This window comes from Camellia sinensis, chromosome 1, assembly GCF_055761805.1.
Source record: "Camellia sinensis isolate YWXY chromosome 1, ASM5576180v1, whole genome shotgun sequence".
Classification (NCBI taxonomy): domain Eukaryota; kingdom Viridiplantae; phylum Streptophyta; class Magnoliopsida; order Ericales; family Theaceae; genus Camellia; species Camellia sinensis.
This window is the reverse complement of record NC_138961.1, coordinates 201,522,828-201,651,788: the sequence shown is the minus strand read 5'-3', so window position 1 is coordinate 201,651,788 and position 128,961 is coordinate 201,522,828. Positions and strand designations below refer to the sequence as shown.

Sequence of the window (128,961 nt, the reverse complement as noted above, 5' to 3'; positions counted from 1 at the left end):
TCTTGATGGAGCTTTGGGTTCACCATCTTGTACAGAGTTGGCCTAAACCATACGACAAGTGGTCAGACTGTTGTATCCTGGAAAGGACAAGTCATAGTTTAGTGACTGCTGCATCGATATTTGAATTCTTCCTACCGTAGTGAGCTTGATCTCCGTAAAGAAAACGAGATATCCGTGTCTCAGCCTGATCTATTTGTATCTTATTTTCTTGCTTATTTATCAATAAAATATAATTCTTCTGATATTTTCACCAACAATTTTAAGGAGATCTACAATAGAATAAGTACTAGAAAAAATCAATGACGAAATTGAAGATCTCAACAAGCCTTTTAAATTCAAGGGAGTTTATTTTAAGAAGTGGAAAGGAAATTTTTTTTTTACCTTTAAAATTTGCTTATGTTCTTACCGAGAAAAACCCAAACAAAATCCTAGCCTTTAATGAATGACAAATTGCTTATTCTCATTTACTAGGACAAAAAGATATTTCTATGACCAAATCTTTGGTTCATTTTACTATCCGTTTCGGTATTCCATGGATATGGAAATGGGATTTCCAGTGTGACTATCAAAATAAGATTCCACGTCTCAAAAGAGTTTTCTTTGTGAGATGGTGGGACAAGGGTATGAATCCTACTTTACCAGAAACTGTCTAGAAAATTAAGGCCCATGCTCAAGCCTGCTGGGATGCTATTCCAAAAACAATTCGCAGTCAACCAGTCATTTAAAATCATTTTTTACAAATTCAAACAGAATTACGTCAAAAATACCCGGATTTGTCTGAAACCGAATTAATCATCAAAAGCATGGATTTCATGAAAGAATAATTTCTCCAGACTATTTCTAGTGATGACACTTCCATGAAATTCGTTACTAACAGTCAAGACCAGGAAGATCCATACCAGGATGAAAATGAATTTGCTGTTCTAGCCAGCGAATCACAAGATCCAGCAGAAGATGAACCCAACTTTGGTGATTTTTTGGATTCACTCACCAGTATGATTGCCGAAGAGATTGACAAGGAAAAAGATTAAAAAAAAAAAAAGAAAAGGAAAAGACAAAGCATGAGTCCTTGTCCCTCAACAGCACCATTCATTTGGAGCGTCGGCACAAAACGACAACCAACAGTACATCCACTTTCTGTAAAAGTAGATTCTTTATCTGCCATCCAACACATAAACTAACAATTGTCTCACTCCAGTCCAAAGAAGATAGGGATGCTGAGTCAAAAGAAGATTTTCATTCAGCTTTGAGGATATGGATGATTAATTCCAACTACCAAGGACACACTACATGTCCTCACCTTATCATATCTTTTCTTTTTCTTTTTTTGTCTATAAAAGAGATATCCTCACCCTTGTTGAGGTATAGTTTTTTACAAGAATTTGTTCTCTTTTCAAGTGTCATAGCTAAATGTGCTTTGATACCAAATAAGGTGCTTGACACAGGGTTATAGCTAAGCACGTCTGTCAACACTTTATAAGGAAAGATACCTATATGCAATCACTGCCCCTATGGTCTTCTAAACTATACGCGACTTGGGTGACGTCCCACTTAACTTCACTTTAGTCTACCCTTATTAAGCATAAACCCAAGAATATTATAATTTATATTATTATTATATTATATTTAAATTCCTACATATATGGTCTCATGATTTTATTATTGAGGTGGAGGCCGGACGGCGGCCGCCCACAAGCAGATCTGCTCCTGGACTTGCTGTTGGATCCTAGTTATTTGTTGATTACAAAATTCTAATTGGTTAGAGAGATACGGTTGTAAATACGGGTCGTTTACTTGAAGCTATTGTAAATATATATTTCTGCTATCAAGATAAAATTCTAAAATATTAATCAAATCAACAAGTAAATTTGAAGGCATACATAGTAAAGAAAAGAAATACTTACAACCAGAATCTTCAAAACAGCATAATTCTTCAAAACTTAATTTATATATCATAAACTGGAAAATCTTACAAAGGAGAGAGAGAGAGAAAGCACACTTAGATATGACACTTGAAAAGAGAACAAATTCCTATAAAAAAGCTCTACCTCAACAAGGGTGAGGATATCCCTTTTATAGACAAAAAAAAGAAAAAAGAAAAAGATAAGATAAGATAAGGTGAGGACAGGTAGTGTGTCCTTGGTGGTTGGAATCGATCGTCCATATCCTCAAAGCTAAATGGAAATCTTCTTTTGACTCAGCATCCCTATCTTCTTTGGACTAGAGTGAGACAACTGTTGGTCTCTATGCTGGATGGCAGACAAGGAATTTGTTTTTGCAGAAAATGGATGTACTGTTGGTTGTCGTTTTCTGCCGACGCTCAAGATGAATGATGTTGTTGGGGGACAAGGACTCATGCTTTGCCTTTTCCTTTTTTATCTTTTTCCTTATCAATCTTTTCGACAATCATACTGATGAGTGAATCCCAAAAATCACCAAAGTTGGGTTCATCTTCTGCTGGATCTTGCGATTCGCCGGCTAGAACAACAAATTCATTTCCTTCCTAGTCTTGACTGCTAGTAATGGATTTCATGGAAGTGTCATCATTAGAAATAGTCTAGAGAAATTATTCTTTCATGAAATCCATGCTTTTGGTGACTAATTCGGTTTCAGACAAATCTGGGTATTTTTGACGTAATTCTGTTTGAATTTGTAAAAAAGGATTTTGGATGACTAGTTGACTGGGAGTTGTTTTGGGAATAGTATTCCAGCAGGCTTGAGCATGGATCTTAATTTTCTGGACAGTTTCTGGTAAGGCAGGATTCATATCCTTATCCCACCATCTCCCAAAGAAAACTCTTTTGAGACGTAGAATCTTATTCTGATAATCACACTGGAAATCTTATTTCCATATCCATGGAATACTGAAACAGATAGTAAAATGAACCAAAGATTTGGTCATAGAAATATCCTTTTGTTTTGGTAAATGAGAATAAGCAATTTGCATGTGATAACCCAACCTGTACTATGCTTAATTATGTATGTGATTATATGTTTGACATGAATTTGCAAGTTTAAGTATGAGAAATATGTGAATTTGGAAAAAAGATTTGTTGAAAGTAGGAATATCTATTGCAATTGGAACTTTGAACTGAAACTGAGAGCTGTAGAGGCGCTGCAGACGTCCCCGAACGCCCCGGGAGGATAAGTCCCGTTCTGTTCGTTTTGGGCTCACTACAGTTCGGACTCTCAAATTGTCACGGTTCTAAATCTGAACCAAAGAGTCCAAATCTGGCAAGTCGTTTTGAGAAAACAGATTTTTAGAAAGAAGTGTCAAACATGGACTGCTTTGCCAGATACAGAGTCGCCACCTAAATATTTTTTATAGGGGAATTTAGGAAACCTAACTCGTTTGCCTAAGACCACGTATCCGTCATCACCAAAGTTGCCTCAGCTCAGGAACTTGGGTACGATTGGGGAAGGTCAGCTATGAGTACCCCCGCTCGCCCGATCAGAAGATCGGCCTCTACTAACCATGATATCTAGTTTTGAAAATATTATGCGTTCTTATTCCGGTTATTAGCTTAGATTTACTACGTGATGCGCACATCAAATAAGTATAGACTAAGTCGCCTAAATTTGAACGAAACATGTCATGTTTGTTTATTTGAAAATGGTTTGATGGTGCTACTCGCAAGTAGGCTAAGACATGAATTTTGCCACCCTCCAGTGGGCTTAGAAAATATAATTTTGCCACTCTCAAGTGGGCTTAAAACTCATATTCAATGCGTTGTTCCAATTTAAGTAACTCAACCTTCACCCACAGGCATTCAGGCAGTTATATCACATAAGCACATAGCCACATGGCAAGCATGTTGTCATGTTAATATTCACATACATGCAAGATGCTAAAGCATAAACATTCACAGTGTACTCCGAGCCAAAACAAGAAACTAGTTAGTAATCATGCATGATCCTAGTTCATGTTAAAATAGCTAATGCATCACATACAGAATGTCACTAGAATAGGTTCGGCTAATCTATGGATGGCATGTGAAATGCACAGATAACATGTATTCAAGTTAGATTTGAGATACTATGCAATTAGTATGATGCGCCGAGCCCGGTGCATGCAATACAAGTGAATGGATGCACGCATGTATAGCATAAAGATGCTAATTGAAATATGTCTTAATACTAACCATCAAAAGCAGGTAAGTAAAAGGGAGAAAGAAGTGGGGGTTGGAAGACATGCACACACGCACCCACACTTATTACAAATTCGCCCTCGCTCGGAGGGACCAAAAGAATAATACAAACCGAATAAGTAATTAACTACTCTAGCTAATTAAATATTACAAACCCTTAATTAATTAAATAAATTAACTAAGCTACTAAAGCAGTAAAACAGCCTCGGGAAGAGGGATGAATGCATGCTCGGATTGGCTTCGCTCGGAAATCCATTGCCATGACACATGTTGCCTCTGTTTTCACTGTTTGGCACTTCTGAAGACTACACAAGTCCCAATGTATGCTCTCTGCACACTGTGGAGTGCCACCGGCCAAGGTAAATGATCACCGGCTAAGGGGATGTGGTCATCGGCCACTGGTTGATCTCTCGGCCATCCATATTTGGTCGGTCGGCACTAAGGATGGTCGGCCGGCCAAAGCTTCCTGCAAAAACCTGTTTTGACAGCAGCAGAGGACAAACAAGGCATGGCAATGCATTTTCAAAGTAATGTTTGCACCACCACATCCCTTATCATATTTGTGACTCAAAGGGGTATGGTGCTCGATTCTCGGACCACCAATCGCGCATTTCAATGCGTGATGGCCCAAAAGCCAAGTGTGCAACTTCAATATCAAATGAAATGCACACACAAAACACATCAAAGGCCCCAACCTCTATCATGCTTAATCAAGAGGCAAGGGACACATGCACAATGCAATGCAACCTAAGCATGCAAGCAAGGCTAATGCAACATGATTATGCAATGCATTTAATATGCAATAGGCACACAACCTAAACATGTAAACAAATATGGCATGCAACAACATGCGATGATGGACTTAAACTAACATGGATAGCTCGCAAGCATGCCAAAATCAGTGGCCATAATGATGCAAGTGAGGCAACAAAATATATGGAATGCATGCACAATGCATTAACCAGGCTTAAGGTACAAAAATGCAACTCTACCAAAGCATGGCAAGGAGGGAACATGGCATACAATGGTGCATGTTCCAGATCTGAAATGGCATGCCAAATGACTCCAAAATGACTCAAAAGCATGCAAACACTCATGTAATGCATTGTTAAGGACTCAAGCACTAAAGCTAGTGAAATGCAATACACTATAAACATGCAAAGCGATGCTCGAATGATGAAACCAGCCCCAAACAGTCTCTATGCAGCCCAAAATAATGGTAAAATATGTATGAAATGTAGCCAAAATAAGCTAGCATGCTTGGCCAAAACAACATGCAACATAGGCTAGTAAGCATGGTTTACACTACACCTATATGAAGCATGTGAGAGCTCATCAAACCAGCTAAAAACAGTAACATGGTATGTCAAATAAGCCCCAAAAACCCATGGAAACAAGGTCCATGCATGCAAGAAAGATGTGTTCCTTTAAAAGGCCAATAAGAGGCATACTCTACACATGCAACAAGGACACTTAACATGGCAAAACCAGATCTAGAAATGATTTATGGGGGTCCTAAAACCCACTGAAAAATGCTGGAAATAAAGCTTGGAAGCTTGCAAATAGGAGCTCCTTTGTAAGGCCAAAAGTGCAAGTAATCAAGACAATAAGGAGAGGGGATGGCCCTCTCCTTCTTAGGACCTCAAACCACCATCCTCACCACTAAAATCCCTCAAGATTTCAGTGGTGAGGAGGCCCAAACAAGGTGGTCCCGAAGCTCACCAAAAACACACAAAAATGAGGCCAAACAAGGCCTAAGAGGGGGTAAACGACCCCAAACACAAAAGTGACCTTAATGAAGTATCTTAAACACAAAAAAACAGAACTTTTTTATGTTATACACAAAGCTCAAAACAGCAAGTAAGATAGGCTAAAAGTGTGTACAAAAACGGAGAATAAAGAGGGAAAAGGAGTTACCTTTGTAGCCAAAAGGGGACAGCAGCCTCTTAGTCCAAAAAACAGTCCCTTAGCCTCTGAAAATGGCCTCCAAGCTCCTTAGGTTGATGATGAAGGTGTTAGGCCAAGAGTTGTAGTGTAAATGTGCAAGAACTAGACCCTTTTGAACTCTCTAACCCACACAAATATAGAGAGAGAGGGCGATATAGAGAGGGAGTGATATATATATCCTATATATCAGATTTTTCTAACCCTTTAAAGGGGAGGAGAGGCCCTCTTTTTATAGAGAAACCAAGGGGGCAAAGCTTCTCTTAGAAGCTTTGAGCAAAGAGGCCAAGCTTCTTTTAGAAGCTTGGAGCAAAAGGGCCAAGTTTTTTGGAGAAGCTAGGCAAAAAGGTCAAGAAGTTCAAGCTTCTTCAAGAAGCTAAAAAAGGATCAAGCTTCTTGGAGAAGCTAAAAAGGGTCAAAAGGTTCAAGATTCTTGGAGAAGCTAAAAAAAGGGGTCAAGCTTCTTGGAGAAGCTAAAAAGGGTCAAAAGGTCAAGCTTCCTCAAGAAGCTAAAACCAAGAGTTCAAAAGGTTCAAGCTTCCTCAAGAAGCTAAAACAGGGGGTTCAAAAGGTTCAAATCCCTCTCAAGAAAAGGTCTTGGCCAGAAAAAGTAGCTAATCGGCCAACAAAGTTGGCCGACCGACCACAAAATGTGCCGACCGACCACTCAACAGTGTCGATCGGCCAAATATTTGGCCGATGGCAACAAAACAAAGCCGGTGGCCTCAAGGCATGGCCGGTGATGTGTGGGGATGGCCATCAAGTCACTCCCTGCCCCTCAAAGGCAAAACACAAGTGTTTGGTGGAAAACCAAACACAAAACAGTCGAGTCGAGAGATCCTGAGGCAAGACGCGTAGCCGAGACCTCCGGGAACTCAAGACGAACACAAACAAGGATGATCACCGAGTGTTCAAACGGTGACGCCCAAGTCTTGAGGACGGTCAAAAATGGGGTGTCTACAGGCGCGATAAACAAAAATCGACTTCGTATCTATGATTAACATGATTTTTAGAGCCTTTAGTGAGATTTTTAAAAACTACGATTTGTAATGAAGCATTAATTTGTTTGATCATTATTTGGTAGGTTGATTTGGTTTGTTATTTTGGATCTTCTTCAACTCTGATTTCGAAGATTTTAGTTCATCTATTTGGTGAGGTCTTTCCTCTTTGTTTATTTGTGATTATTTGGAATTCACCTAAGGGTGGTTTGTGAGACCATTCGTGTCTCGTTTGTAATCATTTGAAAACTTTTTGGTTGATAATGGAATCGGATTTCGATCCCATGGACGTACCTCACATTGAGGGAACCACGTAAAATTCTTGTGTAGCTTTTGATTTAATTTTTCCGCATTAGTTTTTATTCCCATTGATTGATTTACTTGTGGGAAATCATATAGTTTCCCTAACACCTCAAGTAGATCACTTCGCTCACTCTTCTCAAACTAAAGGTTCGCTCACTCTTCTCAAACTAAAGGTAAAGGTTCACTCACTTTTCTACTATTTTCTGTCATGTGTTGTTTCAAATGTGGTGAATTCACTCCAATGTTTCGCTGAATGTTTATAAAAATTTTCTGAATTTTCTAGAAATTGGTGTATTCACTCCTTACTCTTTCAAAAGAAAAAAAAAAAAAATCTACGACCACCCACATTTTCTCAAACGTGTAGAGACCCACAAACCACATTCACCAAACTCTGTTGCCTATGAAGATGGGTAAAGGGAAATGGGATATTAGTTATGCTTCTCAGGAGTTTTAGGAGCTAACCAGACTTATGTGATGTACTATGGTTTTTCTCTTTTTGGTTTTTCTTTTTAAAAATCTATTGTGGCTTTATGGGTATAGCTCCTTTTGGGGGCATATGAATCAAAGTTACTACAATTTTGATGGATGAAGTTTGATGTCAATTGTGATTTTTTTTTTTTTCCTTTCTGGGGAATTTTGTGGTTGATGGTTTATGTCAATTGATTAATTTATCCAATATGTACCAAATCTATAGATCAACAATGCTTGGAAATCAAGTTTGTTTAGATACTATAAACAAACATGCAAGTTGGTTATAGATCCTCAAGTTCAAATGTGAAATTTGGATCACTAGCCCAGTTAACCTCTACATGGAAAATGTGTAAGACCAAAATATAAGAGTGCCCAAGTTTCTGGACGACAAGACAAGTTGAAAAAATATATATATTTTTTAAATGAAATATTTAAAAATAGTTAACGTTTTTATTAGAGGAAAAAAATAATGAACGTTTTAAAGTTTATTTTAACTTTTTAAATTTTGGAATTAAAAAAAAAAATTATCTTTTAAGAGGGACCGATAAAGTAAAACAATATGATGTTTGTTAATCATCTTAATCGCACTTTAGCATCAAAACGACTTGAGAGGAGTCTACAACTATAGATGAATATAAACAATGGTGTTATTAAGATACCAACAATATCTTAAATTTAAATTAGATTTGAGCTCCATCTGTATCTGAAAAACTCACCAAGAAATGGGTGAGTAAGCATTTTCGACAATACTAGCCCCAACATTCTAAACAATACCAAAGAGAGTAAACACATAAATGAATGTATGTAATTAATTTGAAGTCTTAAAACAGGTTTGAAGGAAATTGAATTGCATTAGTAATCTTTTAGGTTTCTTGACTTCTCATAAAATTTGCACAATATGGAGCAAGTTTTCAACTGTGACTAGAAGGCTTTGAAAGATTTTTCTTTGATCTATCTAACTAACACATAGTTTTGGCAGAAACAACAGGTAATAATATATTTATAATTCTTTGTCAATTAATGTGTTCTTTATTATATCAATGCAAGAGCCAACAGACTTTCCCAAAGCCATGGCTTCTGCTACTCTAGATCGAGCTTTCTGATGACGAACTAATATTAAGAGAGTATTTACAGCAGCCTATTTTACTTGACAATCAGCTTCATTCTCTATGAAGCCCGACCATTTAAGTACTCTGTTCAACTGTTTCATAATTGATAAACTTCCAATTAGTAATCCTATTCAATACAGGGATAGTGAATATTTTATAGAAAACACGTGCTTACCTTTTCCACATTAGAATGAAGTCCTTCAGAGTATCCAAATACCAGTTGCTCTGCTGTTAAGCCTCCTAATATTACGCATAAAAACTTATTCAAAGTCTGGAATAAAAAACAATATAAACAAACCCATATCAACATATAGTGAAAATGAAATAGAGAAACCATTTTCTAATAAACAACAATATTAGGATTCTTATGGTAAAATCCTGCAAGCACTGAGATGATAATTGATTCTCAGTTTAATTAGAGTCCTACAAAACATGTCTCACTTGACAATACCTCAAACTTTGAACTGCGTACGCAAATGAAGAATTGTCAAATCAATTGATATGTTGATGCTTCTTACAGTCAAGAACATAAATTTTATGAACATAGCAGAAGTATGATGCTGATGCTGATGCTGATGCTTCTTACTGTCAAGAACATAAATTTTATGAACACAGCAGAAATATATTAACATGAAAGTGAGAACTCAAACCTTAGTATTGCTTAATGAAGTATCCTATTGCTTAAGAATTGTCACATCTAATTTCTGCCTCACTAGATTCATTAGCCTAGACAAAACCAAAAATTGTAAATCATTCCTCCATCCAAGACCAATGCTGGAATCTTACTCCCAGAGAAGACCTCCAAGGTGATATTCATTCATTGCCCAACAATTACCCTCATTCTCTTGCCAATTTTAGATTTTGATCATATTTTTTCTTTGAAATTATTGTTTTTCGTTTCTGTATATTGTTTAAATCTGTACAATTTCATGCTTATTTGATGAAAAGACCTATTATCTAGATCTGGGTTTGAGTTAATTGAATTTTTTTGACTTGAAGTTAGGTTTTTATTGTGATAATTGTTCTTCTCATTCTTGGCTTTCTCTAATATCATGTTGTTAGTTGTTAGCCCAAAAACTACTGTTTGGTTGCTGGGAAAGCAAAGAAAAATGAAAGAAAACAAAATTTGAGTATCATGCTTTTTGTTCTTTATGCCAGTAAAACTACTAGAAGTAATAAAATTAGACAACCTACAAGACACCTGAATTTCCGTGGTTCAGCGTTGAGAGAAATGTTTAGTTTTATGGTCTTATGGATGAATCAACTGTACGCATTCAAAATGATTTCTCAGGATTTATGTTATTCACAGATGATTGATATTGTTCTAGGAAAACATTTTTTACACATACATCTTTGCAATCTGTGTGCTGAGTCTTAAGAAGCTCATGGGTACTCGGTAGGTCTTATTTTAAATTTTTTTAATATGAATTCTCTCTCTCTTACATATAGTAATTTTGGGGAGTAAAATTGATTATACAAATAAGAAAATTGGCTAAATCTTTAGTCCTCCTCTCTCTATTTGATTTTTATTTTTTAATGAGCTGTTGTTCATAGAAAATTGGCTAAACCATTAAAGGTATCTTACTTCTTTAATATGTTGCTTGGCTTCCATTGGGATTAAATTTTTCAATTTACTTTTAGTGTACGATTTTTTATTTTTATTTTTAAATTTAATATTATCATTTGTAAATGTTCTGCAATAATAGATTAATTTGCAAGAATAGATAGATATTTATTAGATAAAATATAATTTATCTAGTTTAATGTAATTTATCATCTAGATTAAAATGTAATTTTTCAATTTAATCTTAACATTATGTTTCTTAAATGGATTTAATTTATTAAAAGGTTTTGGATTTGAATTAATACTCAATGGGTTATATTTTTTAAATGGGTTTTAATTTGTTTACATTTTCTGAGCAGTATTTAGTTTTTCTATGTTGTGTGCTTTGGTATAATATCACATAACACTTTATTAGTTGATTAGGAAGCATCATAATCTGAATTTTAATATGCTATATCACAATAAATTAACTGAGGTTTCGAAAAACAATAAGGCAGCCTTATTTTCAAGATCTGAAGGAATTTATTTGGGTTCATGAATATTATATAGATATGGTTTGCGTAAACTCCTCATTATGGTCTTGCTTTGTAAGTTATTCATGTATAGGCATGGTTTGGCCGATGGTTGTTCATTATATATATAGGTATGCTTTGTCTATTACATTTTTTTGCTTCTTTTCTTTTTTTTTTCATTACAAATTGTCTCATTTATCTATAACATATATCAAGTTTTCCGGTATTTTCATATAGTCACTTATTAATGCTTCATAATTAATTATTGAAATGATTAACAGTTTCAATTGTATTTTTAATTGAATTATAAGATAGGTGATAAATTTATTTTATTCCCTTCCTGCAATTAAAAACAGTAGGTATGGTTTAACTAATGTGTTTTTTTAGTTTTTTTCCAGTACGTACAGTTTGTTCCATTGTTTGTTTGTTCGATTGTATTCTTTTCATTTTTTATTATGAATTTGGGGTTGTTTGTCCCATTTTTATTGGGAATGTTCCATTGTATTTTTCAATGTGTTGGGTTAGTTTTACTTGATAGTTAGTATAAATTGTTGATTAAACATTTTTTTGGGAGGGGGGGGTGGCATACATTTATATTTGGACTTTCTAAATGATAATGATAAATTTAATTTCAACACTATAAAATTGAAGTCAGTTGGAGAAGAGAAGAGTTCAAATTTGGACAATTGTTGTGTTTCCATTTTAATACTCTTCATGTTGCTAGGGCTGATTTTAATTTTATCATTTTAATGTGATTGTTAAAATACATCATTGAACATCCATAATTATATAACCAAACATTTTCAAGTTCAAATACAATAGTTATGGACAATATCACTACTTTCGGTCAAGCAAGTTTTTTTTTTTTTTCCTCCATATAAATATAAGTACCTCTCTTATAATGTAAGGCTTATTTATTTATTTATTTTAAACTTATCATATCTAATTTTCTTCTAATAAATGCTTTTTTCCTCATACTTTATAGGTGGATGAAGACTTACAATGAACAGTAATATCAAGAAAGAAATGATTTTTTTTTTCTTATTTATGTGTACAAAGTTTTATTTATCACTCTAAATTTTTTGTATATATAGATTCAATTTCTTCAAGAAAGAAATGTAAATGTTGTTGTTCACGATGAGCGTGACCTTAATACTATTCGCATTCGTGAGGTAAGCTTACAAGTAACTTATATTCGCATGCATTTTCTTATCATTTTAAAAATATATTTATAAATATATTCTACATATTTTTTATGGGCAAAGGCAAAGGAAAAACACAAAGCAATATCAAAGGAGACAGAAAAGGCTATCCCTTCTGGCAAAGGAAAGGAACATGCAAATCCCATGGTATGGTTTCTCAACATTTTTAAAAAGTTTGTTTTTCGAATATTTATTAAATTTTTGTTTTTAAATAGATTTTTGTATGAATTGCATAGTGTCATATATTTCTTTTTATGTATATTTTTATGAGTTATTGTTTTTTAAATATTTATTCAACTGTTTTGACTGATTGTGAAATATTTTTCGAAACCATGTTAAAGTAAGCATTTGTACAACATGTTAATGAATTTGTCTGAACATTAATTAAAACACAGGTTGTATAGCGATCCCGATATTCCCTGTTGTTATTGAACTGTAATCCGGACTTGGTTCCGTAGATTTGTTGTTGTTGTCTCATTCTCTTTTCTGTCCCTTACTCTTTTTCTTAGAGTTTTGGGCTGTGTTGGACTTGTTGGGTTATGTTGGTTGTGTTTTAAAACCTAGAATCTTTGCCCAGTTTTTGACCTCTCCACTCGAGCGGGGGTTTCGGCGCTCGAGCGGGAAAATCATCTTCCCAGTATTTCCTCTGTAGTGTTGGACGCTCGAGCATGAGGTTTGACGCTCGAGCGGGAGTTTGTGTGAGACGCTCGAGCGGGGAGTTGGACGCTCGAGCAGGGGCCTGTTCTGCAAAACTTCTGGATGGTTGTATCCGCCGCTCGAGCGGGGTTTTTAGCGCTCGAGCGGGAGTCTGTGAGTGAGGCTCGAGCGGGGATTTCCACGCTCGAGCGGGGCGACCTGTATAACACACCGAGATTCAGCTTTTTAACTCACTTTTTGATTTCCTTTCTCTCTCTTACTTTTTCGAAAAAGCCATTGGAGAGCACCTCACTCTGAAACCTAACTTTTCTCTTAGGATTGATCTAGCTATAGTGTTTTCCTCACCTTGGGCCTTTGCAAGAAATGTGTTGGTCGTCGAGGGCATCGTTGTGATCCAAGAAATTTGGGATTTGGAGCACTTTGATTTCGGGTCATCTTCTCCATTTGAGTTCTCCATTTGAGGTAGGGATTCTCCTTGTTCTTTTTCAATTCTTCGTCTATAGATAGACATGTGGTAGTTTTGTATTGCATGAAAACCATACCTATGTTGGGTTTGTTTGAAAATCATGAGGGAACCTAGAGTTGGTTGATTAAAAATGGATTTATTGTCTTTGGGTGTTCATTGGACTATTTGTGGCGTGAAATAGCATGTTGTTGTTGAAATATAGAAAAGCCCTAATTTATATGTGTCATGATGAATTAAAAGAGGGAGAAAAACCCTAACTTAATGATTATGATTTAATTTGCATAATTAGTTTGGAAGGTTATGGAAGGAATGGAATTGATTTTGGAAAAATGAGAAAAGTGTTTTTGGAATAAGTGGTGGGACTTATTGATTTGGAAAATTATGAAAGTTGATTTTGAAAGTGAAGAATGAAACTTTAACTCTATGTGAGTCATAGAAAACAAATGTGGGAATTGGATTGTTGTATCATGCGTGCCGAGTGTACACATTTGGGGGAATAAATTGTAACTACCATGCTTGGGTTGTTGTTGGGTTTGTGATTCATGATATTTGAGTCTGTTAATAGATGTACTATATATTTGCATCTAGAGGTTTTGTCCTTGGTCATTGGTGGAGGATGACATGGTTGTGTCGAATTGTCGTGTATGCATTATACCATTGTTAATGGAACATCGCATGTGATGAATTATTGAGATACATTATATATGTATGCTTGCTTGGGAAGAGGTAGTTATGTGTTCATATACTTTAACACATTGTTTGTATCTGGATGGTTTATGTATATGTGTTATACATGTTAGTTGTGCCTTGTTACATTTGGTTGGTTGGTGTTATACCCTGCGCTAATAATCAAAGGTACCGTTACCTTCCAGCTAGCGCCTGGAGAACTGTCTGCGCTAATAATCGAAGGTACCATACCCCTCCAGCTAGCGCCTGGTAAACTGGCTTGTTGTTGTAAAAGGTGTATTGTTGGCTTACTACGCACATAGCTAGTAGAGCGAAGTTGGTTGTAGTTGTTTCGTTGTAACTGAAAATATCATGGATTTTAATTGGTTACAGTTCGGAGGACCGAGTTACTCCATTGGTTGATTGTATACGTGTTGGTGGGTTGTAAATTTATATTTTTACAAAGATATGCATGTATAGTTATGATAGTAATGGAAACGAACCAAAAGGTCTTTTGTCTTTTGGAAAGTGTGGAGGAGAACGTATGTTTTAAAGATAAATATGTTTGAAAAGGTACATTTGAGTATGTATAGGAAATGGAAGAGAGTATCGGGCTTAGTGTGATTACTTCCTAAGTATTTGTTAATGTTATGACAGATTGGGAACGGGGGTTAATGAAAGGAAAAAGGAAAGACAAACCACTTGTAGCGTTGAATGAAACGGTTGTTTTCGAGAAAAGTTCATACATATATATTTTGTATAAACTGTCACATTACTATTCTAGTATGAGAATAAGTGTTCATGATCATAGCTATCTGTAAGTTGTTATTGTTGAGGATCATGTTGAGACCCCTACTGGACTATATGTTCATCCCACGTTGTTGAATCTTTTTCAGGTATTAAGCAGGTTGAGCTGCAAGATTGGGATCTACTTGTTTACTGGCCATGGGGCCTCAGTTATGTTGGCGGAATGCCATTGTTGTAAAAGGGTTACACCCTTCTTCTTGTACCTTAAGTGATGTAAGCCCAAAGGCAATTTATTAAGTATGTTCATGTAATATTTACTTTGCATAGAATGAGAGTATCGTTAATCACTTCTACGGATTGGATATATGAGTTTATTTCCGCATGTTATCCTTGTAATTAAACCAAGCTAATGAATTTGGTAATGACTTCGAGTAATAAAAAGTGGGGCGTGACATGTTGCATTTACAACATATCATAATAAACATATAAAAGAAGAAAATAAAAAATGAAATGAAGTTTTTAATTATAGAATATATATATATATATATATATATATATATATTTTAATTTTTATTTTACTTATCTATATAATAAGGAAAGAAGAAAAAGACAACAATCAATTTTAATATAACGAAAAGAACAAGAAGAAGGAAGACGGAAGCATAAAGTAGAAAACATTACACGCAAATATTCACATTGTACGTACCCAATGATCTAATATTTATCTTTTCAACGTAGGACAAAAAAGATGAGTGTAATTAGCAACAGGAGTGTGGTCTCTAAAAAAAATAATAAAGCTACGCAGAATTATAAGATATGTATGGGAGATTGGTTAATTTAGTTATTTTAATTTTTGGTTAGTTTAGTAGGTTAAAATAATTATATTTAGCAAGATTGTTGATTTTTTTTTTATTATAATTGATTTTTGTAGCAGTGAAATTATTGTCATTTTGAATTGATTTTTTTATAAAGGATGTGATACCAATATTAATAATTTATGGTAATTGATTTTTGTAGAATATGTGTACCAATATTATTTACACCGTGCTATACACTAGACGGGTAGTATCTTCTTGGCTCAAAATGCATAATGAGTTTGCAGCTTTGTGTGCTTAATGTGTTTTTAATTTTTTTTTCCCTCCATTTTTAAATTTTATCAATACACGCATTAGTTCTTATGTGACTAACAACTCAACCAAGCGAAGAAGAAAAGTTGGTTAAACTTTTGAGATTAAATACATGATAAAATGGAAGTGAGAGAGGAGATAATCTTCATATTTTATGTACCTAATTATATAATATTCTCATTTTAGGCACACAATGATAATGTGTTATCAAAAGCTGCATTGGCTCAATGTGCATGACGAGAACGTGAAAAAAAATCAAAACTCATGTTCTGCATACCAATTAGGACAACGCTTGCGACGAAAACGAGAAAGATCAAATGAATGTATTAACCCAAGACAACCTTCTGTAACACCCAATTGGTAAACAACTCTATTTAAATCTTGAAATATATACTCTTACTATTACCACTTTATTATACAGATTTTAATTTATTCACAATCCATTTCTGTAGGCATGCTCCTACAACCCTATCTAGAAATGTTGGTGTGGTCATCCGTGGTAAGCACAACCTTAATGTTATTCGTGTTCATGTGGTAAGTACAAAATCAAGTCAAACATTGTATGTATTTTATTTATATAAGATTTTTTAAAATCTTTTGAATATTTTATTTATATTTGTATATTTTATTTATATTTGTTAAGCAAAAGAAAAAGGAAAGTCAATCCAATGTCTAAGGGAAAAGAAAAGATGGCTCCTTCTGACAAGAGAATGACAAATGCATGTCAAGTGGTATATATTCCTTTTAAAAAATATGGAGCAAAACTATGTGAATTTGTTACTTTATGTTGTTTTTGTAGAGTGATTGTAATATATTTTCCTATAAATTGCTATTATTTATATGTGTGTTTCAAATTTATTTATTTTTATTTGGCATAGATACATGTGCATTTATAATATACCATATGAAAAGAATAGAAAAAAAGAAACGAAGGAATAAAGACAAACTATCTAATGAAAGAATAAATTAAATAAGATAGATTTTTATTTCTTCTTTATTTTTTTTAATAAAAAACAAAATGCATAAAGAAAAAAATAAATATAGATAACACTATTAAAGGTACAAAACAAAATTAAGAGAAACAAAATAAACAAGAAGATATTTCATGTTAAGTACAAAATATTCACATATTTTGCACCAACGACAAAATATTTTCATTTTAGGCACAAAATGATAATGTAATATCAAAAGCTGCATTGGTTCAACGCGCACGACGAGAGCATGAAAAAAATAAAAAGTCATACTTTCAATGCTTGCAACGAGAACAAGAGGGATTAGAAGAACGTATTCAACCAACACAACCTTCTTTAGCACCAATTCATCGCAATCGCGCTTGCCTGGAATGGGAAATAATAACTGAAGATTCTTATTTGGCACAAAAACGAACAATGGTTGCCCATCATTATACATGTTCGTTTTCTATGCCAAGCACATCTTTACCTCCACAAAGGAATCGGTAAACTACTATGTCTAATCTTGAAATACATACTCTTACCATTTTGTTTTATAGAATTTTATTTATACACAAATATTCGTAGGTCTACTCCTACAAATCAATTTCTTCAAGAAGATCTATGCGTTGATGATGAATTATAAAATATGCCTATGAGTACATCAATTGACGCCTGAGCACACAACGATTCTTGCAGCCATTATCTTGGCAAGATGGACATATTATGTCCTCATTGTTCAGCCTTACATTGGATGAATGAAAAATTAACCAAATCATCTATAAAGCGTATCTTATTCGGAACTTGCTGTTTGGAAGGGAAGATTAGGCTACCTTTACTTATTACACCCCCTCCATCACTTCAAGCATTGTATGATGGGAATAATGATCAATCAAAATCCTTTCGAAGTTATACTCGATTGTATAATGCAGCCAATGTTTTTACGAGTCTTAGTGCTACATTAAATCCTAGAGTACTCAGTGGAAGGGGTCCTACATCATTCACAATTCATGGGGAATTACGACATTAAACAGGATCACTACAACCACAACCAGGGCAGAATGCGAGTTATGCTCAACTGTATATCCATGACCCTGATTCAGCGTTAGAAATTCGTAATCGTGGAAATCCTAACTTGAGAAGGGATGTGCTCAAAACTATTCAAGATAGTTTATTGCAAGTCAATGCATTTGTAGCTACATTTCGCCAGGCTCATGCCATTTTACATCAATTAGACGTGGTAGGACACAATCTACCTACTCATCTTCATTACAATTCAACAACTGATCGACGTCTGTATAACTTACCAACTGTAGATGAGATTGCGATTGTAATACCAGGTGATGGAACAGAGGTAAGTGGAATAAGAGATATTATCTTACATTTCCAAGGAAATAATGAGTTAATGCAAATTAATGAATGTCAGCCAGCATACTTGCCATTACATTATGTTCTATTATTTCCGTATGGTGAGCTTGGATGGGAACCTGAGTTGAAATTGTGGAACGTTCAATATGATCGACCTTCAACTGATCGACTTACTCAAATGAATTTTTATAGGTATCGTTTGTTTGAATGACCCACAGAGTATTCAACTATTTTAAGAGGTGGGAAACTATTTCAAGAGTTTTTGGTAGATGCTTGGGCCACAACTGAGCAAAATCGATTGACATACTACAAGCTTAATCAAGGGAAACTTCGGGTTGAGCTTTACCAAGAGTTGTCAGATATTAATCCAGATTATGTGCAACCTGGTCAAATTGGTCAAAGGTTTGTTTTGCTATCTTCATTTACTGGTAGTCCTAGACATATGTTTGAAATATTTCAAGATTCAATGGCTATCACGCGATACAACCAACACCCAGATATTTTTCTTACCATGACTGCAAATCCTAATTGGCCAACAGTTGTACGATTGGCACTTCATTTACTTGGAATACATCGCGTTGTTTTTAACCCAGAAGAATCATTAGAAACGATTCAATCTAGAGTTGGTCAACAAATGTCAACTCTTACTGGTTTCTTTGCATATTGTGCTGCCAGTGAAGATGAATGTCCATTCACTTATCAAGAATTTCCACAGCATTTTGTTTGGCTCAAGTCGAAAAAAAGATAGAAATCAAGAGAAAGGGGATATGCAATTGGTAGAATTTACTTTGCTAGCCCTAATTGTGGTGAAAGATTTTATCTACGTTTGTTACTAACTATTGTCAAAGGACCAAAGTCGTTTCGATCTTTACGCACGGTCGATAATGTTGTGCATGATACATTTAAATTAGCATGTGTTGCAAGGGGGCTTTTAGAAGATGATGAAGAATGGATACAATGCTTGAAAGAGGCCACAGTTATGAAAACTGGATACCAATTGAGGAGATTGTTTAGTATTATTCTCACCCAGTGCTCTTCACTAAATCCATGTGCATTATGGAATCAATTCTCAATGCATATATGTGATGATCTTGCACATAAGATTCGTACATTGCTTGCCATTTCTAATCCAACTGAGGCTCAAATTAAAGATTATGGTCTCCATCTTTTGAATCAAATGCTTCATGAATCAGGCAAATATTTAATTGACTTCCCACCCATGCCACAACCTACTGCAAATTAGAGTGCAGTAGTTGGCAATCGATTGATATTCGAACATCAACAACTGCAGAATGAGGCACAACAGGAAGATCCATAAATTACTATTGATTGTCTCAACAATGGACAGCGGAATGCTTATAACACAATCACTTCTTCAATTTTTCAAAATAAAGGAACTGTTTTCTTTCTTAATGGGGGTGCTGGAACAGGGAAAACATTTATGTACAATACGATTGCATTAAAATGCCGCAGCCTTGGGCATATCATTGTTACTGTGGCTTCATCTAGAATTACATCATTGTTATTGATAAGAGGTCGCACTGCACATTCAACATTTTCCATTCCATTAGATGTCTTGGAAAATTCACTTTGTGGGTTTACCAAACAATCATTACAAGCTGAGTTGTTTAAAGAAACAATACTCATAATTTGGGATAAAGTTCCTATACAACATAGACATTGTGTTGAGGCGGTTGATCGTACATTGAGGGATATTCCTGATAGTGAAAAGTCATTTGGGGGTATTACTATTGTTCTTGGTGGAGACTTTAGACAAATCTTACCAGTTATACCCAAAGGAGTTCGTGAGCAAATTGTGAATGCATCATTAAGACACTCTGTTATATGGAAGCATATACATATCTTAACTTTGGATTTGAATATGTGCTTGAATCATGGAGACCATGAAAATGCTATTTTTGCAAATTTCTTGATGGAGGTAACACTACTTTAACCTTTTTCTTTATTATATAGATTATTTTAAATTAATAAATTGTGTTTACACTCATATATATATATATATATTTTATTGATTTCACTTTTTTTAGATTGGGACTAACCCTCAAGAAATTATCAACCTTCCATCAACAATATACAAATACTAAGATTTGAATGAATTACTCTCTACAGTTTACCCACAGTTGAATATGAAAGAGACGTCGACTCCAACATTTTTAACTGAACGCACCATTCTATCTGCGCGTAACGATGATGTTAGTGACATTAATGCTACTGCATTGAATATCTTTCCAAGGAGATTATATACTTATTTTGCAGCTGATAAAATGTCTGAAGATAATGAAATTGATCATACTATTACAAATAAATATCCTAATGAATATTTAAATTCATTGGATCCTCCTGGGCTACCAACTTTTAAGTTGGAGTTAAAAGTGGGTTGTCCTATAATATTGTTAAGAAATAATGCACCAAAAGGTGGACTATGTAATGGTACAAGATTGATGGTTACTAGGTGTGACACTCGCATAATTGAAGCTCAAATCTTAACTGGAGAAAAGTTTGGCAATTTCGCATTCATACCAAGGATATCTTTGACACCATATTTTTCAGAAATGTCTTTCTAAATGACAAGACGTCAATTTTCAGTCCGATTAGCATATGCCTTGACCATTAACAAATCTCAAGGACAATCTATGAAATTTGTTGGGGTTGATTTGAGCATACCAGTGTCTAGCCATGGTCAATTATAACTACATAATAAAAATAAATATTATATTGTCATACACCAAAAGAGTGGGTTAAAACTTTATTAAAAAAAGTAGGTTAAAGCTTTTCAGAATATGTATGCTTTACAGAAGATGTGTCAATAACATGTCTTCAAACATGTGTTCGCCCAAACTTCCTCCTCATTAGTTTCGAAAAAGTCTCTGTACCAACTTGCATGTATTCCCAATGAGAAACATACACAACAATCTGGTAATTTGTGGAAACAAAAAAAAATATATATATAGATTGGTATATTTGTTGGAAATAATAATAATATACATATCAAAATACTTTGAGATTGAAATTACCTTATTACATTCCCATCAAAGCAAGCTAGTTGTATTTCTCCTTTTAAGCTCCATAAATTTTTCGATCCAATCCTAAAAAAATCCATATTTCTAATTATTATTAAATTGAAATTTTATAAAAAAAAAAAGAAAGAAGATATATAATCAATAGAAATAAATCTACATGGTTACCTTTTGATAAAACGTGATTTAATGAACATGGAACACTACAACAACACTTTAGGATAAACAATATTTGTAGTAGAATCCAAACTATCTTTAGGGAGGAGAATACTTATACGATCAAAGGATGTACAGCTGGACAATTTGATTGGCAGCAGTAGCACTAACTGTTGTGCATTTTAATTTTAATTTCTTTTAAATTGCAGAGCACTGGCTGGTGTGCATTATTTGATATTCAATTTTTTTTTTTTATATTTGATTTGTTTGGAATTGTAGAGTACAGTCTGTTAAATATATGTTTATACTTGCATTTTAATCTTAATATTATTTACACAGTGCCTTTAGACACAGATATACACTAATATATATATATATATATATATATGGGAGAGGAATCATCGACAGATCCCACTCACTTAAGAAACACACATTATTTTAATATTTTTTTAAATTGCTATATGTGTCATAGTCCTTTCATATTAGTAGAATATATTTTTACATCAAAAATAATAAAGTAGTGTGTTTGATATTTCTAACAAAATAATAATACTTTCTCAACGTGTCGCTTCTTAATCCTACCATATTGTTAACAAAAATAATAAAAGATGGATGATTTTCATGAAAAAATGCCATTATATTGTGGTGGTTAAATTTATATTAAGCAAACACATTATTTTAATAGAAGGGTTTTTTTTTTTTTAAGGTCCCTCGTATTAAGATTTTATAGCATAAAAGATATCTAATATTTTCATAATGTCTAAAGTCCCTCAAGTTGATCTAGAGAAAATTGGTCCAGAGAAAATTAGTCCAGAGAAAATTTACGTCACAGAGAAAATTGGTCCAGAATTTCTCTAGACTTTCCAGAGAAATTTTGAAAATTTCTCCAGACAACGTAGCAACCCTTTCTTCAAGCAACCTTTGCTCTTGCTGGAAATCCAGAGAAAGTTGGAAAATAAGAGGTTGCACTCGTTAGGTGAAGAGACGGTGGAGGAGTGGTTGATGGAGGACAGAAAGTGCATACAACATCGAGCTGATTACCAAAAAAAAAAAAAAAAAGTAATAACATCAGTGGGATTTGCAGACTAAGAAGCACAACCAATGAAGGAATGAAATTAAACATACACACATGGGTACAGGTATATGTGAGTGCGAAATCTATGAAAATATACATAATATATATAAACAATTCCCATGTTTATAATAGTTCTTCTATGAGTTTGTGATAGATTTTCTTTAAACTTAATGCTATGAATTTCTCTGGGTTCAACCCTGGTTCAGAATTTCTCTAGATAGAAATTTTTTCTAGAGAAAATGAATGAAGAATTTCTCTGGATCACTTTAAGCCAGAGAAATTCTCTCAAAATCAATGAAATTCCTAAAGAAACATTTCTAGAGAAATTCTCTTTAACCCAGAGAAAATTCTGTTCAAATAAAAAAAAATTCAGTCCAAATCAAAGAATTTCTCTGGACCAACCTAGAGAAAATTTAGTTCAAATCAGAATTGATGAGGAACATAAAGTGTTTTCCGTTGATTTTGATCTATTTGAGCAAAAAGTTACTTATAGTTGGTTGATGTTTGAGTTTGAAGGAATACTATGTAGACACGTGCTTGCAGTATTCAAAGCCACAAACATCTTTATGCTTCCACCACACTATATGATGACTCGATGGACAAGAAATGCCAATGATGAGGCAATGTTAGATGTAACACCCTCTGTTGAGATGCACAGAAATGCTCAAAGAGGCAAGAATTCACAATATAATGTTTTATATCAGGAAGCGATTAATTGTGTGGAGGCAGGGATGGCGTACTGAGAGAGGAAGCTATTGAGCTTCTCATTACCTCCAGACTCCATTTTCTTGAGCTGGATCTCGGACCACAAATCCATGGTGACCGATCGGACGAAGCTGATGTGAACTCCGAGACCGCGGTGCTTCCCCGGGCACTCCAAGCACATGAACACGCCGTACGACACCGACGCCCATTGAGGATTCTTCTGAGCGCAGTCGACGCAGATCTTGTTCCCTGATTGCGCTTGTAGGTCTCGGAGGCGTCTCGATGCCGCCATTTTCCGATTCCGATCAGATCGTAGATAATTAAGAACTCTCTTCAATTGAATCTACAGAAACTGAAATCAAACGTTGAAATTGATGTGTGCATAGATAAAGATTTGAGGTGATCATATCATATTTGGATCTGTTCTAGAAGAGAGAGAGAATGAGAAAGAGAGATTACATCTAATGGTGGAAGTGAAAAGCTTAGAAATGTGTTCATGTGTGTAGAAGGAGAAAGCGAGAGATTGGAATTTCTCTGGATATATGGGTGTAGGATTAAGGGACCTTAGACATCACAAAATAATATTGTGGATCTCTTCTATCACCAAAAGTGGAAGAGGGACCTTAGACTAATTTTTCCCTAATAGAATAGTTTTGGGAGAATTACACAACAGAGGTATTAGATTTGGAAGAATTACATAATAAAGGTATTATTTTTTCAATTGGTGTGCGTTTCTTTAGTTCTTTCATATTGTTAATAGAATAGTTTTGGGAGAATTACGCAATAGAGGTTTTAGATTTTTCTTTTTAAATAATAAATATTTTTACTAATATATAATAATTTTTTAAATTCCCCCTAAATGATAATTTCTCCAATAGTTTTTAGCAACAAAAATAATAAAATACTGTGTTTGATATTGTTAACAAAAATAATAATAGAAGGATGATTCTTATGAAAAAATACAATCATATAGTCTGTTGGTTAAATTTGTGTAAGAAATTCTGAATAATGTTTGACGTAGACATGAAAAGTGAAACCTATTACATTAATTAATACATTGATGATATATCAAATATTATCTATATTTTATTTTGTTCTTATGATTTTGTGAAAATAAGTAAAGGATTAAAGAAAAATATAATATTTTAATGTACAATTAAAGAATACTATAAGGTTCTGTTTGAATTTTGGAGAATTCTATTATATACACCTCTATACTATATGCACCTTTAGTCACGTTATTTTCTTTTTTAATTATGATAACTTTTTTCCTTTAATTATATATTATTTTGAGATATTTGGTTATGACTTCTGTGTTTGGTTATAACTCAAAAAATATGAAATTATGTCATTGTCTTGTGTAATTATAAAGTGCATGCAACGCACACCCTTTGAAGAGTATGCACTATAGCCTTTCCGTTAAACTTTATAAAATTTCAAGGAAGTCGACTAAATATATTGAGAAGGGATGACCTTTATTTCGGTCCAAGATCAAAATTAGAGGGTATTATTTGGATTTGTGAGGTTAATCACAAATCTCGTTTTGATTAGTCGGATTATTCATCTTGTAAGGTTGTTAATGTACATCACTTATACAAAAAATTAGATTAATTTCATAATTATAACTTGTTTTGTTTGTCACATCTAGACTATTTAATTTTTTTAATGATAAACACAATAAATTAAACATTTACAATTATTGGTTTGACATAATTTTTTGTGTGGATATTATATATGAATGTCATTATAAAATGAACAATTCAAATTATTGAAACAAGACTTATAGTAGACTCACAGACTCGAAAGATAAATTGTTTATATCAAAGAGAAATTCTAATATATACCCCTTTAAAAAGGGTGATTACATGCACCTCCAGTTGTGTAATTTTTTACAATTTAAAATTATGTTAGTTTTTTTTTTTTTATAGTTATAAGGTGCATAAAACTATGCGCCATAATATTTTTCTATATCAAAATGATGAGATTTAGTAAGAAATAAAAAATAATTTTTATAAAAAAATATGATAGGTAAATTATCTTTCTAAATACAAAGTTAATAAAATAAAACATGTGTATATATAGTTATGTTTTTATTATTCATTTTAATGAGAAATTATATTTTGCTCTTAGAAAACAAGATAGTGAGCAATAAATATACTTATTTTGCTTTCCTTTTTTATACAGCCATCCAAACAGAACTTTAGTTAAAAATATAAGCCTTTTTGGCAGAGAGATTAAAAGTATTTTTTAAAATTTTTGATTTTTTTTAGATCATATCACATCTTTAATTTTGTATACGTTCTTTAAAAAAAAATTAAAAGGTCAACTTTTAATCTAAATTTTTTGTGAAAATAATATCCAGCGAATGAAATTATTTAAAAAAAAAATTTAATTCCATGAGTATTGAGAAAATAATTACAAAAAGAAATTAATTTTTTTTTTAAATATTAATAATTATAATTATATATATTTTTATTTATAAAGATGTAATAATTTTAATAAAATTTTCCCTATTTTTTCCGTTGCTGTCCTCGCCGACTTCAGAAACGCAACCAGCACAACTCTTTCTCTATGCTGCAATTGACAGGAAGGGGTTTTAGTTAACAAACACCATCGTAATTCATTTTACCTCCGTATCAAAGCTCTTTAAAACCCTAGCCCTTCGGTTATCTATAATCTTTCTTTTTCTTGTTTCTTTTTTATACCAAATTTTGGTGTCAATCATCAATCGATGTTACCGAAACAAGAAAAAGTACCGATCAATGTCGTCGACATTGACAGTAGCGACGATGATGAAAACGGCTTCGAAGCTGTAGCAAGGTATGGAAACACTTCATCAAAAGTTCCCTCTTTGCAAACTAACCCAAAAGTTCAACAGAACACTCTAACAAACCCTCCATCGTCGGGATCGGGGTATCAGTCACTCGAGTCTCGAAGTTTCTGGAAAGCAGGGAACTATAACATTGGCCCCACAAAATGGGCTCCTACTCAAGGTTTTATCTCTTTTCATCATTCAATTTCACTGCTTTTGTATATATTTGTGTATTATTTATGTTGGTGAAGCTGTTTTTGCAAATTTTTTAGGTCAATTGGAACATGCCCGTGTTCATCCCAAGTTTCTGCATTCCAATGCAACTTCTCACAAATGGGCATTTGGAGGTACTAATATGTTTTCTGAATTTAATTTGGGAAAAATGCAATTCGGTTTATGTTTATTTAAAAAAAAAAAAAAATTCAGTGGTAAGCCTTGCCAACTTTAATAATTAAAGTTATAAACTTTAACATAAATTTGTAAATATTTTTTGAAAACACAGCTGACTTGCAATTTTCCCATTTATTTTCAATTGACTACTATTGTGGAAACAAGAAGAAGAAAAAGAAAACCCGAGAATGATTGATAAATGAAGCCAATATTATGAAACCAACGTGTACATCCGTTTGTACATATACCATTTTTTGAATTTTTATTTATTTATTTTTGGTGGGTATTGTTTGAGATATGCTTGATATGTTACTTTGTTGCAGCAATTGCTGAGCTATTGGATAATGCTGTTGATGAGGTAATCATCGATGTGTTTTACCATAGTAATTATTTGAAGTTGTATTATGTGGGTGATGTAGATCATTTTTTCATTCAAATTATTTCATGGATTTCTGCATTGTGATACAGGATGTCAGATGTGAATGGAAAACTTTTAATAGCCTTCTTAGAATACTGATTGCGTAGATTATTGATTGGTTTGAGTTACTAATGGAGTTGTCCATTACTCATGGTGCCCTGGTTCATGCAGGACTTGTGAGAAGATGCAATTTGAAATAAGTATACCTTGGATTTGCTTACCTATTTCTAGGACATTAGTTGAATTTTGTTGAATAGAACTGGTAGGATTCTATAATCCAAACATTGATGTCATTTGTGTTGCTTAGAAGTTGGGAGGTGTGGACCTCTGTGGTTGATTGGCAGCTAACTGAAATATAAAATCTGGAAGGTATCTTTGTTGTAATGAGCTTCACACTTGCTTCCTTCAGCACAGCCAAAAAGATAAATTGAGTGAGGAAATGCTTGTACAGCCAAAAAGTTAAATTGAGTGAAGAAATGCTTGCAGTGGTTGTTGAGTTGAAATATTCTCTTGATCTGAAGCAAGCATTCAAGAGAAAGCTTTAACAGGGTCTTGGTATTGTACAAATCTTTTGTATGACTCATTGTATCATTTGATTAGAGAGATTTTGTAGACTATTGTAATTTAAGAAGCACAGACACTTCTAAGGAAGTATTGTGTCCATGTCGAACACGGCTTGACACATGTTGGATATGCATCCAAATGTGTCATAATATTTTTTAAAAATATTTTAAGAGCTGAACATGCTTCGAACACTTGGGGGACACATGCTTATTGTTTAGGCACATGAGATGGAGTCAAGAGCATGTATTGTGAAGAGCAGAGGAGGAAAAAAGATTTCTAAATTTTACTAAGGGGTTATTTGGGGTGTCCTAAATAAGTGCATTTTTTTTTCTTTTTTGACTAAAAAGTTGAGGAAAAAAATATAGATGTTTAGATTAACTTTTTGACTTTTTATGAAAAAAATGTGTATTAAAAAATTATATAAATAAGTGTATAGGGGAATAAAGTAATAGTGTAGGCTGTACGGTTGGAAGCAGCGCTGCAGAGGGTGTGTAGGAGATTGATTCTCTACTTTTCAGGCATAAATTGGTCGGTTCTGTTCGGCCCATGGGGGGCCACCACAGGTCCCCTTTTTCTGATCAGAACCATTCAATGTGTAGAACTCATCAAGTACTATATGCTTGTAAAAAATCACGTTGATTGGATATCGATAGCTATCTGATCGTGTTAGTTTTTTTTGTTAACCGTTAACTATAACACCATCAATTTTTATACAAAACTGATTTGATCATATATTTAGCGATATCCAATAGACGTGATTTTTTATAGGCATATACTACTAGACAAGTTTTACATATTGAACGGTTCAGATTACCAAAACGGGACCCATGGTGGGCCCCCACGGGCCCAGCTCTACCATCCAATTTAATGAATCTTTTACTCCCTTTTTTTTTCCCCCCCAGTCACTGACGGGCCCATCACGTCATACCTTGTTAATTGTATTTTTTTTTATTTGTATTATTATGTGGATATTATTTTTTTAATATTTTTTTTTAGTGAATAGTGTTAACTTTTTGACTTTTTGAGTAACTTTTTGACTTTTTGGCTTTTATAGGCCTCGTTTGGCAAGAGGCTATTTTAGCCAATTAGCCAAAAAGTTACTAAATTAGTCAAAAAGCCAACAACTCATACCAAAAAGTCAAAGATTCTCTTTTCTCTCTACTTTTTGCACATCTTTTCGTAATTAGCCAAAAAGTCATCCCAAACATACAAGTTTTTTTTACCTACCTTTTTAGCCAAATAGCCAAAAAGTTACTAAATTAGCCTGTTCCCAAACGAGGCCATAGTGTATGCCAAACCAATCCTAAATAAAGTTTCCTAAACTTATTAAAACAATTATTTCAAATAAGTATAATACATAAAACTCATAACCAAACAGTCTGGGTACCTAGACATCATTCAAATTTAAAATAACAGAATTACCCTTTATATACAAAATTACCAAAATACCCTTGGTAGGTAATTGATGATTTGATTTTTCTACCACAAGGGAGTTAGAGTGATATGGTTTAGTGTTTACATGGGCTCTTCTAAATCTGTAAAGTACTTGTATATTTTGAATATTGGTTCACTAAATTCTTATGGAAGTGTTGTCTTGTTTCCAAGGAATGGCCTCATCAAGACATGTATTTGTGCATGAGGTGGGTTGAAGGGATGGGTAATTTGATTTTTCTATGCAGCTTAGTTGTGTCATGTCTTGCTTTGGGTTGTTGATTGTTATGATGTTTGGCTTTAATAACGGATTTCTACATGGATTGAAAAACAGACTTAGGTGGGATGGTTTCTAATAATTGCACAATATAGCATTGGACCATTTTGAAGTTACTAGTGGACACATCACTAAGAATGTAATCTTTGTCAAGGATATAAGTCAGAGAATGCGCTTTTGCATGTTTTTAATGTCCATCTCATCTTATACTTTTTGGTTATATAACTATCAAAATAAAAAGGTTAAATTACTTCATGAATGCTTCTCATTGCTTTTCTTTACCCGCCTTTGCTATGTCTACAATGGTCTAATGTTTCAAGTAATTGATTTCAAGCAAAGTCTTTCACATCAATGAAAAAAGGAGAAGCACAAATGTTCTTGACAGTATACTAGAATAATTCATCTGCTGGAACGTAACTTAGGCGCTAACCCTATTTTTGTATATATGCACATGATTGCATCTGCTTGTGTTACCAGATTTGCAATGGTGCAACTTTTGTGAAGGTTGATAGAATTTATAATGTGAAGGATAACTCTCCTGCTTTACTTTTCCTAGGTATGGTTTCACATGTTATAATTTTTACTATTGGAACAATGGCATGTGGTTTGTAGCATGAGTTTCTATGAGAATTTGCAAATTATCAACTCACAGCCTTTTTATGCAGATGATGGGGGTGGAATGGATCCTGAATGCATTCGGAAATGCATGAGTTTGGGTTACTCCTCAAAGAAGGGAAACACAACAATCGGACAATGTAACTATTATGAAGTTTACATTATCATTCATTACTTCTTGTCATTGATTATATTTTAGAAATTTGTGTGAGAATGGTTGATATGACTTGCTAGGTCCACAAATGAGCATAACTAGCACTTAATTTTACCATAATATGGGGAGAGCCAATTTTTTGACACTTGGTTGTCTATGAGCAAGCACGAAGAGGAATTCATCATATTGAATTGTATTTAGATGCTTTTGATTGATTATTAGGGTTTTGGCAATTTGCGTTCTTTCGAGTTGTGTAACCTGTGATGTGTCTTGGATGATTTGGTTGGGAGAAACGGAATAATTTTTTAGGAAAAGTTTGAAGAATTAGTAGAATTATGGGATAAAATTTGTTATTTGTCTTGTTTTTGAGCTTTAGTGACATCTCCTTTTAAGAGGATTTTTTTTTTTTTTAATTTTATTATCAGAGATTGGAGAGTTGTGTGTGATTTGTAATCTTGATTTTCTCTTTACTCTTTTTCTTTCTCGTTGGACTTCTTGTCCCCCATTGTACTCTCTCTCTCTCTCTCTCTCTCTTTGAGGTGGCTATGCGGGAGAATTTCGTTTTTACCGTTTCTATATCTATACCCATTACAGTACCATAAAAGTTTAATTTGTTGACATGTATCAGGCAGCCTGCTTTAGCACATTATTTATGTATACAGCATTTGGCGTATACATCTAAGTAATGATGGTTGAACTCTGATAGATTAATAAAGTTAAATATGCTGTGACTAAACATTTCTTAAATTTTCACTTTGGTCTTATTTAGTTAATTGCATGCAACTCTTATATCTTCATATTGTGTTTCTCAATATCAAACGGGCATTCTCTTTCCAGATGGTAATGGATTCAAGACAAGTACCATGCGACTAGGTGCTGACGTAATCGTTTTCAGTCGTGCATCTAAGAGAGGGTATTTTTTCTTTTCTTTTCTTTTCTTTTCTTTTCTTTTATTTTATTTTATTTTTGTTCTGCTGTATTTGTTCATGCAGTAAGTTGCCTTGTCCTTGAGGTCTGGTTCAAATTATTTTTATGGATTTTTCTTCAATTCCTGTTCATGCTCAGTCTTTAGTTTCCATAATTGAGTGGACATTTCGTGCTGAATAAAGTGGAAGTTCAGTCAAAGGAAATGTTCCTTTGACACCCCTTGCCTTATTTTTAATTTTGTAGATGTGTAGGTTTCCATGTTTACACATGTATACATACGTGCATGGCCAGCTCTGATTATCATTACAGCCACATAAGGGGGTGTTTGGGAAGTTGGGTTGGTGGCTTGTTTGGCTAAAGTAGCCAATAAAGACAAAATAGGCTAAAATAGCCAATAAAAACAAATCCAAACCATAAGGTAGCGTTTGGTAACGTTTACGTTTTTTGTTTATATTTACAAAAATTTTATAAATTGATTTTTATTTATTTTTAGAAAAACATAAATTACAAACGCGTTTGATTTGAATAAAATGTTTAAAAATATTTAAAAACATAAACTAAAAAATATGCTTGTTCAAGCCTAAAATATTTATATTTATATTTATTATTTATGACAATGGGATCACACATATTATAATTGAAAAATATTAATTAAAAATAATAATTGAAAAAAATTTAATTGGAAAAAAAATTATTTGAAAAAAAAAATAATAGAAAAAAAATATTTGAAAAAAAAAATGAAAAAAAATTTAATTGAAAAAAAAAATTATTTGAAAAAAAAAATTGAAAATTGAAAACATAAACTCATTTTTTGAGTTTACTTTTTTTCCTCAAATATATAAACCGAGACAACTATTTATAAACCCAAAAAAAAATTATCAAACAAGTTTTTATGATAGTTTTTAAATTTTTTGTGAATATAAACTGAAAATTGAAAACAGAATAGTTACCAAACAGAAAATAATCATTTCACTTTTTTCTTTCACAACCATCAAATCAACTGCAAAAAAGGAAAAGAAAGACAACTATCATTCCAAACCCAATTTTTTTAGCCAGGCTAAAATTGCCAAGAAGCCAACTAAAATAGCCAAGTTCCCAAACGAGCCCAGGGAATGATCTCCATTTCAATATTTGTGGAAAACACCACACAGAAGTTAGGATTAGTTTTTCCTTTCCCACTCCATATGTTTTCTAAGGGGTGACCATCGACCCTTCTTGCTGCACATCTTGCGCAATCTTTGCTTATTGCACAGTAAGTAATTATTGCTTAAGGGAAAAAAAAAAAAAAAAAAAAAAATTGTTCTAGTTCCAGTAGAAAATTTAAAAATGAGATTGTGTGGTTAGAAGTCCTCCTTTGTTTGGGGAAGAATAAGAATATATCTACATTTCTATAGAATTAAGTGAGATGAACTATTTAAATTTTTTTTTTCTCTTTTTTTATTTATTTATTTTTTCTGTATTCTGGTTTTATGATGATGATTGGTTAGACGGTGGTGGATGGGCCTCCCCCACACCCACAAACCCCAGCGTTTATAAAGGTAGGATTCAATCCAAGGTTTCTGGTACAACTACCCAATGAATTTAACAGTGGACTATGCTAACGTATGAGGAACACTTGTAAAATGCTAATAGTGGAGAGGGTAGGTTTACATAAGTTTATAGCTTTATTCAACTATGCCTTAGAACAAATGAATAAGCTTTGTAAGTAATGTCACAAATTATGTGGTACTTTGTTGTGAATTGTGATCTTTGTGCAGAGAAATTGTGAAGGATGTAATCCTGTAGTCACTCCGTTTCTAAAACCAAACCAAACCAAACCAAACCAAACCTTAAGTCCCATCAAATGGGGTCGGCTACATGAATCCTTCTTCTCCACGTGGCCCTATCAAAGGCCATTTCATTAGTCAAATTAAGTAGATTCATATCTCTATTTAAAATGCTAGTCAACGTTAATCTAGGCCTACCCCCTCCCCTAACACTTCCATCTACCGTTACAGCATTACATCTCTTCACTACTGCCTCTGTTGGTCTCCGTTAAATATGACCAAACCATCTCAAACGATTCTCTCTCAACTTATCTTCTATCGGTGCTACTCCTACCCATTCCCGAATACACTCATTCGTAATCCTGTCTTGTCTAGTCTTACCACACATCCACCTTAGCATCTTCATCTCAGCCACACTCATCTTATCTACATGTTGTTTCTTGGTTGCCTAACACTCCGTCCCATACAATACGACACATTTGCAAGTTGGACTGTTGTTGGGGAGTGTTGTGTCTGACACAAAGAAGTGTTCTTCACTCTTCTTAGCATTTTACAATAGTGTTGGACTTGATTGATGCAAAATGATCATGTAAGTGTTGCGGCGATTCCAAAAGTTGGGTTAGAGATAAAATGAAAAGGAATGCAAGAACTTATAAAGAAAACTAAGGGTTCCTCCTACGAAGCACGGACACGTGACACGACACGAATACGACATGGCAATTTTCAAAAAATGTAGAACATGACACGTGGGGACAAGCACATAATATAACATTTTATATATTTATTACATGTCATGTATATAAATATATCATTTTAAAACAATAAATGAATGTAATATAATACTAATATCTATAAATTGACATTATTTTTCTTTATCATTATATTATAAGTTATTTTAATTAGGGCTGGTTTGGCAACCTTAGAAAAAGCTAAAAAGTTACCAAAAAAGTTAAAAAGTTATCACTATTCACAAAAAAAAAATATTAAAAAATTAATATACAAATATTAATACAAATCAACTTTTTAGCCAATCTAGGTACTGACGTGATGAACTAGTTAGTGAAAGGAAAAAAAAAATAAAAATTTCATGTGTATATTCACCAAATTAGATGGTAAAGTTGGGCCCGTTGGGCCTACCATGGGTCCCGTTTTGATAATCTGAACCTTCAATATGTAGAACTTGTGTAGTACTATATGCCTATAAAAAATCACGTCTATCGGATATCGCTAACTACATGATCAAATCAGTTTTGTATAAAAATGGATGGTGTTATAGTAACAGTTAACAAAAAAAACTAACACAATCAGATAGCTATCGATATTCAATCAACGTGATTTTTTACAAACATATAATACTCAACGAGTTCTACACATTGAACGGTTTCGATTAGAAAAACAGGACCCGTGGTGACCCCCACGGGCCAAACAACACCATCCAATCAAAGTTCGAAAAGGAGACAATATTTTCTCATCTACTCAACCAGCCGATTCCCCTGCCAATCCGTACGGCCTCCTTTCCTATCTTCTCCTACACACTTATTTATACAATTTTTTAATACACATTTTTTCATAAAGAGTCAAAAAGTTAACCCAAAAATTCATATTTTTTTCCTCAATTTTTTCGTCCAAAAAGACAAAAAGTGCACTTATTTAGGACACCTCAAACAACCCCTTAGTTTCGTGTGTGTCTAATCAATGGACACGTGTTTAAGCAATGGACACTTGTGTCGTCCAAGTGTCTGAAGAGTGTCCGAGTCTAAATTTTTTTTAAAAAAATAGAACACATTTAGATGAGGGTCAAACATATGCCGGGAAAGTGTCCGACACGGAGACGCCACATTTTTGGAAGTGTCCGTGCTTCTTTCCTCAGCTGAAAGGGCGATAAACTCGGATTTTTTCAATTGCAAATCCCTCCACACACACCCCCCAACCCCCCACCCCCCCCCCCCCCCCCCCCAACACAAAATCCACTAATTTCATATTGCATGTAATATTGGAGACATGCCATGAACTTTACAGTTTTGAAGTGGACATATTCAAACCATAGGGATATATTTTCATGGAGAAAACATCTTATGGGTAAACCTAAATAGAATGTGTATTAGAAGTAGTTGAAACCTGGAATAGTTATATTGGATATTTTGTTAATAGAATAGGATTTTTGTGTCAGTTGAGATCTTCATGTAGACGAACCTTGTGGACCTAACAAGTTACAGGTTAACTGATGCATGTGTAACTGTAAAGAGATGTGAATGAAAAAAAGAACAGAAAAAAAGGTGGGTTGTGCCGATAAAAAAAAAAGAAAAAGAAAAAGAAAAAGAAAAAGAAAGAGAGGTAGGTTAAGACCCCACACTTCACTAGACTTGTAAGAGTCAAACTTGATGATGTTAGAATAAAAAGGTGTAGGCAATTACACCTAGCTAAGTGATTGGATGGGTGGAGAAAAGCTTTGATTTTTAAAGGGGGAATGTTCATTTTGGTCTAGTCAATTTTGCCTAGTTCACCCATTTATTATCTCTCTTTGTTTAGAATCCCTGTGGGAGTTGCCAATAAGATTGAGAAATTAATATTTCGGTTTCGGTAGCTCTCTCCTTTAAAAGGAATCCACCTTTTTTAAATTTTTTTTTTTTAATTTAAAATTTCTGGGAATTGGAAAGCTATTTGTAGACTGTGAGGATCCATGCTATCTTTTCTTGTTCTCTCTCTCTCTCTCTCTCTCTCTCTTTTTTTTTTTTTGGGTGGAATTCTTGTCCTCCTTTTGTATTTCATTTTTAATTTTTATTAGTTTTTTTGTTGCCGATAAAAGAAAAAATTACACCTGGGTTCTTAGGCAGTCACACATGCACATAGTCTGTAGGTACCGACACATAACTAGTAATAGAAGATCAATTTATTAATTCATTGTCTGTTACTTTAAGTGGAAATTATTAGTTACATATAATCGTTTGAATAGGAAAAGGGGTGCTTCGGATCAGGAATAACCACTAGTGATAGGGCAAGAATCAGGGGGAAACCAGCAGTTGACAAAAACTCAAAAGTTCTTGGGCCATATTTTTTCTTGCCCCCCTACAAAGAAAAAAGGTGTTTCAGGACTGAAATGCTCCCACACTGCATGGCAGGTGAGGTAGGATAGAGAAGAGGGTTGCCTAGATAGATGTTCTCTATAGGTAAGCTATAAGTAGCTAACAGAATGCAATGCCTCGTTCTAGAAAGACAAATAACTAGCCAACTACATATCTCAGCATATTCTTCACCTTCTTTCTTCTCCACTTTCAATCCTACCGTCCTACTTTTATATGTCCAAGACACCTTTGAAAGTCAGAGAGCACTAAGTGGATTCCCTAGGCCGGTCATCCACCTTCGGTGGTGCCAGAGTCAAATCTAAAGTGCATGATTGAGGGCTTTATACTGTAGTCTGTAAAAAGTTGGAGGCCAAGCGAAGGTATCCTAAAAAGTATGGCAGGCAAGTAACTTGAAAGACAATGAAGGGACACCTTGGCATAAATTGAAAACTTGGATGGTTAGTAAAAACTTTGACCTTTTTAGACCCATGATATACATCTAAAAAGCTGATCAAATTAATAAGTGAGCCAAGGAAACATAAGCATACACATGTCCAATCCATGCTACCGTCTAAAACTAACAACTCAATTCAAAAGGCCTTAATCCTAATCAAAGTTTTAAAAGGCTTTTACCGAGGCTCCCCTCGATGCACGCCTCGCCTCGAGGTTAAGGTAAAACACATCAAGGCTTTGATTTTTAGGCTTTACTCCCCAAAGGGTTATGCATAACAGTTTCAGACATGCGCCTTAGGTGTGTCTTGTACGCCTTTTGCGCATAAGCATATGAGAAGTTCAATCACTAAACTAAACATATCAATTTCACTTTCAGTGAAGGCGAACTTCATTTTTTGCAGTGAAATGTTCAATGCCTTAAGGAAAAAAGTATTTACACCTTTATATTTATTTATTTTTAATTTAATTTATTCACTAAATATTAAAATTTGAAATTTGAAATGTTTACGCCTTGATGCCTTAAGGCTTAGGCCTCACCTCATGAGGGCCTGATACATTGCTCCCTTTTCTGTTGTTGGCCTTTCTCTAGCCCTTTTGGCACATTCAACTTGTATCAAATCACTCTTTTCCTTACAGGAAAATTTCAAATGAAACATACTTAAACCTTAATCTAATAGCAATTTTTCATCAGTGTCAAAGACCGAACAATTTACCGATTATCAAACTTCTAATTTCTTGGGACTTAAGATTGCTTCTAAAACCAAGACCATTTTTTATTTTTCAGTGCAACAGGCAGGCTGATTTACCGTTTCCTGTTATTTTCATGAGGAAAATAATACTATGTTGTGTAACAGCAATTGGTGTTTCAATTTCAGGAGTAGAATGGAAATATTAGGTTAACATAACTATTCTGCAACTTTAGCTAGTATGAGTTTTTATGCTCATCTCACTTGAATATGCACTTTCTGTAGGTATGCTCACACTTTCATGATGGATTAATTCATATTTTGCATACTTTTTATGGTTATTAATCATAATTCTGCTATTACTATCTCAGTAACTAAGCTTCAATATATTTTGACATTATATTGCCATAATTGTCTTTTAGCGAAGCAACCCAAAGTGTTGGTCTTCTATCCTATACTTTTTTGCGGAGAACTGGGCAGGACGATGTTATAGTTCCAATGGTAACCTGTCCATTCTTAATCTTAAATTTTTATTAATCTCAAGACTTTACTTTCTTTTAACTTTATTTTTATTATTAAATTTCTTATTTTCTTTCAATTATATTGCAGCTCGACTTCAACATATCTAACCATTGGGCAGAACGAATACTATATGGCTCTGAAGACGATTGGTCTACTAACCTGAAAACCATTCTTGAATGGTCTCCCTTTGAATCAAAAGATGAGCTTATGCTACAGGTTCATTTCATTACATGAGATGCTACATCTTCTCCAGTCAAATTTATAGTTTTTTGTTTTGAATTTGAAATAATTTCTTGGGCAGTTACCTTCTGCCGAATACATACTAAAGTCTGTTACATATTTCTATTTATTGTACTAAGTTTAGCGATTTCCACCAATCTCAATGGCTCCTTGTCAGAAACATTATGTGGGATAGTGATATGAAAAGGCAATTAAAGTAAAGCAAAAATAAAGAAATTACTTTGCTTGCATGTGTTGTATTTTCTACGAAGTTCTGAAGAGGGCATGATTGTAAAGTTTCTTATGATTCATAATCCTTTACAAGATGCAAGAAAGGATTTGCAGAAAAGAATTTTTGGCAAGAAACAGATATTGGTAGGGCAATGTGGCCCAAATGCAGCCTTTATACAATTGATGGATATATGCCGTGCCCTGATCTTTATGCTGATATTTTCAGCATGTTATTTTTGAAATTTCACATATGTGGATATTTTTTTCATTTAACAAGTCACATGTGGAGAACATGAAATTGCCATAACCCATGGTCACCATCATTACTGTGGTTGCCACACTGCACTATTGTTCTACTATTGCTAATACTATAGGCATCTCTACAATGTTTGCAGCTGCTGAAACCATACTACCATTTGCATCATACCTTTGCTGCCTCTACTAACTCAATTACTTTCAATGACCACCACACCTTTGAGCATCAGCGTGTCTTCCACCATTACTCCAACCCACATCCACAAGCACCTTCATCATTGCCACCTCCACCACTAAAAACTGTAAAAGCCAAAGCTCATGCTGTTGCAGCACTAAATATCATTTGCACCATCTCATTGTTGTTGCCAATGTTGAGACAGCCATCACTATGCAACTATATAATGAATGACTTTTGTGCTGCCAATACTGCAAGCCAAACCCTCAGCCTCTGAACCAGTTCTACTACCATTATTACCATCTCAACGTTTCTCGAGTGTTGTGTCTTGTCGTGTCGCATTGTATCGGTGTCTGGCATGGCACACCACCTTCTTGGAAGTGCATGTGCTTAGATTCTAGAAAAAATATATATATATAAGGGCATGTATGTGTGCGACACTTGTTGGGGTGTATATGACAAGGGTCATTGTACGACGGTTGTCCAACATAGACAAAACGCCTTCGAGAAGTGTCCATGCTTATTATTAGAATTTCACTCTTGGTTCTTTGTAGGCCCAGCAAGGTGGTTTGAAATGTATATATAGGCACCTTCTCTTGTGAGCTTTTTGGCAGCAGGACATTTACTGAACTGTAGTTGCTGGTTTTGAGCTACATCATGTTTGGGGCTTGTTTTCTATGCTTTGGTTGCAGTTATATGTTCATGTTCCCTGATTAGGTTTTGTTTCCTTTGTCTAGTTTGAGGATATCGGGCCACATGGAACAAAAGTAATTATATACAACCTATGGCTAAATGACGAAGGTATATTTGAATTGAATTTTGACGACGATGACGAGGTATGTCAAAATTAATGTAGTGGCGTGAAGTATCATGTATGATTTTTCCTACAAATTAGCTGCATATTTTGAGACATGCTGGACTTTTTTTGATCTTAGTCTTTCCAGAGTTTACTGCATCTGTATCTATAGATCTAAGCATGCTAATTGCTTTTGCAGTCAATTTCCCTGTAGCTAGAATATCCAGTTATGACTCTGCTTTTGGTTTTTCCAACTTACCTTTTCTTTTCCCTTTTTAACCGATATTCATTTCAAGGACTTAATGTTGCGTATATGATGGGAAAATTCTATGATTTCATTGAGAAAACACAATCCAAAGTCTAAAGAAAGAAGACCCCAAGCCAAAACACGGCGAATATGATAGCATCTGAATTCAAATTAGAAAAAGATAATTACTTTTGCTGTTAGGAAAAAAACAAGTAGCATAGTCTAATCAAATATCAGTAACAAAAATGTAGGAATGCACGTAATAGATGTTTTGATTGAAGAAGAAGGATTTTCTCTCCTGATAGTTTACTGTTCAATTACACTAATGTTTAAGCTACAAGTCAGGAGTGACAATTGTTCAAAAAGTGGATGGAAAAATGAATCTTGATATGGGTCTAGTAGTGGTAATGTTCCTGGGAGTTGTGGAATGAACATAAAGAAATGATTTAGTATTTTGAATATCCACCATCTAATTGGAAAATGATATGAACTGGTAGACTCTAAAAGGGTTTTTGCAGGGGTGCACTTCAAATATCAAACTTTGTGTTGGAAAAAAAACTAAATAGATGGCTTGGAACCCCACAACGTCTGCAACCATGAAAGTGAAATTATACGTTTCCAACTTGTGTGAACTTACTTTTTGTTAAAAAAAAAAAAAAAAAAAAAAAAAAAACTTGTATGAACTTACACACTTCAGCTTCTGTCATGGAAGGGCAGGATTGGTTCAAGATCAAATTAGTGTAAACTGGAGTTTAGTGATCTGACTTTAAGATTGGAAGAAACATTGATTGTTTTTGTCGAAGTAAGGAGACTTTCAAGGCATCATAAGCACAAAGTGGGATTTTAAAAATTCATCACCTTCCATGTGAGGTGATCAAAAGAGGGGAGGAGGAATGGCTGGGTTTACTTTTTTTTATATGCATGTTAGTAATGACTAACATGTTTTTCAGTGAGAAATTTAAGGACACCAACTAACTATTTTGGTTTGGTACTTCTGGTGGGCTAGTAGTACAAAGATCTGTTGTGCATTTGCTTAAGAGATAGAAAGAGCTGCAGATATTGGCCTCTTTCTTTCACTCATCCTGGTTCCTTTCTGTCTTTTGTGAGGGGTCAAAAAATGACTGCTGGACTGTAGTTTTAATAACTGTGGGTTATATGCTTCTCTGTGGGTGTTGGGAATTATATTTTTGTTGATGTTTATATATCGCAGATATTTGACATTGTTGTTTGTTTCTTGACATAGGATATAAGGTTGAGAGATGAAGCTAGTCGTGGAACTTTATCCAGACCGCACAAGAAAGTACTTGAATTGCAATCCCATATTTCCTACCGCTTCCGCTATTCATTACGGGTAACGATCTGAATCTTTTTTTTCCGGGGGGGGGGGGGGGGGGGGGGGGGGGGGGGGGGGGGGTTCTCCTTATCAGTAATATTTGCTTAAAATGTTCAAATTAGACTAACATATACCTGTTCAGGCATATACGTCCATTTTGTACCTGAAAAAATTCACAAACTTCCAAATAATACTGAGGGGCAAACCGGTTGAGCAGTTTAATATTGCAGATGAGTTGAGATATCCAAAAGTATTCATGTACAAACCACAGCTTGCTACAGCAGCGAAAGAGGTATAACTTGGTCAGAAATATGTGTGTGTGTGTGTGTGTAAATGGTGTATGGTGCTAGAATAAAGTGTGGCCTTGAGAGTTTCGTAATGTGTTGTATATTCTGCTAATTGCTTAACTGATTATCTTCTAGGATTTGTTGAGATGAGAATTCAACTTTTTAAGATTTGCCAAAGCAGTGTTGCAAACATGTAGAAGCATTGAACTTTGGTACAAGTGTTCTATTTCACCTTTCTCAATTTCTGGTGTTGTGAGCTAGCATAACAATTAATTCCAACTGTGATGTTCCTTTCATTCAATGAACACCAAGAATAGAAATATACGGAACAAATTTTGGCATATAATTAGCACTATATCCATGTTATCGGGTATCCTGTGTATTGGGATTTATTTTCTTGAGTCCTCAACTAGCCTGACTCTGCCAATATTTTTAAAATTTTGGATAAGGGTTTTGACCTGTTTAAGTAATTAATTCAAGATTGGGTTGACCCTCAGGAGTGATTTGTAATTTTACTGTGCTTCTTTCTGCTAAAATATGTGCCAGTTCTAACTCACCTACATTGGTCATTCAGTTAAACTCTTGTCAGCAGCAGGGTGATTTTGATGTTCTTTTATGTTTTCAGCTATTTGAAGCGAGCTGTAATTTTTAATTGTTGACTTTGGTTCTTAGACAGATTCTATATTGTGAATCATGTTGAAACAATGAAAATGTGGCCATAAATTTGGGTTCGTTGACTGTAATTTTAATTGTTGACTTTGCTTTTGCAGTAAATATATTTCCCTGTCTAGGAGTCTAAACAGATTGAGAATTTGGGTTTAAGTTTTTGGTTACTTCTGTGTGCTTTTTAATTATTTTGAAGATAACTACTGCTTGCACATAGTGGAAAACTTGATCCTGATGGGACTCAACTTGTGGATGCCGAGTGCAGAGTGATTCCTTACCCTAGATGGTATCATGTGAGTTGGATTCAGTAAGACTTCTGGATTCAATGACATAATCAACCTGATTCTCATTTGTAATTTATTACAATTACTATTTAAAACAAATATTAAGTGTTAGATTGGCCCATGAATAAGACACTCAGGTTTAAATGGGTTAGTATGGGTCCAAATTGAATCCAACCCATTGGGAAACGTAAAGAACCCTGTTTTTTTCAATGCTCAGTATCTTCTAAATAGGAACTATCAAGATATGGTTTGCTTGCATCACTTGTTATCTCTCCTTTTATGCTCTTTTTTGAGTTTGTTGTGTTGGCTAATCATGTACGTGTGATTATTAAAATGCCTAGGCAAGTCTTGTAGATGGTCTGGTGGTGTCTAACCAGCCACCTGATGGCATGCAATACACGTCTGTTTCTATGCTATATTTTTCCCAGTTATACAGTTCTAATGAATTTTGTGTGTGTGTGAGAGAGTGAGAGTTAGAGAGAGAGAGAGAGAGAGATCCTTGACATTGTTTAACTAAACAACATACAAGTTCCCAATCTTCCAGTTTTTAGTGCCATGAAAATAGATGCTTGATATTTCCTTTACGTTTTGCCCCCCATTAGTACTTTGATTACAAAGACTCGATTACAAGACTCGATTTCAAGTGTCAAGTGTAGTTTTTGGAACTTGTACTTTGCGATGATAACACAATGCATAGAAATTACTGTAGACACCATTTTTGTGAAGATGAATCTGTAGTTACTCTTGATTCTAGTGAATTCAATGCCTTAATGGGTGTTGGTTACAGAATACCTATTCCACAAGTAAATGAAAAGTATTTGCTCCAAGTGTCCACCTCATCTAATGTCATTTATATGTTTTTTTCATTTGTTTTAAATAGGAAATGCGTGTATAACTTGCTTGCACTGTTCAATATAAATAATTGCACTGAAATATTTGAAGTTTATGGAAGATAGAAACGAGATTCCTTAAGTAGATCTATTCACTCTGAAAGTGTGTATCTTTTGTAAACTTGAGGAAGTTTAATAGAACGCAACCTTTTCGATATAGGTTTCTGTGAACATTGGATTTATTAAAGAAGCACCTGCTCTTGCAGTTAGTGGATACAATGTCTACCATAAAAACCGCCTTATCAGGGTATGTTTTAGTAATGCTTTAGAAAAGTTTTCATTGTTTATTATGGTTTGATGTCTTAATTTATTTTGATGTTGATGATGTGAATAAGAAACATTGAACTATTTATAGCTTTAATTTCTGTCTCCTAGTTAAACTTTCAGAACTTGCCAGTGGTCTTAGTCCATTGAAATTTAAACGTAGTACATGATTTTATAAACTTAAATGAAGTAACAGACTGCAAAAGAACTTTTGTCAGAATTGGAACTTAATCATGGATGTTTACAGAAGTTCCATCCACTTGCATGAGTTTTTAAACTTAGTGTAATGGTATTCTTCTTTTCAACCCTTAATTGGCGGTGTTGGTATGCAACGGAGCTACGACTATTGTTTACTGATATGGCAAGTTTGTCATATTATTTCAGCCTTTCTGGAAAGTGACTAGTGATGGTTCTTCCAAAGGAAATGGCGTCATTGGTATGCCTATACATTTTATTTTATTTTTTATTTCCAAGCATTTTCCATAATTTACAGTCATTTACTTTTATAATGTTTATTACAGGGGTTCTTGAAGCAAATTTTATAGAACCAGCACATGACAAGCAGGATTTTGAGAGATCATCTCTGTTCATCCGGCTGGAAATAAGGCTGAAACAGATTGTATCAGATTTCTGGTTTGTTTCTGCCCTATCAGTAACTCTAAACTGACTTAGTGGTCGGATTACGATGTGGTATTGAAATTAAGAGTTAACAATTGTAGTTCCAATTCTAATTCCATCAGATTGGGAAACAAGGTATAATTCTAAGGCTTGGCTTTAGGTCTCACTCACTCTTTCTCCTCCTCTTCTTCTTCTCTCTAGCTCTCACTCACTCTTTGTCACTCTAGCATGGTGTACAGTCAACATCTATGAGACTTAGTTTCCCCTTCTCTCTTCATATGACTGAATTTTGCATGGTCAAGGACTAAGTGGGACATGTGTCTAAACGAGAGAGTGGTACAATTTCCAAATACATGAGATTTCAACCTCTAAATCTTCCACATATTTGGGCTTTGATTAACCCACTTAGCTTAAATAATGTATGTAAGACTTAGTTACTTATTCATTAAGTCTTATTAACCTTTTTAAAATTAAATCTAATTATTTGCTTGTTTGCCCAATATGGGAATTATGCATAAGAAAGTTACATATAATTAAAGTCATGGAGTGCAAATCTACCACTCAAAGTTTTTGCTTGGACATTGGCTCATAAAAAAACATCATAAAAAAACTCATACTAATGGTATAGTTCAAACTATAAAATCAGGAATCATACTAATTGGGAATCATACATTTGGCACAAACTATGAAAGATGATGTTAAACAGTCGGACATGTGTATTATGGCTTATAGAGGGAGAGCGTCTGAGCTGAGAGTTGAACAGAAGATTGTTATCATCAAAATCGATGAGGAGTCCAGAGGGGAATTAGTGGAGATAACTGAAAGAAATTGAGCCAGAAGCTTTTCTGTGAAGATTGATTTGGGAGGGGTTTTCTGGGTAAAGGAAGCTTTGCTAGAGGCGTGGGGAGAAGGTTCAGTGAGGCAGTTTTTTTAGCAAATATAGAAGTCATTCTGCTGTGTTTTGTCTTCAGAGGTTCAATAACAAGAGGGGAGCTTTCGTTGAGTTGTCTAAGTGGACAGCAGGGATCAAGAGAAGCAATGTCATTATTCCGGTGGGGGTTGATGGACAAGGATGGCTCCACACAGCTGAGTTGCTTGGTTGGATCATTTATGGAGGCAACAAAGGTAATGAGGGGGTTAAGGTTGATAGGAGAGGGCTCAGGAAGAGTCAGCTTTCAGGGTCTTATTTACCTCATATGGAGAAGGCCATCACAGGGGAGTTCCGAGGCCATATAACAGGGGCAACCAGAGGTTAAAATACAGGGGTGAACAGAGGTCGATCATACGCTGAGTTGTTTAAGGTCGAGTCCTCATATTCGGCAAGGAACAGTATGAGCATAGATTTGAATCATGCGGTAGTCTGTACCAGAACTGATTTCTTTATTAGTTGGGAACAGATTGAGAGAGAATTATGCAAATATCTTAAGTGTTCTGTCACTCTTCGACATTTTCAATTAAACCGAGCTCTATTTATCATCGAGAGTAAGGAACAAGCTGCAGAGTTTAGAGGATTTGGGATGCGATTTTTCGGCAAGGGTATTGCGGTGAAGTTGGAGAGTTGGTCTGACAATAGGCATAGCTGTCCTAATGTCATTGCTTCATATGGTGGCTGGGTTGCTATCTGCGATTTACCCTTTCATCTATGGAATGAGGAAACATTCGAGACGATAGGGTTGAAGTGTGGAGGACTGCTGGAAGTGGATCGCAGGACTAGCACCTTTAAGAACCTTTTTGAGGCTAGGCTGAAGGTGAGAGGATTTGATTCTGGGTTTTTACCATCCACTGTCGATGTCATGGTGGGGGAAGCATCGTTCAGTGTTCGCTTGAAGCCTCTGTCTAGACCTATCATAAGAAGAGAGGTGTCTCGGCCATGGATTCTCCGGCAAGACTCATCAGATTCCAGCGCCGGCGGTAGGGGAGATGAGAAGTTCGAAGGGTCAGCAAGGACACGTGGCATAGTGGAGGAGGATAGACAGTTGGGAAGACAGAGTGCATTGATCGGTGATGTTTCCGAAGTCGCGCATGACTCTTGGTTAGGGGTTGTCGATGTACAGGGAAGACTAAGCGGTGTTAGGAAGGATATGGAGCTTGGGCAGGATAATCACTTGGGCTGGGTTTCAGCTCAGGATGGGGCTGGGTTGGTAATTCATAATGGGCCCATTAATTCTTTGGGTTTGATTTTTCAACAAGTCGGCCCAAATGTTTTAGAAAGTTCTAAGGCCCAGGTTTTCGGTAAATCAGATGTGGGAGTTGACCTAACATTTGATTTGGGCCCTACCCACAACAATTTATTAGAAGATGGTGTTCCGGGTAGGGCTCCGATGCTTGTCTCTGGTTCGGGTCATGCGTATATTCGAGCTTCGGAATTGTCGAATGAGCATAGCGATGGAAGTTGTCATCTTCGTGAGGGTCTCGCAAGGACTGATCATGGAGATGTCGCGATCAGCAAGGTTGGGTCAGACCCACGTTCGCAGCTCAACCCGAATGAGATTCAGTTGGGTTTAGCGGATCTTGTTGATCGATCGACAGGGGATCTTTCACAGCCTAGATGCGACAATCATGATTATGCGATGGTGGATAGAGCTGAGTTGGAAGTCCCTCAGGCTGTCGATGTTTTGGCAAACGAAGTGGAGGAAGGTTTGTACAATCCTCACGAGGTGTTGCAAGCACTGGACGAGTATGGGTCTTCTAAACATTCTGAGGATTCATCAGTTCAAGAAGAGAGAGACGATGGTATAGAGGAGAGGGGAGAATTCTTGGATCCTAATCTTAATTGGTTATTTCATGAAAAGGAGATCTTGGACTCTGATAGCAAGGAACGCATCGAGGGTAAGGAATGTGAGGATGGTTCTGATTCTTGTGGAAAGGTCGGTGACTCTTATGAGCAGGGCAATATGAATTCTGCACTTTCTGATCACATTCAGGCTGTTATCTCTTCGCCAGTTTCTGGGTCAATCTTGGGGAGGGTGGGGGGGGAGTCACATGATGGTCCAGCCTTTCTTCATTCTAGTAGAGTGACTTCCAATGGGGAGGACTTTGTGGCTCATGCACCCAATAATAGTTTGGATACCACTAATAGACTGCTTCCACTTGTGGCTAACGAGGGAGATCATAGGACAGAATTTTCTAAGGGGACATCTCGGGATCATGGGCTAGGAGTTACAGATGTTTCAGTAACTAATGTTGATGAGACTGAGCACTGGTTGAAAAAGATGAGTAAATACGTGTCTTTTCCATTGGAGGAAGGGGATGTACCTCATTTTGTGCACTTGCTTGACAATCTTGGATTGTCCTTAGTAAAGAATAACGGGGTTCAAGTCTAGGTCCAAGAAGAGGGAGTTTGTATCTAAGGGGGGTAAATCTCAAAGAAGTTCGGGAAATAGAAAAGGGTGGAGGGAGTTGAGGAATCTTGCGAGTGGCATTAATTATGAGGGTAGGGATAAAGAGGTTAAGGGTGGTCTAGGTGCTCAATGAAGATTTTGAGTTGGAATGTTAGAAGACTACGGTCCTATAGAAAGAGGGCGGTAATAAAAGATTTTTTGAAAGTTCATCAGCCAGATATTGTCATGTTCCAGGAGACTAAATGCGAGGAGTGTGATAGGTCTTTTATTAGGAGTATTTGGGGGACTCGATTTAAAAAGTGGGTTGTGTTACCTTCTAGTGGGAGATCGGGGGGTATTTTAATTATGTGGGATGACAGAATTGTATCGGAGTGTGAAATACTATTGGGGGTTTTTTCATTGTCTATTAAGTTTCGAAATCGAGATAATAGTGAGTGGTGGTTATCAGGAGTTTATGGCCCCAATAGATCTAGGGATCGACGGGATTGGTGGGAGGAGTTGGGGGGTTTACTTGGGCTTTGTGCTCCTAATTGGTGTGTGGGCGGTGACTTCAATGTGGTTAGGCTCGTGTCTGAAAAGCTTAACGGGGTGTCTTCAAACGGAAGTATGAGGGTTTTTGATTCTTTCATCCGGGAGGGTGCATTGATTGATCTTCCTTTGAGTAATGCTAGATTCACCTGGTCCAATCTTCAAGAAAATCTTGTGTGTAGTAGATTGGATAGGTTCCTTCATACCTTGGGGTGGAAAGAGTTGTTTCCCGACATTAGACAAGAGGGACCTAGGGTTGTGTCTGATCATTGCCCGGTGATTTTTGAGAGTTGCCCCTTTAAATGGGGTCCTTGTCCCTTTAGGTTTGAGAATGCGTGGTTAGAGGATCGTTCTTTTAAGGGCTATTTTAAGGACTGGTGGGAGAATTGTAGGCCCCAGGGGTGGGAGGGTTTCAAATTCATGCGTAAGCTGAAAGCGGTTAAGGAGAATTTGAGAGGTTGGAAGCATGAAGTCTTTGGTGATTCAGCTAATTTAAAGGCGAAGTTAGTGAGAGGTATTGAGGAGTTGAATGCAAAGGAAGTTGGGGAGGGTTTATCTAGGGCTTTGAGGGACGAAAGAAACATGCTTCGAATGAGACTAGAAGAGACAGTTTTTAGGGACCAGATTTTTTGGGGGCAAAGGGCTAAATTGAAATGGGCAAAGGAGGGTGATATAAATTCTAGATTTTTTCATCGTGTGGCATCAGGGAAGAGGCAAAAAAACCTTATTAAGTGTTTGGAGGTTGAGCAAGGGTTAGTGGTGAATAGGGAAGAACAAATTGTGAATGAAATTTTAAAATTTTACTCGAACCTCTACTCTGATGGAGGTGTGGATAGGCTAGGGATTGAAGGCCTAGATTGGGCCCCAATTAGTGCCTCTTCAGCTAGATGGCTTGAGAGGCCCTTTGATGAGTGCGAGGTGCGTTAGGCTGTGTTTGATTGTGAGAGAGATAAGGCTCCAGGCCCGGACGGTTTTTCAATGGCATTGTTCCAAGAGTGTTGGGATATAGTGAAAGGTGATTTAATGAGAGTATTTGGTGAATTTTTCGAGAGTGGGGAGGTTAACCTTTGTACCAACGCATCCTTCATTTGCCTTATTCCCAAGAAAGAGAAATCGGTGAAGATTGGGGATTTTAGGCCCATTAGCTTGGTTACATCGCTTTACAAAATTTTGGGGAAGGTTCTTTCCAAAAGAATTAGAGTTGTCCTTGGGGAAACGATTTCTCCTTCACAAGGAGCCTTCGTGCATGGAAGGCAAATTTTGGATGTGGTTCTAGTGGCCAATGAGGTTGTGGAGGAATATAGAGCTTTGCATAAGGAGGGGGTTCTTTTCAAGGTAGACTTTAAGAAAGCATATGATCATGTGGATTGGAGCTTTCTGGATTTTGTTTTGGAAAGGAAAGGTTTTGGTTTTAGGTGGAGGAAGTGGGTTTGGGGGTGTGTGTCTTCGTGTAATATGTCGGTTATTGTGAACGGAAAAGCGGGGAATTCTTTTCATGCATCTCGGGGTTTAAGGTAAGGAGACCCATTATCACCTTTTTTATTTATTGTAGTGGTTGATGTGTTGGGGAGGTTACTTGATATTGCTGAGGAAAATGGGGTTCTTGAGGGGTTTGTGGTGGGTAGAGATAGGATTAGTGTGACTCACTTGCAGTTTGCAGATGATACTTTATTTTTCTCTGCTAAGGAGGAAGGTAAGATACGTAATCTACTTATGCTTTTAAAGATCTTTGAAGTTGTATCTGGCCTTAAGGTTAATTTTTCTAAGAGCAGTGTTGTGGGAATTAATCTTGAGTGTAGTTACGAGCGTCGTTTGGCAGACATGTTGGGTTGTCCCATTGAGAGGTTCCCTCTTAAGTATTTGGGACTTCCATTGGGTGGTAATCCTAGAACAGAGGCCTTTTGGGATCCAGTCCTCGTTAAGATTGGGAAAAGATTGGAGGGCTGGAAACGAGCATTGTCAAAGGGTGGGAGATACACTTTGGTACAGTCAGTGTTGAGTTGTGTTCCTATTTATTTTTTGTCCCTTTTCAAGATACCGGTCCGTTTTGCAAGGCAAATTGAGAAACTTTTGAGAGATTTCCTTTGGGAAGGGTGTGATGAGGGCAAGCGGGATCATTTAGTTAGATGGGAGGTTGTTTCTCTTCCTCGTCGTAAAGGGGGTCTTGCTATTGGGAACATTGTTACTAGAAACATTGCCCTCTTAAGCAAATGGTTGTGGAGATTTCCCGAGGAAAGCGAGTCCTTATGGGGTTCTATCATTAAAAGCAAGTATGAAATTTAGGCTAGTGGTAGAGATTCTATTGTGGTTAGTAGGGGCAGTTGTCGTTCTCCTTGGAAGTCTATCTCTCGGTTGTATCCAATTGTGTCTCGGTTTTTCTCTATGAAAGTGGGTGATGGGGCTAGTATACGTTTTTGGGAGGATGTTTGGGTAGGGGATACATCTTTTGATAAAGCTTTTCCACTTTTATATCGATTGGTTCAAGCTCAAAATGTTTCAATTGAGTCGGTGGCATGTTCTCATGTGGCACCAATATCTTGGAATTTCAACTTCCTTAGGAATCTTAGTGATAGGGAGTCTCTTGAGTTGACATCTTTGTTGACGTTGGTTGGTGGGGTTTCCTCAGCATCATATCCTGATAAAAGGGTGTGGAATATCAACTCTTCAGGGGTTTTTTCTTGTAAATCCTTGTTTGATAATCTCATTGATAAGTCATCCGTTCCTCTGTTTCCTCTTCACATGAAAATTTGGAAAGCGGGTGTCCCTCACAAAGTAAAGTTCTTCATGTGGTCCTTAGCTCATAGAGGTGTTATGACCAATGATCTATTCCAAAGGAGGAGGCCAAATCACCATCTTTGCCCTCAATGGTGTGTGATGTGCAAGAGGAGTTCGGAATCAGCGAATCACCTCTTTCTCCATTGCTCGGTGGCTATTCAGTTATGGCAGCGTCTATTTGGCTTGTGTGATGTTAAATGGGTTGCTCCACGGGATTGCACACACATGCTTCTTGTTAAGTTTGATGGGTTCGGCGGATCTAAGCGAGCCAAGTCATTATGGTCTTGTATTGTTTGTGCTATTTTCTGGATCATATGGCTGGAGAGAAATGCACGGATCTTTGATGGAAAGGAGGCTGATACAGATTCGTTGTGGGATAGGGCTGGATTTTTGGCATCTTTTTGGGCCTTTGTGTCTCCTCCTTTTAGGGGAATCCATCTTTTCTTGATTTCTAGGGATTGGGCTGCTGTTTGTAACCCTTAGTGTTTGGGTTTGCTTGTTTTTTCTCTTTTTATGATGGCTGTGTTTTACTTTCATCATGTTCCTTTTCTCTGTATGAGGATTTCTCGTCCTCCTTTCTTTCTTCTTTTATAAATAAATTTCGTTGTTGTTTCAAAAAAAAAAAATGATGTTAAACAGTCGTTTATATGAAAAATTTAAACTAAGTTGATTTCACATGGTTTAATTGGTAAGACATTGTCTTCATAGTAAAAGAGGTGTCCAAATCCGACCAACCATAAAATTATTCAAAAATCATATATTCTCAAATGTTTAAAAAATAAACCTAGAAACCCTAAATAGAGTAGAATAAAAAGAAAGGGTAAGTGGAAACCCCTCATTTTAGAACCTAAAACATTTTAAGCAGTGCGTATACTTATTCTTCAAAATAAAATTGTGGAACCTTCAGGTTTGACCGACTTGACTTGTGTTATATTAAATTATGTTTATTCCGCTAAAAGTTACAAACTACACCTTAATTATTGAGCATATTGATAGACTTGCGATAAGATATATTTCTGTGTGCACGTTTGCGTCTGTGACCCCATCTAAGGCTAGCTCTCCCTGTTTACATGCGCAATGTGAACAGTAGCAAAATCGTTTGTTACTAACAATTGGGATGTGTTAAATGATGTCGTGTGTATAACCTATAATATACCATCCTGGATGTGTGTTTATTCGCCTTTCCTAAAACCATTCATGACATAGGCATTATATTTATAGCATGTTCTCTCACTACATGCTTACATGTCAAATTGATGGAGGCGTTAATATTGCCTTCGTTCTTTCAGTAAGGGTCCTCATGTGAGACTAAATAGCATTTGTTTATCATGTTTGATGGAATCTCTCTTGACTATCATGCTCTTCTATCGTTTTTCTTTCATGTTTAAAGTATTGTTATAACTTCTTTGCTGTTATCATGGATACAGAAGATTTTAATCAGATGTCCAGTGTTTTAACATTCAGGTGATGAGTTGCAACAGAGTTTCACACAAAAGGTTTTTTTTGATAATACAGGAAAGGCCACTGTCACTTAATAGGATACCAGCCTATTGATCCCAGTTTGCGTAATATACAGAAGGAAAGCCCTGTCCAAACTCCTGTTGGACATATGGCTAATGTACCGAAGCAGTTGGCAAATGATCGTACCATTGGAATTTCAGGGAATGCACAAAAGGAAATGCAGCGAGATCATCCTATTATTGGTCTTGCAGCTGTAAGTGAAAAAACATCCCTGCATCATTATCAAATTTATTATTATTATTATTAATAAATTTAAGGGCTGTTGTAACACAATCTATTTCAAGGCATGAAGCTGCTAAACATGAGCAAAGTAGAAAAACTAGACCTGGTTAAATTTCCTACCATTGTCAAAACGCTGAGTCCTAAGCAGTGGCCTTGTTTATATCCCTGGCACAAGGTCATGTTGTGTGCAATTTGTCATTATGAGTATATGTTCTAATGCTATTATAATTAATGATGATGATATTGTTCACATCAGGGTTTTGCTATGGGCCGTTGTTACATAACAGGATTTTGGCCTTCTGATAACTGATATATCGGTCAATACAGTCCATTACTCCTCGATACTGGCCAATATATGACTGTATTGGCAAGACCGATATATTCTGATACCGTTATTCAAACCATGGTTCACATGTTTAAACAGTTTGTTTCTTAGTCCAAATTTTGTGCTGTTGACTGCTAACACGATTTCCGATCTTCATGTTAAGTTGCCAATTTTTCCAAAAGCCTAAGCTATTGAGCCCAACAATGTATATCGACCTATCTAACACCCTCCCTCACATGCAACCCCGTCTTGCATGTGGAGAGACAAACAGATAACGAAACAGAAGGAGAATCAAACAGCCAAACAAAGAGGGAGAAACCAAACAGGGACATGCCAACGGAGAGACTTGAAACCAAAACCTTTCTCAACCAGAGCTCTGATACTAGGTTAAGTCAAAAAAAATTCCAAAAGCCTAAGCTGCTGGGAAATGGGCCCAACAATGTATATCAAGCTATCTAACACTTGTAGAAATAACCCTTGATTGATTTTGTAGCATAGCAATTTGATTTTTTGATTTCAGGGCAGTCCCAAATCATTTGAAAATTGCACAATAATTAGGTCTTTCAGCAGAGAAACTGCCTTTGATTTGTAGGTTAAAAAAATTAAAGAAGATAACGAGAAACACAAACAATAGTCAAAAAATATAAATATACATCACCACCACTGAAAAAGTTTTTAATATTTCATTGCTTTCCCTAAATTAATTTTCTATTACTATTACTTTTTTCACAAAATACATGTAGTTTAGTTCTAAATTGTTATTGAGAGGGACTCCTGTTATAAGCAATATGCAAATGATATGAAAGATTATTTTGTTTGTTATTCATGGTTTATATGGAATGCAGGGGTCTGCTCTGGAAGTGGCATCTGTAGATATTTCAGGGCCCGCATCCATCGATCAGATATGCGAAGAGAACATCCAACTGTTCAGGAGGTAAATATCAAGCCATAAACTCAGCAGTCTGGAGATGTTCCAACACATGTCAATCATTGCTTTATAATCCGGGATAGGCTTCATTAAATCTCGAGTTCATTTGATTCCTCATAGGTTTCACTCTGGTAGTAAGGTTTAGAATAGCAGAAGAGGGCCATGTTTTTAAACACTTGCTGTATACAATATATCCGGAACACTGGAAAACGTGTTTAGCAAACTTCATCCCAGCATGAAGATCAAAAAACTTATGGAGTGACATTTTTGTGGTGCTGTGATTACAGTTTGAAAATGTTACTTGTAGACTTCTCAAAATAATCATGCAAGCATTATGTTAAACTCTTGTTAAAAAAATTTAAATTAGAAGAGGAGGCTGACGGGATGATCAAAATAATGTGACTGAATTGCATCTGATTAAGTCTTTTTCCTACAGGTGTGAAGAACATATCCAGAAGGAAAATAAGTTGAAACAGATGGTAGGTAAAGTTGTGTTTGCAGTACATATCTTCAAGCTTTAGACGTGATTGACTTTGCGTGTGAATCATTATAAACTGAATGATTTTATTTTTTTTGTTGGAATGAAATAGGTCAAAGATTTAGAGAAACAGGTGGAAGAAACCAAAAGGAAGTGTGCTCAACTCTCTGTGCATTTGGAAAGTAGGAGGAAGCAAAAAGTAATGCCATAGCCTGATAAACTACAGGAACATCATAAGGAAAAGTCTTGGTTGTAACTAGGGCAGGAGGTTTTAGATTTTACTTCTAATTTTGAAAAGTTTTAGGTTTTACATTGTTGATTCTTTGTTGATAGTAATGTACTATGTAGCACAAATGGATAACTAAAATGGAAAAAGGCTTCATTTCCAAAAGAAATATGGAGATTATATCCAAATGGTGATGTTCCTTCTATTCAGTTCTTGATTTCATCAAGCCCATGTTGCGAATGGAATTTCCAAAAGGAATTGTTTTTGCATTTGCTTTTGTCCTTATTTTCATTTTTTTTAATTACTGGTACTATTTCATATAGATTGTGGCCACGCTTTAATTATATTTGCTGGACTAATTTCAATGATGTTAAATTAAAATCCCTCTGGCCTTATTATATTGAGAGAATTATACCCCAGTGGAAGAAGAAATGTTTTTTACACAAACATGGAGAGGTACAATTATAATTTTTTCGGTAGTACTATATGCACTAATTAATGTACCAACTAGTGTTATGTCATTATTACTGGTCTAACTTATTATACAAATTACAAATATCTAAAACTTCTAAGATTATGTCACATCATTTGTTAGTATATTAATTAGTACATTAATTAGTACATATAGTATTATTTTAATTTTTTACTTGCACACCTCATTACAAAAATTATTTGCATCTCACATGTTTTTGTAAATTTTTTTTTTTCGTCTGTTTTATTGTTTTGAAATTCCCCTTATTATATTTTACCCGACAAAATATTTTTTTTAAAAAAAAACATTGCCTTCCCATGTCGGGGTTGAATGTGAGCTGAGTTTGATGGAATTTATTGTGCAAAGATGGTGAAAAATAAAATAAAGAAATGGTGCTGGTTGATTTGTCATTTCTGGACTAGATGGTGGAAAACAAATGATCTGTGACTTTCTTTGGATATGAAAGCTCTAGTGCACTTTAAGTCATGTTTGGATGAGAGGAATGAGAAAGAGAGAATCACACTTTTATTTTTCTATTTTCAAAAAGTTAAATCCTATTTATTCTTTTTATTTATTAGATGAACTCTAAAATAGTAATATTAGCAATCATATTTGTTAAACAAGAAAGCAATCCAAGAGGAGGTGAATTGGGTTACTAAAAAATTTGGTCCAAAAATAAGGTTCAAAAGATCTTAAGTAATTAAATGAAGCAGATAATCAATTGATTAACAGAAAGTGAAAAGAATAGGAAAGAAGAACTTAACACAAGGATATATAGTGGTTCGGCTCATCGGCCTACGTCCACTTCTCAAGAATCCTCCTTGAAAAATTTTTCACTATGAATCGATGCACCACCAAGCTTTTCCTAACTTGAGGTTATTTACAAAAGGACTTACTTCAATCTGTTAAGGATCTCACCCAACAAAATGCCTCACTTTACAAATGTTTCACTCAGAAACTAAGAAACTAGAAGAAGAGTTTCAACTGTCCTCTTTGACAATTACTATCTCTAAAAAGATGAATTATGAAAGTGTAAGCTCACAAGTAAGTTTTGGACTAACTTAGATCTGAAAATGAGAGATCACACAAGTGAAATCACAGAGATTGAAAATGATGCTCGGTATATGTAGTGTAGTTGCAGTCGTATGTTCTGTACTTTCAGATCTGGAAAAGATCCAGATTTATAGCCTCCATCTGACTTAACTCTTGAAAAAAAAAAAAACACACCCACGTGGGTTTGCTATTCGTTGGAGCTGGGCAAGGAAAAAGTTTCCAGCTATTGTGAGTGGAGCGTGGATGGTACAGGCTGTTTTCTGACCATTGGAGATGGAGCTTCCTCAAAGGAAGTGATGCCCATGCTTGGGATACAAAACTATGGTGGATGGATATAACGTTGTCTCCATGCTTTTTCTTTTTCTGATCTTGGGAGTGGTGTGAGTGAAAAATGTTTCCTCCATTAAGTCAGAGATTATTGTCCCAAAGTTCCTTTTGATTAGAATAGCATTTGTCTAATGATGATGTCACAGAGACCCTCTTTGAGTTAGAAGATGGCGGCTAGGTTTTTTGCAACCCAGACATAAAGGTGTCAACCCTTGTAGATTGGGTGTCGACCCTTTGCTCTGTCTTTTCTTTCCTGAGTTGATTTACATGTGTTCCTGGTGTCGACCCTTATCTCATTTGGTGTCGACCCTTGCGACTGAAGTGCATACTGTTTTTTGGTGTCGACCCTTGCTGTTACTGGTGTCGACCCTTGCATCTGGAACACTTAGTTATTTTTCCAGCTTCTCCCTGGTGTCGACCCCTGTTTTTTTGGTGTCGACCCTTTGTTCTGGAATACTTAACACTCTTGAGGATTATTCTAGTGTCAACCCTTGCTCTTCTGGTGTCGACCCTTAGACCTGTGTTAAACAAAGATAGAGTTTTGCAACCAAGAGCTAATGCTTATATTTTTGATATTCCAAAAGTTATTGAAACATAATATTCTAGAGTCCCAAAACAATTAGAATCATGAAGTACATATATTAATTTGAAAACTTCAAATAATCAGAAGAATAAAATATTCGTCACTAATCAAAATAAATAGAAACTCAAGTTTGAGTAACCTTGGGGCTAACAATGTCCCCCTTTTTAATGATGACAAATATTTAAAGTTTTCAAACTATATGCTTCAAAAGGAAAGTATGAAAGAAGTTTTTGAGAATGAAGGTTTTGAAAAAAATCAAAAACTCTTCCTATCAATAGGGCTTCATGACCAAAGCTATAACAACCCCGACCTCTAACTAACGTTAATCCGTGATTAATTATGCCTAATTAGTGATTAAGATGAAATTCTGAATTAAACTGCGTGTGTGTTGCATTGTTTATGTTTATATCTGTTAGGCGTAAGAAGATTTGTTCATGTTTTAGTTTCGATTTGCGAATTGAAAGCCTTATCGGCGTCCGAATCAGAAATTGACTTGATTTATCTGTTAATTGAGATTTATAGAAATTTATGGTAGGCTTAATTAAAATTCAGTTCGGAGTGATTAAATTTGATTAAAATAATGCCATTTGATTAGTTATGATAAATTACTACCTATAAGGCCACTTTGACACACCACTCATCTCCCTTCCTTGATTTTAAAGCACTTTGAGCCTATTCTAAGGGAAAAACGTAAGAGGAAGGAAGAATAGAGAGAGGTTAAGCTTAAATGAAGAATTGACTAGGAGATTGAAGCCAATTTGAAGCTTTGGGTTTGGATCACACTTGAAATCAACCTTAGGTAAGAACTATACTCTTAAGCCTTGTATTTGAGACATTAAGTATTTGAACTCAAGAAGGTTAGGTGGTCAATTAAGCTAAGATTGGAGAATTGAATCTCAATGCATACATGCATGTGTAATTCATGGCATTTGAGGTTGTTTTTCTAAGAAATTCTTGCATGCATGTCATAATCCAAGCTTTGTTTTAGAAATTCTTCATGTTCCATGTCATATTGTCATAGTTGATCATGTTTTCGAGTTGAACTTTGCATTTGGTCATGTTTTGAGAAACTTTGGTTCAAAGAATTGCATTCAAGTCATGTTCATGAATTATTCTTGAGTTTCAAGTTGAATGTTGCTCAATTGGCATACTTTTGGGCCATGATTTCTTGTTATGATCCTTTAAACATGTTGTTTCATGGGTTTCTAAGGCCTCGTTTGGAAACAGGCTAATTTAGTAACTTTTTGGCTATTTGGTTAAAATATGAGCTAAAAAAAACTAGTATGTTTAGGATGACTTTTTGACTTTTTATGAAAAGATGTGCAAAAAGTAGAGAGAAAAGAGAATCTTTGACTTTTTGGTATGGGTTGTTAGCTTTTTGGCTAATTTAGTAACTTTTTGACTTTTTGGCTAAAAAAGAGGGTTCCCAAGCGAGGCCTAAGTGTTTTCCAAAGTTTTGGGCCTAGAAATTGAGTTTGATGTATTTGAGGTTGAATTTGAGCTTGGTAATCAAATCCGGAAATTCCAAAAATTTGATCCACGCTCGAGCGAGGAACTTCACGCTCGAGCATGCACTCTGAGTACATGCACTTCCGCTTGAGCGTCGAGTGTTACGCTCGAGCGTGAAACGCATATACCCAGAAGTTTGTGTATTTTGCAGTTCGCTCGAGCGAGGGAATCCACACTCGAGCGAGGCTCTAAGTCTCACACTCGAGCGGAGGTCGAGCGTCTATCGAGCGTGAAAATCTTACATCCAACACTTTTCAAAAGTTTGCAATCCGCTCGAGCGGGGAAAGTCACGCTCGAGCGGAGCTTCCTTGTCTGCATATCCACTCGAGCGAGCAAAGTCACGCTCGAGCGTGGACCTTATTTTCAGTAGGTTTTGAAAAATGTTTTCCAATACACCTTTGCATCCTCATTTCATCCTAGGCATTCCTAGGCTATGTTTAAGACTCCGTAATGAGGATTAAAGGCTAGAAACGCACTTTGACCAACGAAATAAGTTATGTACAATTCGAGCATGTGTTTTGGGTGTGTTTCTGTTATATGTCGTGTAGGTCACGTGCCGTATACTATCTGACTAGGTCTGCTCTGTCTGTCTGCCTTGAAGCCAACTGTGAGTAATAACTTAGTAAAGTTATGTTCAACTGTATTTACTTTCTGTGTGATGAATTAAGATTTGTTTTCTGAAATGATATGTCTGTATAATGAATGATTGTCCAATTTCTAATTATGTATTCGTGGCTTCCTTAGCATCATGCGATATGTGTTAGCTGTTACCCGGTATCGGAGGTTCCATTATGGAACTTAATATGTCTGTACTCTGTTACCCGTACTGGAGGCTCCATCATGGGACTCAGCATGTTTATTCTCTGTTACCCGGATACGGAGGTTCCTTTATGGAACTGGTTATTTATAACCCCCATGTGTTCTACATTTGCTATGTATCTGTTCTATCAGCACTAATGGATGTACCACGTATGCTTAGGCAAGACTTATGACTTCTGTATATGATTTGGACAAGAAAATGAATATGAATTTGTCATGAAAACGAATTATGACTTCTGAATCTGTATGGACTCATTCATTGAAACCTTTACTCTGTTATTATTCACTGGGCTTCCGCTCACTATTTATATTATGTATGTAGGTGGGCCAGCACGTGACCAGGGCCAGAGTTAACGGCCCACGTTTCTGTTTTGTCAGCCAACTCTTGCGCCTCCCGAGGAGGTTTCTGTTGAAGTTCGGTTTTGTGGCTGTTTTTGTAATCTGTATTAGACTATGTTGTTACTAAGTTGTGGGCGAGATTTTTGTCCTGAACGCCTAAGTGTGTTGTGTATATATAACTTGTGTGTTGACTTTGTTCGCATTTTATAAAAAAGTTTCAAGCTTTACTATCTCATGTTTGTTATCACAGCTCATTGGACCTTATCTATTTTGTATTTTTGCTTCCGCAGCCCCTTATTATATGCTAATCTGTTATGAGGCCTTTGGTAATCCAAGGATTATTGGCCGGTTGCGACGCTAAACCTACAGGGGCGTGTTCGGGTCGTGACAAAAGCAAAGAGAGTGAGAAATGTGTATATATAGGTAATAAGATAACTTGATATAGAACAAGCTCCCCCTGTCAGCGTGCACTGAACCATTCAATTGTAAAATTAATTTTTGTTTATGTTTATTGAATGAAATCACGAGCTCTTTAAAAAAAAAAACAAGTTCCATAAGTTTCCACGAGCATGTGTATAAAAGACATAATAAATTATTACTTACTTATCGACATGTTTCATGTTAACAAGATTCATATAGCTTTGTAGAATATCCAAAACAACACCAAACATAATCTTTCCAACTGGTGTTACTAAAAGAAGTTTGTAAACAAGACATGTACAACCATGTATTTCATCTAATTGCTACCCTTGAGAGAGATACAAACTGTGCAACATATATATATAGTCAACCAACAACAAAAAGGATGAAGTAAGGAAAAAAATTTTAACACTATATTCTGAATGACACCAAAAATATTGACACAAATTTTTTTTAACCATTTGAGATATTCTTCTCCCCCTTTGTCATCAACAAAAAAAGTTACTTAGCTTCAGCGAAAAGGAGAAGGAGGGCGAGGCCAACGTGGGGCAACTTCGTGCCACCCTTGGGCAAACCATAGCATGAATTTGTAGATTTGCTCACCCAAATCGTCGTCCCAGCTAGGAATGGCAATAGGGCGGGGCGGGGCGGGGCCGGGAACTACCCTCCCTGTCCCCAAAAGTGTGAAAATCCCCGTCCCCGTCCCCGATCCCCGACGGGGAGCCCATCGGCCTCCCCGCCCCGGCCCCCGATCGGGTATCGGGTATTCCCGACCCCGCAAATTCCCCGAATTACTTTTTTCTTTTTCCTTTTTTGATCTGTAATCAATATTCAAACAAATAACATCCAATCCAATAACATCCTATTCAATAACATATTTTCAAACAAATAACATCCAAGCATATTTAGTAACATCTTATTCAAACAAATAATCAATTCATATTTTCAAATTAAAAAAATCTGTAAGCAAAAAGATGACAACATTTTTTCAACACATTCAGATGGCAACAAATCTGTAAACAATCTGTCAACATTTTTTCAACATATACAATTAATAAATTTAGAGGGAAAAAAAAAACAGAGCTCGAATCGAAACAACAGTGAACCCTAGATCGAAACAGAGGTTGAAATATGTATACACTCTAGATCGAAACAGAGATCGATCTATATATATAGCTCTAGATCGAAATCCCTAGAGAGAGATACCCTTTCAAAATCGGCGGTGAGATGAGGTGAGGGAGGATCGGCGGTGAGGGAGCAGAGAGAGTAGTAGCCCCGTCGTGTGTGTGTGTGTGTGTGTGTGTGTGTGAGAGAAAGAGAGAGAGAGAGGGAAGGCAAAACCCTACACAGCAGCGGCGGTGAGGGCGGATCGACGATGAGGTAGAATCGGCGGTGAGAGAAAGAGAGAGGGGGAGACGACACACCAAACACAGCGCCGAGCGAGAGAGCGAGAAAGGAGCAGCGGCGCCGTTTGTGTCTGTGTGTGTGCGTGAGAGACTGAGATGAGTGTGTTGTTTGTTGTGTTGTGTCAAACCCTAACAAACACACACATATGTATATACCAAGGGACATAAGAGTAATTTTGCATCGGGGGATAAACGGGGTGGGACCGGGGCCGGGTACGGTTCTTAGATAGCTATCTCTGTCCCCGGCCCGGATGTCATCGGGGATTCATTTTTTAATACCATCCCCGGCCCGTCGGGGGTATTTTTTGGGAAATAACCACTCAAATCGGGGTCAGGGGGTCAGGGGGTCGGGTCCCTGTCGGGCCGGGTTCAGATTGCCATCCCTAGTCCCAACGCTGCTGAAAAATTTGCCGAAATTCTTCGTTGGAGACTTTGATCCCGTAGATAACTATTACCATACTCTTAACACTTTCTTTATCAGCAGCAATGACTTGTTCTTGCTGCAGCTTCATGCGGTCAATGTCTTTTTGCATGGCAGTCTACTGAGTGACAAGTTGTAGAACCAAGGCGCTCAATTCATCAATCTTTTTTTCCATGGCAAAGGATGAGGAGGCATGGATAGTGTGAGAAGATGATGAGATGTTAGAGGTAGGGAGTGAAGTGGACCCTAGGTTTAGATTATTGAGCCTAGAGTTAATTGAAGCAATCCCATCAAAAAGGGGACCCTAAACCAAGGAATCAAGATAGTCGATTTTAAGAGATAGAGAGGAGAGATCAGAAGAAGATGGTGGAAAAGAGAGATTAGGAGAGGAGAAATGACGAGTGGAGGAATTGGGAAGGGAGGAACCAAGGGTAGAGAAACCAGGGGAAGAGAGACTAGGTTTCTTGGTTTTGGTCCAGATTCAATTGATAAGAGAGTATCCCATATTACGCAGAGTTTCAGCCCCATACCGAGAAGGATCTCGAGGGACTTTTTCTTCCCCCTTGAGGTCAATGTTGAAATGCTTGAAGAGTTTTGTGAAAATCATTCCAAAGGGAAGGGCCTGATTAGTTTGTTTGTGAGCCTGAATAATACAGTGAGTTACCAAAAAGCCAAAATCAATGAGGTAACCAATGGCTAGGCCCCAAATGAGAAACGTATGATCGTAAATGATGGCATCGAAACGGCCAGAATGGGGAGTGATGTTATGTGTGATGATGTGATGGAGTAGTCTCAGTTTGAGGGAAAGGTTTTTCCCAGAGACGGTGACATGATCATGTAACTCGGGGTTATTTGTGAGGAACCGAAGACCGATAAGATAAGAGTAATTGGGTAAGTGAAGAGTAGCAACAGTGGGTGTGACCCTTTCTCCGTCATTGGAAGTTTTTAAAATTGAGTTTATAATAGTGGGATTTAAAGTAAAGACACACCCTTGACAAAACAATCGAGGGTATGAGGAGCAGATTGGGTATCATAAGAGAGATTAGCAAAAAATTCCTTGATCAGTGTGGGGTAAATGACACAGTCAAGTTTTAACAAGGATGACCATTTTTGGTTGTCAAACCAAGTTTTTATAGGAATGGAATGCTTGTCAAAGAATGCAAGATCAATGGTTCTGCCAGAAATTACCTTTCGTCAATTGAAATCCTCGTTGAAGAAGGATCGAGCTTCATTGTTCTTAAAGTGTTGGACAAACGAAGAGGTAGCAGCAGCGGCTAAGGAGGTGGAGAAACGATGACGCTTTCTTGTTTAAACCGGAGGAGGATCTTGAGACTCCATGACGAAAAGAATGAGCGGTCGCTAAGAAGAGGGAATAGGATCGGAATGTGGATCACCGGAATAGGAAAAGGGAGTTAGGGCTAGGGATTTAATGGTGTCATAAGAGAGATAGAAAGGGTCGAAGAGTATATATATATATATATATTTATGAGGGTGTCGACCCTTGAAAAGAGAGGGGTCGACCTTTCGAATATGAAAGAATCACGCGGCAAGCCCTTAGGCAACGAACATGTGTCGACCCTTAGAAACTGGGGGTCGACACTAAAAAGTAGTGCCCTTAAAAACATCAGGTGTCGACACCTTCGAAGAGATGTGTTGACCCTGAAAAGGCAGTGAACCAAAAACTAAGTGGTGTCGACACCAGAGAAGACGAGTGTCGATCCTTGGTAATAAAAAGCGCAAGGCTGATTCACAGGGTGTCGACCCTATGGAGTAGGGGGTCGACCCTTAGGGGTCCCGAAGAGTAAAAAACAAAAAATGCAAATCACAACAAATTTCACAAGGAAGTATAATAATATATAGGAACCATCACATAGTAATATTTAACATGTCAAGCTCAGTTCGTATAAAGTAAAATTGTTCCTCATTGAAAGGCTTGGTAAACATATCGGCTAGTTGTTAGCTTGTAGGCTCAAATTCGAGTTCAATGTCACCTTTAAGTACATGATCTCGTAGAAAGTGGTGCCTTATTTCAATGTGTTTTGTGCGTGAGTGTTGTATGGGATTTTTTGAAAGATTAATGGCACTAGTGTTATCATATTTAATGGGAATGTGATCAAAGTGAAATCCAAAATCAAGAAGTTGTTGTTTCATCCAAAGTATTTGAGCACAACAACTAGCAGCGACAATATATTCTTCTTCAGCTGAAGATAAAGCCACTGAATTTTGTTTCTTACAAAACCATGAATTGAGTGAATTTCCAAGAAACTGACAAGTACCACTAGTTCTTTTTCAATCAAGTCTACATCCCGCAAAATAGGTGTCTGAGTAACTGTAAAGATCAAAAACATTTGTTTTAGGGTACCAAAGACCCCAAAGTGGAGTGCCAATGAGATATCTAAAAATGCGTTTCACTGCAGTGATGTATGATTCTTTTGAAGCTGATTGAAAACGAGCACATATACACACACTAAACATGATATCGGGTCTACTTGTTGTTAGATAGAGTAGAGAACCAATCATACCTCGATATTTCTTTTCGCCTATTGGTTTACCTTGTTCATCTTTGTCGATTTTAATTGATGTACTCGTAGAAGTTGCTGTAGGTTTGGACAAATCCATTTCAAATCTTTTGAGAAGATCTTTGATATATTTTGCTTGAGGTAGATGAATACCATCTTGGGTTTGTTTTATTTGCAATCCAAGAAAGTAAGTCAACTCTACCATCATACTCATTTCAAATTCCCCCTGCATATCCTTAGCAAATTCCTCGCACAAGAATTCATTAGTAGCTTCGAATATGATATCATCGACATAAATTTAAACAATGAGCATATCATCATTTTTGATTTTTATGAAAAGAGTAGTATCAATTTTTCCACGAAAAAACCTTTTTCAATAAGAAAATTACTCAAGCGTTCATACCAAGCTCTAAGAGCTTGTTTTAAACCATACAAAGCTTTGGAAAGTTTATAAACGTGGTCTGGGTGTTTGTGGTTTTCAAAACTGGGAGGTTGTTCAACATACACTTCCTCCGAAATATGACCATTTAAAAAGGCACTTTTCACATTCATTTGGTAAAGTTTAAAATTTCTAAAACAAACAAATGCAAGCAACATACGTATGGCTTCAAGGCGTGCAACAGGTGCAAATGTTTCGTCAAAATCAATACCCTCTTCTTGGTTATAACCTTGGGCTCCAAGTCTAGCTTTGTTTCAAATAACAACACTGGATTCATCCATTTTGTTTCAAAAGATCCATTTAGTTCCAATAATAGAATGTTCTTCAGGGCGGGGTGACAAATTCCAAACTTTATTTCTTTCAAACTGATTTAACTCTTCTTGCATAGCAAAAATCCAGTTTTCATTGAGTTCAGCCTCAAAAAAAGTTTTTTGTTCAATTTGAGAAACAAAAGCTAAATTACCAAAGATATTATTAATAGAAGAGCGAGTTCTTATTTCTTGTGTGGCGTTTCCTATAATGAGATATTTGGGATGACCATGAGCATACTTCCATTCTTTGTATAGATCATGTTCCTTTATGGGAAAGGCATATTCTTTTTGAAGATCTTCCATAAAGATTTCAATATTGGGTTTCAAAGAATGAAATTCATCATTTTCTGATAAATAAATGCCTTCAATTCTTGGATTTGAATCTACAGCATTATCAACAACAATATCCTTGGAAGCAAATGAATTAGATTCATCAAAAGCAACATGCATGGATTCTTCAACGAGTAAAGTTCTTTTATTAAAAACGCGATATGCTTTACTAGAATTTGCATAGCCAAGAAATACAACTTCATCAGATTTTGCGTCAAATTTTCTAAGATTCTCTTTATTGTTATTGAGTACAAAACTGTAACGCCCTCAAAATAATACATATAAACCAATCATTCTTGATACCCATAGACATAGGAGAAATAAACATATATTCATTTATCAGAGTATTCATTACCAAAAGTATTACATATTGACAACTAAAGTAAATGCCCTGCAGGCTTACAACTTTCCAAGTCAACACCTGGTCTCAACAAAAGAGAGTTTTAACTCTTAACACATTAAGCTCTTGGCTTGGATTACATGTAATACAAAAGAAAACTACAAAAATAAGCCTTCAGCTTATAAACCTCCCAAGCTACACCCTCGGAGGCGGCATATCACCTGTACCTGAAAATGATGTCCCATATAGGGTGAGCCAAAGCCCAGTAGAAATGTACTAAACCAAATATGAGAAATAACTAAAACATTAACATTTGATAAATGTTTAACTCATATAAACCAACATACATCTCTTCCATAACCAATTCATATTCACAACCACATTTCAATCCCTTTCCGTTTCATTATCCAAATCAATTCATAGATATGGTTCGTTGTTTATCCGAACAGTTCGAAATGAGACAACAACTCATACTACTAACACTTCAATCATAATCACTTTAAAATGAGACTACAACTCATATTATTAACACTTCAATACTTTAATTCATCTACATTATGCAAACGTAATTAAGATTTTGAGACCTTCACCCTGGACACTCCGGCCAACTTAGTTATCAATGGAGTTCATCCCTTATCTCCTCCCAAACAGGTTTGGAAGTACATCTCCTATCTCCTCCTAAACCATGGAGTACATCCTCTATCTCCTCCCAAACAAGATACATATGCAATGTATTTAAACGCTTATCATATACAATGATCAATTTAAAGCACATATACAATGTGTTAATCCCACCGTCATATTCAATGACATATTCTAATTGATTAGTTTCAATTTCCCTAATCATCATGCAATTCTATAACAATCATGACTATCCTCCACCGATAACCCAAAACAGTTATTTCTAAACAGGTAATAAATCTATCAAACAGATAAATTATTAACACTTCCATAGGTGAGTGATTAACTAATCCAACTACACCATTCAATCTCATAATTTCCCAATTTCATGATTTCCAACTCGATTTCATATTTCCACAAATTATCAAATTAATTATTTAAGTTCAATTAGGTCATTTTTTCCCTTTTCTCGAACATCAACTCTAAGGTTCAATTTCATCAATCCTACAACAATAACCCCATTATTCCAAGGTCTTACATATACATGGTACTTAACAATTGAAAACCCCTCTTTGTATATATTTCAAATCAAACCCTAACCTTCCAAAATTTCCATAACTCCACAATTTATACAAAATGACAAACGTTTATGTTAAAACCCATAAGAAGGAGTAGATCATCTCTACCTCAAATTTCGGAGCTCAAAGAAGAAGGAGAAAGAAACTCAAAGTGCTCAAAAGCCTAACTTTTTCAGATCAACACGAAGCCCACACCAACCTCTACCTTTCTTGCAAAGAGACTAGGGTAGAATACCACTAGAGCTAGGGGTATTTGTAGAGAGAATGTGTATGTAGAGAGAGAGTGTGTGCCGATCTAGGGTTTGAAAAGAAAAGAAGATCAAAAAGTGAAGTATAGAACTACTGTTGCGATCTGATATAAGCGAGGCTCGCTCGAGCGAATGAGTGGTCGCTCAAGTGACCAGAAACAACAAACACCTCGCTCAAGCGCAAGAAGCGTCACTTGAGCGAACAATGCGAAGCTTCAGGTCTACAACCCAGAAGCACGCTTCAGCGCAAGAGTACTCGCTCAAGCGAATATACACAACCTTTAGGTTCAAACTAGACGCAGACGCACGCTCGAGCGCAAGAGTGCTAGCTCGAGCCAAGAAACACGCCACTCAAATCTCGCTCGAGCGAAGGAACTAAAACACAAAGCTCACTCGAGCGAAGAAATCAAAAATCTGGGCAGCAACTATTTATTTCAAATCACAACCAACCTGTTACAAACCTGCCCAATACATCCCAAAACTCAAATACAAAGAATTAAAGGACGAAAATATGACAGAGACAACGACAAACATCCACGGAACCGAGTCCAGAATACAATAAACAATGGAGGAAAACCGGGATCGCTATTTACAACCAAATGCATGAAAGTGGCCAATGTTGGGTTTTCTACCTTTCCATAGTTCATATGGTGTTTTTCTTCAATATGGGTCTAATCATGGCACGATTAATAATATAGCAAACAGTATTGACGGCTTCTGCCCAAAAATATCTTGACAAATTATTTTCACAAAGCATAATACGAGCCATTTCCTCAAAAACTCTATTTTTTCTTTCTACCATACCATTTTGGTGAGGAGTTTGAGGAGCATAAAAATTATGATCAATGCCATGCTCATTACAAAATAGAATAAACTCATCATTATCAAATTCTCTACCATAATCACTTCTAATGGTACAAATAGTAAGACTAACCATATTTTGAATACGTTTACAAAGAACTGAAAAAGCAGAGTAAGTATCACTTTTGTGTGCCAAGAAAATCACCCAAGTAAATCTAATATAATCATCCACACAAACAAGACAGTAAAATTTTCCTCCAAGACTTAAGGATCTAGATGGTCCAAATAAGTCAATATGCAATATTTGAAGTGGTCTAGATGTGGAAATGATATTTTTGGATTTGAAAGAGACTTGTGTTTGTTTTCCTTGTTGACACACATCACAAAGTCTATCATTTTCAAAAATAATTTTTGGTAAGCCAACGACCAAGTCAAGTTTTGAAAGTTTTGAAAGCAAATCCATATGAGCATGTTTTAACCTCCTGTGCCACAACTATCCAGATTCATTTAAAGAAGATAAGCACTTAACATTATGATTTGAATCAAATGTATACACATTCTCATCCTTATGTCCAACAAAAAGCACTAAGTTATCAGTAGAATTTTTAATAGTGCAGTAGGACTTATCAAAAGAAACATGATTGCCTTTATCACACATTTGACTAATACTAAGCAAGTTATGCTTCAATCCTTCAACAAGCAATACATTCTCAATAATGGGTGAGGAAGTTTTACCGATACTGTCTTCACCTATGATCTTTCCCTTACTATTGTCTCCAAAGGTTACATGACCTCCTTCTTTGGATTTAAGAGTTGAGAACATTGCTCTATCGCCGGTCATGTGCCTTGAGCAAGCACTGTCAAGGTACCACCGGTTGTTGCTGAAATTTGACCTAAAGCATACCTGCAAGAATCAAATTTTTGTTGGCTTTTTGGTACCCATCTTTTCTTGGGTCCATGAGAGTTAGAAATTGAAGTGTTTTTGGGAACCCACTTCTTTTTCATTCTATTGAATGAGTCTCTCTTAGCAGGACATAAAAGAGAGATGTGGTCTTTTCTTCCACAGTAGTGGCATGTGTGATGAGAATGGTTAAATGATGCATATACAAAGGATTTTTGGGAAGTTGTTGCTTTCAAAAATGGTTTATAGCCAATCCTCATTCTTTCAAAGGTTTGAGTTTGACTTTTGAGAATTTTGTCTAAGGTATCTTTCCCTTGAGTAAATTTTGAAAGAACATTTTTTAAATCTTCTATGTTTTCATTTAAGACAACTTTCTCATTTTTCAAAATTTCATTTTCCTTTTGTAAAAATTCTTTTTCCTTTGAGAATTCTTTCTCATTTTCCATTGTCAAGACTTCGTTTTCTAAAGTATTGATTTTAGAAGTTAAGAATTCATTTTCTTGAGAGAAACTAAAAATCATTTTCTTTTGACAATTACTTTTCAAACTTAATTTTTTAAATTCATCATGCAATTTATTAAAAGCAGTTTGTAATTCATCAAAGGTAAATGAGTCATCATTTACCTCATCTTCAAGTGCCATTAAACATAGATTTGCGACTTCATTTTTGCAAATATCCGTCTCTAAGTCGCTGTCATCACTGTCTTCTCCCCATGCTGCAATCATGGCTTTCTTTTTATTCTTCTTGAATTGTTTTTTGAGCACTGGACATTCTAATTTGTAATGACCCGGCTTGTTACATTCATAGCAAATCACTTCAGATTTTTTATGACTTTCTCATTTTTGAAGATCTTTGTTGAAATCTTTTCTGAAAAACTTCCTTACACCTTGCTTCTTTTTTACAAATCTTTTAAATTTTTTTGGTAATGAAAGCCATCTCTTTATCTTCTTCTGAAGCATCTTCTTCTTTCTCTTGAGATTTTGTGGTGGACTTGAAAGCTATCCCTTTCTTCTTATTCTTGTCTTTTTCTTATTTTCTTTCTTGCATAATGATCTCATGGGTTATGAGAGATCCCATTAGCTCATCAAGACTTAATGTTGCTAAGTCTCTTGCTTCTGCCATTGTAATAACTTTGTTCTCCCAACTTTTTGGCAATGATCGAAGGACTTTGCTGACAATTTCTGCAATCGTGTAAGTCTTCCCAAGAGATTTAAGACTGTATATAATATCTGTAAAACGAGTGAACATTTGGGATATGTTTTCATCTGGTTTCATCTTGAAGAGCTTATAGTTATAAACAAGTAAGCTCACTCTAGATTCTTTAACTTGAGTGGTTTCCTCATGAGTTACAACAAATTTATCCCAAATTTCTTTTGCAGTGGTACAAGTGCATATTCTGTTAAACTCGGTAGCATTAAGTGCACAATACAACATATTAACAGCTTTGGCATTTAATTAAATATCTTTAGAGTCAGCACTAGTCCACTCACTCTCAAGTTTGGGTACTAGCAGACCATCTATGGTTTTTGTAGGTACCTTAGGACCCTCATATATGATTTTCCAAACTTCATAGTCAGTAGATTGAATGTGCATAATCATGCAGGTTTTCCAATAGTTAAAATTTGTTCCGTTGAAGAAGGGTGGTCTGTTTGAGGCTTGACCTTCAGGGAGAGAAAAACTAGGGCTTTCCATAGATCATTCTAAGACGGTTAAGTCACACTCCTAAAGACGTGGCTTTGATACCAATTGTTAAACAGGAAAGTAACCCAAGAGGGTGGTGAATTGGGTTACTAAAAAATTTAGTCCAAAAATAAGGTTCAAAAGATCTTAAGTAATTAAATGCAGCAGATAATCAATAGATTAACAGAAAGTAAAAAGAATAGGAAAGAAGAACTTAACATAAGGATATACAGTGGTTCGGCTCACTGGCCTACGTCCACTCCTCAAGAATCCTCCTTGAAAATTTCTTCACTATGAATCGATGCACCACCAAGCTTTTCCCAACTTGAGGTTATTTGCAAAAAGACTGACTTCAATCTGTTGAGGATCTCACCCAACAAAATGCCTCACTTTACAAATGTTTCACTCAGAAACTAAGAAACTAGAAGAAGAGGTTCAACTGTCCTCTTTAACAATTACTATCTCTCAAAAGATGGATTATGAAAGTGTAAGCTCACAAGTAAGTTTTGGACTAACTTAGATCTGAAAATGGGAGAACACACAAGTGAAATCACAGAGATTGAAAATGATACTCGGTATACTTGGTGTAGTTGCAGTCGTATGTTCTGTACTTTCAGATCTGGAAAAGATCTAGATTTATAGCCTCCATCTGACTTAACTCCTGAAAAAAAAAAAAAAAAACACACCCACGTGGGTTTACTATCGGTTGGAGCTGGGAAAGGAAATTTTTTTCAGCTGTTGTGAGTGGAGCGTGGATGGTACAGGCTGTTTTTCTGACCATTGGAGATGGAGCTTCCTCAAAGGAAGTGATGCCTATGCTTGGGATACAAAACTATGGTGGATGGATATAATGTTGTTTCCATGCTTTTTCTTTTTCTGATCTTGAGAGTGGTGTGAGTGGAGAATGTTTCCTCCATTAAGTCAGAGATTATTGTCCCAAAGTTCCTTTTGATTAGAATAACATTTGTCTTATGATGATGTCACAGAGACCCTCTTTGAGTTGGAAGATGGCGGCTAGGTTTTTTGCAACCCAGACATAAAGGTGTCGACCCCTGCAGATTGTGTGTCGACCCTTTGCTCTGTCTTTTCTTTCCTGAGTTGATTTACATGTGTTCCTGGTGTCGACCCTTATCTCATTTGGTGTCGACCCTTGCGGCTGAAGTGTATACTGTCTTTTGGTGTTGACCCTTGCTGCTGTTGGTGTCAACCCTTACATTTGGAGTGTATACTGCTTTTTGGTGTCGACCTTTGCTGTTGTTGGTGTCGACCCTTGCATCCGGAACACTTAGTTATTTTTCCAGCTTCTCCCTGGTGTCGACCCCTGCTTTTCTGGTGTCGACCCTCTGTTCTAGAACACTTAATACTCTTGAGGATTATTCTAGTGTTGACCCTTAGACCTGTGTTAGACAAAGATAGAGTTTTGCAACCAAGAGCTAATGCTTATATTTTTGATATCCCAAAATTTATTGAAACATAATATTCTAGAGTCCCAAAACAATTAGAATCATGAAGTACATATATTAATTTGAAAACTTCAAATAATCAGAAGAATAAAATATTCGTCACTAATCAAAATCAATAGAAACTCAAGTTTGAGTAACCTTGGGGCTAACAATATTTTAAATAGAAAATATCAAAAATATTATTTCACATATACTTTTATTCAATTTGGTATGATTACATAGGTTAAACTCCTAATGCAAATAACAAGTATAATTAATTGTCCATTAAATGAAATTATTCATATTAAATCTGTGTTATTGTATGGTGAAATTTGTATCGAAAAATAATAAAATGTGACACATCAATCACATGTATAGTTAATAAGTTATATTTGTTCTCTATTAAAATTAGAAGGGACAACACAGGGGTGATTCAATTGTGTCTATGAAGATGCTCCTCCATGAGATTATGAAGCTGTCTTTGAGGATGGCGTTGTGGTGGCCTATGTCTTTCAAATGGTGTTCGAGGGGAAGCAATGCAACGGCTTGTTGGACAGCTCAAGCTATGTTAAGAGGTTTTTTCCCTTTAGATTGGGTGGCTTGTTCTCTTGCACATCTTATTTCTTTTCTGTATTGTTTTTTGTTGTAATTTTTTTCTCTCATTCAACAAAAAAAGAAAAAAAGAAAAAGAAAAAAAAGTTGTATCGAAAACTCTACATTTTATATAAGATCTTGAAAATTTTTAATTCTACACACCATATTATCTCAATTCACACATTTGATTTTTTAAATCTTAATTCAAAAGTAATTTCCATATAAAATCATTGATTCAAAAAATAAAAATAAAAATATAGCTAAGCTAAATAATTTTATTCAAAAATTAATTTCCGTGCTAAATAAAAAATAATAATAATCGAAGGTTCTTCTTCCATTTTTAGTAATGGAAGAGAAATGGAAGAGATCCACAATATTATTTTTTTTAATGTTTAAGGTCTTTCAACCCACACTCATCTATTACAGAGAAATTTGATATTAAGAAAGTATTTTCCAATTTCTATATACTGGGAATCAATCAACCATAAAAAAGCAAAGTGAAGTCGGTCTGATATGATCTGATCATCGGAGGTAGGAGAGAGAAAAATGGCATCGTCATCGAGCAGCGAACTGACATTCAAGCTCTACCCACTCGTAATCCTCAACATCTCCGATCATTACACTTGTCTTAAGTTCCAATCACAACCACCTCGTTGGCGGCGAAGCAACCACTTCGCCTCCTCTGCCGATGGTCTTCGTCCAGAAGGGACACATGGTCAAAATCTTCAACAGCTTCGAGCTCCTCTCCGATCCCTCCACCCATTCTCTCGATCGACCCTTCCTCGAGAAAAAATAAGAACTTTATAGGAAAGTATTTCCCAATTTCTTTATATTGGGATAGTATTCAACTAGAAGTAAAACCCAAGAAGCAGATATGCAGATACATAAAGCTTTGATGGCTATTAATGAAAGCCTCGTGTATGTTTTTCTCAACCCTTCAATTAATCATGCACATAAGGATTTTCCAGTGACTATAAATGAAAGTGAGTTGCACGTTATAAATGGGATTCCGCAGCTTATTTTTGTCTGTTCATCTATACTATTGAGACAGTGGAAGCAGAACGAATCTCAGTTGACTATGTTGCCTACCTTAAACTAAATTTCTTTTATTTTGAGAGAATTTCTTTGGTTTGGAGAGAATTTCTATATGAAGCCCAGAGAAAATTTGACTAGAGAAATTTTTTGTGAACCAGAGTTTATCTAAACTAGAATTTCTCTGTGAATTCCAAAGAAAATTCGACCAGAGAAATTCTCTGTGAACCAAAATTTCTCTGTGAGTGATGTTCGATTGCTTGGATTGATGCTCATGATAAGTGATTTTCCTTAAGACCTTTGTTGATGGCAGTGAAGTATTTGCAAATATTTCCAGAGATCCGAAGATTGAAGTCAAGAATATGTCTTCTTCGTATCCGAATATTGAAATTTCAAATGTCATTGAAGACTTGGCCAAACAAGTTTTCTGGTTCTGAAGCTTATGGAATTAGTATCTAGTTGTCTCTATTTTTGGTGTTTGAGTAATTCAATTTTCTCTAGATTGAAATTTTCTCTGGCTGTTCAATTTTCTTTAGATTGAACTTTTCTCTGGTTGTTCAATTTTCTCTAGATTGAACTTTTCTCTGATTATTCAATTTTCTCTGGATTGAACTTTTCAGTCCATGTTTAAGCTCGCCAACTATTTGATTATTTCTCTTCAATCCCTCTCTCCTCATTCCCACCAAATTTTTCTGGTTTAAACTAGAGAAATTCTCTGGTATGAATTGAAATTTTCCAAACAGAAATTTTCTGGTTTGGAATTCTATAGTTTATTTGTGTATATTTATTGATTTCAATGCTCGCCAACCATGATATGCAATGGTTTGGTTTTGAGTAAATTGTAAGCTCATTATGAGATTACAGATGTTTGGGATTTGAAAGATTCTAACTTGTTTGCAATATATGTTAAAAGAGTTTGAATCCAGTGAAATTTCAATTTTCTTTGTGATGTGTCTAGATAAATTATCTGGATTGAATTTTATGATGTTGAGAAACCTTAGACATTATAAAAATATTGAGGGTCTTTTATGGTATAAAATCTTAATATCAGGATCTTAAAAAAAATTTCAAATTATTTTAATTTTTTTCTAAATTAAAAAAATGCGTGCACCGCCACACGTGTGAAACTATCGTAGCGTATTAATACCGCGAATAGCCCCTACGTACAGACTATAGTCACGCACGCTTCTACTGGTGTCTAAGCTCAAGACCAGACCAGAGCCGACCAGTAGTGTATCTTTCTTTCTGGATTGATCGATCAGTCGACGAAGACGAAGGTAACCGAAGATGAGGAAGCGAGATTTAGCGATTCTGATGCTCTGCGCTTTCGCGATCTTCTTCTCTCTTCAGGTTTCTATGATTCTCTTCACTCTTCTTCTCTACTGCTAACCACAGAAATGAATAAACCCTAATGAATACTGGAATTCTATGTATTCGAAACAGTTGTACTGAATTGAATTTACTAAAGTCGTCTTCCATTAAATTGTCATCTAATCGATTCTGATTGTGTTGTTTGTGTGAATTTGTGTATTTATATATGTACACACGCGCGCTTGATTCCAGCACGAAGGTGATTTTTCGTTCAGAGAGGCGTGGTTTCATCTTTCTGAGGAATACCCAATCAAATTTGAGGCTGAGCGTCTCCCCCCGCCTATTGTCGCTGATCTTAATGGAGATGGAAAGAAAGAGATTTTCGTGGCCACTCACGACGCCAAAATTCAGGTGTAATTTATTATTAGAGCTCACCACCTGTTTTTGCTTGCTTGCTTGCTTGCTCGTTCTGTCGTTTATGCCTCTAATCTTGTGTCCATTGATGAAATTTTTATTTGTTGTTCTGGGTGCTCATCTTTTGTGGCGTGGATTTGATTTGATTTGATTATTACAATTTAGATATCACAGCTACAGGGTCTGCTCGGCTCTGCTCTGATGAGGGAAAGGAAAGTACCAAAATTTTTTCTTTTTGCCTAAAACCCATTTAGATTAGACATAATAATATCCACTTGTTAATTCAATTAGCACAGTTAGATGGAGGACTGGGCCTATGCTTCGAGATTTTAGGAAAGATTAATGTTAACTGTGACATCAGAGGTTGGGCCACGCCGGCGAATCCTTTTTCTACGCAGTCGGTCTTTTGAACTGGAGGAGGCGGCGATGGATGCGATTGGGCGCCGGAGTTTATCGATTGTGGAGAGGGGTTAGGGGCTTAGAAGGGCGGTACTGCTTGTTGGCTTTGAAGTATGTTGGCTGGTGGCGAAAATGCGGAAGGCTTCGTTGGACCCCGGAACCCTCCAATTTATGGGACGGCTTAGTGGCGGTTGTCATAGTGTAGCAATTTGGGTTCGCGGTGAGGAAGAGGGTGGGTCATCCATGCAAATAGTGGTGACGGAGGGGAAGCAGAGGGCCCAGCTTTTCTTTTCAATGTCTGCCTTTGGCAATGGGGTAAGGGGATCTGGCTTTGGTTATTGAAGGGTTTGGATTAGGTGATGGTTGGGTAAGGCAACCTGGTGGTGTACGGGGGATGGGGCTGCCTAATTCTAGGCCCATGGTAGTGGCAAATCACGGCATGGCTGCCGAGGTTCAGGTGGTGCACACAGCGGTGGAAGGTGAGTGGTTTCAAATACTGGATAGATCGTTGGTGGGACAACTGAGGGGCATGGGTGGTAAAGGCTTGAGCTTTGCGGCTATGTCAGACAGGGTCCGTCGACGGTGGAAGGCGTCGGGGTAGGTGGAGGTGTGTCCACTTGGTGATCAGGCTTTTTTGTTTGTTTTGTCTACCAGACGTGAGGCAGAGGCTCTATTGCGTCGGCGTTGGACTATTGATAGTCGTGATTTGCTGTTGGAATAGTGGACACCCTTGACCCTCTGCACTTCGGGGACGAACTCGACACCAGGACTGAAAGTATGGATCTGAGTGACGGGCTTGCTTGCCGCTCCATCTTCGTGGAAAGGAGGTTTATTGTGTGATTGGCGACCAGTGTGGTGGATTTGTGGAGGCGGATGAGTCATCGGCAGATTTGGGCTCTCTTCGACTCTTTGTGAGGGGTTTGGAGAAGCTGCCGACGGTTGTCTCACTCTTGTGGGGATCGTAAACCTGCGGCGTTGTCCGCCGGCGAGAGGTGGTGGCTCTGGTCTGGGAATGGAAAGGTGAGATTTGAGGCGGCTGAACCGACGTTTCGCGAAGATTGTGGGGGTCAACGAATATCAGTAGAGATTTGGGTGACCCATTGATTTTAAGGGCAATCGGGTTCGGGTTAGTCCTAATACCTAAGGTGGTTTTGCAATGGGCTCAAGAAGGGTTTTACCAGGACAATAGTTGGCCCATTCTGAGGCCGTTGTTGGTGTTTCTTTGGGCTAGCAAAGGTGGGCTTCGGTCAATCACCATCCAGCAGTGGGCCTTGCTTGTGGAAAGGTCATTATGAGCCCCTATAGGTGTGGTTTAGGTTCAGTGGAGAAAGGTTCAGCCTTACCCAAGCCGGGTCAATCCAATCCAAAACTCAGTCGGGTTTCTGCTTCCCTTCGCGACGGGTTGGAGTTTTGTCGGACTCATACTGACATGGGAGCGTCGTCGGAGTCCATGCGACCTCAGGCGAGGGTTGCTACGGAGGGTTTCAGAGGCTCATTACAGTCGCCTGTGTCTGCTGCTGGAGTTTCTCCGACGCACTGTGCTGATCTTGCGGGTTGCAGGGAAGGGCGCGAGATAGAGGGGAGTGACGACGAAGGTCGCTGGGCCACAATGGTAGATAAGTTGGCGTTGGTGGTCCAACCCGAGGTGGTAGCTGCTGGGGTAGCCGTGGGAGATGTTGCGGTTGAGGAGGGCATTTCCAACACAGCAGTGGACTTCCAGGAGGATGTGATTCCGAGTTCTGAGGAGGTGTCGAGGTGGGTCCTTTCTCGCATTAATGAGGTTAGCCAATTTCTGGGGGTGTCTTTTGAAGGTCATGACCATGAGGCATTTGCATTATTTTCTGCCATTGAGGGCTCCTGGAGGAAGAGTGCCCCGAACTGCCAAGTGGTGATGCCTATGAAACAGAATAGGAAGAGTGTCAGGGAATTACGAAGATTGGAGTGTTCTATCAATTATGATCGAAGTGAAGATAGGGATGGACGGGCTGCTAGGAAGGGTCATGGCAATCCATTGTTGTTGCAATGCGGTTAAAAATGTTGACTTGGAATGTGCGTGGCTTAAATGATAGGGGAAAACGGGTGATGGTGAAATCTTTGTTAAAAAGCGTGCGAGCGGATGTGGTTTGTCTACAGGAAACCAAGATGGAGAGTTTGGGGGGAGAGATGGTTAGGGAGGTGTGGGGTGGTCGGTTTGTGGATTAGACGTTTTTACCTGCCCAAGGGTTGGCTGGGGGAGTTTTTCTTTGTTGGGATAGGAGGGTGGTCGTAAAGGAAGAGGAGGTGGGGGCTTTTCCATTTCTTGCCTTTTTCGATGTGTTGAGGATGATTTCCGTTGGGGCTTTAGAGGTGTTTATGGGCCAGTTCGTGGAGGGGAGCAGATTGGTTTTTGGGAGGAGCTTCACTACATTGCCTTTCTGTGGGGGGTTCCATTGTGTGTAGGTGGTGACTTCAATGTGGTGAGGAGTTTGGAGGAGAAGAGGGGGGCAAGCTCGGTAACGGCTTCCATGCGGACGTTCTGGTCGTTCATTGATGAGGTGGAGTTAGTGGATCTTCCGATACAGGGTGGTGCATGTACATGGTTTGGAGGTGGAGTGATGTCTCGGCTTGATAGATTTTTGGTGACAGGGGACTGGGAGGAGCATTTTTCATACGTGACCCAAACAAGTTTGCACCGTCCAGTTTCCGATCATTGGCCAGTCTTGTTAGATAGTGGCGGTATCTGGAGTGGGCCGATGCCGTTTCGGTTTGCGAACATGTGGTTGTTGTTTGAGGGTTTTTTGGAGCGGGTAAAGGGCTGGTGGGATAGTTATGTGGTCTTAGGCTTGCCCAGCTGTTGTCTGGCGCAGAAATTGAAACTTGTTATGTCCGATTTGAAGAGATGGAATAGGGAAGTGTTTGGGTGCTTGGAGGTTCAGAAGGCCGATGTGCTCGCAGTGTTGCAGGAGTTGGACGACATAGAGTCTGCGGGGGTATTGTCTGCGGCGGATCTTTGTCGTGGAGATGATGTCCGTAAGGAGTTTGGCCAGGTTGCCTGTATGGAGGAGGTTAGCTTTCAGCAAAAATCTAGATGTTTGTGGTTAAAGGATGTTGATCGAAATACAAAGTTTTTTCATCATATGGCGAATGCCCATCAGAGGGTGAATCAGATAGGTCGTATGCATGTAGATGGTGTGGACTTGTCTTCTTCGGATGCGGTCAGGGCCGGTATTGTGGTCTTCTATGAGCACTTTTTTCGGGATGAGGGGGAGGTGGGAGGCCAAGCCTAGATGGCGTTCCTTTTGATGTTATTTTAGACATGGGTAGTTGTGGGTTAGAGCGCCCATTCACAGAAGATGAGGTGTTGGAGGCTTTGCGGAGTATGCCTGGGGATAAGGCATCGGGTCCAGATAGTTTTACTTTAGCATTTTTTCAGCATTGTTGGGAGGTGGTGAAAGCCAATGTGATGGCGATGCTTGAGCAGTTTCATCAAACTGGGGAGTTTGAGCGTAACCTTAATGCCACGTTTATTGCTTTGATCCCAAAGAAGGGTGGGGTGGAGGATATTCGCGACTTTCGACCTATTAGTCTGTTGGGCAATGTGTATAAGCTTTTGGCGAAAGTGCTGGCTAATAGGTTACGAGGTGTGTTGGAAGGGGTCGTTTCCGAGTCAAAATGCTTTTGTGGGTGGGCGGCAAATTCTAGATGTGATTTTAGTGGCAAACGAATGTGTGGATTCCGGACTCCGACAAGGGCAGGCGGGGCTTATTTGCAAACTTGATATTGAGAAGGCTTATGATAATGTTAATTGGAAGTTTTTACTGTAAATGTTGGACATACTCGGTTTTGGGGTTAGTTGGAGGCGTTGGATCCAATTATGTATTTCCACGGTGCGGATGTCAATTTTTGTGAATGGATCTCCACCGGGTTTCTTTCCTACCTATAGGGGGCTCCAGCAAGGAGATCCTTTATCTTCTTTATTGTTCATATTGGTGATGGAAGCGTTGAGGCGGTTGTTATCTCGGGCGGTGCAGGGAGGACGGTTGCAGGGGTTTGTGGTGGGGATGACTCCCACAATTTTGTCGGTTTCCTATTTGTTCTATGCAGATGATGCGCTTATTTTCTGCGATGCGGATGTAGATCAGATTGGTTGTACTTGGGATTACCTTTGGGCGCGTCTTTTAAGGCTAAAGGGGTGTGGGATGGGGTGGTGGACCGAGTGCAATGGCAGTTGACAGGATGGAAACAACAGTATCTATCAAAAGGGGGGAGACTTACGTTGATTAAGAGTGTTCTATCTAGTATTCTGACTTATTTTATGTCCGTCCATGTGATCTCAGTGTCAGTGGCCAAGCGGATAGAGCAGTTGCACAGGGATTTCTTATGGGGTACTGGGGAGGGAGGGTTCTCATTATCACTTGGTGGCCTAGGATCGGATTTGTCGTCCCAAGGTGCAGGGGGGTTTGGGGATTTGAAGGTTGGTCTTGTTCAATGTGACCCTGTTAGGGAAATGGTTGTGGCGTTTTGTGGCAAAGCAGGACCGTTTTTGGAGAAGGGTGGTGGTAGCAAAGTTTGGTGTGAGGCATGGTGGGTGGTGTTCAGGGCAGGTGGGGCATTCTCATAGTCATGGTTTATGGAAGGGGATTTGGTTGGGGTGGGAGGGGATTTGGAAGCAGGTGAAGCTCAAGGTTGGGGTAGGGGATAGGGTTCGGTTTTGGCGAGATTGGTGGTGCGGTGACCTCACTTTAGAAGAGCGGTTCCCTTTGACTTTTGGTATTGTCGTTGATGCTGAGGTTCTTGTGGATACTGTGTGGTCTGGCCAGGGGGTTTCGACTATTTGTAATGTGGGACTGCACCGTGCTGTTCAGGATTGGGAGCAAGGTCAGTTTGTGGAGTTGCTGGATTTTTTATGAGTTGAGAGTGGGGAGGTTGGGCGGGACTCTTTGGTATGGGAATGTCCTGGGGCTAAGGGCACATTTTCTGTATCTTTTTATTATGGTGTGCTTGCTCATGAGGAGGTGCTTGCTTTTCCTTGGAAGTGTGTCTGGGTTCCGGGTACGCCATCCAAGGTGGCCTTTTTTGTGTGGACGGCTATGTTGGGGCGTATTTTGACTTTGGATAATTTAATTCGTCATGGCCACATATTTGGTTAATTGGTGTTGCTTGTGTTGTGGTGCTGCGGAGTCAGTGGATTATTTGCTCATTCATTGTCCGGTATCTTCTCGCCTTTGGATGTTAGTTGTTGCGACTTTTGGTTTGGCTGGGGTGCAGCCGGCGTCGGTTCAGGTAGTCCTGCATAGCTGGGCAGGGGGTCGAGTTGGGAGGAGAAGTCGAAAGGTGTGGATGCTTGCTTCTCATTGTATTCTATGGTTGGCTTGGTTAGAGCGAAATGAGCGCGTTTTTGAAGGACTATCTCATTTAGTCCTTTGGTTAGAATGACGGCTTCTTACGATATTGTATGGTTGGCTGACTAGATCGGTTGATCCGGATGTTTTGGCTTTTTTAGTATTCATGGAGGATTTGATTTGTTAGTTGGATTGTTTGTGGAGCCTCTATGGCTTCCTTTTTTGTATTCTTTGCATCATCTTGATGCTTTTCAATAAAGTTTGGTTATTTATCAAAAAAAAAATAATAATAATATCGACTTTCTCTAACTAACCTTACTTTGCTTGAGAAATGAATCTTTGTGTACTGGTGTAGAATATGGATGGATGGACCCTTGTTTTTATTGTTTTCATTTAATTGATAAATAGAAAGACTCTTTTTTGTTGTGGTCCTTTTTTTTTTTTAAATTTTTTTTTAGACTACTACATGATTTATTATAATAATAGTGTTACATCTCGTAGTTCCTAGCAAGAAACGACATCCAATGTTGCGGGTCGTGAGACTGTTTGTTTTGATGGAATGACAGTGTTATACCCCTAGTTTGGGTTTATGTTTACTTTTGATGAAGGCCTGTGAAGAATTGTTATGTGAGACAATAAACCTCTTTCTTATAGCTTTTCCTCTGGCTACCCACTTTTCTTGGTTTTTCCGAGTGTGAAATCTCAGACTCCACCCTTACAGGTGCCTTAGGCATTTAAGGTTATTGAATCTCTTCGTACCCATTTCTCCTTCTTCTCCTTGGTATTAAGCATACAGGTGCCTTATTGACCAATGGTCTTTTAATCCATCATTTCTGGTGCTCCATATGCTTACATGAAGAGCGAAGGTCCTTTTTTATTTTAGTTCTCCACTCAATATTGCGGCTTCTTGGTTCATGCTCATTTTGTATGCTGAAAACTGGGTTTAATTTACTGCATTTTTTATTTTTTATTTGGGTTTCATTGAGTTTGATGTGGATAATACGGCGTAAATTGTTGGCATTTTGATGTGGTTGAGAAAGCCTTGTTATAAGTTGAAATATTGCTCATTGACGCATTCGTATAGGTGTGTGTTTTAGGGTAAATAACCCAATGGTTGAGGATTTTTTGATTTTATGGAGAATATTTCAGATTGAGTTAGTTATACCTGTTGATGTATATAGAAGCATCCCTTTGATGCCTTGTAGTAATTCTCTCTTACTAAATATTCACCAACATGAGGTGTATACTTATTTTGTTTTGGTTGGTTATACACGTGGATGTTCACAGGTGGCATCCCCTTTTGTTTCCCCTTAGTAACTCTTACTAATCAAAAACATTCTTCAGTGACGCAAGGTGGATTCATAACATTCTCCATGTCTTGGAGCTGCTTTGTTGCTAGCCAATGCCATTTTCCCTTCATTAATATTTTTGCCATATATCAATACTACAGTCAGATGTTGTTTTCTCATCTCTTATTGGGCATCTAGGTTTTGGAGGCCCATGATAGGCGTGTGGATGAAGGGTTCAGTGAAGCACGTGTTCTTGTAGAGGTGACCTTGTTGCCTGACAAGATCCGTGTTGCATCTGGCAGACGTGCTGTGGCCATGGCCACAGGAGTTGTTGATCGGTTTTATAAGCCGGGGCAAGTACAGAAGCAGGTCCTAGTTGTTGTTACATCAGGTTGGTCTGTAATGTGTTTTGATCACAACCTCAAAAAGCTATGGGAGACAAATCTGCAGGTGTGTGACTTCCATTTCACTGTCTGTTCCTAAATACTTGATGAAATTATGATGCCTGGTATAATGTTTTTCTATTTAAAAAATGACTTGTGTTTTTGTTATAAAATTTTAATTTATTTTCTTTTGGTTTTACTTACCCTTATTTGTTTTTTGCAGGAGGATTTTCCCCATAATGCTCACCATAGGGAGATAGCTATCTCAATAACTAATTATACCCTAAAGCATGGAGATGCAGGATTGGTAATTGTTGGTGGAAGGATGGAAATGCAACCCCATGTATGTTTCATCTTTCTTGGTCTTTTATATGGAAGATTAGTCACTGTATCTTTACCGGTGTGGATGATTCTTTCTATAGAGCTTATTTTGACTTTATTTGCTTACAATCTAATCCATCACAAAGTTGAAGAACAGGAAAAAAAAACCCGCATAATGAAACCTGCTGGATCATGTTCTATTGCTTTATGAATATCCTTGATCTTTCTCGATTCAAGGATTGGCAAAGATGTAAATGTTTTCTATCAAAACCAGATGTAAAACTTGGTAATAGTATTGCCAATAAAAATAAGATTATAAGTTTGTAAATTTTGTTGACCAGAAGAGGACATTGTGGCTTTTACATGGGGTAAATTTTTCAACAGGCAGGAATAGAGTTGGTTAGTCAGAAATTTGAAAATTTATAATTGTAGTGACTACTGCTGCTGATCGTGCCCTATTCCTTTTAAGTGAGAAGTTTGGGCTTTTGAAGATTGAAGTGAACTTTGTTACTGGGTATAGTCATCAAACTTTCGATTGAGTTGATAGGATTTGGCATTTCTTTCTTTATTGCTTCATCGTCTTGCCATCTTCCAGTTTCCATCTTTCTCGCCATGCTTGCTTAAAAAAATATGCTGTTAACCTGGGTCAGATTGTAATTTTATATATTTACAGTTAGTGTTATTTTTGTTTTCCCTTGTCCCAGGGGAAACTGGAATTAGATTTTTGTCAATACCTGAGTTTCCTGTCGTCTTGCATTTAATCTGTTTCTAGATAAATGCTGTTAAATACTCAATTTATGATATTGAGAATTCACAATATCATTCTTCTCCATGATTCTCTCATAGTAATCTTTTGTTACTGTTTCAGATGTTTGTGGATCCCTTTGAGGAAATTGGAATGGCAGAAAAAAATGCTGAGCAACATAGAAGAAGTGCTAATGAAAAGGAAGTAAGGATATTTTGTGTTAGGAACAGTAGCCTAGTATTTGGTAGTCTTTATGTTTATATAGTGTTATTTTCAGTCTTGCACATAGTAGCTCATAGTTATCCAGAAATTCTATTTGATAATTAAATAGGATATTTTAAGAATTGTCAAGAGCTTTAAGAATAGCAATATAAATTATTTATCAAAAAAAGAAAAGAAAAAAAGAATAGCAATATAAAGTATTAGAATACTTTCATGATCAAATGAAATACTAATGCTATACAATATCTATTTCTAACACGAGAGCCCAAAAAGACATAGCCCTATATTCTCATAACTGTGAACTAGCTTACTTCCATTGTGCTTATTTGAAGTCCTTCAGCTTGACATTTGTATACAGTATTATTTATTCTTTGTGAAAAATGAACTTTATTTACAAAATAGAAGAAACCAAGGCACTTTGAAACATGGGAAATATTTTCTTTGTCTGCCTATATTGTCTGTTTTTGAATCATAATTAGCTGTACACATTTATTTTTCTTGATTTTGCTGAATTCATTTCTTTTTTCATGCCTATTTATTCAAAAGATCTGTTTATCTTGAATGTATTAGCAATGACACGATAGTTAAACAAGTTTATATGCCATTCTTCTCTGGTTTGGCTGCAGAATATTTATGGAATGTTTTCTTTATGCATTAGGCTTCTGAGAATTCTGGAACCGTGGATATACGCCATTTTGCCTTTTATGCATTTGCTGGTAGAACTGGCACACTTCGATGGAACAGAAAGAATGAGGTCAGCCCTTTCTGTTTTTACATTTTTTGTCTCTGACATTTCTTCAATTTTCCTAATCAGAGTACTAAACTTTAGTATAAATTATATTGCTCTTTTGGGAAAGATATCATTTCCAGCCCAAAAACAATAATAAAAACCTATAATTTTTTTGCTATTTCTTACTATTCTTTGTCATTCTTGTCAAATAGCAAAGCCATCCATGTAAGTTGCAGTGAATCTTTCATGTCAGTTAACCATGTCATTGTAGAGAGTTGCTTAATTTACTGACGTATTCCGAAATTATGCAATCAAAGTTCTGATTATTTTTTTTAACTAGTTTGTGATTTATCTTGAAAAGTCATTGTTATGACCATTTCAAAACTTAGTAGAGCCTATTTTAATGTTTTTGCTTCTAGAAATATGCAAGAGTTCTATAGAATTTGGGTAGTGATTGGATTTATTCTTTTTGGGTTAAATTACAAATACACACCTTGAGATTTGCTTAAAATATGAATTTTCTCATGTAGTTCTAGAAATTACATCTTGCCCCTAATCGCATAACAAATAACCCGTTTTATTAAATAATTATTAAGCCAATTCTTAGTTGTAGGAATTGTGCAACCAGGTGACGATTCTTACTCAGAATCGTGATTCTGCGTTTCCTAAAAAGAAACGTGTAAGAATTGTGTTTTTGTGGATAGAGAAACGCGATTCAGTCCAAGATGGGATCGTAAAGGGGGAAAGAGAGAGAGAGAGGCAGAAACCTGGTCGCGCGACTTTGACCTTCGCTCTAGCCCTAGCCCTAATCCTTGACGTCGACCTTTGCTCTAGCCCTAGCCTTCGCGTTCGTCTTCTCTGTCTTCATCTGTGTCTTCGTCTTCTCTTCGCCTTCGCCTTCGCCTCTCTCTCTCTCTGGTTTGTGTATCTCTCTCCCCTCTCGTTTATAACATATAATAAATATAATAAATAATATAATTTGTTATATAATAATAAATTTAATTAAATCATATATAATAAAAAAATATCTAATAAAACCTATAAAATAAATCATTCAATTTTTATTTTTTATTTATTTTTAATTTTTTTATGTTGTGTTTAATTAATTAGATATTATATAAAATAAAAAAATAATACAAATATTTTATAATAAATGAATTTTTTTTAATAAAAATATATAATTGTAATATTTTAACATATGATTTTATATATATATTTTAAAATTTATAACATATATTTTCATTATCATTAAAGAAAAAAATATATAATCTTACAATATATTTTTATATATTATATTATTTAATATATATACAAACGCTCCCTACCAATGATTCTTGGAATGACTACGATTTTTCGCTCCCGCTTCGTGCAACTAAGAGTCAATTAACAGTTTTTAATGATGTCAGAAATATATTTTAATTAAGAATTCAGGTAATTTTATTGTTGTATAAGGGAGTAGTTAGGAATTTCAATTTTTTTTTTTTTAAATTTTATTAAATAAAAACAATTATGACAATAGGGTATTTGTAATTTTCAGAATCATAGGGGACAATCCGTATTTTAAGCAAACTTCAAAGGGTGTATTTGTAATTTATCTTTTTTTTGGATGTTATTTTGATTTAGTTTGTAGCATTGATGGTGGTGTGACAAACACTGTCATATGAATAAGATCTGGGCAAGAACTTTGGATTAAAGTTTAGCATCCAATCAATATTGTTGTTGTGATACTTCTACAAGGTATCTCATATTCGCTAACTTCATTTACTTGTTATAGAATGTTGAGGCACATTCTTCAGATGCATCGCAGTTAATTCCACAGCACAATTACAAGCTTGATGCTCATGCTTTGAACAGTCGTCATCCTGGAGAGGTATGTTGTGGAGCAGTTTTAAGACTATATTTTGACATAGATGTTGTAAATTATTAGGAATGTTGTTGACACAAGTTTTGAATTTTTCATACATGTTTGACAAATTTTGTTGAGAAAAATATAAAAGGTTTTGTTTGGCAATTTTAATAAATACTGATATTAGTACTGTATTAATATTATCATTACTTGTCTAAGAAAAATTTTAGACCTTATTTTGTTGGGGGTCTTTCACACTTTAGAATCATTTACACTTGTGTTTAATAAAATTGAGTTATTTGATAACTCTAAACAATTTTTGCTTAAAAAAAACTTGATTTTTTTACAACAATTTCTTTTATGCCCTGCATCAATTATAAACAATTTTAATTTGCAAAAAGCGACTAATTGGCTTGGATGCAACAGATCTATTTCTGCATATTTTCTGGTGGGATATCTCATACATATTTTGAACATGACATCAAGACTTTATTTATTGTGTTATTGCTACATATAGATTTATAGAGATCGCTATGAATGAGTCAAATGGCTCAGAGGCGTCTTGTCGTCTGCACATACCTTTCAGCAGGACTATATAATTTTGGGAGCATTTGAAGGGTTGAAATTTACTTATCAAAACAGGGGGGGGGGGGGGGGGAGAAAATTGAAGGGACAATTTTATGCCTGTCACATTCCTTTTTGAGATACCAACAATTCATGTGCTGGAAGAGCCTTTACAAGATTGAAGAAAAAAAATTTCTTCAGGTCATGGAAAGCTTTCTTTGTTGTTGAAGGGAACTTAATGGTGCCAAATCCTGCTGTTAAAATTTGAATTGCACTCTTGTCTGGTTGTGCCTGTGACTGTTTAGGAGGTCGGGGGAAGTTCTTTCATATTTTAAGCATTAAGAATTGGGGTTGAGGATATAGAGCTGGATGGTGATGGCTTTCTGCAAATATTTGATGGATGTGTATTTGTTGATATCCCAAAAACCCAGGAAGAAATGTGGAAGACAAAGTTCTTTGGAAAGAGGCTATTGGGTTCATTTCTTTCACTTAAACTAGAAAAAGCACTGATTGAGTTGATTGGTCTCTTTTGAAATAAGATGAAATTAAATGAAAGATGAGTTCTAGGCATATTTTATATGATTTGTCATTAGGGCTGTTCATGAGGCGGTATTGGATTGGTTTTCCCATCAACCCACTAACCGGCCTGGCTATGACGGGTTGGCAATGTAATCAACCGCTTTTGACCAATGTGGTATTTGAAATCAACCACTCGAAATATACGGGTTTGCGGTCAGTTGCAGTCGAGTTGCACGGGTTGCAAAAAATCACGAACACATAAGATAAAAGAATCACATAACAAAATAAAATCTAATCCCAACAAACAATCAATCCCAGATGGGAAAGAAGATATCACAAAACAAAAAATGGAAAGAAAAAGAAAAGAGGGATTGAAGGAATGATTCGGGAGGGATGAAGAAATCAAAGAACAACAAAATAACGAAAGGAAAGAGGAAGGAACAGATTTAAAAGGAATGAAAATGGTTGTTCTACAACTTCAACATGGATAAGGAATGATTTGGGAGGGAGGAAAAAAATCAAAGAACAACAAAATAACTAAGGGAAAGAGGAAGGAATAGATTTAAAAGGAATGTAGAAATTTAATGTATAAAGAGAAATGATTGTATTATTGATTGATGTAATGTTGATGTATTACAAGATTGATTAATTACAATTCCTATACAATCTATATATAGAAGAAAATGTGGTAGTAGGTGTAGTGGAGGTGATAGTGGGTTAGGTGAAGTGGAGTGTGTGGTGAAGTGGAGATAGGTGAAGTGGAGTGTGTAGTGGAGTAGGTGAAAGTAAAGATAAAATGTGGTAGTAGGTGTAGTGGAGGTGATAGTGGGTTAGGTGAAGTGGAGTGTGTGGTGAAGTGGAGATAGGTGAAGTGGAGTGTGTAGTGGAGTAGGTGAAAGTAAAGATAAAATGTGGTAGTAGGTGTAGTGGAGGTGATAGTGGGTTAGGTGAAGTGGAGTGTGTGGTGAAGTGGAGATAGGTGAAGTGGAGTGTGTAGTGGAGTAGGTGAAGGTAAAGATGGGAAATTCTAACAGCCCCCCGCAAACTCAAGGAGGAGAGAAACTAACCAACTTGAGTTTGGAGAGAGTAACAAAACAAGAAAATACATAAAAATAAAAAAGGATAGGAGACACTGTATGGTCGTGTCAGACCGTTAGTGAAGACACTGTATGGGGTGTCATAACGTTGTAGAGGACACTGTATGGTGGTGTCAGACCGATGTAGAAGACAGTTTATGGGGTCATGTCGGACCGTTGTAGAAGACAGTTTATGGGGTCATGTCGGACCGTTGTAGAAGACAGTTTATGGGGTCATGTCGGACCATTGTAGAAGACAGTTTATGGGGTCATGTCGGACCGTTGTAGAAGACAGTTTATGGGGTCATGTCGGACCGTTTGTAGAAGACAGTTTATGGGGTCATGTCGGACCGTTGTAGAAGACAATGTTGTGACAGTTTACGGAGTCTTGCTGGACCCTTGTAGAAACTAACCGGAATCAATGTCGGGACAGTTTACAGAGTCTTGTCGGACCCTTGTAGAAACTAACCGGAATCTATGTCGGGACAGTTTACAGAGTCTTGTCGGACCCATAAAGGAGCTAACCGGAATCAATGTCGGGACAGTTTACAGAGTCTTGTCGGACCCATAAAAAAATACACTGTATGATGGTGTATATAGGCTGCCCAAATATATAGATATATGGATATATATAGTGAGCCCTCAAAAGTCGCGCCCTCAAAAGGCGCGCCCACTTTATCAAAAGATGTGCCATCAAAAGGCGTGCCCAATTCATCAAAAGGTGTGCCGGACATGATGGCGAGGCACGTGGGCGCCTTGGCTTGCGTGCCCGTTTGTCGGCTGGTGATAAGAGGCGCGCGATGCGCGTGGCTGCCTCGGCTATAAGACAGAGGCTGAGGCTGAGGCAGAGAAAAGCTGCGAAAAACCTCGGAAAAAACAAAAACTCTTCTTCGTTTTGCTGAGAGAGATAGTCCGTAACACTCTGTTGTCTGAGAGAGATTTCTGAGAGAGATACTCTGTAATATTCTGTGGCCCAGAAAATGGCTTCATCTTCCCGGAGTCTGCTCACTCTCTTTCCCGACCTCAATGAGTCAACAAGAGAGACAACTGGTGCGGTGGCACTGGAACCTCAACCAAGCGCACCAGGGTTTGCTCCGTTGAACTTTCCGATGCGGTCGGTGGAGCAAAAAATGGCAGTGCAGTCGGATGTGGAGGCCAATCAGTATACTTTGAAGGCATGTGTGGAAAGCATGACGGCGGTCACAAACTTGTCGAACCGGCTGCAGAGTAGGGCAAATGAGGTGCAACATTTAAACTCCCAGCTGGCTCTGCTCCAACGCATGTATAAGGATGCGCGAGCAGAGATAAGCGTGCTAAGGGCAGAAAACAAGGAGCTGAAGCGGAAGGCCACCGTGATGTTCCGTTTTGGAGGTCCTCCATATGCTGTAGTGGAGGAGCAGGGAGGAGGCAACTTGCTTGGTGGTTTAGGAAGCACGGAGGCAACACCGTCAAGGGCCGCCCAGGACGGAGGCAAGAAGAAGAGACCGGCGGCAGAGTAGAGAAAAATCCCACTGTGGGTGTTGTTTGTTTGTTTGTTTGTTTTTTTTTTTTTTTTTTTTTTTTTTTTTTTTTTGTGTGTGTGTGTGTAAATTTGTGATCGGGGTGGATCCCTGAGATGAATAAAATATGATGTACTTTTTTCTTCACTCAAATTCATCAATGTGAAACACGTCAAAGTTCAGCCAGAAAAATCGCGTCATGGAGAAAATGCAGCTCACCGATTCAGCCCAAAATGCGTCTTGATGCCCATGCATTGGTTCCTGAGTTATTTGGCATTTGGAACTTGCAGTGAACTCTTGAAGGTCTTCAGATGATAATTTTAAATCACCACTAATAAAAAAGAAATGTATTACCTTCGACTCCCGTAAGCTGTAGATGAAGGGTTTGATGCCAAACAACCTACCAGACAGCAGGCCACTGCACCTTGTGAGAAATTATAGCAATCTGTTAAACCAAAGTCAGTGATCTGCTATGAAGCACCGACACGTTCCTAGGCTCTGCGTACGAGCGTCGGACACGTGTCGGACACGGACACGCGTCGGACACGCGGTAGACACGTGTCCGACACTCTCACTAACGTGTCTCCTTTTTTTTTTGAAATCTTCCAGTTTGGACACGCCATGGACACGGCGGGACACTTTTCGGACACTCGTGAGGTGATCGAAGGAGCCCTAACTATTTTCCTTGATCGACAGAGAAAGAGAGAAAGGGATCGAGGGAGACAGAAAGAGAGAAAGAGATCGAGGGAGACAGAAAAGAGAGAGAGATCGAGGGAGGAGAGAAGACAGAAAAGGAGAGAAGACAGAGAAGGAGAGAAAGAGATCAAGGGAGAGGAGAAGCTAACCTGTTCAGAAGCTAAGGAGAGGAGAAGCTAACTCGTGAGGTGGATCGAAGAAGCCCTAACTGAGGTATTCTTCTTCTTCTCTTCTTCTCGTTCTTCTCTGTCTCCATCATCTCTGTTCTTCTTCTCCTCTTCATTTTCGTCTTCTCCTCCTCCCTTTCGTCTCTCCCTTTTCTGATCTCTCTCCCTCTGCCTTTTTGACTTCACATTCTCTCTCTTCTATCGTTTCTCTTTTATATTTTTTTTCTTCTCATTTTTTGGACTCAACATTTCTCTCTCCCCCCTCTTTTTTTTTTTTTTTCTTTTTTTTTTTCTTTATCCTTATTTTTATGTTAAACTTAAAATTCATAAAATAAATTATTTTTATTTAAAAAAACTCATTTTTTATTAATTTTTTTTAAAAAATATTTATTAATTTTATTATTATTTTGATTGTATAAGAATTAATAATTTTATTTTTATTTTAGACATATAATAAATAAATAAAATTATATATATTAAACGTGTCCCCAGCGTGTCGTGTCCCCTATTTTTTGAAAAATTACGTTTTTGCGTGTCCGTGTCGTGTCCCGTGTCCGTGTCCGTGCAACATAGGTGATCTGCAAAAGCAACCAACATCGTTCTCAAGTTGACTGCCCTCTCTTCAAATCCCACCCTTTTTCCAGATCTTTTTGAATCCACTGCAAGTATTGTCCATGATCTGAGTACGAACTTGTTCCGAATTCATTGTGTTCTGCTGAAGTAATCGAGATAAGAAGCTAAAGTTCTCCTCTCCTCTTGTTTCTCTTTGGTTTTGGAGGCTATAGAACCACCTTGATTGCAATATCAAAGACAGCCTTCACATTCTGCTGCGTCTTGGAGCTGCACTCTACATATGCCACGGCTCCTATTTGCTTCTTTAGTTCTTCACCCTGTGCTGTAGCAATTGTACATGCACCGGGATAATCAATCTGGAATTGCTTGTCTTCTCTCAAATCAAGTTTGGTCCCCACTAGAACAATGGGCACTGATGGAGCATAATGTCTTAGCTCAGGGACCCATTTCTTTGATATATTCTCAAAGCTAGGCCTACTTATTAGAGAAAAGGCAAGGAGGAAAACATCAGCTCCTCTATAACTAAGAGGCCTCAGTCTGTTATAGTCTTCTTGACCAGCAGTATCCCAGAGATGCCTGGCAATATGGAATTCAAAAGAGGCCAATTCCAGCAGCAGCAGGGGTCACAGGGAAGAGAGACTTGTAGCAACTGGTGGGCTGTGATGTTGTGGGCATTTGTGGTGGTGGTGAAGATGGATGAAGGTATGTGTAGAAAATTCTAGCGGACTAGGTTGAGGTCCGGCGGGCGGCCAAGGCGAGGTTGCCGCCCGCCGGTGAAGCGAAAAATACTAAGTTTTTAACCTAGCTCTGATACCATGTAGAAATTTAATGTATAAAGAGAAATGATTGTATTATTGATTGATGTAATGTTGATGTATTACAAGATTGATTAATTACAATTCCTATACAATCTATATATAGAAGAAAATGTGGTAGTAGGTGTAGTGGAGGTGATAGTGGGTTAGGTGAAGTGGAGTGTGTGGTGAAGTGGAGATAGGTGAAGTGGAGTGTGTAGTGGAGTAGGTGAAAGTAAAGATAAAATGTGGTAGTAGGTGTAGTGGAGGTGATAGTGGGTTAGGTGAAGTGGAGTGTGTGGTGAAGTGGAGATAGGTGAAGTGGAGTGTGTAGTGGAGTAGGTGAAGGTAAAGATGGGAAATTCTAACAGGAATGAAAATGGTTGTGCTACAACTTCAACAGGCCTTCATCCATTGTGCAAGTTGTTTTCGATTGGACGTTGTTCAACATCAACTCACCAAGAATAGCCCAACTTAGGGTTTGGCCTGTCATCATCGAGTCACTAGATGGGTTTTGGAAATTTGAATAATCGAAGTGGGAGAGTTGTCTTGGAGGAGAGGGTGGGTATCGGGGGTGAAAAAAATTCAGATTTGAGAGGAGCAGAAGGGTGAGGGAGCGAGATTAGACACTGAGAGAGGGAGAAATACAAGAAGAGAGACGAAATGATAGAGAGAGAACAATGAATACATGAATGAATGAGAGAGATATAGAGAGGAGAGAGAAACTGAAGAGTCAGGAAAAGAAAAGGCATTGTTGGAATATGTGAAGTTGTCAAATTTGAAATGTGTAATGGCTTAGACTTGTTGGAGTGTGTAATGCCTTTAGAAATAATGACTGAGACTCGTTGGAATATATGAAGTAGTCAGGTGATAATGGCTCAGAGATAATGGTGTAATATGGAATACCAATAGAAAAATGACAGGTATATAACTTTTCTAATAATTATCTGTCAGATTGGGTTTTGTCTGTTGGGATGCCTTTTAAACCAAAGGCTGTCTGAATTTTTTTTTTACTTCTGTAACTCCTAGCCGACCGTCCCTTTCTACGAAACTGACCATTTCCTGATTTTTCAGATCGGATTGGTCGGTTTGGGCGGGTGATTCTGATTTTTGTCCTATTTGTCATGCTTGTATGTATGTGCGTGTGCTTCCATTTATGGTAATTTCATATAGAAATGTGTATGTTTATCTGCCACTTGTTCCCTGCTTACCTCGCACGTCAAATCTTATAGAGTTACTTACACTCTGAATGGGATTGCACTTAATGTTACTGAAACATTTAAAATTGTAGTTTGAATGTAGGGAATTTAGAGAATCAATACTCGGAGTCATGCCTCATCAATGGGTAAGTACGATATGACAATTCACTTTCTTCTGTTCCTAGTTGTTACTTACTGTTGATAGATAGTGACTCATGCTGCAAGTATTTTTTTAATCAGGATAGGCGGGAAGATACTTTGTTAAAGCTGGCACATTTCAGGCGGCACAAAAGGAAAACGTTGAAGAAAACAAGTGGGAAAACTACAAATTACCCTTTCCATAAGCCTGAGGAAAACCATCCTCCGGGGAAGGACTCAACAAAAAAAATTTCAAACCTGATTGGAAAAGCTGCAAAATATGCTGGTTCTGCAAAATCCAAAAAGGTGAGTTTTGCCAACTGTTTCTTCTATATATGACTATACTTTTAAATCTTGAATGTTCAGAGAATATCATGCCAAATAGGAACTTTCTTCTTTTCGAGCAGAACTGAGACCATTGCCTTGAAAAATGGTTGGAGGTTGTTGAAAATGCACCAGTTATATCAATTGTAATTTTGTTTCTATTCTATCGGGTGAATGGGAAGTGTACTGACGGAATAAACATCAAGCATATTCACTTTGCTTTCATTTAAGCTTTGACCATGGAATAAACATCAAGCATATGAATTGGAAGTCAAAAGTCCTTTCACTAAATTTAAGTTTGAACGTTAAATTTGGCCTTGAATTGAAACTTTGGTCACTCACAAAGTTAACATCGAGGAGTAGAAGCTTGAGGAGTTCAGTCGATCTTGATTTCAAGTTCTCTTATCCTGCAGCCAACAAAATTTAAAGAAGAAATTGAAAAGAAAAGAAAAGTTCTCTTATCTTGCTGTCTAGCTTAAAGTGCATCCTGTCATTTAATTAATAAATATATCACTAACCATTTTCCTCTGGTTAGCTTTTGTTGTCATAACTTCTTTTAATATGTTGATGCAGCCAATGACTTACATCCCTACCATAACAAATTACACTCAGCTTTGGTGGGTTCCTAATGTTGTTGTAGCTCACCAAAAGGAAGGGATAGAAGCTGTTCATCTGGCATCTGGCCGCACTATATGTAAGGTAGACATTATATCCACTAATCATTTCTTTTGTTTAACATATTATAATATTCTTGTACAAAAAAGTAAAAAAGAAAAAAACTTCCATGTATTAGAATGTAATTAGAACCAGACAAACTTCTAATAGCAAACTGTACTGTTACGTATTCAATTTTTTTCTTCACATATCAATGTTCAATTTTTAGGGGTTATTTAATTGGTTAAATCAAATATTCTGTAGCATAAATAAGAATATGCTAGTGGTTCTCTATTTTCTACATTGTTCTGTTTACTTTTTATTAAGGGCTATCAGTAGCGAACATGTTTTTAATAAGCTCCTTTTATTTGTCTTAACCATAAAACAAATGCTCAGAGGCAGAAATGCATAGAAACAAGTCCATTAAGGACTTAAAAAGAGGAAGGTTCTATTAAGAACACTGATTGACAAGCTTCTTTTTTGTGCATTTTTACAGAAAAGCACACATGCACAAATATATATATATATATACTCAAGTTCTCTGATCGTGAGACCTATAGGGGACATCTGCAAATTGAAGGGAGACATCTGCAAGTTATGATAACATGGGGTGAAAGATTACTTGGTTCTAATGTTGCTATCATGAGACAAGCTAGAATTTTCCATGTTAGAATTTAAATCACCCCAAGAAATAAGGTTTTTATTGAGAGTGGCTTCTAAGATTTATTAGACTGAAGCCTGGAAGTCGGAAGTGGGTAAGAAATATCACTCATTGAGTAGATGTTGTCATCATGGTAGAATAGGAGACTTGAAAATATGTAGTGTACTATGGGGTATAATTCCACAAAATATTAAAGTTCTTTTTCTCATGAAGATAATGGTAAGAAATTAGATTTGAGAATTTAAAAAAATATGAAAATTGGATTATTTATCAAAAAAATATATATATATATATATATGAAAGCTGGAGGGGGTTTGTGAAATGAAAACCTTCTCTTTGACAATCAGTATCAGCTTTCTGCCAAGAAAGTTATTTTAGGACCTACAGTCTGCATTGTATCATCATTGTAGCTCCTTTGAGTTGCAATATTACTCAAAAACTTTCTGATGGCATATGAAAAATGTTGGCTGTAACGGTACAAGTGCAATGAAAAACCTGTTGTCTAAAATGGGAGACCAACAAGAAGCAGGTTTTTTTTTGGGAACTGCAACAGTAAGCAGTTTAGAATGGTAGGGGAATCATTTCTTCTTGTCTAAAACTTGTAAAATATATATTCGAGTTATGATGGTTTTCGAATCTTGGTAGTTTTGTGCTGTGAAGCCTAGGGAACTTGGGTGGTAATTTTTTTTTTTATTTTTTTATTTTTTATTTTGGATATTGGGTGAGCTTGTGAAGTGTGTTTGTTCAGAGTGAATTTTTGTATGATCCTCATAATTGTATGTATCGGTATTACTTTTTTGTTTGTAATCCCTGTGTAGAGAGGTGCCATTCGCCTCCACATGTACTTGGTAGTTTCAAAATGTTTAATATTCTTGCCTGTCAAATTAATTGTTGCGTCACCACTAACAAATTTAAGGTAATCCTTTGATTTCACCTAGCTTCATCTTCAAGAAGGTGGCCTCCATGCTGATATTAATGGAGATGGGGTCCTAGATCATGTTCAGGTAACTTTCAACTCAGTGACTTGTCTCAAAATTTTATTGTCTCTGTATCATGCAATACACTAAAGAAATATGCACTAGTGTTTATTGAAATTCAATGCTTTCCAAAAAGCAGTGTCCTCTTTTATTGCCCTTGCTTTTCAAACAATAGCTACAGGATTCCATCACATTGCAGAGATAGTTTTCATATGACTGTCTTTTGCAACTAATTATTCTCTTATAAAAGTGCTTCTACTTAAAAGTGTACATTTTCATTCTCCATGTACAAAATACCCATGAAAATTGAAAATAAGAAGGAAATTTAACGATTGTATTTACAGGAGACATTGGTTATAATATCTAATATAATCTTGCTTCTGCTGTAGGTTGTCGGGGGAAATGGTGCCGAGCAGACAGTTGTGAGTGGATCCATGGAAGTGCTGCGACCCTGTTGGGCTGTTGCAACCTCTGGTGTGCCAGTACGAGAACAACTTTTCAATGCTTCCATATGTCATTATTCCCATTTTAACTTCTTCCAACATGGAGATTTCTCCAGAAGCTTTGGTCACAATCTAGATGTTAGTTCTTTAGAGGTTGCAACACCTATTCTCCTCCCGAGAAGTGATGGTCACCGCCATCGTAAGGGAAGCCATGGTGATGTTATCTTCTTAACAAATCGAGGAGAGGTATGCTTCTGCTCTGGATTTATTTCTCTACTTACCTCTATCAGCTAAACAAACAATAGTATTCTCCGCACGAACATTTGGCCTTCCTCAGCGCTTCCATTCAACCACCCTCAATCATCACAAATCTGCCGAACACCATTAGTTTCAGCTAATCTTCCTTGAAAATCTCTACCAATTCTCAACATTATCGAGGCTCCATCATATAGTTGATTGTTTTGCTTGATGTAGACATCATCATCTTGCCACAAATGACGTCTACATAAATTTACTTTTTTCCATGGGGCAGGGTGATGATGTCATTACAGGACTAAAAGTAGACAGCATTTCCTCATTAAAATGTTTCCAAAGCAAGGACACACCTAGACAGCTTGTAATTACTAGTTCCAATATGTTCTGTATAATTCAGATACCCGTCCCAATTTGATAAGCTCAATGCTTCAATAAATATGCTTGTTTCTTTTCTTGAAGAATTGAACACGAAAGAATGCCCTATATATATCTCTTTCAGGTAACATCATATGCTCCTGGCTTGCACGGCCACGATGCTGTTTGGCAATGGCAACTTGTTACTGGTGCTACTTGGTCAAACCTTCCATCACCATCGGGGATGATGGAAGCTGGTATGGTGGTCCCCACGCTGAAGGCATTCTCGTTGCGTGTGCATGATAATCAAGAATTGATCCTTGCTGCGGGAGATCAAGAAGCCGTGGTGTTATCTCCTGGAGGAAGTATACTGACGTCCGTTGTTCTTCCTGCCCCGCCCACACATGCCCTGATCTGTGACGACTTCTCAAATGATGGGCTGACTGACCTCATTCTCGTGACCTCTAGTGGGGTGTATGGCTTTGTTCAGACCAGGCACCCAGGTGCGCTCTTCTTTAGCACATTGGTGGGCTGCCTCATAATTGTGATGGGAGTAATATTTGTGTCCCAACATCTCAATTCTATCAAGGGGAAACCTAGGGCTTCATCAGGTTCCCAATGAAACTGTGGTTTTGGTTTTGTGAATTTGTTTTCTATATTGGAGCGGTATATCGGTGTATCTCAGATATGAAGATCATCATCAGCCTGAAGAAATATAGTCATTGTCTCAAGTCTAGAGAGATCGTTGTTGGGAATGCTTCAAAGTTGGGGAACTACACTAGTTCAAGAGTTTTTATAGGTATGATGAACTAAGGTGAGCTTTCCAATCACAGTCTCCTGTAGCAGTTTCACTTTTGCTATTGAAAGAGCTCGTCAATGTAATTGTAGAACTTTGAACTGACTTCTTGTTTCTCTCTCTCTTCTTTTTTTTTTTTTAAACAAGATTTTGGATTAATTTATAGAAAGATCTTTTGTTTGCCCTTAATTCTGGCTTTCTAGTTCATGGGTTTAAAATTGATGTAGTTTTGTTTGCGGCTTGTCTCTACTTTTTATTATTATTTAAACACATGGGATCCATATTTTATCTCACATTTGTGTTTCATTATGGGAGAATCTTTTAGTGCACTAGACTTACTCTTTAACCTTATGATTAATTTTAGGATCACTTTCTATAGTGCCTTAGGAGGGCTAATACTGTTGTCTGTTGGAGATGTTTAGAATCTCTGAAATTTAGGTAAAGATGACTAAGCTTCTCTCAACTTTTGTAGACTTTAAATTATAAACTTGAATTTTATTTTTTACTTCTCGGAGATAATTAATTTTTAATAAAGTGAGGATATATTTGTAAAAGTCATAAAAATTTGTTTTTGGATTTGAGCAGTATTTCACTTTTATATATATGTATATATATGTATGTATGTATGTATACTTCTTAAAAAAATTATAAATATGGCACATAATAAGAAATTGATTTTAATTTCGTGTAACAAACAATAGAATTGATTACATTGGAGTATGATTTAATTCAAAAAACTAAACGTTATATATTTCAGATTAGTATATATTAGCAATAAAATTTAAATTACTTAGAATTGTAAACCCTCTTCAACTCGACTCGCTCAATTTAAGCTATCGTAAATTATCTCTACTTTCCATTTCTCTCTTTCCAATTTCACCGATAAAACCGAAAGGATTTGAATTTCTCGTAAACTAAAATGAATAATGTTGAAGGGTGCATGCATGGAACTCATACGACGAGTAGGAATAAAACTGGGCCATTGAATTGAAGGTATGTACATAAACGTTATGTGGCTGTGTCTTGTCTTACAAATAAATCCATTATAGATACACTAAACCATGTCAGCATGTACTTGGGTCCCACTCACCGATCTCTAATATTTTTTGGTTCCCTCATCACTCAATACTTAATTCAAAAGTCATAATTTAACAGCTATTTATTATTATATTTTATGACTTTAAGTGTTGGATAATGACTAGAAGAAAAAAATACATCCTCTTCCCTGAGGTATATGGATTCTCTCTTTGGAATTTTTGGACAAATATTGATACTGCACCTATGTGGTGGTAAAATTAATTCAATAGGAATTCCTATCATTTTCATCTAAAAATTTTGGTGTGTATTCAAAAAAAAGTTGGCTGATTTTCTTTTACCTCTACTAAGCTAGCTACTAGTTTCATGACTTTAATTTGAGCTGCAAATCCTACCCTAGAAATGGAGATGCGCACAATAATAGTTAGTTTGATTCTGCCACTGAATAGATCACTAGATAAGAATATGTTCATCAATAATGGAAATTACATTGGTAGGAATGTAAGTCGAAAGTTTTCCACTCTTATCCTCTCAAGTAGGGGCTACCTTGGGTGGACCTAACCTAAGTAATTTGAATCTAGTCAAACACTTTGGGCATGTTTGATTGGATGGATTAGCACATGGGATTGAGATTATTAATCCGTGGGTCTAATTATCTATGTTTGTTTTAACATTTTAGTTTAGAATTATTAATCCAATAGATAATTAATCCAACAAATTTGTAGGATTATTAATAATGGGGTAGGGGTGGGATTATTAATCCAATAGATAATTTATCCAATTGGATAGTGAATACCACACTAATTTGATAGAATTATTAATACCTCACTATTAGTCATGTGAATCAAACATGACCTTTACGACTTAGACAATATAATATCAAGTTCAGTAAGGACTCAACTTGAATTAATTCGGACATAGTTTCAATATGAATTTCCTCAATTCCAACAAACCGGATAACCCAAATTCTATTATTAATATAAAATAAACATGAAATATTATAAATTACATTCACAATTTGTATTAGATCATATTACAATATAGTATAACACAACTCAAATTAATTTTCTTATTCTGCAACCCTACTGACAAGGGGCTTTTCTTTCTCACCCTCTCACTTGGGCTTTTTCTTCACTACGCTTTTGCTAGGGATTTGTTTCTCCGCATACATCAAAAAGTTTGTGTTGTGAGAGCAAGTATGCAATAAGTAGACAAAGTGAACATCAATTCTTCTTTTTGTTGCTCGAGGAAAGTGAGATGAAATCAAGAAAAGTGAAAAATAGTTTTTTTTTTTAATATTTATTTTTAAGCCTGGAAATATGAGATTCTCATCATCTATATATATATATATATATATACCTGTCTCTTGCAAAGTTGATGTAAACAGTACTAAAAGCATTGGGAAAAGCCAAAAGAAAATTCCAATCCAAACCTTATCATCATCATAATAATCTTTCTTTCGGCTCCATATGTTGCAATGGAAGAAACAAGTCACAACAATTCCAATGCTTTCCACTTTGTATGTTGAATTGGAAACAACTTTCATCCAATTAAAAATTAGTTAAAATCTAAAACCCACATGACATCAAACAATAAACATTTTGAAAAAGTATACTACTACACCCACACACATATCATACAATTGTGCTACGTGCACAAAAGGAACTAACCCCAGAATGCATAGATTGCAAACATTTTTTTTTCCTCACATCTGTGTATTCTGTATTCAATTCTTTCTGTGCACTTGGACTTTTTTTCATATATTGTATATATGGATGTTGTCACTCATCTAGAAAGTGAATAAACATGAGCTTTGATCCCGAAAATGGATCTAATTCAAATAAACCAATTGAGTGGATAATTTCTGAACCAACTGTATGACCGCACACGCAAGGAAGGGCAATAATATCAAATATTGGACCATGCAAGTTGCTGTTTCAATTTCTAAATCACAAATGAGACGTGGATTTCACAAAATGCTTTCAGTTGCCATATGTTATGGCATCGAGTCAAGGCTAACAAACTTTGCTTTGATTTAATATTTGAGGCATTCAAGAACATAACACTCACAATATTTTGTACCAAAAATATAATTTAAATATTTTTTCTACCTACAGATCATTGATACTATCATGAAATGAGGGACTGGAAACTAGCACCGAAAAAAAGTGTATGAAATCCATACAAGAATTTCTACATTGCTATATTTAACTATCTTATTCATTGTAACAACCAATAACTAATTCTACAAATGCACTATATATCAAGGAAAATAAATCCTACACATCAAGGACAAATACCTATTTAAATGATCAAATGAATGATATGCTCCCATATGGAGCTTATTTCTCACACTTAAACGAATCAATTCAAAAATTACAGGTGTACATGTGGTCTAAGTATTCACGATGGCATATCTTTATTTTCTGATAAACAAAGAGTACATCTGCTACAGGAATGAGTATTGCCCAAGAGAGGATTCCTATCACATATTGTATTTTACACACTTGACATATGTATTTATTATTGTCTTGTTTATGTAATGATTCTGTATATTGGTACTCATGACGGTGTATTTATCATTGACAAATTTATAGTATGATAATGTCACCAATAGACTTCTAATTACTTCAACACACGCACGAAAAGCCAAAGATGGGGACTAGTTTATGAAAGTTCCCACAGATGGTTTAGTCCCATGGACAAAGAAAACTTGAGCGGTGAAAACAGAAACAACGTTCTAAACTTGCATAGACTTAGTTACGGACTTGCAAAAAAAGAAATTTGATGACCGTTAAAGCAGTTTCAGCTTACAACCTTGCTAAGTCAAGGTGTGTGAGTGAGCAGACGCATATGTATACGTGTTTTCATGTATATAAGCAATTTCCTATGTAGCACAGTAATACTTTTTCTTAAAAAGATAAGAAATTTTGTCACCTAAAGTTTGGTTTGAGTTGGCTGTATAACCAATCAATAATATTACATTCTAAACATCAAGGGACCTACAATAAATATTAATTACTGCAGCACATAGTTCAATCAATACCTTGTCTGATGGAAGTGTTATTTGGCTGTAAACAAAAAGAGTAATGCTAGAGACCCCAAATATTCTACCAAAAATTTTACCAAATGTCTCACATGGGTGTGGGACCCACACAATGTGGGTCCCACACAATGTGGGTCCCACACCCATGTGAGACATTTAGTAGAACTTTTGGTAGAAATTTTGGGGCCTCTAGCATTTTTGAAACAAAAAATTATAGGTGGCTTTTTCGATGGAAGTGTTATTTTTGTTTAATTAATCATAGTAAACAAACATATCTTGAAAACATGTCGGTTAATAGACCACATGTGACTTGGAATTGCTCCTAACAGTAATGCCTTCATTTGCCGATAACCTTTAAGCCATATTTTTAGTAGATTTTTTTTTTTTGGGGTGCCTTTTTTGTGTTTTTGTCAAAATTTTATATTTTTTAAACTTTTGAGGGACCATTAGACTAGAAGGCCCTGAAAAACAAAATATAATCGAATGTTCATGGAAGAAAATACAGCTAAAAAAAGTGGTTTAACTGGAAAAATAGAGACAAAAAATTTGGGTATCTAGTGGTATTTTTTCAAAGAACATTCAATTTTATTCAATTTTTTTCTTTTTACTTTCGAGGGCCTTTTAGTCTGAAAGCCGCTAAAAAGTAAAAATAATTGAATGTTCGGCCAAAAAAATGCCAATTAAGTTTTTTTTTAAAAACCAGCTTAAAAGCAAAAACAATCCTATCTAGTTCAATAAGTTCATCTATTGTGTAGCCAGATCTGTCCTAATAAATAAATAAATAAGAAGGAAAGCAACAACACAACAAAGGCTCTAAGTTGGCCACATTATTATTCCAATCTAACAAACTTTTACTAAGGTGAGTTCTTAATTTCAGAGTATCAAAAAAAAAAAAAAAAAAAAAAAAAAAAAGAAGGAAAAAAAAAAAGAAGTATTATTAGTAAATAAACTAAGTATAAGATCCCTCTTGCGGCTATGAACTTGAAGAGGAATGATCTTACTTATCCCTGAAGTAATTTTCTTAATTTCTTCCTATTTATGTTTTGTGACAAGCCTATCAGTGATCAACTTGTCATATAATAATGTTCAGATAAGCCACATTCCTAGCAGCCTTGTCATTTTCTTGAAAGGTTCCGGAATTTGAGAGTTACCTTGGCTGAGCTAATCACTCCGATCCACTCTACTTGTAATCCATGGGGATGGTTTTTCCGGAGGGTTGATTCTATACCTATTTACATCGAATAGGATAAACAATAGGATTATCTTTTCTGTTCCTTCCTCTGATGAGCTACAAAAGATGTAGTTCGTTTTTTGCTCTTTTAGGCTGCATAGCTTGTCTACTTTGTTTCTTCAAGCATAGGAGGGCATGAGAAAAATAACATTTAAAGGCTTGACAACTTCTACACTCTCTCTCTCTCTCTCTCTCTCACACACACACACACACACACAAACACTATTTTTGTTCTCATGGAGGTAGAGGTTGTATTGGTATATAATCTTACTAGATGGTTGTCATAATCTACATCTACTACTTATCTGTCCCACTCCCTTATTCCTACATTTTCTATTAAAAAAAAATCTCTATTTGATTGGTTTATTAACAGTGTTCTTCCTCTATAACTTCCCATCACCTTCAACAACCGTGCCAACCTTAACCAATTTGAAGTTGGTAATAACGTTACATGGCTTCAAATGGCCCATGACAATTAAAACAATTTGAAGTAGACAATAAACCATTACAAGAAAAAACACTATTGGCAACACTATTTTCTGTCGCCAAAGCTTCCAAATTCATGGCCAATATTATCGGTGACAAATAACTTCTCATCACTGATAGGTTGTTTGAGAAATTCTACAATAAAAATACTATTCGACAAATGGGACAAATTGCAACGACAAAAATCACCACTGAAATTTTTAAAAAATATAAATAAATAAAAATTTGATGCTGATTGGTTCACATGAAATAAGGGTTCTAGCATAGTGTGTATCAGTATAAATTCAATCTTAGATTTTAATGTTTTAAACTTGGAACATTCTATCAAAGCCAAATCTACTTAAAATAATGAAAAAGAAGAGAATATGATCACAAACAAGGAAAAATCAAATTGGAGAGTATAGGAGTCTCCATCCAGGCAAGTATAAAAGATCAGAATGAGCCATATTCATGATAGGGAAGAAAGCTGTCATTGGAAACTGAGAAAACCATAACTGTAGGAGCCATCAATATATATATCAAATACTCAAATATCAGAGTTACATGTTATGTGCCAGATAATTTGCAAATTTAAGGAAAACTTCTAAAGCTTTCTGTTTTATTCACAGGTACTATATTTGTACTCAATGACAAACACATATATACATGCCTTGTGATGTACATTCAATAATGCCTACAGTTATCATTTTCATTACTAAATTATACTGCATATACTTGCAGCTGCATTAAACTCTCACAAGAGCAGCCGATAAACAATATTTCTTACTCTTTTCATGCAACCCACATCTATGCATATATATATATGCCCATTCAAGAAGCTACTCCATATGATTACAATGACCACAACTCTATGCTCTAATTTATTTTTTACTATTTTATATCATCAGCATATACGACATAATATTGCCTTTGTTATTTCATCAAAGATTATTTTTAAATAAGAAAATCAATCATGATTCATGATAATTCGAGTTAATATTGATGGAGAAAGGAAACGAAACACACGAGACATATAACATTCTTCAATTAGAATAAGGTATATACATTACATAGCATATATGTCAAACTATTACTCATAGTCACATTCATTATTTTCCAATCAAGAACCAATCATGATTATTCAGGAAAGTATTAATACAAAACAATGTCAAAAAAACTGAAAATGTATAGAATTTTTTTTATTAGAATATAGATTGTTTATTTTAATGTATATAACAATGTGTGTATATATAACATTGTTTCATATTTCCAAATAATTATTTGAATATCGACCAATGCCCTCATGAGAATATAATATTAATAACAAAGTTATTTCTCTCTAACAATTTAAATTTTTAAATAAATTAATGATCAACAATTCAATATAAAATTAGAGCATATAATAGATTTTTAAAAATATTTTACTCCTTGCGGAGAAGAGCCCAGCTACGGGCAAAATATAATATAAACAATGAAATTGTATATATAACTGAAACAGTGAAAAAATCACGTGTATATAGATATATATGAGATAGGGAACAGTGAAATAATCAGTGTGTATAATGTATGTATGTGTGTATAGATATATATAAAAGAGAGAGATGAATGTCATGCATGGCTGGAGAGCCTATACCGAGAGAAAAAAAAAGTCCAGAATGTAGATTATCCAAACAAGGAAGCAACCAACCCATTTGAAACAGGAAATCTTACGGGTAAACCGGGGAGAAAAAAAAAAAAAATAAAAGAGAAGGAAGTTGCTTCAGACTTCAAAAACTAACCAGAAAGCACAACGAAATGCAACCCACAACAGAAATCAAATGCTTTGAAAAAACAAGCAAATACTAAAAACAAAAACACCTCTTGTTGACGCCCATATTGTACCAGCACAAAAACACCAACTTTATATTTCAACCATCACAATAATAATAATAATAATAATAATAATTCCTCTTTCTTTGCATTGAAAATTCAACTACAAACAAACCAAACCATCATATTTTCATTTCCTCTTCTTCTTCTTTCTGCTTCAATGGGTGTCAAATGGTCTACAATACAACTCCAAACCATCATCAATATATTGCATTTAGGGAGAGAGAGAGAGAGAGAGAGAGAGAGTGGTGTCTTTAAGACCTTGGGAGTGGGAAGAATTGCGTACCGGACATGAAAGTGTTAAGTGGAGCTGGGTAAAGAGAAGGGTCCAGAAACGCTCCCGCCGCCGGAGAATCCACCACAGCAGCCGTGGCACCGGCGGCGGTGGTGACGGCGGAGGTGGCGGTGGCCATGGCGGCGGTGATGAGATTAAGTCCACTGGGTGTGCCGCCGGAAGAGCTCTCTCCGGCCATGTAGTGAGTTTCAAGGCCATGATCGTATAGAATTCCCCTGAAAACATGTCCTCCGATGTTCACAGCCGTCTGATAGGCGTACTGGTCCTCCGCATCATCAATGGAGCTCACGCGTACACACCGAAACACCGCCGGTGAATTCACCTCCGGCGGAAAATTCCCCATCTCCAACCCTAGAAACACACATCGCTAGATTACATAAATACAAAGTGTTTAAAAAAAAACATTTGATAGATTGTGGAGCACGAGAATCAAAACAAAGTCACAGAGACGCGCATACACAAACAAAAGAGAAAAAAAGTGTGTTTATTCCCTGTGGATTCAATAGTCAGGATTCGTAAACAACAGTGTTTCGAAAGAAAAAGAAAGAAAAAAAGCTGATGGGTTTTACTATGGAGGTCGAATTCATCATCATCACACGCAATCGATTTGTTCAATCTGTTTTCATTTCTTTTTGTTTTTTTCTTTCTGTGGTGGGTAATAGAAGTCGTACTCTCTCTCTCTCTCTCTCTCTCTCTCTCGGAATTCACCAGCATTTTATTCTTTAAAGCAATCTACATGAATATTTGGGACTGTGATTGGCTCAGAGAGTATATAGAGAGAAACAATAAGCTACAAGTTACAACACACACAAGTGTACCTGAGGCGTTAGAGGTTAAACGAGTGCAGACGAGGGAGGAACCACTGGGATTCATATTCTCTCTGTGCCTTTTGGGATGGTCTCTGTGTAGCAGCTCTTGTTGTTGTGATTGTGATTGTTCATGTTGTTGTTGTTGTAAAGTAGCGAGTTGTTGTTGCCTTTCTCGCCTTTTAGCAGCAGGAACCCAAGTGCTCTTGACATGGGTATGGCAATGAAACCCTCGGCTCTTGCAACAAGTCCTACACCTCATGTGCTCACAATCCTTCTTGGCTTGGTTTCCACAGTCTTGACAGCTGATACTTCCTCCTCCACTTCCGCTGCCGCTACTTCTCATCATCACAAACGCAGATCTCGACGATTCATTGGAGATATTGATTGAGCTACGGCTCGGCCCCACCGCTAAGCCTCCCGCCGACGAATAAAGGTCTTGTAACGGGTTGCTATGTCGCTGCTGCTGCTGCTGCTGCTGAATATTGTGTTCTGGGTGGGGGTGGTGGTGGTGTTGGTGGTGGTGGTGTTGCGGTGGTTGTTGCCATAGTTCGAAACCTTTGTAGGTAACATCTTCGCTTCTGTGGAGAAACCAGCTCTCGGGATTGATTTCGTTGGGTTGTGGTGGTGGTGGGTTGGTGTTGTTGCTGCTTTGTTGGTGGTTGTTTCTCGTTCCTCTTCCTCCTCCTCCGCCGCTGCCTAGTGAGAAGAAGCCAGCCATTGTTCCACCTTTAAACCTGTCCCAAACCTCAGTTGTGACTGACAATCCATAGCAGAAGCCAAACTACTACCTAGATTCCAACCCAGTGGTGAAATGGGTGTTCTTCAATTTTGAATTTTTTTTTTAATTCTCTCTCTCTCTCTCTGTGAAGAGATTGCTAATTGTTGACGATGGTGGTGGGGATTATTGCAGCTTTTTCTCGGAGATTTTTGGGACAGCATTAATCGAGAAACCAATTTCTTGGCTGTCTAGTGAGCATTAAAGACATAGAATTACAGCTCTGCCACGCCGCCATGGCTCAAAAGCAGACGTCTCTCTGTCCCTCTCTCTCTCTCTGTTCTCTGCAAATCACCAATTTAAGTTTCCAAACAGACCCTTCCTTCCATTCTTTGCCCTCTTTTTCTCTCTTGGTGATCAGTGGTACTGCTGCTGCTGGTGGTGGTAAGCTTGTAAGTTGGAAGTGAATTGTTGCGAGTGCAGAGGAAGACCTTACCCTCTGTTGTGTGCCTTCATGATCATATCATATCATATAGTAGTAAATAAATCTGATCATGATCTGATCTTCCAAATTACCAGTTAGTGATACTCCATCTAACGGTCTTCCATCTGCCACGTGTCAGGGAACTAGCTTTTGCGATTCGTCGTCCACTCTTTGCACCGGAGAACCCGCTACTTTTAGGGAAATTATACAATACTTCTGGATTGTACGTCACCATATTCCAAACTAATCACCAATTACTTAATTTTATATTGTATCTCAATTCTAACATAAATTTTGAACTCCTCTCCCTCTCCACCAATCAAAATTTTCTAAAGGATCACGTATCAAAATACTGAGGCCTCGTTTGGAAACAAGTTAATTTAATAACTTTTTAGCTATTTGACAAAAATATGAGCTAAAAAAAACTAGTATGTTTGGGATATTTTTTAACTTTTTAAGAAAATATGTGCAAAAAATAAAGAGAAAATTTAATTTTTGACTTTTTTGTATGATTTATTAATTTTTTGCCTAATTTAATAACTTTTTGACTTTTTAACTAAAAAAAAAATTCCCAAACGAGGCCTGAATAGTCCCCCTACTTTTATCTCTCTCTTCTTTTTAATTAATGATTAATGATTAAGAATGATGGATGAGTTTTTAACTGATATTCTTTTGATGATTAACATGTAATTATCCACCTGCAACAGAATTTAGTTAGCCATTTGTACAGGATAGTTTTTGCCTAAAGCCAAGAAAAATACGGACAATTATTTAGTAATTTTAAATTATAAACACGTGATATTTTATAATATTGTAATTGATAGAAAATGTAAATATATGAGGTATTGTGTTGAGTAATTGAGATATATAAATAGATATATTAAATGATGATTGGTTAGAAAGTACAGACACGCAATACTTTAAAAATATTAATAATTTCTCAAAAAATACACCCCCAAAAAAATTAGAAGAAAATGGGGCATTTTTTTATTTTTTATATGTTTTTTACCAACGTTATTAATTTTTTACCAACTTCTCAAAACACTAATGTTACATGAAGGGATAGAAATAAGATCTCTTTTGCCAACTGGAAAAAAAAGCGCATGTGTTAATTTTTTTGACTTGTTTATGTTACATCATTTTTTATTTTTTATATGTTTTTTTCATAATAGGTAAAAAAAATTAATTTTTTTAACATTTTTCAAAACAATTCTAAGGGTGTGTTTGTTTGGACGAACTGAATAAGAGGAGATTAAAATTCATCGGACTGTTAGTCTTGTGATATATTATCCTAGGACTATTTGGTTGGACTAGATTTCTATCTTATGTTTGTTTAGTCATGGGATTAGATGTCTGGATTGGACTATTCTATTGAATCTTATGTTTGTTTGGGATATTATGAAGAAACATAAATGCTCAAATAACTATTTTATCCTTTTCAATTATTTACTATGTAATAGCAATATTAAACATATATTTAATATTTTAATTATTTTTAGCTAGATTAAATAAAAATTTATTTAATTTTATTTTTTGCACAATTAAATAAATTTATTTTTAAAAAATTAAATAATTTAAATATCAATAAAAATATATGTTATTTTTTAATTAAAATTTTAAATAAATTTATTTTAAAAAATAATAATTATTAAATAATGAAATTAAATAAAACATCTATTAAAATTTAAATAATGGAGTTAAATAAAATATAAAAAAATTAAAATAAACATCAATAAAATATCTATAAAAAAATTATTTTAAAAAATTAAATAAATAAAACATCAATAAAAATTAAATAAAATTATTTTATTTTTAAATTAAGAAGCTAAAATTTTATTAAAAATTTTACTAAATATAATACATAATTAAATCGTAGAGGGTAAAAATAGTCATTTCATCATCTAATCTCATATCTCTCCTTATCCCTCCTTTTGTGTCCCATCCTGGGACACAATAGTTCAATGGATTTGGAACTAGTAGTCTAGAGGGAATAATAATCTAGTGCAAAAATTTTGAACAAAACAACAGACTATTAGTCTGGATGGACTTAGTAGTCCAATCCCACCCTTCAATTTCTCAAAACAAACAGCACCTAAGTGTCAGCACACTTGTGGTTAAGAATTTTTTGACTTCAATTTTTTTTTAATAATATTTATAATCATTTTTAAATTGTGTTTGACTCTTGAATATTTTTATTTAAAAAAAAAACTTGTAAAAATGAAAAATACAAAATACAAAAAAACAGTGAATATAGATTTTGAAGACAAAAATATGGCGCCCACGTAGGAAGCATTCATACCAACTGCAGGATGGACCCTCTTTATTATCTTTTGAAAAATTCTTCACTAACACAATTTTTGGGTAAATTATAAATATATCTTTTAAGTTTTGTAATTTTAAAAATTATAAATACCACATAAAGTAATATTATTCTATATAGTGCTCATTTGGCATGTAGATTTGGGTGATGTTTGAGCTATTTTAGCCATAAAAAGATAATATAGATTTTTTAGTCTCAGGTTAAAAGTTGTCACATTCAAACTATAATCATTATAATTATTTCTCTCACAAAAGTAAAAAAAAAACCCAAAAAACTTATCCCACACGAGGCTATTTTAGCCCCGAACTAAAAAAATTAAAAAAACTAACCTACATCTTAAACGAACCTATAGGATTTTTTTTTTACTTGTATAATATTATCTTTATTTTTCATTTTGGAAAAAATACTTAGCCAAATAACAAATCTTTTAACTCACGGACCTGTGTTAAATAAATTTCGGTATTTGAAACTTGACCAACTTATATGAGTAGGAAACTGGAGAAATTTTTGAGTGCAGATAGGGTAGGTGCCATGTGGTACCTTTCTCTTCTCTCGTTTGTTGAGAGAGTAGGGGCTATATTCATGTGTTGGGTGATGAGGAAACAACATAGCATGCCACATGGTACTCTATCTGCAGCCAAGAATTTTTCAAGAAACTGGGTGTGGAGGCATATTTTTGTGAATGACAACACATGGCCAAGGTGGCACCGAAGTGCCAGCCGAGGTGCCACGTGTCCTGATTATGGCGCCGAGGTGATCTCGGCTAGGCTGAGATTATCTGCGGGAGATACCGGAATCCGAGATGAGTGGATAAGGGATAAGAGTTCTAGAATGGAAGAGGACCTCAGTCTGGATAAGGATAAAGCTCTTAGCGAGTTTATCTCTATCTAACTGAGAGTCCAAGATAGGTATTGAGCCAAAGTCCATTGAAGCTATACTTCTAGAGGAATCAGGTTAGCGTTGGCTATAAAAGTAAGACACCCTCGTGCGTCTAAGGTACGCTTTTTGTATTCTGACTAGTGAGTTAAAGCATTATTTGCTATCTTTGAGAGATAATTGAGTACTGACTTGATCGTCGGAGTGCCCCCGGGTAGAAGAACCACCGTCGAAGTCTTATCTTTCTGTGACAGGTCGTTCGGGTGCAGTTTATTCTGCCGGTGTTCTCTACCTGAGTACCTGTTTGACAGTGTGGTCAGAAATCAACACATACACTGGGTAAAAACATTAATGAAATGTATTAATTTGTATAGTGTTACTTTAATTTTTCTAAAAGTCTTGTTAATTATTGGCATAAAGATATTGGTTAACAAAATGACATTTTCAAGTTTGTTAATAAGTGCTCTTATGAAACTAATTAGCAAAATAAAATTTAAGACAAATTATATCTACAACATCCGTAATTAGTTTTTGTGCAAATTATTATGACCCATAATGGTGAGTGTTTTGATATGAAATGATAAAGTTGCACTTCTTTGAGTTCACAACTCTCTCCATGTAAGTAGATTTTACTATTTAAGTGAAAAGGTTTTTAATAGTACACAAGTTGGTGTAAATTTCATAATTTTTTTAAAAGGGTCATGATAAAGACATTAGACTATCATTAAAGGTAAAATTTTAAAAAGTAAAATAAAATTTCAATGTAATGTTTACATATTTTTATATGAAAAATGTTTGGGGGCCCTAATTCTGTGGCTTAAATGTGGCTCAAATGGCCAAAACGACGTCGTTTGGGCCATTTTGATGTTGTTTTGTACTCAAAACGACGTCGTTTTGGCCATTTGAGCCACATTTGAGCCACAGAATTTGGGCTCTCTACCATTGCTCTTTTTATATAATTTTTACATATCTACCAAAATTATTGACAGTTCAAGAGTTGTCATTAATATTTCTCTTTTTTCAAATTATTCTTTTTTATTTTTGATTATTTTACTTTAACCAAATTATGAAGGTCAAATGAGTGCCACCTTTATTTTCTTTTTCTTTTTAAGCTCATAATTATTTTCAGGTTGCAATCACTCAAGAGCAAATTTAAGTGTCTAACAATTTGCAAGTGAAGGACTTTTGGTTTAAAGGTCATGCTAATAATCATAACTTAGGCACCGTTTGGGAAGGTGGGTTGGAGGTTTTTTTGGCTATTTTAGCCACAAAAAACAAAATAGGCTATTTTAGCCATAACAAACAAAACATCACATCCAACCCATAATCATTACATTCTTCTCTCACAAAAAAACTCAAAAAAACCAAAAAGCCAAAAAGCCTTTCCCAAACCAAGCTTTTAAGCCCAGGCTAAAATAGCCAAAAAAGCCAAAAAGTCAAAAAGTCAATCCACTTCCCAAACGGAGGCTTAATGAATTATCAATAAGAAACGAAAACGGCTAAAAAAGTTGGAATATTAATTTAATTTTTACACATTTTGAGTAAACATTTCACATATTTCATTACATTCTTTGACAGATTTACAAGAGATTGTCATTAACATATATATATATATATATATATATATATATATATATTAACTATAGCATTTCTCAATCCAACGAAAAATATAAATTAACAATTATAACATAAATCTCAATTACAAAAAATAAATAAATAAATAAATAAAATTGTGTTAATGACAGTCTAAGCTATTAACAAAGAGACAAATTACCCCAAAAAAACCGTTAAGATATCTTTTACACATTTTAAATTATTTTTATATATTTTTAATACATTTTAATATACCTTTATCCATCTACCAAGAAAAAGTAATTGCATGCTAACCGAATCACCTTAGCATTCCAGTTGTTTTTTTTTTGTTTTTTTAAGGATATATTACTTGATTTATTTATTTATTTATTTATTTATTTTTGGAGTTCGGGAGAAAATACAAAAATAAAAAAATAAAAAAAATTACACAATTATATTGGATTATCTTAATATTCCAATTCACTTAACACTTAACTTTGTTTTCATCAACAATTGATTAATTATATGGATGAAAAAATATTATTGTCAGCTCTTGTACATTAAAGTATTTATTTTTTCTTGTTTATTTTTGTCTCTTCACAATATCTAAATTAAATCTAATTCTTTTTGCTTTCTAAAAATAAGATCAATTATAATTATATTAAAACAATAAAACTTGTAATATTTTCTTCAAAACCTCGTGATAAATCAGTCTAATTTATCACCCAAAAATAAATAAATAAATAAAGGAGAAGTTGCATACCTTTGGCCTTCTTGTTAAACGTTTGCAATTATGTAACACCAATATATAATAAGGAGAATGTTTGGTGGCCACAAATTCTGTGGCTCAAATGGTTTGAAAATGTCAAAATGACATTGTTTTGGCATTTTCAGAGTTGTTTTGTATCCAAAACAATGTCGTTTTAGCATTTTCGAGCCATTTGAGCCACAGAATTTGTGACCACCAATTATTGCCGATATAATAAAAGAGGAATTATCTTTTTAGTGGACAGTAAAAAATAATTTTATTTTTATGATAATGTAAGTACATGATATAAGTTTTAGTGTAAATTATTGTTATGTGTTTAGTGTAAATCTTTTTTTATGTATTATACTTTTATTAAAAAAATTCAATTTATAATAAAATTATTTTATAATTATTTCATTTAGGGTGTGTTTGTTTTGAAGGATTAATGTATGAGATTGGACTATTAGTCCCACCGGACTAATAGTCCATTGTTTGTTTCAATTTTTTTGCTCCAGACTATTACCCATATTTGTGGGACTACCCTATCCCATGGGGGGTAGGATTATTTCCATGGAATTGGTATCCCATGGGATTAGATTCTGAAATGTCCATTTTACCCTTATGCTATTACTTAGCAAATAATTAGAATGGGATAAAATAGTCTTTTGAACATTTATAAATTATTTTTTTAGTGTTGTTAATTTAAAATTATATATTACATAAAAAATTTAAATTATAAATTTAATTTAATTAAAAATTATGGCCTCATAAATTAATTTTTTTTAGTGTTGTTAAAAAATTAAATTTGCATATTAAATAAAATTATTTTTTTTAGTGTTGTTAATTTAAAATTATATATTAAATAAAAAATATAAATTATAAATTAAATTTATTTAAAAATAATAAATTATAAATTATGGCCTTATAAATTAATTTTTTTTAGTGTTGTTGAAAATTTAATTTATATATTAAATAAAATTATTTTTTATTGTCGTTAATTTAAAATTATATATTAAATAAAAAAATATAAATTATAAATTATAAATTTAATTTAATTGAAAATAATAAATTAAAAATTATGGCCTTATAAATTAAATTTTTTTAGTGTTGTTAAATTATAAATTATAGATTACAAATTTAAAATTATATATTAAATAAAAATTATAAATTATAAGGGTAAAATAGTCTTTTGAACATTTGTCTTTATCCAGTCCATCTAACCAAACATTGGATTCACTAAAAATAGTCAAATCCAGACATCTAATCCCATGATTAAACAAACATAGGATACAAATCTAATCTAACTAAATAGTTCGCGGACAATGTATCCCAGCACTAACAGTCTGATGGATTACAATCTCCCCTTATCCAGTCCGTCCAAACAAACACACCCTTATTTATAATTTTTGAGAATGTTATATCTCCTTAAATTTTTACAAATAAACTTACAAATGTATATATACATGTCTAAACATCATTAAGGGCAAGTTTGTTTTCAGATGTAGAATTGAGGGAATTCCTAGTCAGAGAATTTAGCAAAATTGTGTTTATTTTGATGATAGTTGTTGCAGTAGAGATTGTTAAATTATTTTTATATAAAATAATAAAACAAATAAAAAAATACAAAAACATTAAACATTAAACATTAATATTTTTAAAAAATACCCAACATGTAAAAATAAAAAAAAAATAAAACGAACAAAACTATGAATCAAAACTTAACAAAAAAATACAAAAAAATTAAACATTAATGTTTAAAAAAAATGGCCAACATGTAAAAAACTAAAAATATAAATAAAAAATAGTCTGACAGACTATTTTTCTAATACCAAGTGCTGGAGACCCATCCGAATTTTCTCTCCAAGGGGATTCATTATCCGGTAGGAATTATGAATTCTTTTACTATCAATCCCCTCTCTATAATAGGGATGGCAATGGATAACCTACCCTGTGGGTATCCATGGAGACCCAACCCAAATACATGGGTTTTCCCCTCTTTTTCTTATCCATTGGGTAGGGTAGGTGATATTCTTTAAATATCCATAGGGGATGGGTTGGGGATGGGTACCCACTAATTTCCCCATATGTTTTTTTTTTTTTTTTTTTTATTTATTTATTTTAAGATTCACAACTAAAACTAAATATACATTCAATCTTTTTTCTTTTTTTTATTTATTTATTTTTTCAGGTTCACAACCAATTTTTTTTTTTTTTTTTTTTTTTTTTTTTTTTTTAAGATCCACAACCAAAGCTAAATATACCTCCAATCTTTTTTTATTTTATTTTTAAGGTCCACAACCATTTTTTTTTAATTTTTAAGATTCACAACAAAATCTAAATATACATTTAATTTTTTTCCTTTTTTTAATTTTTTTTAAGGTTCACAACCATTTTTTTTTTTAAGATTCACAACCAAAGCTAAATATATATTTAATTTTTTTTTCTTTTTTTTTAATTTTTTTTAAGGTTCACAACCATTTTTTTTTTTTTTTTTTAAGATTCACAACCAAAGCTATACATTCAATCTTATTTTATTTTATTTGGCTCAACAATAAAATCAAATACACATTAATTAACATTGTCACATTATTCTTGTCAAATTTTATGCATATCTAGAATTTTTTAAATTTATTTAAAAAAAATTAAGGACATTGTCTAGTGTAGGTTTCGGTTTGCTTTTCTATGTTATTTTATTTTGTTGTGTATTGTAATTTTCAGAATGGTTTGCTTGTTCTGAAATTTCAATTAACGAGTATGAATCTATTTGTTTTATGTTATCACACAATTTATACAACATATATATATATATATATATGAATGTATTTGAAAATAAGGAAATTGTAGAGAATCAAAATAAGCATGAGTTGTGATAGGTTAGAAATGATAGGTACATAGATTTATTTGCTAGAAAAACAAAAAGGGGATACAAAGTCATACTAAATAATTTTTTTTTAAATTAAAAGAATTTTTCTTAGTTATGAACAGATTTAACTGAAATCAGCTTGTTTCCCAATGTTATGCTTCATTTATTTAGATAGAAAATATTTTTTAATGAAAAATATTTTTTATAAAAAAAATTCAAAATATATTTTTTTATATTTGGTGGTGGTGGTGATGGAACGAAGGTGAAAGTAAAAATTGTTACATAGTGGTGGGGTGATGGCGGCAGTGATGATGGTAGTGGCTATGGTGATGGTAGTGTGACAGTGAAAGTGAGAATAGTGGTGATGGTGCTGTGAAATTAGTAAAAATTTAATTGAAAAAATATTTTTTGTTTTTTAAAAGTAACAAACAACAAAATTCGTGGGGGACTAAAGGAAGAAGATGGAGGATGGATTGGGTGTGGTAATGCATAGATATCTTAAAATGAGTGGTTCAGATTTGTTAAAGGTATAATTAGATTTTGGATAAATTAAAATGAATTGTTCAAATTTGCTAAGAGAAAGATGGTTTAATGTCTAAATTGTCCGTGGCTAACAATTTCTTGTTTATGCCCTGATGCAATTTAATATGAGTCTTATAACACTTTCTTCAAACAAACTTTTTGATTTTCTCAAAATTATATATTTGATTATTATAAAACAAACTTTTTAATTATTAATTAATGTGTATTTGATTTTGTTGTTGAACCAAATAAAATAAAATAAGATTGAATGTATATTTAGCTTTTGTTGTGAACCTTAAAAAAATAAAAAATAAAATAAAAAAATAAGTTGTTAACATTAAATATATTAAAAAAGAAAGAAAAAAGATTGAAAGTATATTTAGCTAAAACCTTTATAAAAAAAAGACAAAAGAAAAACAAGAAGGTTGTTAACATTAAATATATTAAAAAAGAAAGAAAAAAAATTGAAGGTATATTTAACTTTTGTTGTGAACCTTAAATAAAAAATAAAAAAATAAAAAAAATTGTTAACATTAAATATATTAAAAAAGAAAGAAAAAAGATTGAAGGTATATTTAACTTTTGTTGTGAACCTTAAAAAATAAATAAATAAATAAATAAAAAATAAATAAATAAATAAAAATTGTTAACATTAAATATATTAAAAAAAAAGAAAAAAGATTGAAGGTATATTTAACTTTTGTTGTGAACCTTAAAAAAAATAAAAAATAAAAAATAAAAAAAAATTGTTAACATTAAATATATTTAAAAAGAAAGAAAAAAGATTGAAGGTATATTTAGTTTTTGTTGTGAACCTTAAAAAAAAATAAAAAATAAAAAAAATAAAAAAATAAAAAAAAAGTTTTTGTTAACATTAAATATAAAAAATAAAAATGGGGATTAAAGTGGGTTGGGGAAAATCCATACCCATTAAAAAATGGGGAGGGTGGTACCCATGGGGAATGGGGAATGGGGAATGGGGAAAATTTATTATAGGGGAATGGGGATGGGGAATTAATATCCACCCCATTGCCCCCCATTGCCATTCCTACTCTATAACTTCAAACAAACAGGACCTAAGGACCTAAGGGTTGTTCTGGGAAATCATGACTTATAAACTACCTGCTTAACTTATTCCGAAAAATAAAATAAAATTAGAGAGATAATGTCATCTGGATAAATCAATAAAATAAGCTAACTTCAAAAATAAGGGGTTGTTTGGAATGTCTAAAATAAGTGTATTTTTTGAATTTTAAGACTAAAAAGTTAAGAAAAAAAATATGATTGTTTGGGTTAATTTTTTGACTTTTTATGAAAAATGTGTATTAAAAAATTGTATAAATTAGTGTGTAGGAGAAAATTAAGATCAGGAGTTGTACGCACTTTTTGATTTTTGGTGAATAATAATAACTTTTTAAAGTCTCGTTTGGCAACCAAACTTTTTAGCTAAAAAGTCAAAAAGTTACTAAATTAGTCAAAAAACCAACAACTCATACCAAAAAGTCAAAGATTATCTTTTCTCTCTACTTTTTGCATATCTTTTCGTAAAAAGTCAAAAAGTCATCCCAAACATACTACTCCCTCCGTCCCAAAATATTAGTCCCTTATTCCATTTTTCATTGTCCCAAAATATTAGTCCCTCTTCAAAAATCAAGTACAAAAATAATATAAATTTCCTATTTTACCCTTCTTTTAAATTAATAAACAACATAAAAAGTACAATTATGCATTGATATTCCCAAAAAATGTACTATCAAAAGGATAATTTTGGAAAATCAACTTTTTTCAAATGCAATAATTGTACTACAAAAAAAAAGTTGGATTCCCCAAAAGGGACCATTATTTTGGGACGAATGGAGTAATTTTTTTCAGCTTATATTTTAACTTGGGGACTTACCTTTTTAGCCAAAAAGCCAAAAAGTTACCTTTTTAGCCAAAAAGCCAACAACTCATACCAAAAAGTTAAAGATTCTCTTTTCTCTTTACTTTTTGCACATCTTTTCGTAATTAGCCAAAAAATCATCCCAAACATATAAGTTTTTTTTACCTATTTTTTTAGCCAAATAGTTAAAAAGTTACTAAATTAGCCTGTTCTCAAACGATGCCTAAATATTAAAAAATTATTAAATTAACCTGTTTCCAAACGAGGCCTAAATAATTTTTTACCATTTTAATTTTTTTTTAACGGGCCAAACTTGGCGTAAATGTTGAGGGTGTGGGGTACGGGCACCGCCGGCCTGCAAAACCCGGCTAATACGGCCTTATTTCTAGTGGATCCAAACACGCCGTACCCGTTTCTTTTCCAATCCGACCCCACCGGCCCCACTCAATTGAAAGGTTTACACTAATTGAAAGGTTTGATAAAAAGTTTAACAACAATGATTCATCCCACTAAAAATATCACCACTAATAGCACTAATGTATTAAAAAAGTAAAAAAAAAATAAAAAAAATACAACTCCAAGACCAAAACATCACATCATTAATGGCGGGACCCACTGCCACCTAATTAGTGGGAGCACTAATTAGTGCTCCCAAGCATTTTTCAAAGTTTAATAGATTATTTTTGTTTTCTTTCCTTTAGAAAATTTGGTAGATTATTTAGAATTATTATTAGGATGTGCATGGCACGATTTAGACGATTTGAGAATAAAATAACAAATCGAATAGCAGATTAGTGGATTGATTAATTATGATTTGGACGGTTTTTTACGGGTTGACAAATTGAAGAATATTCTAATAAATTATCACACATTTGCATAATATATAATACTAATTTATATAATATTTTTTAGATATATAATACAAAGTAATTTTACATAATATGTTTTATATATATAACTATTAATTTGTAATAAATTTAATATGTTAAATCGCTTTCATACTCATTTTTACATTGATATTTTATTAGAAGTTAAAAAATATATATGTAGTAACTATAGCGGAGCAGAGCGATTCGGTTTGGCGGATTATAAATTTTGAAGTTTAAATCACGGTTAGTGGTTAGAGTGGTGTGAATTAATGCGAATCGGTGCGGTTTTAACGAATTTGACATAATTTTGCACAATCCTAATCACTATCATAACTCAAATGGTTAGAAAAATGCTATGGATCATAAATAATCTATTAAACTTTTTATCAAACCTTTCACATTAGTGTAAGATCTATATAAACCCACATGTATGTGGTTCTATACTCATGTGAGATGTTTGATAGAAAATTTGATAGATTGTTTGAAATCCACAGAATAACTTAAATAGTTATGTTTAGGAAAATAATTGATTTTGTTTTAACTGATTTGATGGTTGTGGAAAAAAAAAAGAGAGATGATTATGAATTGGATATGATATTTTATCTTATTAATTATTTTTATTTATTTTATCTTTATTGGTTATTTTAAAAATAAAAAAAAGCCAAAAAAAAAAACCTTCCAAACAACATCATTATTATTTGAGTAAATTACAAATATACATTCTGAGATACTTAAAATGTAGATTATCTTCTGTAATTTAAAAAATTATAAATATTAATTTGTCAAAAAAATTTATTTAATAGAATTAATTGAAAAAAAATTAAAATTTCTAATTGCTCTTCTATACATTAATAAAATTATTAAATTATTAATTAAAATAAATTTATGATATTATTAAAAATTATTAATTGACTTGACGATTTATTAACAAAAATAATCATCAGTTATAAAATTAGAAATTTCAAAAGAATGAAATGTAATTTTTTAAAATTGTAGAGGCAAATTATATTTTATGCAAATCTCAATGATATATTTATAATTTATCATTATTATTTTACTTTAAAATTTTAAAAAATAGCAACAGTTGCTACTGTTTTCCGGAGAGACGTCACATAGCCCTTCTTCGGGATGTACCAATTTAGGAATATTTTGATAAGATGGTTAAAATTGATTTTTTTAGTTTTATTTGATTTTTTTTTTAAAAAGAATAAAAAATGTGAAAGATGATATAACTTAAAATGAGTAAAAAATTTGAAAGTGACTTTTAACTCACTTCCCCCAAAAGAGGCCTTAGTTTGGTTCAGAAAAGTTAGGTTTTGAATAAATTTTAACTTTTTTTTAATTGATTTGATAGTTATGAAAAATATAATAAAATAATTATAATCTAAATGTGATATTTTATTTTATTAATTAAATTAATCTATTTTGTCTTTATTAATTAATTTAATCAAAATAACTCGGGCATATTTATTTGGGTGGAAAATTTAAAGTAGAGTTTGGTCAAAATAACTCGGACATACCCTTAGGGTCCGTTTGGTCAAGGCTAATATAGTTATTTTAGTCACAAAAGACAAAATATATTATTTTAGTCATAAAAAATAAAACATCACATTCAACCCATAATCATTACACTATTCTCTCACAAAAAAAGTTAAAAAAGTCAAAAAGTCCTTTCTAAACTAGACTTTTTAACCCAGGTTAAAATAGCAAAAAAAGTTAAAAAGTCAAAAAGCCAACCCACTTCCCAAACTAACCCTAAGTTTTAGAATTCATGATTCTAAAAAAAAGTAATAATTCAAAACTTATAACCAAATTATCAATTCAAAACTCTTTTTAAAATTCTATCTAAAAAAAAAATCATTTTTTTTTAATTTTTGTTCCTTAAAATTATTGTTATTATTATTTTTGAAGACAAATATTTTTTTTCATTTTTTCAAAAAAAAAATATTTTATTATTTGTTTAAGTATTGGCCAAATAATTTGTTATGATTTAGATATATATGAGCGATCTAAATTTTTTTTAAAATTAAAAACAATTAAATATTTTTAAAATTTTAAATATGTAAAAAAGTATTTAAAAATTAAAATAAAATATTTAAAATAAAAATTATATATTTAGAAAAATAAAGCCCATAAATATAATACATAGAGTGCATATTAAAATAAATAAATAAATGTTTACAGTAAGAAATATTTACCCTAAAAAAATTAACCCAAAATAATTTCAAAATACAATTTAAAACTTGAAACTCTTTTCGAAACTAATAACAAAAAAAGTTTTGGTGTAGCTTATTGTAAGCTAAAAACTGATAATTAGAAACCAGAAATCAAAAGCTTCCCTTCCCCAGCTTCTGAATAATCAGCTTTTCTCAACTTATTTAACCTGAAAGGCTATAAGCAGAAGTTGCATCAAACAGTCTAGCACTGATTCCCAAATTAAAATAAGCTATAATCACCTCTATAATCCACACCAAACACCCCCTTTATTTTTTCAAAATTTATTTTAAATACTTATCTTTCAAAATATAATTATTTTAAACCTTCATTTGGGAAGTGTGTTGGCTTTTTAACTTTTTAGTTTGGAGCTACAAAATTCGTTTGAATTGAATTTTTTGATTTTATTAATTTTTATAAAAAAAATAATTATAATTTAAATGTGAAATTTTTATTTTATTAATTTTTTAATATATTTTATCTTTTTATCACTATTTCTATCCCAAATTGACGAGTTCGAATCCTCTACCGCCTTACCTTGCGGCGCCCCAAAACGACATCGTTTTGGGGCCAAATTTCAAAAAAAAAATAAAAATACACAAAAACATAGAATCTAAATCAGAGAAGAGAAAGAGGGGAAGAAATATGCTATAAGCAATCTTGTGTCGAGCTATGAATTCATTGGAGATGCAAATAGATCTCACAAGGATGATTCGGATGCCTTTTCTTCTCTGATTTTCCCAACCAACTATCAATGGCAGAGCAACATCAAGAAGAAGAAGATGAAATAGAGGAGACACTCTCTCTCTGTGATCTTCCAATATACAGTAATGCCAAAGAAGAAGATCAAAGCTTGTCATCATCATCATTCTCATCCGATCAAGACGACTTCTTTGAGTTCTTCAGTGAAGATTGGAGCACTTTGAGCTCTTACCCAGTTCAAAACATTGTTTTTTGTGGAAAACTCATTCCTTCTAAAGAACCAAACTTAGAAACAGAGCATATCCACAAGATCGAAACCAGTAAACAAGAAAAACCCAAAAAATATAGGCATTTTCGATGGAATTCGAAGATGTTTAGAAGTTCTAAATCCACAAATCCCAAGATAAGATGTGTTTTTCTTTCCCTCTTTCTGTTCTCTGATTCAGATTCTGTGTTTTTGTGTTTTTTTGAAATTTAATCCTAAAACGATGTCATTTTGGGGCGCCGCAGGGACCGCCGCATGATAAAGCGGCAAAGGATCCGGACTCCAAACTAACATGTCGGAACGAAGACTAAAACGAAACCAAACGGAAGGTTCCGTACTACCTGGTCCCACATTGGCTTCTTAAAGCTAGGGAATATTTGCTGTGCTTCAAGGCACAGACATGTAGGTATATTTTAGGGGAATTTTTTTTAAGGTCCCAAGTATCAAATTTTTATAATATAAAGAATATTCAATATTTTCATAATGTCTAAGGTTTCTCAATATTGATCTAGAGAAAATTACCAAACCCATAGAAAATTGAAGGGTAATCCAGAGAAAATTCAAGGGTAATCTAGAGAAAAGTGTCAAATCTAGAAAAAATTCACAATGCTTCATTATTATTCAGATTTCTTCATTATTTTCTTTGGTTTACAAATTTCTTCAAGCTTTTAGTACTCTTTTCGCACAATTCATCTTTGATATCTCAACCACTACCTTTGATGAATGTCGTGGTGGTCTAAGTGGTGGTTTCAAACAAGAGAAAATTGATAAATTCTGGACTTCCTAAACCCAGAGAAAATTGAAATTTCTCTAAGTTCAAATTTTTGCAATCTACAACTCAAAAACTAATACCAATTGTAAAGGTAAATACCAACATTATGACAATATAATTCATAATCTTTTAAAAATGATTCACAACTAATATTGATCCTACTTCAATAACAAGATTCTAACTTCTATCACTCAATAAAATGCACTTGAAAATTTCTCTTTTGTCCTTTTTTGTCACAGGATTTTAACATCACATAGAAAATTATTCAAGGCAGAGAAATTGTGTTTTGACTCAACCATATTCTAAACCAGAGAAATCCAGAGAAAATTGAACATCACAAAGAAAACTAACACATGCTAGAGAAAATTGATCAAATGAGAAAATTGCAGTTTTCTTTTATTTTCTAGAGAAATTCTAGAATTTCTTTGGATTTAAACCAAAGAAATCTAGAGAAAAATGAACATCATAGAGAAACTTGTTCAAGGCAAAGAAAATTCAACATACTAGAGAAAATTGTGTTTTGACTCAACTAGAGAAAATTGATCAAACCAGAGAAAATTGCAGTTTTCTCTTCTCTTCCAACTTCATTCCTCATCTTTCCCAAATTCTCTGGTTTGCTTATAATTATTGCTTCTCTTTTGCTCCTGAATAATAATGTAGTCTCATGAATGCACCCTATAATAAATTACAGATTTATAGTGATTTAGCAAACTAAGATCACGTTTGTCCAAAAAATAGTTTAATCAATGATGTCAACATGTAATCTGTGTATTCCACGTTCCTAGATTAGATTATACAAACTATATCATTAAACAACACTCACAAGACATACTCTAATAGAAGCTGTAAATGCTAGAGTTGTGAGAAGAACACATATTAACAGAACGATCACAACAGCTTTGCTGGATATCCACTTATTTGATGAATCAACATGATCACTGCTGTGAAGATCACTTCCATCATCAGCCTTGATGGTGACGGCTATGAAGATCCTCATCAATCTTCGGCGAATTTCTATGCGAATTTTTGGTACTAAAATTAGATCCGCGAGTTGCAGAGAAAAAATTGAAGAAATCGGAGTTAAATCACTTCCATTCGATGAAGAAATTCAGAGACTAATGGCGGCGCCACTGGAGACCAGCATTTTCTTCATTACTCTTCCTCCTCTAGGATGCTTTGAACTTCGTTTGACGGAAGAGAGAGAGTTGGAGAAGATAATGACGATGATGAACTCCGGCGATGGAGGTTGAGTTCGTCGGAGAGAGAAGAGCAGAGAGAGAGGAAGAGAGGGAGATACAGTTTGATTTGAGGGATCAAATTTCTCTATGATATATGGATGTCGTGAGTTGAGGGATCTTAGACATTATAAAATAATATTGTGGATCTCTTCCATTACTAAAAATGGGAGAGGGATCTTATACTAATTTTTCCTATATTTTATTAATTTAAATTATTCATATTATAAAATTTGTCAAATAGATTATACGTAAAAAAAAAAAATTAGATTAATTGGACATTTGTAATCATATTAAAATATTATATTTATTTTAAAAAAATAAACAACAAATATAATTTTGATAATAAACTATCTATTATTTTGGTATTGATCATGTGGTTACAAATGTACAATTAACTTGATTTTTTATATGAATATTTACTCGACGAAACATACAATATGAACGATTCTATTCATCAAAACTAGCCTGGGATCGACTCTCATGAAGGGTCATAGCAAGCTGTTGTACCTTTAACGCATATCAACATTCCCAAATCCCCCTCCATACCTTCATCTTTCCATACTCCATACCTATTATGTGAGTCTTAATCTGGACTCACATCGATAATTTGAACCGTCTATATCATAAATCTTACAATAAAGGTCATCTATTCAAAAAAAATAAAATAATCGAACATCTATAAATATATGAATAAATCACAATTTATTTTATAAAATGAATGACAAATATAATAATAAATTTAAACCATTCATTTTATAAAATAAAATGTAATTTGTATTTGTATTTATAATTGTTCAATAAAATTGATTTTTTGTGTGGATAATATTTATTATTAAACTTATGAAATAGACGGTGATCATCATTGTAGTTTGAGTTGAGATCCAAGTATGGAGAGATGAGATATGGCGGATAATTCATTCCAATTTAAATGGCATTAATATATTTTGTTTTCTTTTAAAAAGTGTACTAACCTACTCTAAATTTTGAAATAAAAAATTGTCAATTAAAAAAAAATAGGAAAAAAAAAAATAAAGAAGGTACGACTCATAAAGTTCTCCAAGCGTTTTGTATTGTTTTAATTTATAGTTTGGAAAGTAAAAATAACTTCAATAAATTAGATATTGAAATTTTGATAAAAATTTCAATTGTTATTAATAAATTGGTATAACATTTTATAAGTTGAAATTTAATAAAAAAAATAACAGTTAAAAATACTTCACTACCCCCAATCCTCTTCCTCTTATTTTGATGATTCTATGAGATGTTTTGAAAATATAGTTAAAAGTTAATTTTTTTTGACTTTTTTTAAAAAAAAATATGTAAAAAATGTGAGAAATAATAATATACTTCATTTGTCCCAAAATAATGGTCTCTATTGGAGAATATAACTTTTTTGAATAATGCTTGGGACCCCCTTTTGGGGGTCACCCCCTCACCCCCCCTTTGCCACGTGGCAGGAGGTGATTGGTGGAGCAGGAAAAAAAAGAAAAAGAAAAAGAAAAGGTAACCAATGAGAGAGAGAGGGGATCAAAGGGGGTGGGGGAAAAGGGGATGAATCATTACTCAACTTTTTTAGTAGTACAATTATTACACTTTAAAAGTTAAAAAGTGACTTTTAATTCACTTCTCAAAAGAGACTTACTTTTTCTCGATAGTACTACATGTACCAATTAATGTACTAACTAGTATATCTTACGACATTATTATTGATCTCACTCATTATACAAATTATAAATATCAAAAAATTTTTAAATTATGCCGTATCATCAATTAATATATTAATTAATAAACTAATTAGTGCATATAGTATTATTCATTTTTTCTAAGCTCTAATTGAAGTTGATATTCTTCGAGGACTAAAAGGCTTAACAGAAAAAAGACTGCATAAAAAGAGTAATAGAAATGATTAGAGATTTGTTTTGTATTAAAAAAAAAGGGTAAATTACATTGACACTCCCTGAGATTTATATTTATTACAGTTTCTCTTCACTTTTTGAAAATTACATCCCCCATCTTGAGATTTAAAGTTTCATTACAGATTGTCCCCTAAGGTTTAAAGTTTCATAACAGTTCTCCCCTTACCGTAATGATTATCATACATAAAATTAAATTAACAGGGGGTCAATGTAATTTCTCAAATATGAGAGAGAAAAATTGTAATAAACATAAATCTCAGGAGGTGTAAGTATAATTTGCCCAAAAAAAAATGAACGAGCAAATATATTATGCGAGAGGAATGGTAGACTAGATGAAATGAAAGAAACATGTTAAAAACTTAAAAATATGATAATTTTGAGTTAAATTAGTTAATGATGGTTGATAGGTAGTGCAAAATAATACTAATTAGACTGACATCTCTTGAGATTTTTATTTAATATAGATTTCCTTTTCACATTTGAAAAATAACATTATATTATATGAGATTTGTAATCTATTTATAAATTACATCCGGAATTGTTAATGTCATATCTTAAATTTTTTTAAATGACCACCTTGCCTTTTTTATGATATCTTTTTTTATAAATTTTTATATATGAATATAATTTTTCATTTTTATTTCCACCATTATATCTAGATTAGATTAATTTATCTAATCTAGATATGTTTAAAAAGTATAAAATTTATACAAAAAACTTTAAAAAAATTCTGAATACAACAAAATAAGATAATGAATTTAATTTTTATATTTTTATATTTTTTGTATTTGGTGAATTTAAAAAAAAAAAATCACAAAATATCATACTTATTAAGTATATCTAGATTATGTGTATTTAAAAAATAAAAAATTACATAAAATATTAAAAAAATCAGTAAAAATAAAAAAAATACGAAAAATAAAAAAACCCAATTTTTTATGTAAGTTAAACCAAAAAAGATAATTGTTATTTCCCTTGAATTGAAATGAACAAAATATATGTATTATTTTATTATTTTATATGTATAAATGCTAAGGGGCGAATATGTCATTTTAATCTGATAGGGGATAAGTGTAATTTTTCAAATGTGAAGGGAGAATCTGTATTAAACAAAAATCTCAAGAGGTGGCAATGTAATTTACCCATCGTCAGAACACTAAAAATGCATTTTATATAAACTTGTTAGGGCATCTCCAATGGTGCATCAATTTTTTTATTTTTATTTTTATTTTTTATTTATATTTATTATCAAATTTGAGTAAAAATTTGAGGAAAAACTCTATTTGATATTAAGTGCTCAAACGGAGGGTTTTGCAGTTTCGTCAAACCACCGATCAACCGAATAGACGACTAGGAGGATGTCCGACTGGTAGACCGACCAGTGCAATTTTTTCACAATTTTTCTTCTTGAGGTGGTCATATGGGGGGTCGACTGGGTGGATGACCGGCCAATGTAATTTTTTCACAAATTTTGCCTTGAGGTGGTCATATGGGAGGACATCCGGAGAGACATCGGTGGTGAAAATCCAATGGCAATAAATAGTGATTTGATGAAAGGTACATTGATCCTCAATTTTATGAAGGAAAAGTAAAATCTTGAATTTGATACCGATTTGATGAAACCGTTGAAACTGAAAAATGAATCATTTTTTTATTAAATCTAAATTTAATGATAAATTTGATACATAATTAGAGACGGTCTTATAAGCTGTATAAAGTGTTATACTAAGCCAATTTTGCTTTCACTTGGAATGTGGGTTGGCTTTTTAGCTATTTTAGCTTGGAGGTAAAAAATCTCGTTTAGGATAGATTTTTTTGACTTTTGTGTGAGAAAAAATAAAATGATTATAGTTTAGATGTGACTTTCTGTTTTATTGGGATAAAAAACTTATTTTGCCTCCGTTTGGGAAGTGGGTTGGCTTTTTGGCTTTTTGACTTTTTTGGCTATTTTAGCCTGAGCTAAAAAGTTTGGTTTGGGAAGGGCTTTTTGGCTTTTAGGTTTTTTTGGCTTTTTTTGTGAGAGAAGAATATAATGATTATGGGTTGGATGTGATATTTTGTTTTTTGTGGCTAAAATAGCCTATTTTGTCTTTTGTGGCTAAAATAGCCAAAAAAACCCCGTTTAGCTCTTACCAAACAGAGCCTTTATCATTTTATAACTAAAATAATCCCAACCCAACTCAACTCAACTCATCTCAACTCAAACTTTCACGCTAAACGAACCCTTTATGGGATTAGATATGAAAAGGCTTTATTGTCCCTTCGTAAAACAACAAAATCAAATTTTATATAATGAGTATTTTTAGTATGGAGTCTAATAAATATAATTTCAAACCAATTTATTATACTATCATGTCCATACACAAATAAATATAATATGAGTAATGCTAGACACCTTAAAAATATTAAAAAAATCTAATCAAATGTCTTATATGGGTGTGGGACCCACTTTAACATTTTTATATAATATATCTTATATATTTAAAGTAGTAGTTTCATCACTCAA

At 35.0% G+C, this 128,961-nt stretch overlaps 4 protein-coding genes and 1 pseudogene across 5 annotated transcripts; 3 read left to right on the top strand and 2 right to left on the bottom strand.

Moving 5' to 3' along the window:
• Positions 1–25,686: 25,686 nt before the first annotated feature.
• On the top strand, positions 25,687–54,080 carry LOC114297953 (protein MICRORCHIDIA 2). 2 transcript variants are annotated; one of them, XM_028242428.2, is made up of 18 exons: positions 25,687–26,199; positions 26,291–26,365; positions 26,732–26,766; positions 29,576–29,654; positions 29,764–29,853; positions 30,705–30,780; positions 37,184–37,262; positions 37,371–37,499; positions 38,901–38,999; positions 40,450–40,557; positions 40,682–40,831; positions 42,827–42,913; positions 43,315–43,366; positions 43,452–43,563; positions 51,708–51,906; positions 53,106–53,194; positions 53,625–53,667; positions 53,779–54,080. In XM_028242428.2, exons 1-18 carry the CDS (start codon positions 25,938–25,940, stop codon positions 53,875–53,877), a joined length of 1,863 nt encoding a protein of 620 aa, XP_028098229.2. In that variant the 5' UTR covers positions 25,687–25,937; the 3' UTR covers positions 53,878–54,080. The 2 variants fall into 2 exon arrangements, with proteins under 2 accessions (XP_028098229.2, XP_082748893.1); XM_082892767.1 differs by having other exon boundaries at positions 25,697–26,199; positions 51,708–51,903.
• Positions 54,081–69,358: 15,278 nt separating this feature from the next.
• Positions 69,359–69,763, bottom strand: LOC145822271 (uncharacterized). Its single transcript, XM_082918894.1, has one exon. It carries the CDS (start codon positions 69,761–69,763, stop codon positions 69,359–69,361), a length of 405 nt encoding a protein of 134 aa, XP_082775020.1.
• Positions 69,764–72,591: 2,828 nt separating this feature from the next.
• On the top strand, positions 72,592–73,218 carry LOC114297936 (COP9 signalosome complex subunit 6a pseudogene; annotated as a pseudogene).
• Positions 73,219–74,198: 980 nt separating this feature from the next.
• Positions 74,199–97,936, top strand: LOC114297952 (FG-GAP repeat-containing protein). The gene is made up of 13 exons (XM_028242427.2): positions 74,199–74,427; positions 74,641–74,799; positions 82,010–82,261; positions 82,418–82,537; positions 83,384–83,464; positions 84,141–84,236; positions 85,987–86,082; positions 93,238–93,291; positions 93,386–93,589; positions 94,181–94,306; positions 95,861–95,926; positions 96,289–96,588; positions 97,097–97,936. Exons 1-13 carry the CDS (start codon positions 74,365–74,367, stop codon positions 97,571–97,573), a joined length of 2,094 nt encoding a protein of 697 aa, XP_028098228.1. The 5' UTR covers positions 74,199–74,364; the 3' UTR covers positions 97,574–97,936.
• Positions 97,937–105,402: 7,466 nt separating this feature from the next.
• STY1 (Lateral root primordium (LRP) protein-like protein) lies at positions 105,403–107,955 on the bottom strand. The gene is made up of 2 exons (XM_028242415.2): positions 106,507–107,955; positions 105,403–106,039 (listed from the first exon to the last, which is right to left on the bottom strand). Exons 1-2 carry the CDS (start codon positions 107,213–107,215, stop codon positions 105,648–105,650), a joined length of 1,101 nt encoding a protein of 366 aa, XP_028098216.1. The 5' UTR covers positions 107,216–107,955; the 3' UTR covers positions 105,403–105,647.
• Between the last annotated feature and the right edge of the window lie 21,006 nt (positions 107,956–128,961).

Coding starts and splice junctions, on each gene's coding strand:
- LOC114297953 (XM_028242428.2), top strand. CDS start 25,938: ATGTTACCGAAACAAGAAAAAGTACCGATCAATGTCGTCGACATTGAC. Junction 30,781..37,183: donor AGTCGTGCATCTAAGAGAGG/GTATTTTTTCTT, acceptor ATTGTCTTTTAG/CGAAGCAACCCAAAGTGTTG. Junction 42,914..43,314: donor ATAAAAACCGCCTTATCAGG/GTATGTTTTAGT, acceptor ATATTATTTCAG/CCTTTCTGGAAAGTGACTAG.
- LOC145822271 (XM_082918894.1), bottom strand. CDS start 69,763: ATGTTGTATTGTGCACTTAATGCTACCGAGTTTAACAGAATATGCACT.
- LOC114297952 (XM_028242427.2), top strand. CDS start 74,365: ATGAGGAAGCGAGATTTAGCGATTCTGATGCTCTGCGCTTTCGCGATC. Junction 86,083..93,237: donor ACAGTCGTCATCCTGGAGAG/GTATGTTGTGGA, acceptor TTAAAATTGTAG/TTTGAATGTAGGGAATTTAG. Junction 95,927..96,288: donor GGGTCCTAGATCATGTTCAG/GTAACTTTCAAC, acceptor CTTCTGCTGTAG/GTTGTCGGGGGAAATGGTGC.
- STY1 (XM_028242415.2), bottom strand. CDS start 107,215: ATGGCTGGCTTCTTCTCACTAGGCAGCGGCGGAGGAGGAGGAAGAGGA. Junction 106,040..106,506: donor TTTAACCTCTAACGCCTCAG/GTACACTTGTGT, acceptor GTGTGTTTCTAG/GGTTGGAGATGGGGAATTTT.